Source organism: Hyla sarda, chromosome 1 (genome assembly GCF_029499605.1).
Source record: "Hyla sarda isolate aHylSar1 chromosome 1, aHylSar1.hap1, whole genome shotgun sequence".
In the NCBI taxonomy this organism is placed as follows: domain Eukaryota; kingdom Metazoa; phylum Chordata; class Amphibia; order Anura; family Hylidae; genus Hyla; species Hyla sarda.
The window spans coordinates 408288570-408432748 of record NC_079189.1 but is presented as its reverse complement, the minus strand read 5'-3'; the positions used below and the strand labels follow the sequence as shown (position 1 = coordinate 408432748).

General features: G+C 42.6%; 2 protein-coding genes across 2 annotated transcripts; one reads left to right on the top strand and one right to left on the bottom strand.

The window, feature by feature from the left end:
• The first annotated feature begins 38923 nt into the window (after positions 1–38923).
• On the top strand, positions 38924–54581 carry SELENOM (selenoprotein M). Its single transcript, XM_056528635.1, has 5 exons — positions 38924–39085; positions 39344–39379; positions 49043–49077; positions 52968–53046; positions 53812–54581. The coding sequence occupies exons 1-5, from the start codon at positions 38987–38989 to the stop codon at positions 53992–53994; spliced, it is 432 nt and encodes a 143-aa protein (XP_056384610.1). The 5' UTR covers positions 38924–38986; the 3' UTR covers positions 53995–54581.
• A 218-nt stretch (positions 54582–54799) lies between these two features.
• SMTN (smoothelin) lies at positions 54800–141425 on the bottom strand. Its single transcript, XM_056528629.1, has 18 exons — positions 141371–141425; positions 138779–138857; positions 138326–138429; positions 135304–135403; positions 133923–134239; positions 130308–130368; positions 99713–100447; positions 98222–98406; positions 81369–81521; positions 81195–81270; positions 79097–79261; positions 77997–78059; positions 74837–74897; positions 74588–74740; positions 71531–71654; positions 71161–71312; positions 67318–67487; positions 54800–57845 (listed from the first exon to the last, which is right to left on the bottom strand). Exons 3-17 carry the CDS (start codon positions 138410–138412, stop codon positions 67343–67345), a joined length of 2577 nt encoding a protein of 858 aa, XP_056384604.1. The 5' UTR covers positions 138413–138429; positions 138779–138857; positions 141371–141425; the 3' UTR covers positions 54800–57845; positions 67318–67342.
• Between the last annotated feature and the right edge of the window lie 2754 nt (positions 141426–144179).

Sequence of the window (144179 nt, the reverse complement as noted above, 5' to 3'; positions counted from 1 at the left end):
TCTATTTACATCCTTGGCCGGCTCCCGCGATATAGCGCGGGGTTACACGGTGACCCAGCGTCATATCGGGTCGGTCCCGGCATGTATCTGAAGCCGAGACCCGGGGCTAATAGCGCGCTGCAGCGATCGCAGTGCCGCGCGCTATTAACCCTTTAGACATGGCGTTCAAAGTTGAACGCCGTGTCTAAAACGAAAGTGAAAGCTGCCCGGCTGCTCAGTGGGGCTGATCGGGTCCACCACAGTGAAAATGAGGTGTCCCGATCAGCTGGGACATGAGCGGAGGTCCTCTTACCTTCCTCCGGCATGTCCCTTTGGCGATCGATTGCTCCAAGCCTGAGATGCAGGCTTGAGCAATCGATTGCCAATAACACTGATCACTGCAAAGCTATGGCTTTGCAGTGAACAGTGCTGGCAATCAGTGTATGCAATGTTATAGCCCCTATGGAAGCTATAACACTGCAAAAAAAAAAAGTGTAAAAAAAAAAAGTTAATAAATTAGATTTAACCCTTTCCTCAAGAAAAGTTCAAATCACCCCCCTTTTCCCATAAAAAAAACACCATGTAAATAAAAATAAATATAAACATATGTGGTATTGCCACGTGCGTAAATGTCCGAACTATAAAAATATATCGTTAATTAAACCGCACGGTCAAAGGCGTACGCGCAAAAAAAATTCAAACGTCCAAAATAACATATTTTTGGTCACTTTTTATATCATGAAAATATGAATAAAAAGCGATCAAAAAGTCCAATCAATACAAATATGGTACTCCTAAAAACATTGGATCACGGCGCAAAAAATGAGCCCTCATACCGCCCCATACGCAGAAAAGTAAAAAAGTTATAGGGGGTCAGAAGATGAGAATTTTAAACGCATACATTTCTGTGCATGTAGTTATGATTTTTTCCAGAAGTATGACAAAATCAAACCTATATAAGTAGGGTATCATTTTAACCGTATGGACCTACAGAATAATGATAAGTTTTAATTTTTACTGAAAAATGTACTGCATAGAAACGGAATCCCCCAAAATTTACAAAATGGCGTTTCTTCTTCAATTTCGTCGCACAATGATTTTTTTTTCTGTTTCGCTGTAGATTTTTAGGTAAAATGACTGATGTCACTGCAAAGTAGAATTGGTGGTGAAAAAAATAAGCCGTCATATGGGTTTTTAGGTGCAAAATTGAAAGGGTTATGATTTTTAAAAGGTGAGGAGGAAAAAACGAAAGTGCAAAAACCGAAAAACCCTGCGTCCTTAAGGGATTAAATATTGGCACCACATTTGCTATGCACCAGTCCTGGGGAACCTTCCCTGTCACTTTAGAGTCCCTGAATACTAAAAATAGGGGTCTGTCTATTACAATACTTAGTGCCTTTAGAACACGGGGGTGAATGCCATCTGGACCTGGTGATTTGTCTGTTATGATTTTTTTGTAGGCGGCACTGTACTTCTTCCTGGGTTAGACAGGTGACCTGTACTGGGGAGTTTATCTTATCTCACTGTATTTCACCTGGCATTTCATTTTCGTTGGTGAACACTAGGGATCGACCGATTATCGGTATGGCCGATATTATCGGCCGATAATCACGATTTTGGGCATTATCGGTATCGGCAATTATCTTGCCGATAAGCCGATAATGCCCCGCCCCCCGCACCGCCCCCACCGCACCTCGACCGCCACCCCCTCGACCCGCCGCACCGCACCCCCGACCCACCGCACCGCGTCACACCCCCCACCGTGATGCTAGGCGGTATACCGGTATGGATTTTTTTCCCATACCGCTATACCGGTCGGGCCCCTCCCCCACCCTCCGAGTCAATAAAAAAAATGTAACTTACCCGTAATGGGTAAGTGTCCGGGGGTTCCTGTAGTGTCCGGGGGCGTTCCGGATGGAGGGTGGTCCGGTCGGGGCTGTCCTTCTTCTCCGGCGGTCTTCTTCTCCACTCCGGGCAGGCTCCGGCCTAGTACGCTGCATAGAAGCCGCTACGCCGTGACGCCAGGTGCGTCGCTGCGCACGGGCGTCACTGCGCAGCGGCGTCTATGCAGCGTACTAGGCCGGAGCCTGCTCGGAGTGGAGAAGATGACCGCCGGAGGAGAAGGACAGCCCGGACCGGACCACCCTCCACCCGGAACGCGCCCAGACACTACACGAACGATGGATGGATGGCCCGGAGCACCCTGGTAGATAGGGGAGAGAGGCGGGTGGCGGCGGCGGCCTATGGCCCCGCAAAAGCCACTGCAGATCATTGATTTAAAGCGCCCGCTTTAAATCAATGATCTGCAGCGGTGTCGCAGGGGGTTAAATAGCCGATAACTTATACCGGAATATCGGTATAAATTATCGGCTATCGGCCCTAACCTGCACTGATTATCGGTATCGGCCCTAAAAAAACGATATCGGTCGATCCCTAGTGAACACAGTGGAGAAGAATTTGTTTAATATATTTGCTTTTTCCTGATCCCCGTTTATAATTTCCTCTTCATAATTTTTTTAAAAGGCCTACACTTTCATTTTTAACCTTTTTGCTATTTATATAGTTTAAAAACATTTTGGGGTTAGTTTTACTCTCTTTGGCAATGAGTCTTCCTGTCTCTATTTTTGTGGTTTTTATCTGTTTTTTTTTATTTATTTTTTTTTACATATTTTACATTTTTCTCTATATTCATCCGTATTGGTTTTCTTTTATTCCTGACCCTTTTATTCCCATAAGGTATATACCTCTTACAGTGAGAATTTAAAATATTCTTAAAAGTCTCCCATTTAGTGTCATTATTCTTGTTTTTGAGGACATTATCCCATTTTATAATGTTAAGGGCTTCTCTGAGTTGATCAAACTTTGCCTTCCTAAAATTCATTGTTTTTGTGGCCCCTCGAGAGATTCCCTTATCAAAGAACAAGCTATAATGTATTATATTATGATCACTATTTCCTAGGTGTCCTTCTACTTGCACATTAGTTACTCTGTCAGGTCTGTTAATATTAAGTCTAGTAGGGCATTCCCTCTGGTCGGGCCCTGCACCATTTGGGACAGATAATTGTCTTTAGTTATAGTCAGAAACCTGTTTCCTTTATGAGATTCACAGGTCTCAGTCTCCCAGTTTATATTAGTATAGTTGGAGTCCCCCATTATTATCACCTCATTCTGATTTGCTGCCTTGTGTATTTGCCTCAGTAATTGATCTTCTGCCTCTTCCATTATGTTTGGTGGCTTATAGCAAATCCCTATCAGAATTTTTTTTATTGTTATCTCCATATAATTCTACCCATAATGACTCCACATTATCGTTTCCCTCCCGTATATCCTCCCGCAGTGCGGCCTTCAGACTGGATTTTACATAAAGTCAAACTCCTCCCACTTTCCGCTTTGTCCGATCCTTCCTGAATAGACTATATCCCTGTATATTGACCGCCCAGTTACAGCTATCGTACAACAAAGTCTCTGTTATACCCACTATGTCATAATTCTCCTCAGACATTATCAACTCCAGTTTGCCAGTTTTATTGGACAGACTTCTGGCATTAGTCAACAAGCAATAAGAATGTAAAGGGAAACCACGTCCATGGTTAGCCAAATACGGGGCATACACAGGATTTTCTCAAGCATTTCAGTGTTTAAAAAATTTAATATTACCTCAACACCGTCACAATACTACTGCAGTGACTAAATAATACCATTATATTGGTATCAAATTAAAAAAACACTATATACAGACCAATATCACCAATATAGAAGGAACGAATAATTGTGCCACAACATGACCACTACCATTACCACCACACTGATAATACTACCATACTGATACTGAATAAAACCACTGTATGCAGACCAGTATCCCCTCATATAGAGACCATATAATGGAGATCCCAGCTTTTACACAGGCTCCGAAGACTGTATAAGGGATAACATTGCAGTAACCTCTAGTGACTCATAAGTGGCAGCTTCTTATTGATATTCTCTTTCCTTTTCTTCTCTATCTGGCTCAGACCACCATGAAGACTTTCCCCTATGATTAATCTCCACAGAATCTGACAAAATCTTAAGCTCTGCACTTTTCCATCACATTCCCCACCTTTTCCCTACTCCCAAGGCCACAAATAATACCCACCTTGGTGCCCTGCACAATATGTGAATAGGTAAGTGGGTTGTTGGGGAGGAAAAAGGGGGGATTAAGGGGGGCAGGTAGGTAGGCCCTCAGTGGGTAGGTAAAACTCCCATTAAGTGAATGCCCCCAGTAGATGTAGGTAGGTAGCTTCTTCCACCCAGGATGCCCATAGTAGTAAGATAATTTCCACCAAAAGCTCCCCCAACAGAATAAAAAATAGTAAAAATCCCACATACCTTTCCTCCTGCACTGATTCTGGGCACTCATCCTTCTTCACTTCATGGTCAGTCATCTGTAGCAGCGAAGGCCTTCCCTGGCAGGCTGTGAGCTATGAAAAGACATCTCATGCGGCATAAAGCAGCTTTGCACTGCTGCAGTACAGTACAGAAACAGGAAGACCAGACAGGACTGGAGTCCCTTGCTCTGTGTGTATATTCTATAGGGTGCTAAGCAATTGGTGTACCACACCATGGAATGTATATACATAGGCAGGGGCTCCTGTTTACCGCTAGACTCCCTGCTTTTGTAAAAAACTGAGTGGCACTGTGTACAATGTCGTATGCATTGCCACTCACTTTACATTCATAGGGCCACAAATTTGCTCTACTACACCACTAAGGTCCGGTATTTTTTGTTGCACAAAGCTTTTTTTTTTTTTTCTTTGCTTGTTGGTTTTTATTGGATTGGAATGAAAGCTGCATTTTACCACATATATGCTGGATCATTGCATATCATTTCTTTGTGCCCTGGCCATTGCTATTAGACATAACCTCAAACTTTTGAGTAAAACTATCTCCCATGTATTAAATCTTTAAAACAAGATCTTCTCTCTGCTATCCTGGATTGGCATAAACATTAACGCAACAGCCCAGAAACTGCCAACTTAGGGTCTTATTTTTAGTGCAAGTGCCTATGTAAACCAGCACTGATCTTGGTGATTGGTGCTAGTATAAAGAGCCCTCACAAGGCTCGATCGGTCATGGGCTCTTCCCTGTAATCATCAATACATCCCCTAATACACAGAGGTGTATGGTAAACAATTCTACTGCAGGTCAGAATGAGCTAATTAGCCAACATATGCGTGTTTGCTCATTCATCAGCTGATCGCTTCCCCTATCACACAGGGTGATATCCAGTGTAATAGGGTATTAGACTAGACTATAAACAAAGCCTCCATCTTAGCTTAAAGATGTGCCAGGTTTATCAAACAGCCTTAACAATTTTGAGAAATCTGGCGCGTTAGATAGATAGACTATTAGTTGAATTTAACTGTGCCAGAATTCTGGCGCAACTTTTGGTGCTGCATCTAAAGCCACACCACTTTGTCAGACACAATAGAAAAAAAGTCTAAGACACATTAATGTGATGCACAGCATATAAGACAGTTTTTCTTTTTACACATAAATTGTGCCATAACTCTGGTGCATTTTAGTATTAAATATTGGTCAAATTAATATAAACACTATAAACACTATGGGGGAGGTTTATCATCGTTGCTTTGGTAAGCAAGTTCTGTAGGCATTTTTTTTTTGGGTGTGCTTATTACATTTTTTTACCACTTTTTTTCCCCTAAATGTAGTGTTTTTTTTTTGTTACATGTTAATAAAATGGTTAACGAGGGCTTTTTGGGGAGTGTTTTTTTTAAACGTGTTGTTTTTTAAAAAAATTTACTTTACAGGCTTAGTAGTGGAAGCCGTCTTATAGAGGGAGTCCATTACTAAGCTGGGCTTAGTGTTAGCCACAAAAAACAGCTAGCGCTAACCCCCAATTATTACCCCGGTACCCACCGCCACAAGGGTGTCGGGAAGAGCCAGTACCAACAGGCCCAGAGCTTTAAAAATGGCACTCCTGGGCCTAGGCGGTAACAGGCTGGTGTTACTTAGGCTGCGTAGGGCCAGTAACAATGGTCCTCGCCCACCCTGGTAATGTCAGGTTGTTGCTGCTTGGTTTGTATTTGTGAGAATAAAAATGGCGGGAACCTTATGCTTTTTGCATAAATAATTAAATAAAATAAAAACGTATAGGGTCCCCCCCACTACTTTTATTTTCAGCCAAACACCAACCAAGCAGCAACAGCCTGACGTTACCAGGGTGCGCGAGGACCATTGTTACTGGCCCTCCCCAGCATAAATAACGCCAGCCTGTTACCGCCTTGGCCCAGGAGTGCCATTTTTGATGCTCCAGGCCTGTTGGTATTGTCTCTTCCCGACACCCCTGTGGCGGTGGGTACCGGGGTAATAATTGGTGGTTAGCGCTAGCTGTAATTGGAGCTAACGCTAAGCCCCGCTTTAGTAATAGACTCCGTCTATTAGACAGCTTCTACTACTAAGCCTGTCAAATAAATTAAAAAAAAAACACCACACATTTAAAAAGAAATAATTCCCCAAAAAAATTCCCCACAAGCCCACATTAACCATTTTATTAACATTAAACAGAAAGAAAAAAAAAAACACTGATCATCGACGCAGTCCACCGAATCCGAAGTAGTCCACACATCTCCCGTGCCGCAGTACTACAACTCCCAGCATGCCCTTATAGTAAGGACATGCTGGGAGTTGTAGTCATGTGGTGCGGGAGATGTGCGGGCGAGTGACAAGCTTGTCACCTCCTCCCTCCCGCTGCATGACTACAACTCCCAGCATGCCCTTACAGTAAGGGCACGCTGGGAGTTGTAATAGTGAGGCAGGGGGCAGGTGACAAGCTTGTCACCCGCCCCACGCACAACTACAACTCCCAGCATGTCCTTACTGTAAGGACACTCTGGGAGTTGTAGTCGTGCAAGCCAGGGAAGCGGGCGGTAATGCGCTCCGTTCCCTAGCCGGCAGTGATCAGGAAATCATTGTAATTTAATATTTCCCGCCAGGTCCCATGACACAGCGAGAAATTTGAAGTGACAGTAAACTCCACAGCGCCGTAGCAAAGGGAGCCCGGGCTGACATAACACTGCAGCCGCCCTGGACTCCCGCAGCCGGGCCGGGAGATGTGCAGGAGCCGTCCCTGCCATCCCATCCCTCAGTCTGTACCGCAGTGCTCATGGATGGCAGGGACAGCTCCTTCACATCACCCAGCACATCACCCACGTTTTTGCCTGCGGTCGGGAAACCACATACGGCCGAAAACGCAGCCAACCGGAGGCTGCAGTTCACTCCGGTCGGCTCATAGACACGCATTAAATACGGTTCCCATATACGGCTGAGTGCAGGCGCCGCGATTAAGCCCCCCCCCCCCCTCCTCCCAGCCGTATACGGGAACCGTAAGTACAAAATGCAGTGTGAACCCAGGTTGCAACAGGTAGCAGACAGATGGGAGATGTGGGGTGCGGGCGGGTGGGAGACAAGGTGGGGATGTAAATCAGTGTGATCCGTGATCAGGTAGTCAGTAAAGCAGAAACACAAACAAGGTTCAAGCTGGTGTAGATTCCTGGAGCTTTTTAATCAGATGCGCCTAGATCTGCGACAGTGGCAGTTGATAAATCAGGGTGCACTGGAAAGTGAAAAAACGTCTACGTGAGCAAGATGTCAAGATGAGCGGTGGGATGTAAGTAAAGAAAAAGTCGCACATAAGCGGAGTTGCGCCAAAGTTAAGGGGGAAAAAATCTCTACAAACTTTGATAAATCTGGGCCTATGACCGTGCCGACATGCTCCGTCTTCTTTGGCAGCAATGCAGTTCTGGGAATTAACACATTCATTCTTTAGGCAAAGCCGAGAGTTTCGCAGTGTGCACAGTGCAGATGAATTTCATTAAAGAAAATGGGATCCTGCTGCACAGGAATCTCCACCTGGAAATGATGTAGTATGCAAGGTGCCTTAGAATGCTATTACATAAGCAGACTACAGGCTGTTTAGGGTAGGGTCACATGTGCCATATTGTGCTTTGTATTTGCTGCTGCGTATTTTCCTACCCATTGAAGCCAATGGGTAGGAAAATCAGTGGCGAATTTTGCTACCCATTGACTTAAATGGGTAGGCGAATACACAGCACCAAAAGGTAGCAAAATATGGCATGTGGGACTCTACCCTTATAGGGGTACTTCAGTGAAAACCTGTTTTCTTTTAAATCAACTGGTGCCAGAAAGTTAAACATATTTGTAAATCACTTCTATTAAAAAATCTTAATCCTTCCAGTACTTAGCTGCTGAATTCCTTTCTTTTTGGAACACTGATGACATCAAGAGCACAGTGCTCTCTGCTGACATCTCTGTCCATTTTAGCAACTGTGCACAGCAGATGTATGCTAAGGGGAGCATGGTGGCTTAGTGGTTAGCACTGCTGCCTTGCAGTGCTGGGGACTTGGGTTCAAATCCCACTAAGGACAACAATAAATAAAGACTTATTATTATAATAACATCAGCAGAGAGTACTGTGCTCGTGATGTCATCAGAGAGCATTCCAAAAAGAAACAAATTTCCTCTGTAGTATTCAGCAGCTAATAAGTACTGGAAGGATTAAGATTTTTTAATAGAAGTGATTTACAAATATGTTTAACTTTCTGGCACCAGTTGATTTAAAAGAAAAAAAGGTTTTCACCGGAGTACCCCTTTAACCCCTTAAGGACCGGAGGTTTTTCCGTTTTTGCATTTTCGTTTTTTGCTCCTTGCCTTTAAAAAATCATAACTCTTTCAAATTTACACCTAAAAATCCATATGATGGCTTATTTTTTGCGCCACCAATTCTACTTTGTAATGACGTCAGTCATTTTGCCCAAAAATCTATGGTGAAGCGGGAAAAAAAATCATTGTGCGACAAAATTGAAAAAAAAACGCTGTTTTGTAACTTTTGGGGGCTTCCGTTTCTACGTAGTACATTTTTCGGTAAAAATGACACCTGATATGTATTCTGTAGGTCCATACGATTAAAATGATACCCTACTTATATAGGTTTGATTTTGTCGGACTTCTGGAAAAAATCATAACTACATGCAGGAAAATTAATACGTTTAAAATTGTCATCTTCTGACCCCTATAACTTTTTTATTTTTCCGTGTATGGGGTGGTATGAGGGCTCATTTTTTGCGCCGTGATCTGAAGTTTTTAACGGTACCATTTTTGCATTGATAGGACTTATTGATCACTTTTTATTCATTTTTAAATGATATAAAAAGTGACCAAAAATGCACTATTTTGGACTTTGGAATTTTTTTGCGCGCACGCCATTGACCGAGCGGTTTAATTAATGATATATTTTTATAATTCGGACATTTCCGCACGTGGTGATACCACATATGTTTATTTTAATTTTTATTTACACTGTGTTTTTTTTTTTATTGGAAAAGGGGGGTGATTCAAACTTTTAATAGGGGAGGAGTTAAATGATCTTTATTCACTTTTTTTTTTCACTTTTTTTGTGCAGTGTTATAGGTCCCATAGGGACCTATAACACTGCACACACTGATCTTCTATGTTGATCACTGGTTTCTCATAAGAAACCAGTGATCAACGATTCTGCCGCATGACTGCTCAGGCCTGGATCTCAGGCACTGAGCAGTCATTCGGCGATCGGACAGCGAGGAGGCAGGAAGGGGCCCTCCCGCTGTCCTGTCAGCTGTTCAGGATGCCGCGATTAGCCGCGGCTATCCCGAACAGCCCGACTGAGCTAGCCGGGAACTTTCACTTTCACTTTTAGCCGCGCGGCTCAGCTTTGAGCGCGCGGCTAAAGGGTTAATAGCGCGCGGCGCCGCGATCGGTGCTGCGCGCTATTAGAGGCGGGTCCCGGCTTCACTATGACGCCGGGCCCGCCATGATATGACGCGGGGTTACTGTGTAACCCCGCGTTATATCAGAAGAGCAGGACCAAGGACGTACCGGTACGTCCTTGGTCCTTAAGGGGTTAAGGGTAAACCCACACTTAAAGGGTAGCTCCCACCATCCTCTACCCCCCCCCTCTACGGCACTAGCCCGTTCCCACCTCCACCCCCCCCCCCCCCCCCCCGCATACCCCGTTCCCTCATTACACTTGCAGTTACTGCAGAGTCCGGCAGCGGGCGTGCAGGGACAGCGGCGGCAACGAGGCGGCGGCGATGATGTGCGGGACGAGTGGCCTCCCAGCCAGTGGCCGGGGAGCCAATGTGCTCGCTCCCGCCTGTCTGATTGACAGTGCGAGTGCAGCCTAACTGAAAAAGGACTGATTGCCACTCCAAAATCAGTCCTTTTTCAGTAGCCGGTTTTTAAATGTAAATTAAACCTTTTTAATGAAAAAAAAAATAATAAAAGTATATTAGAGATATGTTGTAGTACATAAGTACTACAATATATCAAAAAATAAAGTTGGTGACAGTGCCCATTTAAATTTTCTGCACTGTAAATCCACAGCAGATTTTACCAGAAAATTATATGTGATTATTGAAATGTCATACACAGCGGAATTTACCATGACTGCTATTGACCATGTCACCTAATGTAGCGTTTTGTATTTTTTTTTCTTCTTCTTCTTTTCTTTCCCTTACCCCTTTAGAACATGATCAATCTTTTTTGTGGAATGTTCAGGGATTGTCTGATCGCATATAAATTTATCATAGAAGATATAGTTAGAAAACAGCTCCCAGCAGTTATCTGCTTTCAGTTTATCGCTTAGATCCGCTTCCCGTATCGATTTCCTTCGTTGCAATAAGTTTGCATTCCCCTATATGCAGAGTAGGAGTTTGAAGCGGCCGGGAGCAGGAAGATCCCTATTTAGACTTAATCCGTATCGGCTAAAAATATTGGAAAAGAAATATGAAATAATTAAAGAACTTGAAGAATTTTGGGAGACTAACTTAGGAACAACGAATGGGTTAATATTATGGGATACTTTGAAAACATACATGAGGGGAATATATCTTAAAAAAAAAAAAAAAGTAGAAAGAAGAAAGAATGGGAAAGAGTTTACACTTAGGAGGGAAGTTGAAGCTCAACAAGAAGCACGTATTAAAAATCCTACTGAGAGCTCCTTTTCCAAACTGGAAGAGAAACAATGGAAGTATAGTGAGCTAATCAGAGAAAAAGCCCAACATAGACTATCCTTTCTAGGTTGTAAAAAATGTATCCAGAGTGGTCAACACAATAAAATGTTGTACCCCGGCGCTAAGACATCTTATCCCCTATCCAAAGGATAGAGGATAAGATGCCTGATCGTGGGGTCCCACCGCTGGGGACCCCCATGATCTTCCACGCCGCACCCCGTCAGAATCAGCCCCTGGAGCATGCTCACTCCGGGTCTGATTACTGGCGATCACGGGGACGGAGCATAGTGACATCACGCCCCCTCCCATAGGCTTGCATTGAGGGGGCGGAGCGTGATGTCACACGGGGGCGGAGCCGTGACATCACTATGCTCCGTTCCCATGATCGCCAGTAATCACACCCGGAGCAAGCACGCTCCGGGGGCTGATTCTAACGGGGTGCGGCGGGGAAGATCACGGGGGTCCCCAGCGGCGGGACCCCCGCGATCAGGCATCTTATCCCCTATCCTTTGGATAGGGGATAAGATGTCCTAGCGCCGGAGTGCCCTTTTAATGGCCAACAAGCTTCTTCTCCCATCCAAATAAAAAATTATAGGAATGGTCGGATCATTACTGACAAAAAACGAATTAGGCTAGAATTTACATCTTACATGTATTAAATAAATCTGAAAGAATGCCAGAGGCCAAGAAAATCGAGGTATTTTTGAATAAAATGAATCTCCCAGAACTCGATACTCAAACCCGTATTGAACTTGACAAAGATTTAACATTGGAAGAGCTTCAAATAGCTTTAGGTACAATTGAAGGTAATACATCCCCTGGCTCAGATGGCCTCCCTTTTCAAGTGTATATGGATCTAAGTGACTTCCTTTTGCCCAGACTTAAGGCGACTCTAGATGAATCCTCTAAGGGGGGAGTTATGACTAGGTCGATGCGGGAAGCTAATATTGTCTTAATAAAAATAAAAAGGAAAGGACTCTTCGGATATGGATGCATATTGCCCAATTTCGTTGCTTAACACAGATGGTAAAATCTTCACCAAAACTATATCTAATATATTAAAGAAAATAATGCACGTATTGGTGAGCAAAGATCAAAGTGGCTTTATGCCAAGTAGAACAATCTACACCAATATTCATAAAGTTCTTTCTAGTATTCATAACTTTTAATCAGACATGTCTAAAACCAATCATTAGCACAGGCCCCACAACAAAAAGCCAGTAGTTTGAGTTGACACCAGAACTAAAGTGTATAGACCACACTAGATGGAGGTGTGTCTATATAGGGGATAGTGAGGAGAGCAGTGGTGCACAGAGTGCATAAATCACCCTAAAATACCCTATCGGGGAGATGTAGTGTAGACTACCCCTGCTCCCACAGGGACTGTCGGGGCACTCGCCCTAAAAAGAGCGACCCCTGCCCCGATATATCCCTTGGACTGCGCCCTATAAATCCCTGGCAATATAAAACATGCCCTTGCTCTGGTATACCCGACGCGTTTCTACCACATCGGTGGGTTCCTCAGGGGTTAACCAGGCAACTTACAAAGAATCAATATTCCCAATATACAGTTACAATAATATCAAAAATTATCAAAGTAAGGGCTATCACCAAATAGAAATTACAAAAGTATTTACAGTTTAAGCAATGCCATGAGTATACCTACAGTTGAGCACCTATCCAGTTTAGGCAATAATGGTGCTAATAGTATCTGTTGTCTACTGGCAGAAAATGCCAGCAGATGGCTACTCACGGTTACCACGGGTTGCCGCAGTGGCGGTATCCCCAGGTGCACTCCCACAATGGTGGGCAGCGCACTCAGCCGATCGGTGTCCTGGCTAACCTGCCGCGGACACCCACGCTATACTTATGCGTGTCTGAAAGGAAATCACGCGCGCCTCCCAGGCCACCGTGCGTCACTTCCGGTGGTGACGTCTCACCACTGGTGACGCATATCCCAGCGCCGAGCGTCGCTAGTTGCTAGGCAGCGCCAGGTAAATACCAATAGCGCTGCCAGCAACTGAAAGCATCAAAGTATTTAGCCGGATCTAGAGGTAAAACGGACCATAATAAATATGAATATAAAGGTGCGGGGTGAGAAGTATTAGAAACGTCCTGTGAAAAGCAAGAATAGAACTTCTAAGCGAACTCTATGTAATGACCTATGCCTATATAAAAAATATAAAGCATTTGTGCATAGGATAAATGGATGGATGATTGCAATGTACATAATGGGGGGGGGGGTTGGTAATAAAAAGGAAGACGGACAAGGCGATGAGGAAGGGGGGGGGTATCGGGAGTATAATTAACCAAGATGTTTAATGTGTGGCAGAGAAAACCCAGAGAGCTCAAGGATAACAATATGGAGAGCATGAGACATAGACAATAGCTTATTCTAAAAAGCAGGCGTAACTCAATGCTTCATTAAGACCACGGGGAGCCTGGGTCTGTAGGGTGAAAATCCACCAGGTCTCTTTTTGGAGGATCAGTTTATTCCAATCTCCTCCCCTGGTGGGAGGTTTCACCAGCTCTATTCCCACAAATCTCAGATTTTGGGCATCCCCACCGTGTTGGCCATTGATATGTCGAGCTATCGGCTTGTCTGCCAGATTACTTATGTCTCTCAAATGCTCCCCTATTCTCCTTCTGAAATCTCTAAATGTCTTGCCAACGTATTGCATACCGCAACTACAGGTCGCTTTATACACCACCCCTCTGCTCCGACAGTTAATAAAGTCGCGTATGGAGTAAATTTGTCCCGTGTTGGTGCTAGAAAAGGTTTTGGCCACTTCAATGTGCCTACATGCTATGCACCCACTACAACGGAAACATCCTTTAATTTGCCTGTCTAGCCAAGTTCCTTGTGCCTGAGGTGGCGCATAGTGACTCTTCACCAACCTATCCTTCAGGCTCTTGGCCTTTCTGAAGGAGATCTGTGGGTGAGATCCCACAACATCTTTAAGGTCGGGGTCCATCCCCAGTATCTCCCAATGTTTGCTAAGAATGCGTTTGACATCCTGTGTTCCCCCATCATAAGTAGCCACTAGTCTAATGAGGTTGTCTGAGCTCACATCCCGGGTTTTAGGCACAAGCAAGCCTGCTCTTTCAACCTCCCTCGTGTCTCGGTACGCTTTTCGCAGGACCCAATCCGGATACCCCCTGTCCAGGAAACGCTGCCTCAAATCATTGGCTTGTTTCCTGAACTCTACTTGGGATGAACAATTTCTCTTCATCCTCTAGTATTGGCCTTTCGGGATGCCTCGCTTTAACGGTACCGGATGGAAGCTAGTCCATTCCAGTAGAGAATTTGTTGCAGTGGCCTTACGGTACACAGTTGTCTGTAAATTCCCCCTATCATCCTTCTTAATGAGGACATCCAGGAACGGTAATTCATCAGATGACAATTCGAAGGTAAACTTAAGGCCTATTGCATTGTTGTTTAAAGCATCAATGAAGGATATGAAGTCATCACGGGTGCCATTCCATATGACGAAAATGTCGTCAATATACCGTGCCCACAGCCCGACCTGCTCCGTAAAATGCACCAATTCCTCACCAAAGACTAACGTTTCCTCCCACCAGCCCAGATAGAGATTAGCATATGTGGGGGCACAAGGGCTCCCCATTGCGGTCCCTCTGAGCTGGTGGAAGGTACGTCTGTCAAATAGAAAATAATTCTTGGTGAGGGTGAACCGGAGCAGGTCTATGACGAATCGGCTATGGGCACGGTACTGGCAACCTCTACTTCGTAGAAAAAACTCTACCGCCGCTATTCCCAGATCATGGGGAATGCAGGAGTATAAGGACTCCACATCAATACTGGCTAGCCACGTATGCCCCTCAAGGGTCAGACCATCAATCTTTTTTAACAGATCAGTAGTGTCTCTGGTGTATGAGGGCAATGCCATCACAAAGGTGTTTAATATGGCATCAATGTACACACCAGCGTTTTGTGATAGGTTGCCCACGCCCGAGACAATTGGTCTCCCCCTGAGGGGTGTGGTGCCCTTGTGTATTTTAGGCAAAGAGTAGAAAGTTGCCACCCTGGGATGGCGGGGTACCAGAAAGTCAGCTTCTTCTTCACTTACTAGATCAGCATCCCTAGCTGTTTGGACAATCTCGACTAATTCAGTGCGATATTGCACAGTGGGATCATCTCTTAAGATCTCATAGCAATCATCCTGCAGAAGGAGTTCTAGACACATCTGACGATATTTGAGATGGTCCATCAAAACAATGTTGCCCCCCTTATCGGAGGGCTTAATTACCAAAGATTTGTCTTTTTCCAATCTGAGCAGCGCCTGCATCTCATCATGGCTAAAGTTGGTGTTGCCAACTGACCTAACCTGGTCCAAATCATTTAGAACCAAGTTCAGGAACACATCCACACAGGAGAGATCTCCTGTGGGTGGCATCTTTTTGCTTTTATTTCTCAGTTGCGTAAAGGGACCTAGTCCACTGGATTGATCCCCCTCACTCATGAGATCTACCAGTAACTCTGCACCCCGGAGGACATCTCCGGGGAGACCAAGTTCCTGGGCGCGGCGTCTCTCACAATTGGCATAGAATTTCTTCCAATGTAGTTTCCTGGTAAATAAATGTAAATCTTTCACCCAATTAAATTTATTGAATGCAGACGTGGGTACGAAGCCCAAACCTTTACGAAGAAGACACATTTCAGATTCAGAGAGTTCGTGTGCAGATAGGTTAATAATTTGTAAAGCGGTATTTAGTGGTTTCGATTCCTTAGGGGGTACGTGGTGTACTGAGGGGGTTTCTCTAAAAAAAGGACCTTGTTCGGGTGGGGCCCCACCTCTTCCTCCTCTATTGAAACCTCTCCCTCCTCTCTTCCCACGTCCTCGACCTCGTCCCCTGTTTTTGGAAGGTTGATCCCTATCAGAGTCAGAATAATCTGTCTCTGTAGATGAACCGTCAGCCGTTGGTTCCACAGTACCTCCTTTGGAGAGAAACACATACACTTTGTTGTCCTTGAAGTCCTGTAGATCACGGACAAATTGGCGGTGCTTCCTCTCCTTGAGGTGGTACTGGAACCTTTCAATCGTATTTTTCAACTGCAGCTCCTTGGTTGAAAACTCAGCCTCAGACTTAAAGCCTTGAGTAATCTGAATATGAGATTTAAGTTTTTCTTCCAGGGAGCTGTGATTAACTTTCTCCTCTTCGAGGAGTATCTGCATAAATCTCAGGGAGCTCAAGGTAGCTTCTTTCTCCCACTTACTGATAAGGCCTGGACTTCTGTACCTTGCTGCTGGGGTAAGATTAATCCGCAATCCCCTTGGTACAATTTGGTGTTTTAGGTAATTCTCCAGACTCTGAACCTCCCACCATGAGGTGATATGCTCTTTGTAGAGTCTGGTGAGTTCTCTAAATGCGGATTTAAATGAAGGAGTATACTGCTTTTGGACAAATGTTTTCTCTGAAAATACCTCAGACACCTCAGTGGCCCAGATGTCTGTGTTTAGACCTGCCGCTAAAAATCCGGCCATACCGAAAATCACAAGTGTAAGCAAATAATTCACAGTTAGATCCACTTAAGGGAAAAACTAAAAAGTACCAGGAAGTACAATAGTTCACAGAGGGGTACACACTTTAAAATATAACTTTTAATCAGACACGTCTAAAACCAATCATTAGCACAGGCCCCACAACAAAAAGCCAGTAGTTTGAGTTGACACCAGATCTAAAGTGTATAGACCACACTAGATGGAGGTGTGTCTATATAGGGGATAGTGAGGAGAGCAGTGGTGCACAGAGTGCATAAATCACCCTAAAATACCCTATCGGGGAGATGTAGTGTAGACTACCCCTGCTCCCACAGGGACTGTCGGGGCACTCGCCCTAAAAAGAGCGACCCCTGCCCCGATATATCCCTTGGACTGCGCCCTATAAATCCCTGGCAATATAAAACATGCCCTTGTTCTGGTATACCCGACGCGTTTCTACCACATCGGTGGGTTCCTCAGGGGTTAACCAGGCAACTTACAAAGAATAAATATTCCCAATATACAGTTACAATAATATCAAAAATTATCAAAGTAAGGGCTATCACCAAATAGAAATTACAAAAGTATTTACAGTTTAAGCAATGCCATGAGTATACCTACAGTTGAGCACCTATCCAGTTTAGGCAATAATGGTGCTAATAGTATCTGTTGTCTACTGGCAGAAAATGCCAGCAGATGGCTACTCACGGTTACCACGGGTTGCCGCAGTGGCGGTATCCCCAGGTGCACTCCCACAATGGTGGGCAGCGCACTCAGCCGATCGGTGTCCTGGCTAACCTGCCGCGGACACCCACGCTATACTTATGCGTGTCTGAAAGGAAATCACGCGCGCCTCCCAGGCCGCCGTGCGTCACTTCCGGTGGTGACGTCTCACCTCCGGTGACGCATATCCCAGCGCCGAGCGTCGCTAGTTGCTAGGCAGCGACAGGTAAATACCAATAGCGCTGCCAGCAACTGAAAGCATCAAAGTATTTAGCCGGATCTAGAGGTAAAACGGACCATAATAAATATGAATATAAAGGTGCGGGGTGAGAAGTATTAGAAACGTCCTGTGAAAAGCAAGAATAGAACTTCTAAGCGAACTCTATGTAATGACCTATGCCTATATAAAAAATATAAAGCATTTGTGCATAGGAAAAATGGATGGATGATTGCAATGTACATAATGGGGGGGGGGGGGGTTGGTAATAAAAAGGAAGACGGACAAGGCGATGAGGAAAGGCGGGGGGTATTGGGAGTATAATTAACCAAGATGTTTAATGTGTGGCAGAGAAAACCCAGAGAGCTCAAGGATAACAATATGGAGAGCATGAGACATAGACAATAGCTTATTCTAAAAAGCAGGCGTAACTCAATGCTTCATTAAGACCACGGGGAGCCTGGGTCTGTAGGGTGAAAATCCACCAGGTCTCTTTTTGGAGGATCAGTTTATCCCAATCTCCTCCCCTGGTGGGAGGTCTCTCCAGCTCTATTCCCACAAATCTCAGATTTTGGGCATCCCCACCGTGTTGGCCATTGATATGTCGAGCTATCGGCTTGTCTGCCAGATTACTTATGTCTCTCAAATGCTCCCCTATTCTCCTTCTGAACTCTCTAAATGTCTTGCCAACGTATTGCATACCGCAACTACAGGTCGCTTTATACACCACCCCTCTGCTCCGACAGTTAATAAAGTCGCGTATGGAGTAAATTTGTCCCGTGTTGGTGCTAGAAAAGGTTTTGGCCACTTCAATGTGCCTACATGCTATGCACCCACTACAACGGAAACATCCTTTAATTTGCCTGTCTAGCCAAGTTCCTTGTGCCTGAGGTGGCGCATAGTGACTCTTCACCAACCTATCCTTCAGGCCTTTCTGAAGGAGATCTGTGGGTGAGATCCCACAACATCTTTAAGGTCGGGGTCCATCCCCAGTATCTCCCAATGTTTGCTAAGAATGCGTTTGACATCCTGTGTTCCCCCATCATAAGTAGCCACTAGTCTAATGAGGTTGTCTGAGCTCACATCCCGGGTTTTAGGCACAAGCATGCCTGCTCTTTCAACTTCCCTCGTGTCTCGGTACGCTTTTCGCAGGACCCAATCCGGATACCCCCTGTCCAGGAAACGCTGCCTCAAATCATTGGCTTGTTTCCTGAACTCTACTTGGGATGAACAATTTCTCTTCATCCTCAAGTATTGGCCTTTCGGGATGCCTCGCTTTAACGGTACCGGATGGAAGCTAGTCCATTCCAGTAGAGAATTTGTTGCAGTGGCCTTACGATACACAGTTGTCTGTAAATTCCCCCTATCATCCTTCTTAATGAGGACATCCAGGAACGGTAATTCATCAGATGACAATTCGAAGGTAAACTTAAGGCCTATTGCATTGTTGTTTAAAGCATCAATGAAGGATATGAAGTCATCACGGGTGCCATTCCATATGACGAAAATGTCGTCAATATACCGTGCCCACAGCCCGACCTGCTCCGTAAAATGCACCAATTCCTCACCAAAGACTAACGTTTCCTCCCACCAGCCCAGATAGAGATTAGCATATGTGGGGGCACAAGGGCTCCCCAATGCGGTCCCTCTGAGCTGGTGGAAGATACGTCTGTCAAATAGAAAATAATTATTGGTGAGGGTGAACCGGAGCAGGTCTATGACGAATCGGCTATGGGCACGGTACTGGCAACCTCTACTTCGTAGAAAAAACTCTACCGCCGCTATTCCCAGATCATGGGGAATGCAGGAGTATAAGGACTCCACATCAATACTGGCTAGCCACGTATGCCCCTCAAGGGTCAGACCATCAATCTTTTTTAACAGACAAATCTTTGGTAATTTAGCCCTCCGATAAGGGGGGCAACATTGTTTTGATGGACCATCTCAAATATCGTCAGATGTGTCTAGAACTCCTTCTGCAGGATGATTGCTATGAGATCTTAAGAGATGATCCCACTGTGCAATATCGCACTGAATTAGTCGAGATTGTCCAAACAGCTAGGGATGCTGATCTAGTAAGTGAAGAAGAAGCTGACTTTCTGGTACCCCGCCATCCCAGGGTGGCAACTTTCTACTTCACCCTCACCAAGAATTATTTTCTATTTGACAGACGTACCTTCCACCAGCTCAGAGGGACCGCAATGGGGAGCCCTTGTGCCCCCACATATGCTAATCTCTATCTGGGCTGGTGGGAGGAAACGTTAGTCTTTGGTGAGGAATTGGTGCATTTTACGGAGCAGGTCGGGCTGTGGGCACGGTATATTGACGACATTTTCGTCATATGGAATGGCACCCGTGATGACTTCATATCCTTCATTGATGCTTTAAACAACAATGCAATAGGCCTTAAGTTTACCTTCGAATTGTCATCTGATGAATTACCGTTCCTGGATGTCCTCATTAAGAAGGATGATAGGGGGAATTTACAGACAACTGTGTACCGTAAGGCCACTGCAACAAATTCTCTACTGGAATGGACTAGCTTCCATCCGGTACCGTTAAAGCGAGGCATCCCGAAAGGCCAATACTTGAGGATGAAGAGAAATTGTTCATCCCAAGAAGAGTTCAGGAAACAAGCCAATGATTTGAGGCAGCGTTTCCTGGACAGGGGGTATCCGGATTGGGTCCTGCGAAAAGCGTACCGAGACACGAGGAAGGTTGAAAGAGCAGGCTTGCTTGTGCCTAAAACCCGGGATGTGAGCTCAGACAACCTCATTAGACTAGTGGCTACTTATGATGGGGGAACACAGGATGTCAAACGCATTCTTAGCAAACATTGGGAGATACTGGGGATGGACCCCGACCTTAAAGATGTTGTGGGATCTCACCCACAGATCTCCTTCAGAAAGGGCAAGAGCCTGAAGGATAGGTTGGTGAAGAGTCACTATGCGCCACCTCAGGCACAAGGAACTTGGCTAGACAGGCAAATTAAAGGATGTTTCCGTTGTAGTGGGTGCATAGCATGTAGGCACATTGAAGTGGCCAAAACCTTTTCTAGCACCAACACGGGACAAATTTACTCCATACGCGACTTTATTAACTGTCGGAGCAGAGGGGTGGTGTATAAAGCGACCTGTAGTTGCGGTATGCAATACGTTGGCAAGACATTTAGAGAGTTCAGAAGGAGAATAGGGGAGCATTTGAGAGACATAAGTAATCTGGCAGACAAGCCGATAGCTCGACATATCAATGGCCAACACGGTGGGGATGCCCAAAATCTGAGATTTGTGGGAATAGAGCTGGTGAGACCTCCCACCAGGGGAGGAGATTGGGATAAACTGATCCTCCAAAAAGAGACCTGGTGGATTTTCACCCTACAGACCCAGGCTCCCCGTGGTCTTAATGAAGCATTGAGTTACGCCTGCTTTTTAGAATAAGCTATTGTCTATGTCTCATGCTCTCCATATTGTTATCCTTGAGCTCTCTGGGTTTTCTCTGCCACACATTAAACATCTTGGTTAATTATACTCCCGATACCCCCCCCCCCCCTTCCTCATCGCCTTGTCCGTCTTCCTTTTTATTACCAACCCCCCCCCCCCCCCATTATGTACATTGCAATCATCCATCCATTTTTCCTATGCACAAATGCTTTATATTTTTTATATAGGCATAGGTCATTACATAGAGTTCGCTTAGAAGTTCTATTCTTGCTTTTCACAGGACGTTTCTAATACTTCTCACCCCGCACCTTTATATTCATATTTATTATGGTCCGTTTTACCTCTAGATCCGGCTAAATACTTTGATGCTTTCAGTTGCTGGCAGCGCTACTGGTATTTACCTGGCGCTGCCTAGCAACTAGCGACGCTCGGCGCTGGGATATGCGTCACCGGAGGTGAGACGTCACCACCGGAAGTGACGCACGGCGGCCTGGGAGGCGCGCGTGATTTCCTTTCAGACACGCATAAGTATAGCGTGGGTGTCCGCGGCAGGTTAGCCAGGACACCGATCGGCTGAGTGCGCTGCCCACCATTGTGGGAGTGCACCTGGGGATACCGCCACTGCGGCAACCCATGGTAACCGTGAGTAGCCATCTGCTGGCATTTTCTGCCAGTAGACAACAGATACTATTAGCACCATTATTGCCTAAACTGGATAGGTGCTCAACTGTAGGTATACTCATGGCATTGCTTAAACTGTAAATACTTTTGTAATTTCTATTTGGTGATAGCCCTTACTTTGATAATTTTTGATATTATTGTAACTGTATATTGGGAATATTGATTCTTTGCAAGTTGCCTGGTTAACCCCTGAGGAACCCACCGATGTGGTAGAAACGCGTCGGGTATACCAGAGCAAGGGCATGTTTTATATTGCCAGGGATTTATAGGGCGCAGTCCAAGGGATATATCGGGGCAGGGGTCGCTCTTTTTAGGGCGAGTGCCCCGACAGTCCCTGTGGGAGCAGGGGTAGTCTACACTACATCTCCCCGATAGGGTATTTTAGGGTGATTTATGCACTCTGTGCACCACTGCTCTCCCCACTATCCCCTATATAGACACACCTCCATCTAGTGTGGTCTATACACTTTAGATCTGGTGTCAACTCAAACTACTGGCTTTTTGTTGTGGGGCCTGTGCTAATGATTGGTTTTAGACGTGTCTGATTAAAAGTTATATTTTAAAGTGTGTACCCCTCTGTGAACTATTGTACTTCCTGGTACTTTTTAGTTTTTCCCTTAAGTGGATCTAACTGTGAATTACTTTCTAGTATTCAAACAACTGAAATTGGATCCAGTGCCATACTTTTACTTGATGCCACTAAAGCATTCGATAGAGTTGAATGGGAATTTCTTTGGGCAGTGTTAAAGAATTTTTTTTTTTTTATCATTCAAAAGTTTTATTAATTTTCAAACAAAGCAAACATATAAAAAAGAATACAATACCAGGCCAACTGAGGCATGTAGTTGGTTACAACCCATATTCAAAGTACTGCATAATATAACAGTGAATTGACAGGCAAGAGGCTCACTGAGCCTGAATCACAGAAAATAGCAGACCTGACAGTGGGGTATACAAATACAAAACAATCAAGGCACACTGTCAAAGTTAAATGTTCTAGCGTCCATATGGGACTGAAAATTGCAGTAACTGGCAAGTAAAGATTATCAGAGTAGGTTACGTTAAAGAAATTTTATTTTGGTTGGGCTATATTAAAACCCTATACAATCGCCCTGAAGCCAGAATAGTTATCAATGGTGAACTCTCTGAGGGTTTTGACCCAAGTAGAGGCCCCCGCCAGGGGTGCCCCCTTTCTCCCTTTTTATTCACATTATATATTGAGCCACTTTCCGTATGGTTAAGGCAACAGGCGCTTTTTGAAGGATTTGGGTTGGAAGATCCAAGCAGTAAGGTCATGTTATACGCGGATGATGTCCTCTTATTGTTAAAAGACCCAACTCAGGCCATTCCCTTGATTATGTCAACTTTACAGGCATTCAAAAGAATCTCCGGATTGGATATTTACTGGGGAAAATGTTGTTTACTCCCAATAGATGATGATATTCCAGGGAACTTTGGTAAACTAAAGATCTTGGAACAAACAGAAACTTTGACATATTCTATTATTAAACCTCTGACCCTACCTGTCAAACTGGAAAAGAGAGTTAAAGTATGGTCTAAACTAGGGATCGACCGATTATCGGTTTGGCAGATATTCATGATTTTCTAAGTCATCGGTATCGGCAATTACCTTGTGAGGGCACTTTAAATCAATGAACTGCAGCGGCTTTTGCAGGGCCAGAGACCACTGCCGCCACCCGCTTCTCTCCCCCTGCCTGTCCTGGGTCCAACCACCGCTGCTGCCCGATTGCCTCCCCCGCCTATCCTCTGGCCAGAGACCGCAGCTGCCCCATTGCCTCCCACATCCCCGGTTTTATAATTACCTGTTCCCGGGGTAAGTGCTACTTCTGGCTCCTGCGGCGTCCTGCGCTGTTGCTGTGCGCTGCGCAATGTCGAGTGACGTCCTCAACGCAACGTCACCAACAGTGGCCCAGCGCACAGCGACAGCTCAGGATGCCGCCAGAAGTAGTGCGGACCCCAGCAACAGGTAATTATAAAATCGGGGATGTGAGAGGTAATGGGGCAGCTGCGGTCTCTGGCTAGAGGATAGGTGGGGGAGGCAATCGGGCAGCGGGGGTGGTTGGACTCAGGACTCCAGACAGGCAGGGGGAGAGAAGCAGGTGGTGGTGGTCTCTGGCCCTGCAAAAGCCACTGCAGTTCATTGATTTAAAGCGCCCACTTTAAATCATTGATCTGCAGCGGCTTCTGCAAGGCCAGAAACAGTTTATCAGGGTATATCCGCACACACCCTCATTTTACCAAGGATATTTGGGGTGGGGGGGGAGGAATTAAAATGCATGGAAGATATCGGCTCTAAAAAATCAATATCGGTCGATCCCTAGTCTAAACTATTGCCAATTATGACAGAAAGGATTGCCGTTATTAAAATGGTAGTTATGCCTCAATTGCGTTTCTTATTTAATTCCTCTCCTGCCTTGATAGGTGATGAATGGATGAAGAGAATAGAGATAATTCTGGGCAGATTGATCTGGGGACATAAAAAAAGAACATCTTAAATATAGCTGGTTTAACTTTCCAAATGGGAAGGGGGGTCTCCTTTTGCCATATTGGAAAAGATATTATATAGCAGAAAATTTACATTAATCTTGAGGTGGCGGGAACATCCCATTTTGAATTTGATAATGAAGAAATATAAGTTTGAGCACATATTTTGCTTATTGGAATCAGGGCAACTTAGAGGAGTAGAAGTCGCTAAATGCATCACGTGTCAATTATTTGATAAACTTTAAGCAATATATTAAAAAGGAATTAGGTATTTTTGGGAGCACTAATTATTTCCCACTTTGGAATAATTAGAATTTTTCCGAACTAACACTTATTGAGAATGTTCACCTTTGGGTTAAAAAGGGGATTCGTAGGGTACATCACATATGTGAGGAGGGTAAACTACTCGCCTTTGATGAAATTCCATCTAAGTTTAATCTCACTAATAGTTATTTGCTTTTTATGTATGCACAAATTTTCTCACGCAATTAGAGCCACTCGGAATAACGGGGTGTTTAATGTAACCACCTGTGTAGGGTTAGAGACACTTGGACTGATAAACCCGGGTAAAAAATGTTTAGCAAACACTTATAGAAGATTGATTGAAATACACAAATTTGGTGTTGAAATGTGCCAAAAAATATGGACAGAAGACATAGGGGGTATAGAGGAACACGATTGGGTTAACATATGGGGCAATATTGTTAAAGCCTCAGAAAATCAGCAACATAGGATTACTCAATTTAAAATAATACAGAGATGCTACCTCTCCCGAGATCCACTGCATAGAATTGGTATTAGGATGGCTTCTAACTGCCCTAAATGTGGCAGCTCTTCGGCTGGCTTCCTACATCTAATTTATTCCTGTTTCAGGATCCAGAAGTTCTAGCAAGAGGTAATACAGGAGCTGGAGAGAAGAGTGGGATATGATATACCAAGGGACTGTAAGACCTTAAAAGGGGTATTCCAGGCCAAAACTTTTTTATATATATCAACTGGCTCCGGAAAGTTAAACAGATTTGTAAATTACTTATATTAAAAAATCTTAATCCTTCCAATAGTTATTAGCTTCTGAATATGAGTTGTTGTTTTCTAACTGCTTTCTGATGACTCACGTCCCGGGAGCTGTGCAGTTCCTATGGGGAAATTCTCCCATCATGCATAGCTCCCAGGACGTGAGATCATCATTGAGCAGTTAGACAGAAAACTTCAGAAGCTAATAACTATTGGAAGGATTAAGATTTTTTAATAGAAGTACAGTGGTCCCTCAACATATGATATTAATTGGTTCCAGGAGAACCATCATATGTTGAAACCATCATATGTCGAGTACATATGTCTATGTAAAAATGGTAATTGGTTCTGGGGCCTCGGAACCATTGTATGTTGAATACATATCTTTATGGGAAACTGCTAATTGGTTCTGGGATGACCATTGTATGCGGAGTGTATGGGGAGTGTTTAACAAACCAGGGTGCCTCCAGTTGTTGCACAACTACAACTCCCAGCATGCATGTACAGCCATTGACTGTCTGGGCATGCTGGGAGTTATAGTTTTGCAACAGCTGGAGGCACAATGATAGGGAAACATTGATGTATGGGGTGTATAGTGTGTATATGTATTGTATGTGATGTGTGACATCGCATACAGTACTGTACAGTTCTTTAAATACCTTCAGGGGGGACAAAATGTCCTCCATTACGATCCTGCCGACTACAGCTCTATAGGAAAGGAAGGGGAGGGCAGCCAGCAGCAAGATGCTGCAGGCTATTGGCTATGGCTGCACTGGGGGGGGGGGGGCTTACACGGAGCTCACAGTGGAAGCCTGTATGGATTAGCAGGACAGCATGTGAGTAACAGGAGGCAGAACAGGGCACACGGGCACATTAAACAACTGTCAGTTGCTGAAGTTGTCAGCCCCGAAGATGGCCCCGACACACAGCAGCATCATATGTTGATGCTGCCTTCAACATACGATGGGCTCTGAGAGGCCATCATATGTTGAAATGATCATATGTCGGGGCCATCATAAGTCGGGGGGTCACTGTAATTTACAAATCTGTTTAACTTTCCGGAGCCAGTTGATATATAAAAAAAAAAGTTTTTGCCTGGAATACCCCTTTAATATTGGGTTGATCATTCGGAATGGGTAGAAATTTTCCTCTGGTTATCAAAGGAATTTGTTATGCTAAGCTGTTAGTTCTTAGAAAATGGATGGGGGAAAAAATACCAGATATTGTGGAGTGGAAACAAACCATGGATAAAATAATAGGATATGAACTTGCATGGACAAAATTCTCAGATAGCAAGAGAAGGAATTTTTTTTTTTCAAGTTTGGAATAGGTGGTAGAAATGTACTTAAAGGGGTACTCCGCTGCTCAGCGTTTGGAACAAACTGTTCTGAACGCTGGAGACGGCATCGGGAGCTCGTGATATCATAGCCCCGCCCCTCAATGTAAGTCTATGGGAGGGAGCGTGACAGCCATCACGCCCCTCCGATAGACTTGCATTGAGTGGCGGGGCGTGATGTACTGAGGGGCGTGACTATGAGGTAACATAGCCCAAAGGGGGATAGGGTTGCTTTACTTTTTGTGTTGCTTAAGGAATCTTTATTAAGACTGGAGGCTCGCATTATGCTTAAATCTTTTCTTTACTTTTACTCCAGCAGCAAATATATAATAAATAGATATGAAGAAAAAATGAATCTGAGCATGAGTGTTAACAGGTAACTCAGACTGGCCAATCAGTGACCAGTATAGGTAATATAACATGTGAACAACTAAGCCACGCCCTCTTTTCTTTGCTGCTCCGCAGGATAAGTGCATTTGCAATTTGCTCTTCATTGCTCATCTTTGCAATTTGTCTATATATTTACAATTTATTATTATTTCATTATTACTGTTTTCATTCCCTCATTATTTTCATATTACCCTGTGCCACTATATATATATATATATATATTTTTTTTTTTACCTATCTTCAATTCATTCCCTCATAAGTTTATACATTCTAATTCCTATACTATAACAAATACTCCCTTCTTTATATTCTTATGCTCCGTTTCCCTTTGCAGTTATTCCAACGCCTTTCTTTTGCTAATCCGCCATCTCCGTACCTGATTTCACAGTTTGTTTTCTCCCTCATACGGTCTCTCTCTTCCTCGCGGCGCTGCTCTCCGTAATATCACGAGGCACGGGAACAGCTGGTTGTCAGCTGCCTTCCCGCACCCTCACAAATCTCCTCATAGTGTGGGAGATTTTCCTGTCAGCGGTGCATATTCTATTCGCTCCGCATACTGTGTAACTATTTTACGGCCTCCCCTCCTCCCTATTGCCGGTCTTCTGGCACCACCTACTGGTCATTCAGTATTATACTATTTACATTCTACAGGCTGGGCCATTTATATGGATACACCTTAATAAAATGGGAATGGTTGGTGATATTAACTTCCTGTTTGTGGCACATTAGTATATGTGAGGGGGGAAACTTTTCAAGATGGGTGGTGACCATGGCGGCCATTTTGAAGTCGGCCATTTTGAATCCAATTTTTGTTTTTCAATAGGAAGAGGGTCATGTGACACATCAAACTTATTGGGAATTTGACAAGAAAAACAATGATGTGCTTGGTTTTAATGTAACTTTATTCTTTCATGAGTTAAGTTTCTGACCACTTATAAAATGTTTTCAATGTGCTGCCCATTGTGTTGGATTGTCAATGCAACCCTCTTCTCCCACTCTTCACACACTGATAGCAACACCGCAGGAGAAATGCTAGCACAGGCTTCCAGTATCCGTAGATTCAGGTGCTGCACATCTCGTATCTTCACAGCATAGACAATTGCCTTCAGATGATCCAAAAGATAAAGGTCTAAGGGGGTCAGATCGGGAGACCTTGGGGGCCATTCAACTGGCCCACGACGACCAATCCCCTTTCCAGGAAACTGTTCATCTATGAATGCTCGGACCTGACACCCATAATGTGGTGGTGCACCATCTTGCTGGAAAAACTCAGGGAATGTGCCAACTTCAGTGCATAAAGAGGGAGACACATCATCATGTAGCAATTTTGCATATTCAGTGGCCTTGAGGTTTCCATTGATGAAGAATGGCCCCACTATCTTTGTACCACATATACCACACCATACCATCAATTTTTGTGTTCCAACAGTCTTGGAGGGATCTATCCAATGTGGGTTAGTGTCAGACCAATAGCGGTTTGTTAACTTCACTATTCACATAAAAGTTTGCCTCATCACTGAACAAAATCTTCTGCGTAAACTGAGGGTCCTGTTCCAATTTTTGTTTTGCCCATTCTGCAGCACCTGAAACTATGGATACTGGAAGCCTGTGCTAGCATTTCTCCTGCGATGTTGCTTTCAGTGTGTGAAGAGTGGGAGACAAGGGTTGCATTGACAATCCAACACAATGGGCAGCACATTGAACACATTTTATAAGTGGTCAGAAACTTGTAAATAACTAATGAAAGAATAAAGTTACATTAAAACCAAACACATCATTGTGAAATTCCCAATAAGTTTGATGTGTCACATGACCCTCTTCCTATTGAAAAAAACAAAGTTGGATTCAAAATTGCCGACTTTAAAATGGCCGCCATGGTCACCACCCATCTTGAAAAGTTTCCCCCCTCACATATACTAATGTGCCACAAACAGGAAGTTAATATCACCAACCATTCCCATTTTATTAATGTGTATCCATATAAATGGCCCACCCTGTATTGTATCTGGTAAACTAATACTATACTATTAACTATTTAAATACCATTTAGTTATACTTTTAATATATATTACAGGATATTTACAATAATTTACATATATACATATATTAAAACCCCTCTGCCTTATCCATTGTTGCTAATGAGGAGGCTGCTAAGGCTCCTATGTCACAAAGTTATGATTTTACTGATGAATCGCTAGTTCAATCTATAGTGGATAGATCAATTTCCAAGTCTATGCAAGTGGCCACGTCCACTATCCCTGAGGTAGTGGCAAAAACAGTAGCAAAAGCTATGACTCGCCCCCTAATAATAATTCTCACCCTGACCCCTCTACCCCCTTAGACAAATTCTGGTACGCTGAGGACTCTTCCTCCAAGTTGGCTGAGGGATGGAAACATAAAGGGAAAGACTCCCAAAAATGGCATTATTTATCTAGCGGTCCTTCCACCTCAAAACAATATAAAAAACCCAAACGGGTTAAGGACCAGGTTCCGAATTCTTCTCATGATGCTGAAATAAGACATCCCCTACCCTCCACCCATGAGGAGATAAATGTAAAACGGGTTTCTAAATCATCTGCTAGACAAAAGCCAGATTCGTATGACACCTCACCAAACCAATCTTCTGATGAAAATTACACTTCTCAGATCATGATGACAGCTCTGGTTATGAGGATGTATCAGAGGGTGAGAGGGATAATGACGAGAAGGATTATTTTGAAGTAGACAACCCTGAAACAGTGATCTTAGATAGTGCTGGCAAGCCTTTCTACAATCCAGGGAGAATAAAACACCATAGATCGGGTGAGTGGGTACCCCACCCACAAGTCACAACATTTTTAAGCATGTTGGTCAAGAAACCCATAGACAAAGCAGCGAGAAACAAACTCCGCTCAGAATGCCCCCGCCCTACTCTCCCTAACAAACTTGCCAACACCCCTGACCTTGATCCTGTCCTAGTCAAATATCTCAACAAGTCGGGGAAAAACCCCAAGAAAGGAGTTGACGATCATTTTGGGTCATCCAAGATAGACTCCTAGATTTATTAGGACCTTTAACTAGGATCCTTGATTTATCCGAAGATGCTATTTCTACTAATACACCAATTGATTTGCCCACATTAAGAGGATGGGCCCAAAGGGCAGTGTGCATGTTCGGTAATGTTAATGCATCCATCTATACAGAATGCAAACGCTCAATTTTAATGACGTTGGATCCACAACTAATTAACATTGCCACATCCTCTTCAGATGCCCTTACTGATTGATTCCTTTTCGGGGATTCCTTCATTAAGGAGATAAATAAGTATGTGGGATTGTTTTCCTCGCTTGACAAAGCGTAATCATCCCTAAAAAAAAAAAGTCTTCCAATCCCGAGCTGGGAAAAGAAGGGGTAGTTTTACCAGCCGCCAATTCCAGGAGGGACAATATTTTAGACCCCCTTCACGATCAGATAGATCCCCCTTACCCTCCATCCCATTCCAGCCAACCCCTATCTTCCCCAACAGAAGATGGCCCTGGAGGGCTAGGGGACACCGTGGTTACACCAAGTCAAGACCTACCACCGGTAAGTATCACACTAACACATTTTTCCCACATTCTCTTAGGCGGAAGGATTGCTCATTTTTTCCAAACTTGGTCTATGATAAACTTCAGATACATGGATTTTAAACACAGTATTGGGTCATCAAATAGAGTTCATATGTCCCCCCTTCCAAACTCAACTACCTCATCCAATAGTATTTTCCACAGATCAATCCTTAATCAACAAGGAGATCAAGGAACCATGTTCCAAAGGCGCAATTATTCAGGTCCATCCTCATTCTACAGGTTTCAGACCTGTGATAAACCTCAGGACCCTAAACAATTTCAGTGTATACCACCATTTCAAGATGGAGCGTATTCATCTCCTCTGAGATCTATTGTTACAGAATGATTTGTTAACCAAGATAGATCTGAAAGACGCCTACCTCACAGTGCCTATGCATCATCTATCCCAATAATACCTCCAATTTTTATGGGTATTTTATTAAGGTCAAAAATGGCAATTCACCAGCCTGCCATGGTGCTTCACAAAGCTTCTCAAACCAGTGGTAGCCCTTCAAAGAGCTCGAGGTGTTCGTCTCATCATCTATCTAGATGACATCCTCATTATGGCCCAAACGCCTTCCCTGAGTCATCTCCACAATCATTGGACTCTCTCCTTACTATCCAATCTAGGTTTTCTGATAAACACAGACAAATCTATTTTGGATCCATCCACGGAGATACAATTTCTCCTTCCAAGAAACTGAAGACTATAAGGAGAGAGATTCGTTCTATTCTGAACAAACATCTAGTCTCTCTTCGATCAATTGTACAGATAGTGGGTCTATTATCGGCTTCCATACAAGCCATATTCCCAGCTCCTCTCCACTACAGAGCTTTACAACATCTAAAAGCTCAACATTTTAGGAATGGTCTAGACTATTCAGACGAGATATCTCTGACTCCCGAGACCAAAGAGGAATTCCTTTGGTGGCTTCAGCACGTTCAATCTTGGAACGGGAAAGCAATTTTTTTTAGCACCTCTCCGAATTTGATAATCGAATCCGATGCCAGTCGTCTGGGTTGGGGATGGAAGTAGTCCGCAGAAGAATCTCTACTTCATATAAATTGTTTAGAATTTCTAGCGGGCTCCTTTGCCCTCAAAAGTTTCGCTAAGAACAGATCCCATTGTTGCATTCTTTTAAGGATGGACAATATTCTGTCTGGACAGAGACATTGTTATAAAGGAGGAATACTTTCCGGGCCTTTCCAATACTATAGCAGATTGGAATTTGTGGTCATGGCTCCAAGAGCCTAGAGTGGGAACTGTACAAACTGTATAATACTGACCGTACTTACCGACCTGGAAACAGGAGACCATCTAGAGGACCTAAGAGGGAAAACTAGCGGATGAGGTGTGCCCAATTACCGCGACCGTGGGTATGCCTGATAGAGGGCATACCCTAGTGGGAATTATGAGAAATGAGGGAGGGCTGGGTGGGTGACGCCAACGTAACACACGCCCCCAGGTGTGGGAGAGGGGTGATTATATACCCCACGCCACTCCCACAAATAAAGCCAATTAGGCTTAACACTTGTGGTCATGGCTCCAAGAGCCTAGAGTGGGAACTGTACAAACTGTATAATACTGACCGTACTTACCGACCTGGAAACAGGAGACCATCTAGAGGACCTAAGAGGGAAAACTAGCGGATGAGGTGTGCCCAATTACCGCGACCGTGGGTATGCCTGATAGAGGGCAAAGAGTCGGAGGTAGGGTACAACTGAGTTTTATTTGAATTTACAGAGCCAACACTTTAAACACCCCCGCCATGTCGGTTGACGGGTCAGGGACGTAGCGCTCAAAACAGCCAGAATTCCAGCGCCCCAACTTCTTGATGACGTGTGCAGGGGCATTGTGTTTAGACGCTGCAGAGGCTGCTCCGATCCTAAACGAGTGACCTGAAATGCCACTAGGCTCGTGTCCCAGGACTCTGACAAGGGACCGCACGTGTTTGGTGAACTGTGAAGAGGAGAGTGCTGACCCATTGACCGGCAGAAGAGGGCTGTGCGCTGGCTGTCCAGGGAACGTGGAAAGGAGTTGTGTGAGGGCCAGGACCGGACACCATTGGTGAAAAGTGGGGAAATAGCGTATGGTGGCTCCCCATCTACAGGTTTTGGTGGAAGACAGAGTGAGTGCAAACCCTGCCCCGTGCGGTGATAGTTGGCTCAGGAGAAGACCCCGTGACCTTCGACCGCAGCGTGTGAACTCCCCCGGCCTCAAGAATCCGTAGAAGGCCAAGTAGATCGCTGCTTTGATGACAGTGCTGAGTCTGGGACCAAACGGGTGAGTGTCCAGGAGTGAGGACATGGATCGGAAAAGGTCGCCAGTGACTGGTGCACGGGAGGGTGGTTTGGGACGTGACAGGACAAGGATGCCTTTGAGTGCCGCCTTAATAGGGTTAGTGGACAGTAGAGAAAGTGCGTCGGGATGTGAGAAGGATCTATGGTGTTGTAACCCTGCTAAGTGAAGCTTGATGGTGTTGTGGGAGAGGTGAAGAGAAGAATGGCAGAAACCGACATAAGCAAGAGAGGAACGAACCGAAATTGTGGCAGGGAGACCTTGTTTGTGCATGAACGGGGAAAAAAGAGGCTAGAGCTGCGTCATACGCCCGTTTGGTGCTGGGTGCAAGGGACTGTCTGATTAAAGAATTTGCCACTGTGATGAAGTCTGTTAGTCCATCTGGAGATACTGTGTTGAAGGAACTGGGACCCCGACGATGTCTGCTTCTGGGTGTACCTGAAAGAACAGCTTCATGTTACCTCGTGACAGAGCGTCAGCTGCTGTGTTTTTAGTACCCTCAATGTGCTCAACACAAAAGTGAAAATTGTGCTGAAGAGCGATCAAGACAAACTTCCTGACAAAACGCATGATATGCGGGGACTTAGAACGCCCTTTCCTTAAGATGTCTACTGTGGCCATGTTATCGCATCTGAAGCGGACAGTGGAGTTGACCCACGAATCACCCCATACGGCAGCGGCTGCTACTATTGGATAGATCTCAAATAAGGCCGAAGTTTCGTGAAAATTTGGGATAAGCAGTATGTCCTGAGGCCAAGGACTGGCCAGCCAGTGTGCGCCATGGAGAGCGGCGAAACCGACGGCTGAGGCGTCAGAAACCACGGAGGGGGATGTTTCCGTGGCTGAGGGGACAAAGAGCGAGATTCCGTTCCAGTTATTCAGGAAGTGACCCCACATGGCCAGGTCTGACATTGCCTCGCTGTCAATTCGAATGACATGCCTCTGCCCGGAAACTGAAGGAAGTAAGTCCAGGAGTCTGGATATGAATGACCTACCTTGCGGAATGATCCTCATCGCAAAGGCCATCATGCCTAGGAGGCTTTGGAGCTCCACCCTGGATATTGTGTGGCACTTTGTAATTTTTTGGATAACCTCACGGATCCTAGCCAGTTTCTCCTGGGGAAGCCTGGCTTGCATTTCCTCTGTGTCTAAGATGATGCCTAGGAAGGTGAGCTGAGTGGACGGGCCTTCGGTCTTATGGGGTGCGATTGGGACCCCAACTTCCTTGAACAGCCTCAGCAGTGACCTGAGATTAGAGGGACTGTGACCAGGGTGTTCCAGCAACAGGAAGTCGTCCAGATAGTGGATAGTGTAGTGACAGTTGGAGACATGTTGTAAGGCCCAGTGTAAGGCCGTGGCTAGTTGATCAAAAAGCCAGGGGCTACTTTTGGCTCCAAAGGTGAGTTTAGTGGCAAAGTAATACTTGCCTGCCCATTTTACACCAAGCCACTGCCACAGGTCTTGCTTGATGGGGAGAAGTTTGAAGGCGTCGGTAATGTCAGCTTTGGAGAGCCACGTGCCCCTGCCCAGCTGTAGTATGGCCTGTATGGCTTGATCGATAGTGGAATATTTCATACTGAACTGATCGGAAGGGATCAGTGCATTGATGCTAGGGATGTTAGAAGAGTAAGGCGCGGAGAGGTCATAGATTAACCTTCTTTTATTAGAAAACTTCCCAGTGGCTAGCCCCAACGGACTAACCCTCCAGACAGAAAAAGGGGGTACATCAAAAGGGCCGATCATAAAGCCTTTCAGAAGTTCGGTTTGTATTAATTCTGACACCACCGTGGGTTCAGCGAGTGCTGACTGAAGGTTAAGGCATTCATACGTGCTTTGAGGCAACGCGACCAACCCTGTGTGAAAGCCTTCGCGAAACCCCCCAACTAACCATCTGACCCAGCAGGGATCAGGGTGGCTGGCTAAAATGCGGGCCAGGGCGTCAACCCGCACCACGCCTAGTCACGCCTGGTTGCCTTTTTGAGAACAGATGGAGCTGGGGTGGGCCCGGAAACAGAGAAAACACACATGGAGAAGCTTGCAGTTGCTGTAGGTGCATGCAGAGAGGTTGAAATTGTTACATATCTGAGTCTTGCCCAGAAACCTGACCGGCCTACCTAGCCTGTCTAGAGCAGGAGAGTTCCTCTGACTGGGGCCTAAGGAGATATTTTGGCTCCTGTTGGTGCTTGTATCCGCCTGATCTTTGCTCAGGGGGCACCAATTAGTGGTGTGTGCAGTGACCCCGCACCAGCTGCAGGAGGGGGCTTTTAGACCTGCGAAATGCTCGCAGTAAAGTTCAGTGTCAACGGCTCCCCAGTTGGTCGTGTAATTGAATTGCTCGAAAGAAGCAGCTGCCTTAGCAGCAAAAGATTTGTGGTACTCGTAGAAAGTGGACCCTCCGTGTTTGTACGCCATTTGTGCGATCTTGTGGAGGTACAAATCAAGTTCCTCCCTGCGACTGGGACTAACTGAGCAAATGACGTCTCTATATAGCCCAAAGGCTATGACAAACTCGTTAATTGTTAGTTTCCTGTTAAGCCTGGCATCTTTGCTTTTGAAGGTGACAGCGAGATCGCCACAGGCAACGGTTTTGGTGTCATTGATGTCCGTGGTGGCTATCAGCAGAAGAGCCAAGTTGACATTCTTGCCCTCCAGAATGTCTTTTTTAATTGCTGCCGGGATAAAGTGTGCGGGTGTAACATTCGGGGGAGGCTGAAGCATACCTGAAGGCGGAGCCTGAGAGGTAGAAGCAACAGGAACAGCGGGGCCTGGGGCTGTGTCCGTGACCCTGGCGCGTTCCATGTCCTCTAGTCTATCCTGTAGCCCGGACACTGATGTGAGCACCTGGCTCATCATGGTGTGGAGCTGCGAAAGTGAAGCACTGGACGCTTGGTCCGATGATGCTGCTGCCTGCCTCGCCGGGGGGGCCCGGTCTGTGCCCAGCAGGTTGAACAGCTCCCCTTTCTTGGCTGAGGCTGGAAAGGGGGTGCCCCTCCTCCTGAGTTCCTGCATCAGTTTGGGGATTGTCCAGGTACGGTAGGAGGACATGCTACCCCGGTCCGAAGCTCTTGCTGGGGTCTCGGGGACGGAGAGGGAGTCCTCAATGTCAGAGGGTTGCGACATGCTGCGTCGGAACCTGTCCGGGCCAGTAACGGGTGCCGGTAGACAAAGTTGGATGCTAGTGAGAACAGGGATGGTACCTGAACAACTCTGGCTGCTATCTTGTAACACTGACCTGCTGTATCCTGAGTTGTGGGAATAGAAGGAGCCTGAATAGGCACGATCCGGCTCACGGCTGAGGGGATACACAGAGACAGACAACAAATAGTGAAAATGGGTGGCAGCTGAGTGCCTGACGTGATGAGTGCGTGACGTGGTGGGCTAAAAATGAGTTTCCCCCTATATATATATATTTTTTTTTTTTTTTTTTTTTTTTTTTTTTTTTGGGGTGTGTCAGATAACGGATGACCCAGTGTTCGTGTGTGTCGAGTTGCGTTGTGCTGAAGCAAGTCAGGAACAACGGGCTACACCAAGGCCCCCACTGACGCGAACGGCCCAGGCTGAACGGGGGTGTCGGCCGCCCGAGGCCCTGGGCCGCGTCAGCGGCGGGTCCAGCGCGTGAAATGTGTTGGCCAAAATGATTGAATGTCGTGCAGAAGTGAGAACTGATGGCTATGTGAGAAGAAGTGAAATCAGTATATGCGTTTTTTTTTTTTTTTTTTTTTTTTTTTTTTTTTTTATATACCTCGAGCTGAAAGCTGAGAGGCGAAGCCACTTGTGGGGCTTAGGAACGACAGTGGAACCTGAAGGGTAAGACAAATACTATAGTCATTAATGATGAGGGACAGCATGTGCCTGGCCATAGGGCTGGTTCCCCCCCCTTTTTTTTTTTTTTTTTTTGAGAAGGAAGGGGGGGGGGGGCAGGTGTGACATGGTGGCCGAACCTGGGTGATGCCGACGCTCACGGCCCGACAGCCCAGACCCCGGGCGCCTCCCCCCCTCGCGGCACCCGACCATGCATAAGCACGCCGGGAGCTAGCAGGAAAGGGGGGAGAGCGCCCGGACCCGACTGTGGGATGGCACCCTGCGCACGTCCCGGCTGGCCCCCATGACAGGGATGGTGTGGCTCCGGGGAGTGGCGCCGCCCCCCTCAACGGCGGGGCCCCGCCCCCGCAGCCCGTGTCGCCGCAGAGCTGGGTGCAGGAACGGAGCCCCCCCCCGTGGCGACGCGGCGCCGGGTGATGACGCGGGACGCCGGGACGCGTACTCTCGCCCTCTGTATTGTGGGAAGGAGTGACCGGAAGCGACGCCGACCGCCGGGGCGAATGGGGACCCCGCCCCCCGCAGCCCCACGCCGCAATCTGGAGCGTGGGACGGGATCCCCGAGCCCGGCAGCAGGCGCAACTCCACTCCCTCGGGACCGGGGACCGGGCGGGCCAGGTGAGCGGTGAGGGAACACGGGAAGGGGAAAACATGCAAGAAAAAACGGGGTACAAAAAACCTGGGGGAGCGCGAGGAGGCAAGCGACCCAGCTGGGGGTGAGCCTGCTCCGGCACTACGAACCCGGGCTGAACAACATAGAGCCACACTGGCACTTACCTAACCAACCTCTGCGAGGACGGGGGATAGAACCGTTACACACTACCAACGACACTCCAGGGGGGGGGACGTATGCACTAACACGGTAGACTACTAGAGAACTACCGCCAACGTAACACACGCCCCCAGGTGTGGGAGAGGGGTGATTATATACCCCACGCCACTCCCACAAATAAAGCCAATTAGGCTTAACACTTGTTATCTACTCGATTACAGCGACTGGAGACTGGATCCTCTTATTTTTGATCAATCAGCAACCTTTGGGGTCCTCTTCAATTAGATTCATTCGCTTCTCGGTTAAATTGTCAACTACCTCAATTTTTCAGCTGGCGGCCAGATCCAGAAGTGGAAGGTATAGATGGCTTTCTTCACCCATGGCCTCCTGTTCTTTATGCATTTTCTCCCTTCAACCTCATTCAGAGAGTTCTTATATTTGTGAAGAATCAGAAGTCAACTATGGTTCTGATCACACCACTATGGTCAACTCAACCTTGGTTTCTTCAGATCTTAGGAATAATCATAGACTTCCCTCGCATTCCACCAACACATCCTTCTCTTCTCTTAGACCCTTTGGGGAATCTCCATCTACTAATCTCATCCAACCTTCTCACTCTAATTGCTTGGCTTGTCTCTGGTCATCAGACTGAAATACAGCATTTTCTCAAACAACTAGAGACATCCTCTCGGATGCCTGGTCTCCAGGTACCAGATCTGCTTACAGATCAGCCTGGAAGATTTGGTCTCATTGGTGCGTTCAACAGGACCTGGATCCCGTACACACATCTATAATGACATCTATAGTGATGTACTGGAAGCAGGAAAGATACTTTGTTACATTCTATCTTAATCATGATTCCTAATTTTGTATGTTCTTGTATAATCTTGAGAAATTAATAATAAAAAAAATAATAATAATGTAGCGGATTTTCCATTGAAATCAGACAGGTAAAGTGAAATCTGCTGCAAATCCACAGCATTTCTACAGCAAAATCCACACTGATTTTTGTCAGACACATTCATTACATGAGAAGATGCGTGGATGACCAACAATGTTTTCACCTTACAGATGTGACTGGCAGACGCATGTTATAGGTTTGGCTAATCACAGGGGGGCCTATTCTGCCAACCATCGCCCATGTAATACGGCCCTTAGATCTGTGTCTGAGAAATCTGTCAGACAACCAATCTGGCCACCATTACAGCTCCAAAAGGAGGTTTACCAGACCCTTATATGTCAGATCTGCCATAAAACAGATATATAAAATCAGGAAGCATGAAGATTCCCTATTGCTGCTAACAGAAAAGCTGGGTGACAATAACTGCAGCAGTAACCTTAAAGTAATAGTATAAAGTTCTATTTTATAAGAATCAGTGTGCAGAACTGCAGGGATATTGCATTATATCTACTTTTTCCCTGCAATATGGTAACATATGTCTAATGTGTGTTTCACAGATGTGTACAGAATGATGTAAGTGAAGCATGTACCATGGAGAGCATTCATTATGTGTCTATCCTCCTGAGGGCAGAGGAGGGGGGGGGGCACTGCTCCTCATTCAGCGAACACTGACGTGGCACACAAACATACATTCCTCCTCTACTTCCTAGTGGGACTGCTTTCTTTTCACTCTCAGACTCACAGCTGATTCCCAAAATGTGGCCGCTGTTGCTGCTGTTTGGCCTCTTCCAGCCTTTGCTGGGCTATCAGATTGACTGGAACAAGATAGAGAATTTGGCTAAGGCAAAAGTAGAGGTGAGTAGTGTCCTATTGTCCAGTCACATCTGTATTGTCAGTCACAGGGAGGAAAGCTGATGGTCTGCAGACATCACATTACATGTTCTAAATGCTTACATCCGCTTTATAAAGTCAGCCAGGAATCTCCGGGATTAGGGATTAACACAGGATCCAATGTACCACTTTAACCCTTTTATTACTAAACACTTCTACAATGCAACATCTGGCAGGCTCCAAATCGCGCCGATTTCTAACCTTTCTTTCTTTGTTGCACAGACATGTGGTGGATGACAGCTGAACAGACTTAAAGAGGTAAGGCAGAGCATGTGATTTCCTTTTTACTTCTTGTGACACCATGTAACATGGGAAATGACCACCCAAAATTGCACAAAAAAGTGTTCTAGAGGGGTGGCTCAATCTGTCACAGTAAATCTGGTCTGGGTAAAGGAGTGGTCTTCTTAAAGAGGTGGTCTTTCAGAGAGGTTTTACTGTATGTATCTTGTTGGTGACCAGAGTACATGTTCTAGCATAATGGTGGAACATTCTTCCACCTGTTACACATGAAGGAAAGCAATGGGGTTTACAAGCATCAGGTGCATTGGGTGAATTCATGAACAAAGGGAAAACATTGTATTTAGGAGAGATTAGACAATTGTATGTGCATGAAGAATAAACATAAGAAGTTATCATTAAAACCAAAATATCCCTATCCACCATGGACAGATAAAACCTGGACATGTTAATGGGATCTACAGGGGAGAGCAGTTATGAAATATTTCACATTAGAGGGGAATCCCTGAGAATTTACACATTTTTACTAAAACAATTAATTATTTTGCTACCTAAACTATTTAAAATTTCTTGATAAACACCAAAAAAATTATACATTAATTACAACTCCCAAAATACTTTTTCTGAAAGCAGACGCCTGTCACATTGTGAAAATGACCATCCAGTACTTTATTTATGGGAACCTTTGGTACACACATCCATCCCTCCCCCCCCCCCCCCAAGTATAGGGGGAGAGATGACAGCTGTCACTTGCATCCCCCCTTTCCTTTAAAGACACAAAACCAGGAAGTAGTAGAAGTAAAACCTTTCATGCTACTTCCTGGTTATTGTATCATTTGAATGCATATGAAAAAAATAATTATTTGTAGTAAATGGATTAAAAATAATGTGTAAGTGATTCTCTGACTATCTAGATATATGGTTGTAGGATATATGGTTGTAGGACATTACCCAAATATCAGCCATAAATAACCAGGTAGCACCAAGAACATGACACATTCCTGAAGCTATTACAAAACTCTTAAAACACAGTTACTTACAAGTAATGTGTAACAAACTCAAATGAGAAAGTTGACACCCCTGAGGAAGGTGGCCGTAGGCAACAAAATGCATGGGGTTTTGGCAGGGCAATTGTCCAGTTGTACTACTAATAGTACTTTACAGTCTGGTCCTAGGTTCTATCTGATTGGTATATTTGGGTCTAGTCCATGGGGGCAGGGTTGCGCACAGGTTACATATGTTAAGCTCATATATATATATATACACATATATATATACACATATATATATACATATATATATATATATATATATATATATATATATATATATATATATATACACATACACACACACAGGCCAGAGTGCATCATTTGTTATTTAGGATGAGTGCCTTGAGGGAGGGGTCCATGTGTCCCCCAATTGTGGAGGTTATTTAGTGAAAATCTTTCAAAAGTTTTTTTAATCTATATAGGTCTTGTCATATTTTGTGACAAGTTATTTAATAATGATGGATTGGTTATTTTAAAAAATGTCAATAGGTGGGCTCCTTGATGGTCTATGTCTTTTCTTCATGTTTGTTTGACCCAGTAGGATAACACCAGGCAGCACCCGTGTATATCTATTGTTTGGTTGAGCTTGCCATGTAAACTCGTCTTACATAGCATAACAAACTGTATATTAGACTTGATGTAAAGTGGCTTGTTTAAAGGGGAAATCAAGGAATAAAAAAACAAACAAACAGACCTATGTCTTTTAAAAACAGCACCACCTCTGTCCTTCGGTTGCGTATGGTATTACAATTTGGTTCCATCTACTTCAAATGGAATAAGCTGCAACACCCAGAAAACCAACAGGTGTGGAGCTGTTTTGGGAAAAAATACACTCTGTTTTGATAATTCTGGATAATCCCTTTAAGGTTGGGTTTACACTTGGCAGTTCTTTGGTAAGCTGCCACTGCAGTATTTGATCCAATGTGGATCCATGTAGAAGGGGAAGTAGAAGTCCTTCTTTTATATTTCCGAGCTGAGCTGCCCGGTTTCTCCTACCTTATCATTGTGGGGGAGGAAAAGCAACAAAGGAGGAGGCTTTTGTCCTCATATCCCATCCCTAAATCCTAACTCCATATCCCCTCCTGATATTCTGACCCCAAATCCCCTTCTCATATTCTGACCTCATATCCCATCATCATATACCATCCACATATCTGGACCCCATATCCTGTCCACATATGCCGTCTTGATATCCCATCATTATATCCCGACCTCATAGACCATCCCATATCTAATCCTTATATCACGTCCTTAGGTAGGGATGCGTTGTGGTAGATATCGTAAACTGAAAATAAAAGGGGTGTGATTTAAAAGGTGGGCGTGTCTTTGCAACATGGGGCGGAGAATGCAGGGAGGGTGTGGCTTGCCAGCCGGACTGATGCTTTCACCTGGAGATGCAGAGCAGAGTTTGTATAAGTCCTATATACTTGCATGGGACTTAAAACCCCATCCTTCACATATGGGGGTAGGTAAAGGGTTAATTTAACTATTATATATTTTAGTTTGACATATAGATAACATGTGACCAAGTAATATCGAAATATCTCCAGTCGTATGGAAGTTATGCTTGAACATACATTTCCCATAGATTTGCATTATACTTTAACCCCTTAAGGACCGGGGGGTTTTCCGTTTTTGCATTTTCGTTTTTTGCTCCTTGCCTTTAAAAAATCATAACTCTTTCAATTTTGCACCTAAAAATCCATATGATGGCTTATTTTTTGCGCCACCAATTCTACTTTGTAATGACGTCAGTCATTTTACCAAAAAATAAACGGTGACACGGAAAAAAAATCATTGTGCGATAATTGAAAAAAAAAAAACGCAGTTTGGTAAATTTTGGGGGCTTCCGTTTCTACGCAGTACATTTTTCGGTAAAAATGACACCTTACCATTATTCTGTAGGTCCATACGATTAAAATAATACCCTACTTATATAGGTTTGATTTTGTCGTACTTTCCAACCCTCACAAATGGGGGGTAGTTAAGGGTTAAATTAACTATCCTATATTTTAAGTGGACATATAAGTAACATGTGACCAAGTATTATCGAAATATCTCCGGCCGTTAGGGAAATATATGTTACTGCATAACTTCCATAGACTTGTATGGGACTTTAAACAAAAACCCTGACCCTGGCAAATGGGGGTGAGTAAGGGTTAAGTCACTTATCCTATGTTTGTTGTTGACATAAGTAACATGTGTGCCAAGTTTCATGTTAATATCTTTAGCCATTTGGACGTGATGCTGGAACATACACACACACACAGAGTTTATATATATATATATATATATATATATATATATATATATATATATATATATATTCATTTCATTTTGAATACACTTTTGACTTTGGCTCAAAAACTGCAGTGGAAGTCCAGCCTTAGGCCATGTTCCCTCGTGTGCAGAGGAAAAGTGGAGCAGTTGCCCATAGTAACCAGATTGTGTCTTTAAAGGAAATCTGTCATCAGAATCACCCGCACTAAAACGGTTACACAGGCTTGTAGTGCGGGTGATCCTGATTAAAACGCTTCTTACCTCATTAAAAACTGTGCAGCGGTTCGTCAGATATCTTCATTTTTAGTTATATGGTATTCCCAGGCTTGGGGCTCAGTGGGAGGGCCGCAGCATCAGCACGGACTCGCTTAAGTCATTTTCACCGGGCGGAGCGGCTGCCCGGCTCAAGAATATTCATGGCTGCCTCATCGCAGTTTTCCTCCTGATGTAGGTCACGTGGGTAGCGCCGCGCATGCGCCACGCGCCGTACACCCGGAAGCGGCGTTCTCCTGCATAGATAGATATGCAGGAGAATGCTGCTTCCGGGTGTACGGCGCGCGGCGCTACCCACGTGACCTACATCAGGAGGAAGACTGCGATGAGGCAGCCATGAATATTCATGAGCCGGGCAGCCGCTCCGCCCGGCAAAAATGACGTAAGCGAGTCCGTGCTGATGCTGCGGACCTCTGCACAGTTTTTAATGAGGTAAGAAGCGTTTTAATCAGGATCAGCCGCACTACAAGCCTGTGTAACAGATTTAGTGCGGGTGATTCTGATGACAGATTTCCTTTAAAAGTTGCAAAGTGATTGGTTGCTGTGGGCAATTGGTCAACTGTTCCCTTGCAAAGGTTTTTTTTTCTCTTCTTACAAACACACACATATATATATATATAATTTGCAGATAGAAGATTGGTCCTGCAGATTTTCCCAGCGGACCTTTGCTCTTATAGTACAGCTGCTCCATAATTATGTAAAATTGTAGGCACCTGTTTCTTTGTTCTATGCTTCTCTAGAAGGCTGGGTGAATTCAGCTTTCTCACACTCCTCAGTATGCCTATTTATGCAGTGAGATATCCCCCATTCCCATATTGCAGCAAACTAGGGATATGTGCTGCTCAGGAATCTAGAAAAGTTGTGTGACAACCCCGGAAGAGGAGGATATTATGGCAATTTTGCCTGACACAGAGTTCTCCCAGGAAGAGATTTATCTAACAATAATGTTTTTAATAATGTTAAAGTTGTTATCAAACCTCATTTACTATATCTAACTTAAAGAAAGTCTGGATGCTTTTATCGTTAAATTATGGCTTAAAGAAGAACTCCAGCCAAAAATAACTTCCCCTTTCCTTATAGAATAGGGAATAAATAGATGATTTCAGGGGGGGGTCAGACCGCTGGGACCCGCTGCAGTCTCTGGAATGGGACCCCAGCTGTCAGTGAGGAGCGGGTGTCATCTACAAGTAGACAGTAAGCGCTCCATTCATCTTTATATGTCTCTTGGGCGCTCCCATTGAAATTAATGGAGCACGTGTGGTCTGCAGCACACCCACCGCACTGAGGGCCGATCCCATTGCAGAGATAGCAGAAGGTCCCAGCAGTAATTCCCCTCTCCCCCCGTGATCAGGTGCCAGCCCGGAGATCATTCACGGGGTGTGTGGCCCCAGTGGCTGGACCCCCTGCTATCAGACATCTTCTAGGGGGAAAAGATGTCTAGGGGCAGAGTACCCCTTTAAAGGTTTTTAACGAGCAGTAGTATTAATTACCATATGGGAACAGTTTTATTTTTATTTTTTTGACGCCCTGTGACATGGAGGAAATCCAAGGACTCCCTTGTTCTAATAAACAGTGTCTAGATAAGGGTTCATCCCCTGTAAAGACACAATTTGTCTGGTCATGTAAGAGGTTCAGCAGTAAGCAGAATGTCCCCTATACACCTTAAACCGCTAGTTAGCTGCTTTTTTTTATTTATTTATTTTTTTGCCACAATTGGGGTACATTACTACTTTGGATGTTAGGCTGACATATAAGGTGTACATGTGGGGGCTTAAAAGCAATAAAATTCTTTATAAAAAAAAAAAGTGTAAATAGAAAAAACATGTACATTGTTAACCATTTTCAATGCAAACCAGCACTTGAGTGTAAGTTAGATTTTAAGCAGTCTAACCTTTGGTTTCTTAGATAGCACCTGCAAGACACGACTTCTCGCCCTCTACATAGCCATAGGATAGCAGTGAACATGTTATAAGGGTACACCACCCCCAAAGGATAGGGGATAACATGTTTGATCGTTGGGGGGGGGGGGGGGGGGGTCTGGCTGCTGGGACCCCCAGCGATCCTCAGGCCGGTGTTGTGGCATTCATGAACACGGAAGCCTAGGGCTTCCGTGTTCATGACGTTATGTAATGCGACGCCCCCACATTCATGTCTATGGGAGGGAGAGTGACTGCTACCACACAGCTGTCACGCTCCATTCCATAGGCTTCAGTGTTCATGAACTATTCCAAATCTTAATCATTTCAGTACTTTCCAGTCTGACCACAGTGCTCTCTGCTGATACCTCCGTCAGGAAAGATTTATTATTGGTGGGGGGATTTGCTCCTGCTCTGGAAAGCTCCTGCCATGGACAGAGGTGTCAGCAGAGAGCACTGTCAGACTGGAAACAACTACATAGCTTTCTCTGTACTACACAGCAGCTCATATGTACTGAAAGGATTGAACAATTTTGAATAAATGTAGTATAGAAATCTGATTAAGTTTCTGGCACCAGTTAAAAAAATTAATTTTTATTTTTTTGTTCCTCTGGAGTACCCCTTCAAGTGATGTATTTTAAGCTTATCGTGCTCTCACTAGCAGTATCTCCCCAATGAGCTTGTCCCAGGAGGTCTGTCATTTCCAAAGGAATTGTGTAAACCAGGCATCTATCTTTAAAAAAAAAAAAAATTTAAATACTACATGTAACCTTTAATGTAAGCTGGCATTATCTGCCTCTACCGACCTTGAAAGGGCTGTTTGTAATGGAACAGTAGGTTGCCATAAATTACACAGCAGTTAAAGTAACAGTAGCTTATATTTTAGGTTTACTGTTCCCGAAACTAACCACAGGATACCTTATACGTAAAGCAAGGGTTAAGTTAATAACTAACAATGTAGCCTGGAAAGCAGTGTGCAAAACACATGCAAATGTATGTATGATCTGTAGGATAAAGTATCGGGAGATTTTACCTTTGCTTCTAAATGTATAGTTAGATTTATGATGAACATGGTAGAAAGCACAAATTCTATCACTGTGATCCATTAGTAAAATAAAAGGCCGATTACTAAAGTACATTTCCTGAGAACAAGTCTTGCTCTGATTCTACTATAACAATGTTCTATTAAAGGAACATTAAAAAATGTCAGACAGCATTAAATATTCAGGATTTCCTGAATTTTACTTTAGCTGCTTAAAAGAAATCTATAACTGAAAGGAAGAGAAGATACAAGATGTAAGCTGAAATTATAAATTGCATAAAACAAACAAGCAGCAGAACACTTATGAGACATGTTCTCATAGAACATTTAGGCTACATTCACACAGGAATCTCCAGCCAGATTTCGGGCATAGGGGCCATCTGCAGCAGGTACCGCTGAATATCATCAGTGCTAGGACCTAGTGCTAGGCGGTATACCGGTTCATACCGAATACCGACATTTTTGTCCTGCAAGATAGGAATTTTTCCATACCGCAATACCAGTTGGGCCCTTCCCCCTCGGGATTGAATGAATTATCAGCCTAGCGCTGCGCTGTCCCCATCGGGGAACTACTCACATATCACCCGCAAGCGCTGCCCTCCTTGTCCTCCTAATGTTGCTGGCCGCCGGCGCTGGAAGTCTATACTGTACGCTGTATTCCTATGCCCGGGCTGCAAAAGATAAAAAAAAATAAACTTTAAACACACCTTCCTATGTCGGTCCAGACCTGCTTCCTGGGGGCGGGAATGTCATAGAGCCATCAGTCTATCACCGACCACAGCGATGTTCCGCCTCGGCCAATGATAGGTTGAACCCACTGTCATGTAAGAAGCCGGCCGGCTTCTTACATATGACAGTGGGCTCAGCCTATCACTGGCCAAGGCGGAACATCGCTGCGGTTGGTGATAGGCTGTCGGCTCTTCTACGTTCCCGTTGCCCGGAAGAGCGTTAGGCCGATGTAGGAAGTTGCGTTAAAGTTTATTTTGTTCATCTTCTGCAGCCCGGGCATAGGGATACAGCGTACAGTATAGAGTTCCAGCACCGGCGGGCCGCAACATCAGGAGGACAAGGAGAGCAGCGCTTGCAGGCGACGTGATTAGTACCTAGATGAAATTCATCACAATTGCTCCAAAGGTACAAAGACCGGAGTACTAAGGCCCCAATCAGGACTAACTACCTAAAATGTAACTTTTATTATATATGAGAAAATATAAACTGGTGATTAGTGTTATTAAAATAACGACCTTGTATCCTGTGTACTACTGTGTCATAAGTTACTGGCAGTATCTATCACAGTGGAGCCCTGTATATAGTATTACACTCCAAAGAGATGTCACATTTTGTGTAGCACCATCAAATTGGCAGTGTGTATGGTTACACTGTCTTTATTATATATAGAGGGGCATAAAACCCTCTCAAGTCAATACAATCAGGGATTTATCCACCTTTGGTAGGTATTAGTGGTGACTGCCAGCTGCACCACCAATATTTTGGGTGGGGCCTATAGGCTCTTCCACCCTTTCCTATAGGAGCAACTACCTATGATATATACTTTTGTGAACAGGAACAAGAGATGCTTGCTGCAATCTCATGCAGCACCCACTTCTGTGCGCTCCACACAGCGCTGGAGGCTCAGAGACTGAAGCGTTACGAACACGGGGCCGGAGTATCATGATATCACAACTCCACCTACTTGTGACGTCACACCCTGCCCCTTCAATGCAAACCTGTGGGAGGGGTCATCAAAGCCGCCAAGTGGGCGGAGTAATGACTTCACTCCAGCATGTACACTCTGGTGAACTTGGCCTGGCTATTTATTGCACCATCAAAGTGTGAGCTACTTTTGTTAACACTTTTGGCTACAAGAGCTGAGAATGTTAAAGGCTTATTGGCTGGAAGTAATTCGCCCATGTCCGTTTCAGGCTAGGTTCACACTGATCTGAATTTACTGCCAAGACGTGCAATTATATGCCTATGCAGTTGCACACAGCAAATGAATACTAAAAGAGCCATGGCCACAGTACTTGCTAATGTCTATAGGCACATTAGATGTACAGTATAATACAAATGTAGAGTCCAAACAAGGTTTGACCACCGTCTAACAGTACCCCAACAGGTCATGTTTTCAGGATTTCCCTAGTCTTTCACAAGTGATATTATTATGGTCAGTGAATCAGGCATCACCACAGTTTTAATCACCAGTGAAAAACTAAGGAAATCCAGAAAACATGACCTGTTTGGGAGGTGGGGGGGGGGGGGGGGGGGGGGGGGTCTTGAGGACCACACTTAAGAAAGCCTGCTCTAACACAGAGCATTAAGAATAGAGATTCCGACTTTTTTTTAACCAGGTGCATGAGTCAGGCTGTTGCACTGGGTTATATCAACACAGAAAGTCAACAATTGCTTGGATAAGCTTCATATTTGGTTTAATAAAAAGGATGAAATAGGGCTAAACAGTTTGTACACCCCAAGGACGCAAGATAAGCATATGGCCAAGAGATACATAATGTATAGGGGGATAGTCTGGCCCTCAAGCTTACAGTTTTAGGCCAGTACTGCCAAAAAATACTTCAACCTATCTTAAAGGGGTACTCCACGAACGCTGGAGCTGGCATCAGGAGCTTGAGACGTCATAGCCCCACCCCTCATGAAGTCACACCCCGCTCCCTTAATGCAAATCTATGGGCGGGGGTGTGACAGCCATCACACCCCCTCCCATAGACTTGCATTGAGGGGCAGGCATGACATCATGAGGGGGCAGGGTTATGACGTCACAAGCTCCTGGCCCCTGCTCCAGCGTTCGGAACAGTTTGTAGTAGAGTACCCCTTTAATGTTCTTTAAAATATTAATGAAAACAGACCACTTACTATGACCCTATTATTGCTTATCAAGTTAATGCATATGCCATGTAGTACTCAATGTTAACACATGGGATCCAGCAAGAAGTCCTAACCTGGTCTGCATAACAGGGAAGCACAGGTTGGATATTTCTGGAAACCTCTAAGGCTCTTCAGGTGTTTTTCCACAAATGCATTAATATATTCCATGTATAAATCTAATCTTTACAGTAACACCTGATTGCATTCCTAAACTAATCATGGTTTTGTTGAATTGTTACAGGTGAAGGCCTTCGTCCAGGAGGACATCCCTCTTTAGTATCCTTTATAAAACATAACAATTGTTATTAATTTGCAGAATTCTTGTATAACCCTATGGCTGTGTTCACACATCCCATTTAATTGGGAAGCAATTTTTACTCTCAAACAACGCACAATTTTACCACAATTTGCATAATTCCCAGAAATTAGAAAATGACCTATTGTTTAAATCAAGTGTTTATTCTAAACTTTTTTCAAATATTCAATTTTACCGTCTATATTTATCAACTAATTTGGAAATCCTGTAATTTTCATTCTGGCCACTAGGCCTCAAATTAACTTAAATTAACCCCTTCATGAAAGGGGTGTTTTGGGCCTCCGTGACCAGAGCAAAATTTCACCATTTGATGCGCCAGACACATCAGGCTTTCAAATTCTTAAAAATTTGGGGCACACATTAATTTAAGTTTTCTTGCTTTTTTTTTGGGGGGGGGGGGGGGGCGGGGGGTGGCTTCTTTATTTATTTTTTATTTTTTGTTATATGTTAATCCTGTTCATTCATTTAATAAAATTACCCAAAAAACGTATCCTCTAGTTCTCCCATTCATAGGGATGCCAAATGTGCACAATGTATAATGTCACTATAGCGCCAATAAAGTCCCTTATTTCGCTTTAAATGTATCAACCTAGCTTAGCTTTAGAGGCAGCCTCAGTACATGCATCTTCTGTGCATGCCTCCAGACCTGACATCAAGGGCTCCCCGAGCAAACCCTGAATGTGGAAGCAGAGCGTGATCTGAGCGCTGGGCTCAGATGAATTGACGGCCTGATCCTTTAGTGACAGGACTGTAACGTGTGACAGCTGAATCCTGCCGACAGCTCTGTGTGCAAATGTGCGCAGAGCTGTCAAACACAACCACATTAACTAACTGATTGCAGGCAAAAAGACTAGCTCTGTAGTCTGGTAACTAACATGATGTAGTCACCATGGGGTATTGTACAGATCATGTCCAGCAGTCTCCTCCTTATGACATGATTTCCATTGAAGGTAACATCAGTAAATTTTTAAAGACAATAGATCATGTTCCCAGCTCAGCCTTTCCCTTCCCGTGGAATTACCATTAGGGTCACAGAGCATGCCCAGAAACCTTCCCCATTCATGTCAGTGGGACAACAGTTTATTGTCAATGGGACTCACTGTAAAGCAGGGGTCTCTAACTGGTGTCCCTCCAGATGTTGCAAAAGTTCAATTCCCAGCATTCCCAACATCTATTACCTGCAGCAAATGGCTGTCTGGGCAGGTCCAGGCATGCTGGGAGCTGAAGTTTTGCAACATCTGGAGGGCCACCAGTTTGAGACCCCTGCTGTAAAGCATCTCTAAATGCTGTTAACCCTTTGAGGACCAAGGGACGTATTTGTCCCATGTTTCTAATTGCCTGATACAGGCAATTAAAAACATGGGACAAATACGTCCCTTGGTCCTCAAAGGGTTAAAACCGCTCAGAAAAGACCTACAAAAATGAGAGAGAAAAAAAGAATTTGAAAATTAAAACCAGAAAATAGAAGCAGACTAGAAAAAACATGTTTAAATCCCCTTAAGGACCGGGGGGTTTTCAGTTTTTGCATTTTCGTTTTTTGCTCCTTGCCTTTAAAAAATCATAACTTTCAATTTTGCCCCTAAAAATCCATATGATGGCTTATTTTTTGCGCCACCAATTCTACTTTGTATTGACGTCAGTCATTTTGCCCAAAAATCTACGGTGAAACGGAAAAAAAATCATTGTGCGACAAAATTGAAAAAAAAACGCCGTTTTGTAACTTTTGGGGCTTCCGTTTCTACGTAGTACATTTTTCGGTAAAAATGACACCTTATCTTTATTCTGTAGGTCCATACGATTAAAATGATATCCTACTTATATAGGTTGGATTTTGTCGTACTTCTGGAAAAAAATCATAACTACATGCAGGAAAATTAATACGTTTAAAATTGTCATCTTCTGACCCCTATAACTTTTTAATTTTTCCGTGTATGGGGCGGTATGAGGGCTCATTTTTTGCGCCGTGATCTGAAGTTATTAACGGTTCCCTTTTTGCATTGATAGGACTTATTGATTTTTTAAATGATATAAAAAGTGACCAAAAATGCACTATTTTGGACTTTGGAATTTTTTTGCGCGCACGCCATTGACCGAGCGGTTTAATTAATGATATATTTTTATAATTCGGACATTTCCGCACACGGTGATACCATATATGTTTATTTTTATTTACACTGGTTTTTTTTTATTGGAAAAGGGGGGTGGATTCAAACTTTTAATAGGGGAGGAGTTAAATGATCTTTATTCACTTTTTTTTTGCAGCGTTATAGCTCCCATAGGGACCTATAACACTGCACACACTGATCTTTATCATTGATCACTGGTTTCTCATAAGAAACCATTGATAGACGATTCTGCCGCATGACTGCTCATGCCTGGATCTCAGGCACTGAGCAGTCATTCGGCGATCGGACAGCGAGGAGGCAGGTAGGGGCCCTCCCGCTGTCCTGTAAGCTGTTCGGGATGCCGCGATTTCGCCGCGGCTATCCCGAACAGCCCACCGAGCTAGCCGGCAACTTTCGCTTTCAGCCGCGCGGCTCAGCTCTGAGCGCGCGGCTAAAGGGTTAATAGCGCGCTGCGCCGTGATCGGTGCTGCGCGCTATTAGAGGGGGTTCCCGGCTTCACTATGACGCCGGTGTGAGGTGTTTTTTGCGCCCCCGTAGATCCATGCGTCCGCTCCTCCCCCAGCTCTCCGAACATTTCCGAAGCTAGAGCTGGGGGAGAGCAGAGCAAGGGGAGGGAGGAGGTTCACGCCCCCTCCCTCATCTTGGCTGGACGCAGATCTCTACGGCATGCCCCCTCCCTGAGGACATAGATCTCCACGGCAAGTCCCCTCCCTCATCTCCCCTCCCCTCCCTGAGGACGTAAATCTCCCCAAGCTGAGGACGTAAATCTCCCCGAGCTGAGGACGTAAATCTCCACGGCAGGTCCCCTCCCTCATCTCCCCTCCCTGAGGACGTAAATCGCCACGGCAGGTCCCCTCCCTCATCTCCCCGAGCTGAGGATGTAGAGCAGTGCTCCCAATGAGCTCTATGTGTAAAGGGGGACATGCTGTATGGGCTAAAGGGGGACATACTGTATGGGCTGAAGGGGGACATACTGCACGGGCTAAATGTCCCCCTTTAGCCCGTACAGTATGTCCCCCTTTACACATACTGTACGGGCTAAAGGGGGACATTTAGCCCGTGCAGTATGTCCCCCTTCAGCCCATACAGTATGTCCCCCTTTAGCCCATACAGCATGTCCCCCTTTACACATAGAGCTCATTGGGAGCACTGCTCTACGTCCTCAGCTCGGGGAGATGAGGGAGGGGACCTGCCGTGGCGATTTACGTCCTCAGGGAGGGGAGATGAGGGAGGGGACCTGCCGTGGAGATTTACGTCCTCAGGGAGGTGAGATCTATGTGCTCAGGGGAGGGGGCGTGCCGTAGAGATCTGCGTCCAGCTGAGCTCAGGGAGGGGAGATGAGGGAGGGGGCGTGAACCTCCTCCCTCCCTTGCTCTGCTCTCCCCCAGCTCTAGCTTCGTAAATGTTCGGAGAGCTGGGGGAGAAGCGGATGCATGGATCTACGGGGGCGCAAAAAACCACCTCACACCGGGCCCGCCGTGATATGATTCGGGGTTACTGTGTAACCCCGCGTTATATCAGGAGAGCAGGACCAAGGAGGTACCGGTACGTCCTTGGTCCTTAAGGGGTTAAGTATTTGGCTTGAATCAGTTGAAAAAAAATTTAGGCAATACATTCTCTTTAAATACATTTTGTACTATATAAAGTCAGAACACAGAAGCGGACATCTGAAGCATACATATCGGTAAGCCTCCAGTTAGGACCTTAACATTTTCTTTTCCCAGCCACAACCTCGAGATGAAGCATATACCTGGTGCTGATCCAGAACTAGTACTACTTTCCTCTAGATATGAAGAAATAGACGTAAGTGATGGGTGCATAAAATATTTAGCAATTCTTAAATGTCTAAGAAAGGAGAGCCTTTTGTGACAGGAAAACTATGGAGCTTTAATAGGCTTCTGGTTTATATAGAATGAACCAGTTCGCATATCCACATTTATACGCATACCTTCTAGAGCTGTACAAAGCACTATTATTTTACCATAGGACTTTGTGGCAGTTAATAACACTAGTAGAATAAAAGGGCCTTAAAAGAATTATGGGCACCTGTAATGTAGCATTTCCAGATTATTTTTCCATATAGCATGCACTTTTTTTTTAAAGTACTTTGTATATCATTCCCGTTTTATGCACATGCTGCAGTGCAACTTCAAGCATGAATAATATATACCAAGTGTCCGTGGAAATATAAACCAGACCTAGTCATAGAGGAGGGGTTGTTTATCTTGTATGGGGGTTTTACGATTTCTATAGTCTGCTTTATTAAGAGGAAAGGATTATAGTCAATCCTATGGTCAACGATGAAGATTACATAAACCAAGTGGGTCTATAGAGAAGGGTTAACCATGTGCTCTTCCTGTGATCAACAGATGTGACATATTGTAAACATCTTCAGACTTTTCAGCTCAAGGTCCCATGGGTAGCATATAATTTTAGCTATAATTCCTCTCACAAATAATAGCTTGTTGTTTTCAAGTTCCCATCCTTGGCCTTAGAGCCATTGTCAACCGAAAAGCATTTATTCCAAGGCGGCAAAATAAATGGTTGTATATATTTTATCTATTGCAGAGAGTTGGACTTAGCAACATGAGGCGAAAGGAAATCAACCAGTTACTGAAGGATCTGGGGTTTTACAAGAAGGAAAGCCCAGATTCCCCTGTCCCCCCAGAATTCCAAATGGCACCAGCAAGACATAAGACACTGGACGGTGATGAAGGGAAAACAGCAGCAGATACTAAGGAGGAGTTGTAGGAGCTTTGCACCATAGTTGTCTGCTTTTCCATGTCTGTCAAGTAAATACATTAGAGACCAAGTTTAAATAAAGTTGAAGTGAAGTAGAAATGCAAAGTAAAGCACTAGTAAACTCAACAGTGTAATGTACTGCACTTACTGAACAACCCAACTTGCCATCTTTCCAGTTGTCTCTTTTAAGGCCAATATGCAAGTGATTCTACAATAAAATAGGTTTGGCTTTGATGAAAGTCAGATTGGCAATAAACTGGTGGTCTCTGCTAGCAGCATCTGGAAAGATGACAAGCTTGGGTTATTGAATGTACCACTATAGTCTTACAAGTGAGGTCACTGGATAAGATATACGTTAGGATACAGCAAGGAGGAAGGCATTGTAACGTAGTTTGGGATCAGCTTAGTTAATGTTTTTGGATGATATATTGGCTCTCTGAATTCTGATCACCTCCATTTCAAGGACATGAATGAAGTTCTCAGCTGCAAGTGTCCTGGTTGGGAACAGATGTAAACCGTCCTGATGTGTGGTGTTTGGGTTCTTACTTTACATCTTGAGAGAGCACTGACTTTTATAATAAAACTATTAAACTGTGCTTCAGTTTCTCTAAAGTCGCATTATTTGGTGACGCATTAAATTATATTAACCCAATAAACCAAAATGTCACATGCAGATGAGACGGTAAATGTTATTCCGATTCTTAAATCTTAAGCCATAGATGTAATACCACCCACCCCCGACACTTTACTCTCTACAGTAGGAGGATTCCCATTGTAGCTGTAATAAACACTTATGCCTGCTTCCAATTCTAACTGCCAACATGAGCGTAGGGAAATAAGGAGCCTGGAGAAGACATAAGTTAATATAAATTTATTAAAATGACGGCACACACTGGTGTATAAAAATGATAGTACACAAGCTGTGTATGAGGAGTGACTTCGAAGCTGAATGGTTGTTGAAACCCAGTTCAGAGAACCGGAACATTAAAAAGTTGTATGGTACAAATTGTTAATGTGACCTAATATCGACAAGCATTGGATATGCAGTTGCTTGCACATGCTTGTGTCTTCGGATTTATGCATGAACAATAAAGTATATAATATACAAATATAAAAGTGTACAAACAGTTAAAAACAGGTTATCACAGTGTCATGATAGCCAAGCACAACAGCTTTGTAGTGTTAAGATTCCCATGTGTATTAACCCCTTACCACCTAGCATAGGGAAAATAAACTAATAAAGGGTTTGTTCTATCCATTCCTTTGTTTGCAAAAGTGCAACTCCTGTTACATTCCCAAGGGTAATATTCCTTTGCAGTGGCTTGATGGGAAAGTGTTGAATATGTCTAAACTGGGCAGTAAAGACACAGGGTTTAGCATTATGAACCCTTCTGCCCTCAATGACATATGTAAGATGATCACATCAGTGAAGTCTGTTTCCCTGGACCACATCTGATTTTCAAAGAAAGGGTTCTACCAAGAGCCTTGGCACTGCTCAGATTGAGGAAACTGGACATTTGGCATATTCTAAGCAAAACACTAACCCAATGGCAATATATTTTAGGGATTTGACATTTAGCATGTGATCCAATATGAATCTGACATTTGGACTGGACCTTTCCTTTAAGAGAGTGTTCTGGATACCATTGAAACTAACCATTCATCACAGGAGCTGCCTTTTACTGAATTGGCCATTCTGTCAGGGGAAGGTAATAACATTGTGGACCCCACACATTTACAGATTTCAATGCTCTTTATGGAAAACATTTGTGCGTGCTCCATGTGCCTTTCAACTACAACTGAGAAAAAGACAATCGGTTGTGCAAAGGCTTAGGTTGTGATCTTGTGACTATTCTCATTCTCTGAGCTACAAGTTTAATAAGACTGCAGCAATATTTCTTAATCCGTAAATCACTAGAAGCCAGACAAGTTACAGTGGCACTCCTGGAAAGAGGACAGCCTTCAATGCCATGGACTACAGCCAATGTCCCTTCCACTGCTGTCTGTTCTCCTTAACACCGCCCTGTCATATGAGAGCAGGCAGCATTGAATTATGTAAAATGCGTATATTAAGTGAGAAACCATATTAAAACCTGGTTTATGAATTTCCAATGCACATTTACACTGTGTGTAGCACATTAAAGGAGCCGATAGACATCTAAAATAAAAACAAAGCTCTTTCTAGCTTTCTGATATGATCCTGATCAGTCAGTTCAGTGAGGTAATTCCTAACTTAGAAGATTAAAATTGGTTTCAATAAAGACTATCAAAGAGATTCCATCACTACTACAACATCTCAGACTCAATCTAAACATTTCTTACATACTCTTATAATAGAGAAAACATATTGTAATATAACAAATCTTAAAGTGCAGTTCCATTCAAGGAAGCCTCGCAATCTGATGGAAACAAGTTATCCCCATATATGAAGTCAGCTCTATGGATGACTACAGGATCACACTTACTTGTATTTACTATGTTGTACCAAAGACTTCTATCCAACATACCAAGCCACTACCCAAACAATGATGGCATTGTACTATTTGCCTGATATAGTGAAGGGTTGCAATGAAAAAAATAAAACATTTAGAACCAGGGTACATGTTGGTGGGCTCAACAAACATTCATTGCAATAAATAATATTTCCAGAACACTGAGGTTGCCACTATGATTCTGCCATAATAGTGTTGGAAATTCAGAGATTCTGATATAGGACAACTAGTTCAGCACTAACTATATACTAACTAGAAGATCTACAGTACTGTTTGTTAAGAGGGGTTTCCGGCTTCATGTACACAATTTTTTACCATAGAGCAATAAGAGTTCAGTATTTATATTCACAGATGGAAGACCTATCCTGTTCACATGGGATCTGACTCTTTAGAAAGGAAAGCATTGCTACAATAGAGAGAGCAGCACACCGGTGTAAGTAGGGTGGTCTTCATACTCTGGATGTAATAGCGATATCCATATAGAGCACTGACCTTAATACTTGCATATATTAAGTACAGTCCTTTCTGGATTAGTTCACCTTTATAGTTAGAACGCAGCACGATTATTCATAAGGTGTATGACTATATCACCTATCAATGAAGGCCCCATAGATGGAACAAATCATGATCTGGGAATTACTGATCATTTTGTCCTAATACCTGTAGTCTAGTCGTGTACTGAACTCTGTTTTTCACTCTTCCTAGTTATCTTCTAGATAAAGTAGTTCAGTTTCTAAGTGCTTTTCTAGCTGTGCTCAAGATGTATATGGCATTAAGAACCAATGAATGTGGAAAATAACAGTTCAAGGTCTGTTCTGAAGCTGTGATAAGTTAAAAAGGCCCAGCGTTTACCTGGTGCTATTTTATAATACTATCTAAATATATTAATTCTGTGGGAAGGGGGTTAAGTATTTGAGGCAGTGACAAAATCCCACTAGCACAGCAGCAGAGGTTCAACAAAGAGCCACAATGCATTGCACTGCAACACACTGCAAACCCTTGGCCCAAGACAGACTAAAGTGAGGAGGCATGAACAAAGCAGAGACAAAATGTACAGTCAATAACTCCATTTAACACATTAAAGCACAATGTAACCCCATGAAGTGTTCCATTAGTGATCTTGGGGTTAACTGTGAAGTTGTGCACCACTGCAGTGCCGTTAGCCGCATAGTGCTGGTGCTGTGCCAGGAGAACTCAAGGGGATTAAAAAGGCTGTATTAAAATTCATTCTTGCGTAGACGCATTTCATGCCGCCTCAGGTGGTTGTATAAGGACTGGACGTAGGTGAAAACACATTTGGAGTCTGGCTTCTTCCCCATGATCATCATGTCCTCAACCTCCACCAGGGGGACACAGTCCACAAGGTATCTGTCAGAAGAAAGATTTTATTGAATTTACCAGAATAGAGGACTGAGAAGGACAAAAAACAACACAAAACAAAGACAGGATGGCAGACAAAATGAAGGTAGCAGAAATAGGTAAGTGAGAATTGAAGATGTAATGAACAAGACAAAATCTGCTGGAACATGGTTATAAGACAAAATATGGCACTAAGGCTAGGTGCTCATCTGCTTCAGACTGCGTTTTGGGCCTTCTTAGCAGAATCTCTTTAAAGGAGTACTCCGGTGAAAACTATTTTTATTTTAAATCAAGTGGTGGCAGAAAGTTAAACATATTTGTAAATTACTTATATTAAAAAATCTTGATCCTTCCAGTACTTATTAGCTGCTGAATGCTACAGAGGAAATTCCTTTCTTTTTGGAACACTGATGACATCACCAGCACAGTGCTCTCTGCTGACATCTCTGTCCATTTTAGCAACCGTGCATAGCAGATGTATGCTAAGGGCAGCATGGTGGCTCAGTGGTTAGCGCTGCCTTGCAGTGCTGGGGACTTGGGTTCCAACCCCACTAAGGACAACAATAAAGCGCTATTCTAATAACGTCAGAGAGAACTGTGCTCGTGATGTCATCAGAGAGCATTCCAAGAAGAAAATAATTTCCTATGTAGAAGTAATTTACAAATAGGTTTAACTTTCTGCCACCAGTTGATTTAAAAGAAAAAAAAGGTTTCCACCGGAGTACCCCTTTAACATGGGGGGGAAAAATATAAAATAAATAACTATGGGTCTGACCATTGGGATACTCAAGGTCATGAGAATGGAGGTACTCCCTATTTAAGTGCAAAAGAGATTGAATGGAGTGGAGGCAGAACATGTGTGCTGCAGCTCCATTCATCCAAGGACAAAACACCTCCATTCTCAAGTCCCAGCAGTCGGACCCTTCACTAGTTAACACAAATTCTGTGGCTAGGGAATAACATTCTTTAGCAAAGAAATATACAACTCATTTTTTAAGAAATTCAGATTTACAAAACTAAGTCAGTTCTAATACATCTATATATGCTGACAATATTATGCATTTACGGCAAACAGTAATCATAGAACACATATATATATAAATATAAATATATATATATGTATGCAGAATGTTCAAGACTTCATACACACTTATGCATTTCAGATTTTTCCAGGGTTAATTCACAGCGATCTTGTGAAAATCGAAAGTAGAATCCAAATGTGTATCGTGGACTTTACCATGGACTTGACCACTGATTGTAGAGAGATCCAGAACAAATTCATGGCAGAATAGTGCATGATGCAGATTTTATTTCCCCGCATGCAAATGGAGCTGTCCACTGTATTGAATCCTGTTGCAGAACTCACACTAAAACTTTACAACAAAATATTCCACATGTGCAGGTGAGCATGCTACCTTTCCAGTACCAGTGGGACTACACGATTACCATTTGTTACATCATACATATTATACACATGATGCTTCATTCAGAAAGCTAGCATTTGCACTCTAAAGCTTAGGACACAAAAATAAATATAGTCATGGCCGTAAATGTTGACACCCCTGAAATTCTTCTAGAAAATGAAGTATTTCTCACAGAAAAGGATTGCAGTAACACATGTTTTGCTATACACGTTTATTCCCTTTGTGTGTATTGGAACTAAACCAAAAAAGGAGGAAAAAAACTAATTGGACATAATGTCACATCAAATTCCAAAAATGGTCTGGCCAAAATTATTGTCAACCGTTCAAAAATGGTGAAAAAATAAGATTGTTTCAAGCATGTGATGCTCCTTTAAACTCACCTGGGGCAAGTAATATGTATGCGCAATATAAGAATCACACCTGAAGGCAGATAAAAAGGAGAGAAGTTCACTTAGTCTTTGCATTGTGTGTCTGTGTGTGCAACACTAAGCATGGACAACAGAAAGAGAAGAGAACTGTCTGAGGACTTGAGAACCAAAATTGTGGAAAAATATAAACAATCTCAAGGTTACAAGTCCATATCCAGAGATCTAGATTTGCCTTTGTCCACAGTGTGCAACATTTGATTATGCAATATCTAGAGATTTGCAACCCAGGGCACTGTAGCTAATCTCCTGCTGACACAGACCTAAAGCAGACTACAGTTTGCCAAAATGAACTTGAGTAAGCCGAAATCCTTCTGGGAAAACTTATTGTGGACAGAGGAGACCAAAATAGAGCTTTTTGGTAAAGCACATCATTCTACTGTTTAAAATGGAATGAGGCCTACAAAGAAAAGAACACAGTATCTACAGTGAAATATGGTAGAGGTTCAATGATGTTTTGGGGTTGTTTTGCTGCCTCTGGCACTGGGTGCCTTAAATGTGTGGAAGGCATCATGAAATCTGAGGATTACCAACAGATATTGGGTCGCACTGTACAGCCCAGTGCCAGAAAGCTGGGTTTGCATCCGAGATCTTCCAGCAGGACAATGAACCCAAACATACGTCAAAAAGCACCCAGAAATGGATGGCAACAAAGCGCTGGAGAGTTCTGAAGTGGCCAGCAATGAGTCCAGATCTAAATCCCATTGAACACGTGTGGAGAGATCTTAAAATTGCTGTAGGGAAAAGGTGCCCTTCTAATAAGAGACCTGGAGCAGTTTGCAAAGGAAGAGTGGTCCAACATTCCGGCTGAGAGGTGTAAGAAGCTTATTGATGGTTATAGGAAGCGATTGACTTCAGTTCCTTTTTTTCCAAAGGGTGTGCAACCAAATATTAAGTTAAGGGTGCCAATAATTTTGTCCAGCCCATTTTTTGGAGTTTGGGGTGACATTATGTCCGATTTGCTTTTTTCCTCTCTTTTTTGGTTAGTTCCAAAACACACAAAAAGGGAATAAACATATGTTACTGCAATCCTTTTCTGTGAGTAATACTTAATTATCTTGAAAAATTCAGGGGTGCCAACATTTATGGCCATGACTGTTTGACATTTACATATTCTGTAGTCCTGTACACATTTTAACAACTCCCTGTTGCCCACAGGGCTCAATCTAAATTCCCAAACACATACACAACCAAATAGAACCAAATATTTAAAATAAAAAATAAAGTACACTGCTCAAAAAAATAAAGGGAACACAAAGATATCACATCCTAAATCTGAATGAATGAACTAATTGTATGAAATGCTTTAGTCTTTACATAGTTGAATGTGCTGACAACAAAATCAGACAAAAATTATCAATAGAAATCAAATTTATCAACCCATGGAGGTCTGGATATGGAGTCACACTCAAAATCAAAGTGGAAAACCACACTACAGGCTGATCCAACTTTGATGTAATGTCCTTAAAACAAGTCAAAATGAGGCTCAGTAGTGTATGTGGCCTCCATGTGTCCGTATGACCTCCCTACAACGCCTGGGCATGCGCCTGATGAGTTGGCAGATAGTCTCCTGAGGGATGTTCTCCCAGACCTGGACTAAAGCATCCACCAACTCCTGGACAGTCTGTGGTACAATGTGGCATTGGTAGATGGAGCGAGATATGATGTCCCAGATGTGTTCAATCGGATACAGGACTGGGAAACGGGCGGGCTAGTCCATAGCATCAATACCTTCATCTTGCAGGAACTTCTGACACTCCAGCCACATGAGGTCTAGCATTGTCTTTCATTAAGAGGAACCCAGGGCCAACCGCACCAGCATATGGTCTCTCAAGGGGTCTGAGGAACTCCTCTCGGCACCTAATGGCAGCCAGGCTACCTCTGGCAAGCACATGGAGGGCTGTTCAGCCCCCCCCAAAAGAAATGCCACCCCTCACCATTACTGATCCACCGCCAAACCGGTCATGCTGGAGGATGTTGCAGGCAGCAGAACGATCTCCATGGCGTCTCCAGACTGTCATTTCTGTCACATGTGCTCAGTGTGAACCTGCTTTCATCTGTGAAGAGAACAGGGCGCCAGTGGCAAGTTTGCCAATCTTGGTGTTCTCTGGCAAATGCCAAATGTCCTGCACGGTGTTGGGCTGTAAGCACAACCCCCACCTGTGGATGTTGGGCCCCCATACAATCCTCATGGAGTGTGTTTGACCGTTTGAGTGGACACATGCACATTTGTGGCCTGCTGAAGGTCATTTTGCAGGGCTCTGGCAGTGCTACTCTTCCTTGTACATTGGTGGAGGTAGCGGTCCTGCTGCTGGGTTGTTGGCCTCCTCCGCATCTCCTGATGTACTGGCCTGTCTCCTGGTAGCGCCTCCATGCTCTGGACACTACGCTGACAGACACAGCAAACCTTCTTGCCACAGCTCGCATTGATGTGCCATTCCTGGATGACCTTAACTACCTGAGCCACTTGTGTGGGTTGTAGACTCCGACTCATGCTACCACTAGGGTGAATGCACCGCCAGCATTCAAAAGTGACCAAAATATCAGCCAGGAAGCATAGGAACTGAGAAGTGGTCTGTAGTCACCACCTGCAGAACCACTCCTTTAATGGGGGGTGTCTTGCTAATTGCCTATAATTTCCACTTGTTGTCTGACAATTTCACATGATGTTGTGCAAATGGAACAATCAGTGTTGCTTTCTGAGTGGACAGTGTGATTTCACAGAAGTGTGAGACTTTGAGTTACATTGTGTTGTTTAAGTGTTCTTTATTTTTTTGAGCAGTGTATTTTTGAACCATTCCATTTTATGTGAGTGCATGGATGGGGGCGGGGTTCTGTAAGGTTTGGGGGTAAATATTCTTTTATTTTATTTATTTATTTTTAATCAGAGTATGTTGGTTAAAAGGGTTTATCCAGCCAGTAAAGCGGACTGATATCCAGAAGATAAACTATCAATATTAGATGAATTCAGGTCTTACTCCCAGCACCTGACATAGCTGTTGAAGGGGTTGTGGTGATCCTTCAAGTGCTGCTACCTCTTCCAATGTTTACAAGGAATTGCAGTGTTCCACTATTTCTTGTATAGAACACTGCAGTTCCTTGCACTGCCACTAGAGCGCTGTGACTACTTTAAACAGGTGAATGGTGGGAGGCCAGGAGCCTAACACCTGCAGATCTATACTGATGGCATATCTGGAGCATAGACCATCAATTATACAAGCTGGATAATCCCTTTAAGGATTTCAGTTAGATAACCAAGATCAGTGAAAACAGGGGCAGCATTTGATATGGCTTAGACTACTGCTCTGGACCAGGCTTTGAGAATAAAAATAATTTCCTTTTGGAGGACTTGTCCTGTATTAGATGGAAAGCCAATTCACATATATAGGAACTGCATAATTATGTATGGGAACCTACCACTAGTTTCATGCTGCCTGAATTAAGAGTAGCATAAAACACTGACTTTCTTCCCTATCTAAATCTATGATTCACTCTAAACAGTAGTGCGGAGTAATTCTAGTTTTATCTACAGCTGGGAGTGGTTCTTAGAGTAATCAGGGCAGTCCCTGGTCTTGATTGACAGGTCTCAGCCATTCCTAGCCATAGATAAAACTAAACATCTGTGCCAGAGTAACTAGAGTGACTCAGTTGTGCTAGGGAAGTCTGTCAGGCAGCATGAAACTAGTGATAGGTTACCTTTACTTTATCTTATGATGGTGCTGCAGGGAAGCTGAACATTTACTGCAAGGACCTCCAACAGATCACAGCTCATTGCTGGAGGTGCAAGCAAGGAGAATACTTTCTGATCAGCTTATAGAAAATGGACAATTCTAACAGGTAGGGATTGTCCAAAGTGAAAAACCCCAATAAGTTCTATTAGGCAATGCTCATGTTATCTTCAAAAACCTATACAATTCACAGCTTTGGTGGAGGATCATTTAGGAAGAAAATGGGATGTGATTAAGTATCGGATGGAAAAAAAAAAAGTGTCACAACAGGTATGATACAAAACATATGGTAGAACACTAGTCAGCAGCAGGGGCCCCTAGTATTAACCTGATCCTTGCCGAGGTACATATACAAGTTCAGTGACTCATAATTTCCAACATTTGGTTTGTGTATCTAGAGAAAGTTATCTCTCCTCACACCATATAAGTGCATGCCTAGTCTCCTAGATTAACAGGCTCCCTGGTGTGAAAGCTATCTGATAGATTCTGAAATAATAGGTCGAGTCCTGCAGAACGCCAGGACAGTGAAGGTGGTTCTCTATTCGCCACTATTTTACACATCACTTTAATTCTACTCATTCAAAGCTAAAACTAGAAAAACATAGTAACTATAGAATTTATATTTCACTCTATTAAAGGGAACCGGTCATGACCTTTTCCTGCCGTAGCCACAGTTTCTAGAGCAATGAATTAGCATACCTAGCATGCCTATATGTCCAGTAATGTTGTCCGCAATCTTGATAAAAAAAATTAATAAAAAAAAGGGGTTTAAAAACATCCTGCGCTGTATGCTAATTCCCAGCAAGAAGTCCTCTGGGTGGTGGTACGGCATTTAGAAGTGGTCCCCATGCACAGGGCTGTAATAATGACCCTCTTCCCTAATCATGTCTACATAGGCATGACTGACAGCCCGGACACTGTAGAATTCTGTCTGGCTCTCCTGCGATGGCCAAAAGCATAGGAGCTCTGGGCATCTGACCATTCTATAGTGAGCGCTGGGTCCTGACACTGATGCTCTGCTCCCGAGATTCAGCGCAGCCTCTGCACTACACACAATGACCAGAAACAGTAAAGGATACCTTCTGCAGCAGGCTCCTATCGCATCCCATCCGGTCACTTTAGGTAGATTTCTAAATAAACTGTTAGGTAGGCAGCCGGAGAGAATTTTGCTGTACCCGGGCTGTCAACGCAAATGTAGCCGTGATCAGAAAAGAGGCATGATTACCTTGGTGACTACTTACACTACACATGCCAATTCTCTTTCCTACACAGTTGTCACATGATCACCTAGAACATTTTATTTATTTTTAAGAAGGAAAGTTGGGAGTATTGTATTATTTGGGGTTTCCCTATACCAAAAAAAATATAACAAACCACATTAATAAGAAATCTCAGCATTAGCTTTAAGCCTAATTATTAGTGCTATCCTGAAAGGAGGCAGAAGTCAGCAATGGGAGACAATTTAAAGGGGTTATCCAGGAAAAAATAAAACATTTTTATATCAACTGACTCCAGAAAGTTAAACAGATTTGTAAATTACTTCTATTAAAAAATCTTAATGCTTTCAGTACTTATGAGCTTCTGAAGTTAAGGTTGTTCTGTTCTGTCTAAGTGCTCTCTGATGACATCTGTCTTGGGAACTGTCCAGTTTAGAAGCAAATCCCCATAGCAAACCTCTGCTAAACTGGGTGGTTCCCGAGACAGGCGTCATCATAGAGCACTTGGACAGAAAAGAACAACCTTAACTTCAGAAGCTCATGAGTAAGTAATTTACAAATCTGTTTAACTTTCTGGAGCCAGTTGATTTTATATATATATATATATATATATATATATATATATATATATATATATATATATATATATTTAACTTTCTGGAGCCAGTTGATTTTATATATATATATATATATATATATATATATATATATATATATATATATATATATATATATTTAACTTTCTGGAGCCAGTTGATTATATATATATATTTAACTTTCTGGAGCCAGTTGATTTTTTTATATATATATATATATATATATATATATATATATATATATATATATATATATATATATATATATATATATATATATATATATATATATATATATATATATATATATATATATATATATATATATATATATATATATATATATATATATATATATATATATATATATATATATATATAAAATCAACTGGCTCCAGAAAGTTAAATATATATATATAATCAACTGGCTCCAGAAAGTTAAAGTTATATATATATTTAACTTTCTGGAGCCAGTTGATTATATATATATATATATATATATATATATATATATATATATATATATATATATATATATATATTTAACTTTCTGGAGCCAGTTGATTATATATATATATTTAACTTTCTGGAGCCAGTTGATTTTTTATATATATATATATATATATATATATATATATATATATATATATATATATATATATATATATATATATATATATATATTTAACTTTCTGGAGACAGTTGATTTTATATATATATATATATATATATATATATATATATATATATATATATATATATATATATATATATATATATATATATATATATATTTAACTTTCTGGAGCCAGTTGATTATATATATATATTTAACTTTCTGGAGACAGTTGATTTTATATATATATATATATATATATATTTAACTTTCTGGAGCCAGTTGATTTTATATATATATATATATATTTAACTTTCTGGAGCCAGTTGATTATATATATATATATATTATATATATATATATTTAACTTTCTGGAGCCAGTTGATTATATATATATATATTATATATCTATCTATCTATCTATCTATATATATCTATATATATATCTTTTTCCTGGAATACCCCTTTAATGTCTTGCATATTCCTTTAAACTGGCAAGGTTATTCACTAAATATGTACAAACTGACCTGTGCAAGGCAAAATCTAACTGCAAGGAGAGGAGAAAACCAGCATGACTTCTCCAGTGTTTGACTGTTGCCATAGTAATCAAATGAGAGAAAAATTATACATATTTCCTTTAAAAAAATGTGCAACCCAATTCAAGGTTCAAAAGAACTGTTTTCTATACTAATATAATGGGGAAAAAGATCTATACAAAAGTAGCTCTCTGGCAGCACCTTTTGAAGGAAGCTTCCATTGACGTCAACCGTTGGCTACTAGAAGATGTAACAAAAACAAGCCAGAAATTCTACAATAGAGAAAATTGCCCATCTGCTGACAGTAGTTTAGGGATTGTTGCCCTTTGTCAGTACAGCCTAAGCTCCTGGCTGGTTCACAGAGAAAAGCCTGTGTTGTGGAAGCCAAAGGGTTAAAGGTCTCTCCTTGAAAAGAGTAAAAAAGGTGTGTGAAGGCCTCCATGCTTCACTGGAAATTCTGAAAGAAGTATATGCAAGGTAGCTCTATTGTGCCATTTTTTGGCAATCGTTTTCCTCCTGGTCAATGCTTGGCTACTTCAAGAAGCCCTAAAATATCACTGGGGATTGAACAAACCAGTTTAATGGCAGTGAGATACATATAGACAGATTAAATTTACATGAAAAAATCAACGATTTACACATTATTTTATATACATCGTGTATATGGGTCCTCCATCTCCACTGGAACTTGACAGACTGATACTGTTTAATGCAAACAAGAACTGTTTCTTTGGAAACAGTCATAAATCAAGTCTGAGATAATCCATTAGACATGAAGAATGAAACCCAGTACTTCAGCTGTATTCCATAAGAGGAGACAGGAATCATCTGACAAGACAGGCATTTCACCTTCATTTATTCACCAGCACTGCAGAATACACATCCTTTCATTTAAAATTACACACACCCCTTGTCAGGAACTATTAAATTCATTCTCACCATTGTGTCTATGTCGAAAAAAGTCCTAGGACTTTTTGGTTTTTACCATCCCCTTCTGCACCAGGCAGCGGTAGAACTCCTGGATGTACGTGTAAACACATTTCCAGTCCGGTTCTCGCATGCGGACCATATCCTCGGCATCTAGCAACTGCGGACAATCAGCGTGCTTCCTAGGGGTGAACGGATGAGGAGAGGTGGAAAGACAGAAGGGGAACCAGTGAACACAGCCCAGTGGAGAGAGAGAAAAAGAAAAAAGGAGAGACATTCATGAGTGGTTTAAACATTCTGGTGCCATTACCATGAACATACACATGCTGTGCGTGTCCAAGAACTGAGGTGCATGGTTGGGGAGAAAGAAAAAAAATAATTCAATGGGGTAACATACAGACCTCGGACAATTACACGGAATGTGACTGTAGCTGGTGGAGAGGTGGTAGAATGGGGAAACAGTCCATGTGAGGTGCAAGAAGCCAAAGAGTTAAGAAGTGACGCAGATTCTTTATGAATCTGAATAAATGCCGCATGAGTTGTGTATTTGGTGGCTGAACAGGACACCTGTGCAACTGGAAAAAATATTTTAATGCAACCCTAGATGTTGCATCGGAAAAGACCACTCTATGGTAGTCCCAACATTATTAAGTCATTTACGTTTTACATGTAGGGACGTTCCAAGACCGTATTAAATCACCCATTACATTCTAGAACTTCACTTGGACAGTCATAATCTTGGAACCACACTATGAGTAATAAGGATCTTAATCTGTAACCTCCTGTGGCAATGATCTATCTATTTAACTGTTTCGATGGGGAGATAATTAATCTTTATGCCGTCTAAAATGTAGGAGTCAAGTCTGACCACACGGTTCTGCTAAATGTATCTGAAATTGTCAAAAACATTCAAAGTACATAAACTAGTCTTTTAGCTTGCATTATCTGCATATTAAGCATATCTGCCTTTTCTAGTAAGCTACTTAAAAAGTCTAAAGCAGTTTACCTAGTAAAACTATATAGATTTAATGAATGCATAGTAAAGGGAGTATTACTGCATCAGTTTGGCATGTCACATTTCTCCTTACTAGGAAGCAAGAAGAATCCTAGTTTGAGATTAGCCCTACATGGCTATGACAAGCTACTCTTGTAAGAAGGGTTAAGCGATGAGAAGAATATCTAGTTTGGTCATCACCAATGTGTTCCCAATGGATGACATGCAGCAGCTTAATTCTGCAAAGAACTATCCACTTCACTGAAGTTTTGTGATCAAAAGAGGACAGACCAAAAAGTATAAAGTTGTCAACATGGACTTTCACAGTTTTCTAGTCTTCTGTCTTATTAGGAAAAACACTGGACACTATATATACGGCTGGTTTCACACAACAGTAAGATGGATGCATATTTGCATTTGAATTATGGCCACAAGTCTCTCTGTGAATACAGGTCCGGTGAGCCTAACAGACAACTCTCCGGTCAGGTGATCAGACCTATGGTCAGGCCAGCACATGTGGTCTTAATACAGAAGCAAAAATTAAATCTGTTTAGATGATAAAAAAATAAAATAAAAAACCCTATTTAGGAATGTCAGGGTATTCAAATAAACAATAGGTGATCTTTGTATATAACAGAGCGACAGTGAATAGCATCATCAACATTATGATAAGCATATTTCATAAATATGTAAGCACTGCACAAAATAATGTACTTGAAGTGTATATCATCAGTATGCATGCAGAATACTTGCATAAGACTTTAGTATGTGCAGAGAGGTGAGAAGAGAGGGATAAAAGTTTATAGCCATAACATAAGCCATCAGAAAGATCAGCAGTGCGAACATGGGAGAATATGTAGCTCTGACTGGATGGTGCGACTACTAGTTACGACCCTTGGGAATTATCATTTGCCCAAATAAAGAAACACCAAATGCAATGCAATCCATGTATTAGTGTTATTACTCCAGAAACCACTAGATAGAAGATAAAAGAGAAGCACGATCTTTGAGTTTTTACTAACAGCCACAAAAACTAGAAAATAAAGTGTAGAATTTTCACAAAAAGCTGAAACTAAGCAGGTTAAACCAAGATCAATAAGAGCTTTTGGGTCATTCATATTCATGGAAAAAAGGAAATGTTACAGCCCAAACAAAGAAGAAAGCTTTCTATGGCAGAATGCAATGAAGACATATTGTAGGATTCACTACAAGCTACTGTACTGGCATCAGTGGCAATGTGAAAAGATATATGCAAACGTCTGCAAGTATGCACAGTACCAAAGGATTGGTTCTCAGCTAACCCTCCACTCCAGTACACCAAAGTGACTGTCTTTTGTGCTTTTCCTTTCTCTCTCTCTCTCTAACCATTTTCGTTGGCAATTTTCCAAAATATCTCGGTTTTTTTCTTTAATGTATTGAACTAAAAAGTCTATTATAGAGTGTTTGTACATTATATTGTGTATTAAAGGGGTAACTCCACGGAAGTTAAAAATAAAAATGCCCCAAAGCCACCACAATACCTGTTCTGCGTCCCCTGCAGTTATCCATGTGGTTTGGGCAGCTCCTTTGGCCCCTGATGTCTCCTAAATACTTTTTCCTTGTTTGCAACACAGACTACAACTCCCAAAAGTCAGTGCAGTTCAGTGAAAGCAGTTGGCTGGCAGCCATTACACAGAGTGCATGCTTACACTGCAGCTCACACACTGTACATATATTTTCTTTTAGACTATCCTTCCCCCAGCAATACATCATGCTGTGCTCTGAATGGCAGCAGTCAGTGATTAGATCTTCAGCAGAATAACAGAAGCTATGGGCTCAGTTGTGACTGAGAATCTTCACTGCTTTTCTCTCACATCTCACAAGCTCCTCACACAGAGAAGGGAGAAGGAGGGGTGGTGTGGCTGTACAGCCAGGGCTCTAGACCAAACAGAAATCATCAGGTGGTGTTGTCCTGAAGGGTGGGACTAGGTCTCAGTGAGTGGTTTACACCAAGACAAGGTGGATTTGAGAATTATGTTTTTCTCTCACTCCCTGCATGTAAGTGATAGCTGAAAGAGGGAAACTGCTCTATATAGCTAATGAATGATATTTAGACAAATACATAGGTTGGTGAGAGGGAAACGATGGGCTATGGGTTTAGTTCCCCGGAGTACCCCTTTAATAGATCTAAGTATAGATGAAAAATCAACACAATCTGTATATATTGCAAAATGCTAAGAAAATTTGAAATCTTGACCTTCCACTAAAAGTATACAAGTGTATGCCATTTTTTAGAGGTTTGTATGAGATATACAGGTGTTTGTCTCTATGATAAATCAATGACAATATAAAAAGGCACTAGTAGTGATTATACTGCGGTGGGCAACACGCCCTCCTGAATGGGGTGTGTTGACCACCGCACAAATCGATGGCCGACACCTCCCCTTCGTGCACTCTGGAATCTCCGGCTCTCCCATAGAGCTGCATGGAGGACATACGTTTTCTGTCCCGGAGTTCTCCAGTAAGTGAGGTATAGGTAATTCTCATTAAATAATTTAATTGATCTGTGCTGATAAATGCATACGTTGCATATTCTTTCCTGTGGATTATGTGAACATGCCTCTAGCCACCATAGATCTGGTTTATAGAAGAAAATACATTGGCAGTCTTATGTCCAAAGAAAGAGGGCAATAGAAAACAATCAATTCATAAAAGAAGCACATGCAAAACCAAAACTATGACATCAGAAAAAAGTCTGCACCTTCCCTAAACATTCTGGTGTATTAGATCACTTACAGAAAAGTAATCTCACTTAAGAGTTTAAATGTTAAAACATCAATAATAGTCTTCAAAGTGAAATATAAAACAAATTCAATACGTACTCTGCGGCAGAGAATGCCAGGTCAAAATTCTGTCTCCGATTTTGTGGACTGAGTTGGTTGTAGTCAAACGCCTCAGGGAAGAAGTTATGGACCAAGGCACAGAATGCCATTCCATCACTCCAGCTGGAAGAAAAGTTGTGGATGTCCACATGCTGAAACAAAATGTATGCCAATGGTAAGCCATGGAAGTTACACCAAACTTCCGTATATAGATTTTCCCTCTTGAAAAATTGCCTGTGCAATTTAGTGTCCAAGTCATAATCTCAGGGGCTGCAGAGGCAAGTGTTTATATGGGAGGTATATATGGACTCCATAAGCAAATTTGTGATAACAGGTAAATAATTGTATTTAGATTTAAGCCAACACTTACATCATAACCTCTAGTTTTCGCTTTGCACCAGTCTAGCAACATCTGTTTTATACTGTTAGCATTAGGAACACCAAATGCTGCGGACCGAGGGGTGGCAACTTTGGAAAATGCTGGATTTGCTGGACTGCTAAAATAAAAACAAAATAAATAAAAAGACCCATGTATTAGTTATCTTTTACGCTAACAGGCCTCATAAAACATTTTAAAATGCAATAGTGATAAGTTACAAAACTAAATTACAATTTAAAAAACTATAAAACGATAGTCAAAAATTTCAATGTACGATTCTGAGCAAAATGTGGAGATTATTCCCAGCGTCACCACTGCAAACTAGCCCAATATTGGCCAAGGGCAACAAGGTATAGTGGAGGATGGGGAGCAAGACATAGTGCTAAAGCGCTTCCCCTGCGTAAAAGACAAAGCTGGTAAACAGGAGGAAGTAGACACAAAGCAAGTGTGAGATGACCTAGGAATAATAAAGTGGGAGTTCAAGGTGAGTGGAGGATGGGGAACTGGTGAGGTGCTGTTTAAGGATTGGTTCTCACTGGACTGTGGATCATGCAAAATGGGCAAAGGGCAGCAGCAACAACAGTGGGGAAAAAAAGCAGCAGGCATACACATCCAGAGCAGCTTCAATTAAGAGGCTGACTGGATGCTTTCTGTGTAAAAAACTCACTGGTGGAGGCTGAAGGAAAACAACCATCACTACTAACTAATCTCCACTTACATTATATATTATTATACAGCTGAATAGCTAGCAGTGGGGGATGCTCTGTATAAACAATTGTTGTAGATCCTCCAGAGATCCAATTTTGATATGCCAAGTGTGCGCTTTTGAAAAGCTGCCAACATAAAGCAAGGTCATGATTGAGGACTATATGCAGCATCACTAACCCCAAAGCATAGTAATCACCTTATAAGACACTTGTAGCCTGCACCAGGTTTACTGCATAAACCATCTGTAGCCCAACAAGATGCATCTTATGACAACTAATGCTTTGTTCACATTGGATTTATTTCAGGTTTTGTTTCATAATACACTGCTCAAGAAAATAAAGGGAACACTTATAACCAACACAATGTAACTCCAAGTCAATCACACTTCTGTGAAATCACACTGTCCACTCAGGAAGCAACACTGACTGACAATCAATTTCACATGCTGTTGTTCAAATGGAACAGACAACAGGTGGAAATTTATAGGCAATTAGCAAGACACACCCAATAAAGGAGTGGTTCTGCAGGTGATGACCACAGATCACTTCTCAGTCCCTATGCTTCCTGGCTAATGTTTTGGTCACTTTTGAATGCCGACTGTGCTTTTACTCTAGTGGTAGCATGAGATGGAGTCTACAACCCACACAAGTGGCACAGGTAGTGCAGCTAATCCAGGATGGCACATCAATGCGAGCTGTGGCAAGGTGGTTTGCTGTGTCTGTCAGCGTAGTGTCCAGAGCATGGAGGCGCTACATCAGGAGACATGGAGGAGGCCGTAGGAGGGAAACAACCCAGCAGCAGAATTGCTACATCCACCTTTGTGCAAGGAGAAGCACTGCCAGAGCCATGCAAAATGACCTCCAGCAGGCCACAAATGTGCATGTGTCCACTCAAACGGTCAGAAACACACTCCATGAGGGTGGTATGAGGGCCCAACATCCACAGGTTCACACTGAGCAAGTGACAGACGTGAGAGTCTGGAGACGCTGTGGAGAACGTTCTGCTGCCTGCAACCTCCTCCAGCATGACCGGTTTGGCGGTGGGTCAGTAATGGTGTGGGGTGGCATTTCTTTGGGGGGGCCACACAACCTTCCATGTGCTTGTCAGAGGTAGCCTGAATGCCATTAGGTACCGAGATGAGATCCTCAGACCCCTTGTGAGACCATATGCAGGTGCGGTTGGCCCTGGGTTCCTCCTAATGCAAGACAATGCTAGACCTCATGTGGCTGGAGTGTGTGTCAGCAGTTCCTGCAAGAGGAAGGCATTGATGCTATGGACTGGCGTGCCCATTCCCCAGACCTGAATCCGATTGAGCACATCTGGGACATAATGTCTCGCTCCATCCACCAACGCCACGTTGCACCACAGACTGTCCAGGAGTTGGCGTATGCTTTAGTCTAGGTCTGGGAGGACATCCCTTAGGAGACCATCTGCCACATCAGGAGCATGCCCAGGCATTGTAGGGAGGTCATACAGGCACATGGAGGCCACACACACTACTGAGCCTCATTTTGACTTGTTTTAAGGACATTACATCAAAGTTGGATCAGCCTGTAGTGTGGTTTTCCACTTTGATTTTGAGCGTGGCTGCTTATCCAGACCTCCATGGGTTGATAAATTGGATTTCCCATGATAATTTTTGTGCGATTTTGTTAGCACATTCAACTATGTAAAGACGAAAAGTATTTCATACGATTAGTTCATTAATTCAGATCTAGGATGTTATCTAGGTGTTTATTTTTTTGAGCAGTGTATAAGCAAAAAAAAACAAAACAAATGTAACCCATTGACTTCAATGAAGTCCACTGGATACCATCAGCTTGTTCTTTTACTGGAAAAGCACTACACATTTTATCAAGTGTGAAAAAATTTCTACTGTCACTATGAAGAGAACCTTTAAAAAATCATGGGTTTTTGAGGGATACTCCGCTGCTAGACATCTTATCCATTATCCAAAAGGACAGGGAATAAGATGTCTGATTATGGGGCCTTCGCGATCTCCCGCAGGACCCGGCATTCTAAAACAAACGCCGGGTTCCTGCGGCAGTGGTCGTAATGTCACAGCCACACACCCTCCATTCATGTCTATGGGAGGGGGAGTGTCTGCCGAAACGCCCCCTCCCATAGACATTAATGGAGGGGGGAGTGTCCTGACGTCATGAGGGAGTGTGGCTGTGACGTCACAATCACTGTCTCCGGCGTCAAGCATTCTGAACAGAAAGCTGGAGCACCGGAGTACCCCTTTAAGCACACATTAATAGTACTAATAATAACAATGATATTCTTTTCATAATAAATGTTTGGGATATTTTTATTTTAGATCATATTGCCCAGCCTTACCTTCCACTATCTTTCTCCAGTTTTTCAATCATGGCCTTGCGAGCTTGTGTGGCTGGTGTTTTAGGAAGACTCTGCGCTTTCATGAGCTCTTTTTTTCTTTCTGCTTGCCTCCTCTCCAAGGCAGCCACACCATCATCCTCTCGATCAAAAACACTGTAGTGCAACAGATAACATGTTTTTATATTGTTCATGATGGTGTACATCCAGTTATTGAGGCAAAATAGGAAACTTCTCACAGAACTTCTTTACCTGCCGACCTTCTTAGATGTAGCGCTGAATGAAGATTTTGTCTGAACAACTGTTCCACCACCTGCAATTATAAATGGCCCTTAGACACCGACATAAAGGAGGTTTGATACCAAAAGGATTAAGTGTAGTGCACATGCATGTTATAAAACATTTGTGCAACGTTTAAAAAGAAATGCTCAGTTTATAAACAGTTTTATATAAACAGTCTATGAACGGTTATTCCAAATTCCATTATGTTGTGAATTCAGTGAAATTGTGTAAAGAAACCAACATTTTCCTGCATTCTTGTTACTTAGGTAAATGGGGCTAAAGCTCAGGTCTCACTCTAACAGGAGATTGGAGCCAACCTACTGCTTGTTTCCAAGGACAACTAGCAGAAAATGAACTAAATCTTTACATTAAACAATCTTGGAAATTCACTATGTTTTTAATTTATTACAATTGTGAAATAATGTCAGTGGTGGAACCACATTATATAGTAACATTTTAAATATATAATGGTCTAAGAGTTTGAGAACTCTGATACATTTAAACCCATTTAATCTATGAAAAGTTAAATAAGTTACATTTTCTCGAAATACTGGAAAGCAATTACAGCCTAAAATATGACTTCTGAGCAATCAACAATAATGACCTTTCATCCTAATCTGCTTTATTGTGTTGAAAACACTGGAAATGCTGTTCCTCATAGGCACTTTCAAGCCCTTGAATGCTGTTATGCAAATAAAGCTTTACTGTCATTAGAAACAACTTGTTAATTTAATACTTACCTAAAAATGTTTATAAAAAAATAAAAGTAAAAAAAAATAAAAAAGGGTCACTAGGGGTCTGTCTATTTCATTTTGAAAACGAACCCTGGTATCCAGGGTTCTTTGGTCTTGACTACTACCAAGAAAAGGACCAAAAGTCTGAAGGGCGGAGGATAGAATGCATGGGTTTTCTCTCCTCTGCTCACTCAGTATAGCGTATCAGCCGGCTTTCAACTGTGTAAAGAGAACACCTGTGAGATCCAGACAGATTGCAGCCCCTTAACCCCTTAAGGACTCAGGGTTTTTCAGTTTTTGCACTTTTGTTTTTTCCTCCTTACCTTTTAAAAATCATAACCCTTTCAATTTTCCACCTAAAAATCCATATTATGGCTTATTTTTTGCATCATCAATTCTACTTTGCAGTGACATTAGTCATTTTACCCAAAAATGCACGGCGAAACGAAAAAAAAAATCATTGTGCGACCAAATTGAAGAAAAAACGCCATTTTGTAACTTTTGGGGGCTTCTGTTTCTACGCAGTGCATATTTCGGTAAAAATGACACCTTATTATTCTGTAGGTCCATACGGTTAAAATGATACCCTACTTATATAGGTTTGATTTTGTCGTACTTCTGGAAAAAATAACTACATGCAGGAAAATTTTTACGTTTAAAAATGTCATCTTCTGACCCCTATAAAACTTATTTTTCCACGTACAGGGCGGTACGAGGACACATTTTTTGCGCCGTGATCTGACATTTTTATCGGTACAAATATTTTTTTTTTGATCAGACTTTTTGATCACTTTTTATTCATTTTTTAATGGTATAAAAAGTGACCAAAAATACACTTTTTTGGACTTTGGAATTTTTATGCGCGTACGCCATTGACCGTGCGGTTTAATTAATTATATATTTTTATAGTTCGGACATTTACGCACACAGCGATACCACATATGTTTATTTTTTTTTAGGGGTTAAATGACCTTTATTAACCCCTTTTTTTTTTTTGCAGTGTTATAGGTCCCACAGGGACCTATAACACTGCACACACTGATCTCTCATGCTGATCACTGGCGTGTATTAACACGCCTGTGATCAGTGTTCTCGGCGCTTGACTGCTCCTGCCTGGATCTCAGGCACGGAACAGTCATTCGTCGATCGGACACCGAGGAGGCAGGTAAGGGCCCTCCCGATGTCCTGTAAGCTGTTCGGGACGCTGCGGCGGTCCCGAACAGCCCGACTGACTAGCCGGGATAGTTTCACTTTCACTTTAGAAGCGGCGGTCAGCTTTGACCGGCGCTTCTAAAGGGTTAATACCGCACATTGCCGCGTTCTGCGATGTGTGGTATTAGCCGCGGGTCCCGGCCGTTGATGAGCGCCGGGACCGATGCGATGCTTCATATCGCGGGAGCCGGCGCAGGATGTAAATTTACGTCCTGCGTCGTTAAGAGGTTAAAGGGGTACTCCAGTGAAAATGATTATTTTTTTTTTAAATCAACTGGTGCCAGAAAGTCAAACAGATTTGTAAATTACTTCTATTAAAAAATCTTAATCCTTCATGTACTTATTAGCTGCTGAATACTACAGTGGAAATTCTTTTCAGTTTGAAACACAAAGCTCTTTGCTGACATCTGTCCATTTTAGCAGAGAGCACTGTGCTCATGGTGTCAGCAGACAGCTCTGTGTTTCAAAAAGAAAAGTATTTCCGCTGTAGTATTCAGCAGCTAATAAGTACAGGAAGGATTAAGATTTTTTTAATAGAAGTAATTTACAAATCTGTTTGTACTTTCTGGCACCAGTTGATTAAAAAAAAAAAAAGTTTTTCACAGGAGTACCCCTTTAAGATAAGCATTTCCATGTATAGTGACAAGCAATACAAGGTGCTAAACTATTTATATACAAAATGGTTTTTCTTTGGTCATTTTATGAACTTATTTCTTGTGTATTTGTACCATATAGGTTCCACATGGCTGCTTTGGTCACAAAGCTGTGAAAATGTGCAAAATCTTCATTTTTTGGGCATGAAATGCAGGTTTTTCTTATGTCCTTGCACCATATAGTTTCACATGCCTACATTGGAGTTATACAGAGCATGCATTTAGGCAGAAAGCTGTGCAAATGTAAAAATGTTTGTGCAGACCTCATGACAAGGGAGCAGAAGGAACAAGAGCTTATCATACTCTAAGGGGGAGGAGAGGGGCTCAACATACTCCAGGGGAAACACCCACGACCTCTCAGAGGAATTCAGAAAGACTCATTACAGTAATACATAGATCAAAAGGTATTTTACATATAAACAGGAATATTATGCATACAGGTCTTAGGGCACATTACTACACTCATTTAAGCATTTTTTTAAATTTTCTTACTAAATGACATTAAAGTATATAGAATTTGCATATACTCACTCTCCGACCGTTTTACATAACTGGCCTCAACAGTAGTGGTTCTTGACGTTTTGCTGCCATCATCTGTATAACAAAGAAAAAATTATTGATTCATGTAAGAAACAACCAAACCGGTCTGATTCTTTTCTGGAAAAATATAGTAGAATGTACATTCCAAATGCAATACTATACATAAGTGATAAGGGTGAACCCCTCATTACTTGTCTCCCCTATGTGACCAGGCCATGCTACACCTTCTAGAAGTATACCTTATATAGACTAGACTAACTGGTACTGTCATTATAGAGACATATCAAAAGCTTTGATCGGTTGGGGTGTTCACTAGAATATGCTGGGAGAAATGCACTTTTAGGGCTTTCTCCCCTCTGCTCTGCATCACATGACCAAGACAGTCTTAATTATTTTTTCCCCCCAGGTTACAAAAAAAATAAAAATAAATAAATAAATTATATAATAAAATATTATATATATATATATATATATATATATATATATATATATATATATATATAAATATAATCTGTTTATCGCCTTATTTTATTGCCTATAGTGCCCTGTTACCACCATGGTTTTATGTTGTTGCTTTGAATAGTGGCACTCGTGGTTACAAAACAAAATATGTAATATAAAAAAAATTATAAAATATATATATATTTTTTTTACATACAAACCACAGGTCCTCTTTAATAAAGTCTTTCAAGGAACCTTTTTTTTCTCCAAAAAAACAAACACAAACCGATTAGCTGAGAGGCAGTGTGACATGTTGGGCCCAAGAAGCAGGAAGAATACAGTGGGATAGCTATACCAGGAGAATTGGGGGAGGGGCAGGATTTATTTTTTATTTTTTTTATTGCAGCAGCCCAGGTGTAATGGGAGAAAAAAAAAAAGGAAATCACTAGAGTACCCCTTTAAGTTAAAAAAAAATATATATACAATTTTATTTTTTTTTTTTTTTTTAATACACGGAAATCATTCCTGTAACTGTTTCACACAATTCATTTTGTTGGGATTGGTTCTACAACAGACATTTGAAGGTCATTAGGTTACTTTTGTATAAAAGAACATTAGGCAGTAAAGCATCTTGACAATTGGCTACTTACTTGACTGCACCAACCTCTGTGTTTTAGTGATGGTGCTAGTAGCCGAGCCGTGATTTGTAGTTGCGGTCTGCCGTAAACTGGTCTCTGTGCTCCGTGCCATCCTAGACTCCTTTTCCTTGTTCTTCATTTCCTGTAAGCGTTGTTCTCTCTCTTTCTCCCTTTGTTCTAACATGAAGCATAAACATTCAATAAGATAAAAAATTTTTTACTGGCTTAAAACTCCTTAGATCAGAGAAGCTGTCAGGCAGAATGTACAATCACATACGACAGCATCATGCTATAGAGTGGGAGCTGCTTGGTTAAATCTAGTTCAGTGGGAGAACATTCAGTTTAACTTCAATTTTACTCATTTAAAGGGTAGCTCCCACCATCACTTTTCTTGTTTCTGTCCCTGCCTATTACCCATCTATCCCTAACCCCCTCCCTGCCTTTAATTTTGCTCACTACCAGGCAGACTTCCCCAGCAGGCACCACGTCACTGATGCCTGCTGGGGCCAACACTTCTGCCCATAGTTCACCTATACAGGGCGCCTCCAGCTGTTTCCCCACTGCAACTCCCAGATTGCCCTGACATCTATTTGCTGTCAGGGCATACTGGGAGTTGTAGTGGGGAAACAACTGGAGGCATACTGTATAGCTGAAAACAGTATCTGTGATCGCTGTGCACATCCCGCTCCCCGCCGCGCAGCCCGCAACCCCGCCCCCCCCGTCGCGCCACTCAACTCACTCCCCACCCCCCCTTAGTTCACCTATTCAGTGTCCCTTCAGCTGTTTCCCCACTACAACTTCCAGCTTGCCCTGACATCTATTGGCTGTCAGGGCATGCTGGGAGTTGTAGCGGGGAAACAACTGGAGGCATACTGTACAGGTGAATGGCCGCACATCCCGCTCCCGCTGCGCAGCCCGCAACCCCCCTGGCCCCGCTGCCCCACTCAACCCACTACCCCCCCTCCAATCCCCCCGCAAAAGCACATTGAAAATAGACACAACATAGATATTTTTACCTGTCGCCGGGAGCCGGGGCCTGCCAGGGAGCCTGCGCGCGTCCTCTTCTTTCAAAGCGCTCGCTCCCGCCTGTCTGATTGACAGGCGGGAGCGAGCACCGCAGTGAATGAATTCCGACTCGAAATTTATTAGTGATGTCACTGCCTAATGCATTCGGCCACTAGGAGGGCGACCCCTAGTGGCCGAATTTAAAAGTTATTTTAAACTGTTTTAAAATCCCTTTTTTTAATTAAAGTATATTAGAGATATGTTGTAGTACTTAAGTACTACAACATATCAATTTTTAGATTTCATGACAGTGCCCATTTAAGTTTCTCTCTTAAGCTTCTTAGTTCAATGGGCGGTCCTTGTCAGTGACTGACAGCTCTTTGTATACATGGAAGGCTGTCAGTCACCTGTAACAGTCCCTCAGTACTCTCGCACTTACCAGAGTGTTATCACTATTGGACCAGCAGCATTCACAAATTGGACAGTGTTTATTATTTGTAGTTGCTGGTCAGAGACTATCAAAAACACAGACTATGTTTATTACCATCAGTTTAATGTACATATAATATACTGATCCCGCCTCATGAACTTTATCCGCTGTGTGGGTCTTCCACTTCATTTTGCCTTTTAATTTGCTCGTGTGAACAATTATTTTATCGATTTTTTCTTGATCTTCTATTTCCATCTGCATACTCTTTTTTTAATAAAATTGCATATAACTTTTATATCGTACTGGCTTAGTTCATTATAGAGTATTATTCTTCCATTGCTATTTTATCTCTATTTCAGCTTATTTATTCTCCTTGATATCCATGCATATTCCACATAGATTATTAAGCACTTTTTCGCCCAATTTCATTTTGTCTCCTACACTCATTACCTAGTAGGACTGTTTGCCTTTTTATTTGCTTTTCAATAGACAGTGCATCACAGTATCCTCGGCAATAAGGTACATTTCTATGTTGAGCTCAACCTTTTTCTTTTAGAAGCAGATTTTACCCCTTTTTTTTAGAACTATCACATTTCTGCAAGGAACCTGCAGCACAGTGAAGGGTCCTTTTGAATCGTAAATCTGAATTGGGAGGTGTTAAAACATGTAAAGTACCTCTCTTGCGCTGTCGTAGCTCCCTCATGGCTGTTCTGATCAACCTCCTTTCTTCAAAGTCTGTTGTGCCATCCAACTGTATAAAGGAAAAAAAGACACAAATAAGAGTCTCATATCCTGGGGCTGGCTGAATATACCTATTCCAAAACACAACTCTAAACATTCCAGTCTCACCATCTTATCAAGAACATCTTCATCTTCTATAGTGCGCAGTTCCTCAGCTGTCACTTTGCCTTTCTTCTCATGTTCCACTTTCACATTTTCAGTTGTGCTTGGAAGAAATATCTCAACTTGCTGGTTGCCCTGTTGGGACGGTTCTGTCTCAACCTGGAGAACAAGACATTAGCTTTAGCACAATCATTTCCTTAAAAATCAAGCAATACTAGATAGCAGACAAGTTCCTGGTATATCACCTGGATGGGCCATCAACAGCTAATTGGTGGGGTGCAGACACATGACATGATGTTCTAGTGAGCATTAGCAAATAGGCACTGACCTGCACTAACCTGGCACAGGCACTACACAATTTACGGAGCTGAGGCTTCCAGCTTCGTACACCGTTTGTATCTGGCTGCTTCAGTTTGCCATAGAAGCTGACTACTAGTAAGGGGTGGGTGGGGGGGGATCATATTTTCTGTCTGTAGCAGACAAACTGACTGGAGGATGGCATGTACTGACCTAATGTGGGAGTTACCATTGCTAATACAGTAATGGTAATGTCCCATTGCTAGTTACTGCTTATTACATTTTTGTTCAAATCTTCTGAATGGTAAGATGGATCTGAATAAGGTAAACATGATTTGAAAGAGGGTCACTGACACTCAGGTTGGGGCAGGTGATCCTCCACAGTTTCCCTTTAATGAAGACTATTTAGAAAGTGCACAAAATTGTTCATTTGTTTCATGAATGCAAAATGAACCAAAAGTTTCTGTAGCCTTCAAGCTCCCATTCACGCTATCGAATCTATGCCCAGTGATATTCTGGGCAGAGATTCCATTGCTAGAAAGTGCTATCAGAGTAAGCCGGTGCTAAAACCACTTGGAAATGTGCAGTCTCCATTGATGGAAATGCATTTCAGAGCGGATTTTGCCAAAAAATTATCACGTTCACTATTGTGGCTAAGTCTAGGATCTGGAATTCCTGTGAAAGTGTAAACCACAGAAATTCCACATTGTGGTGCAGCAGAATCCCATTGAAAACAATGGGAGGCTGCAACACCATATTTTCCCCAGCCCAATTACATTTGGAAAATACGCAGTGTGAATGAGCCCTTAATATAGCCTCAAAGCTGGATTTACACATTCAACATCAGGAGTGGTTCACTGCAAGTTTAAGATCAAGACTAAGGTTGCTTTGGATAGACCGGATTTTAGGAAATCTTATCCACACGCTGAAGAAGTAAAATCCAACTAAAAATCACATGTTTCAGATTTAAAACCTGAAACTTGCCAGTTAATATTGTGTAAATGCTGCAGATTTATTTAAGATTTTTTTCTATTGATTTCAATATAAGTCAACATTTGCAGTAAATCTGACTCTGGGGCACCCAACATGCGTAAAGGGTGACTCCACTGGCTAGCGTTTGGAACATTTAGTTCCAAATGGTGTGCGCGCGCTGTGGAGGTTGACCACGCCCCCTCGTGATGTCACACCACGCCCGCTCAATGCAAGTCTATGGAGGGGGCGTGGCAGCCACCACGCCCCCTCACATAGACTTGCATTGAGGGGCGTGGCGTGACTACATGAGCACGCGCACATCGTTCGGAACTAAATGTTCCAAACGCTGGCCAGTGACCCCTTTGAGTAGTACATGGACAGCTCCGTGATTTCAGCTGAAAATTAACTGCTGGGTTCTACCTTTTACTCCCAGCATGCAGGCTGCAAGCTACAGACTAGTAAATCACTCGAGCCTTTAATGTAAAGATGTCTAAATTAAACTCCTTCATGGTAGCTGGAGAATGCTTTACATTTGTCTTTGTATATAATGTCTTATATACATGTGTTACTGCTATTGTTTTACCAAAAACGGAATGAGGCCTAAATGTTGGCACCCCTGAAATTTTCAAGAAAATGAAGTATTTCTCACAGAAAAGGATTGAAGTAACACATGTTTTTCTATACACATGTTTATTCCCTTTGTGTGTATTGGATCTAAACCAAAAAAAAGAGGGAGGGAAAAAAAAAGTAAATTAGACATAATGTCACACCAAACTCCAAAAATGGGCTGGACAAAATTATTGGCACCCTTAACTTAATATTTGGTTGCACACCCTTTGGGGAAAAAAAAAAAAAAACTGAAATCAGTGACTTCCTATAACCATCAATAAGCTTCTTACACCTCTCAGTCGGAATGTTGGACCACTCTTCCTTTGCAAACTGCTCCAGGTCTCTTATTGGAAGGGCGCCTTTTCCCAACTGCAATTTTAAGATCTCTCCACAGGTGTTCAATGGGATTTAGATCTGGACTCCTTGCTGGCCACTTCAGAACGCTCCAGCGCTTTTTTGCCATCCATTTCTGGTTGCTTTTTGACATATGTTTGGGGTCATTGTCCTGCTGGAAGACCCAAGATCTCATATGCAAACCCAGCTTTCTGACACTGGGCTGTACAGTGAGACCCAAGATCTGTTGGTAATCCTCAGATTTCATGATGCCTTGTACATATTCAAGGCACCCAGTGCCAGAGGCAGCAAAACAACCCCAAAACATCATTGAACCTCCACCACATTTCACTGTAGGTACTAGGGGTGTGAATCGCCAAGAATTTGGCGATACGATTCGAATCGCAATACCAGTGTGGCGATTCGATATATCCCGAAATATCGCGATACCGTCTAGGTGACGATACATCGCGATATATCCCGATTCTGTCTAAAAAAACAATGTCTTTTACACTTTTATTAAAACTTTATTTTAATTTTGTTTTTATACACTTTTAGTCTTTTAGGAATCATTAGATTCCTCAGACAGATGAATAGAGTTCTATTGAACTCCATTGATCTGCGATCCATTGATAGAGCCTGGTCCAGTCAGGCTCTATCAATGAGAGCCACGGAGAGCAGGGAAGCAGAGGTAAGCCCTCCGGCTACCTCCACAGTGGATCGCCCGCCCACGATCACGCTGCGGGTGGCGATCCACCCGACTAGCCCACCAGGGAGCATTCACAGATCCCTTTAGATGCCGCTGTCAGCTTTGACAGCGGCGATCTAAAAGGTTAATAGCCAGCCGCGGCGATCGCCCCAGTTACAGAGAACAGCTGGGGGCTGCAGAGTATGGAGCGGGCACGAGTCGGGAGCCCGCTCCATACACACTGCAGAGCACCTCATGCTGGATATTAGCGGCGGTGATGCATTAGCGGCCCCCGGCTACTGAAATCAGCTGGGGGCCGCAGAGTATGGAGTGGGCACGAATCCAGAGCCCGCTCCGTACACCCAGAGCGCTGCCGCGTCAGATCCGGCTGACAAAATGTGGAACTTTTATCTCCTGATGCCCAGGACATGCTGTTCTGGGCGTCAGGAGATACAAATTCCACATCATTAAAAGAATAGATTCAAAAATATTTTGAATCGATTCAGTATCGGCAAGAGAAAAATCCTGATAATCGCGCAAATCGATTTTTTCTTACATCCCTAGTAGGTACTGTGTTCTTTTCTTTGTAGGCCTCATTCAGTTTTCGGTAAAACAATAGAATTATGTGCTTTACCAAAAAGCTCTATCTTGGTCTCATCTGTCCACAAGATGTTTTCCCAGAAGGATTTTGGCTTACTCAAGTTCATTTTGACAAAATATAGTCTTGCTTTATGTCTCTTTGTCAGCAGTGGGGTCCTCCTGGGTGTCCTGCCATAGCGTTTCATTTCATTTAAATGTTGACTGATATTCAAGAGATGCAGCAAAATTTCCTCCGCAGCTCAAACTCCCAGCAGGAAACTCGCTGTAGACCCCCGCCGTGTAAGTGTACCCTAAAAACACTACACTAAAACACAAAATAAAGGGTAAAATACTACATATACACATACCCTTACACTGCCCCTCCCCCACATAAAAAATGTGACTCCTCTTCTGAGCACTGTAGTGCGCCTGCAGTGCATTTGACATCCACACATGGGGTATTTCCATACTCAAGAGATGGGGTTACAAATTTTGGGGGGGGGCATTTTCCCCTATTACCCCTTTTAAAAATGTCAAATTTGGGGGGAAACCAGCATTTTAGTGAAAAAAAAATGTATTTACACATACAAATTTATCGAAAAGTCGTCAAAAACCTGTGGGATGTTAAGGCTCACTGTACCCCTTGTTATGTTCGTGGGGGGGGGGGGGGGGGTAGTTTCCAAAATAGTATGCCACGTGTTTTTTTTGCTGTTCTGGCACCATAGGGGCTTCCTAAATGTGACATGCTCCCCAAAAACCATTTCAGAAAAACTCACTCTCCAAAATCCCATTGTCGCTTCTTCCCTTCTAAGCCCTCTACGGCGCCCGCCGAACACTTAACATCCACATATGAGGTATTTACTTACTCGAGAGAAATTGGGTTACAAATTTTTGGGGGGAGGGGGGGGGGGGATTTCTCTCCATTTACCCCTTGTAAAAATTCAAAAACTGGGTCTACAAGAACATGTGTAAAAAAAAATGCTGATTTTGAATTTTCTCCTTCACTTTGCTGCTATTTCTGTGAAACACCTAAAGAGTTAACACACTTAGTGAATGTCATTTTGACTATTTTGAGGGGTGCAGTTTTTATAATGGGGTCATTTATGGGTTATTTCTAATATAAAGGCCCTTCAAATGCACTTCAAAACTGAACTGGTCCCTGAAAAATTCCGATTTAGAAAATTGTGAAAAATTGGAAAATTGCTGCTGAACTTTGAAGCTCTCTGATATCTTCCAAAAGTAAAAAACATGTCAACTTTATGGTGCAAACAAAGTAGACATATTGAATATGTGAATCAATATATAATTTATTTGGCATGTCTATTTTCCTTCCAAGCAGAGAGTTTCAAAGTTAAAAAAATGCAAATTTTTCCAATTTTTCATGAAATTTGGGAATTTTTCACCAAGAAATGATGCAAGTATCGACAAAATTTTTACCAATATGATAAAGTAGAATATGTCATGAAAAAAACTCTCTCTGAATCAAATTCATAAATAAAAGCATCCCAGAGTTATTAATGCTTAAAGTGACAGTGGCCAGATGTGCAAAAAACGCTCTGGTCCTTAAGGTGAAAATGGGCTTGGTCTTTAAGGGGTTAAAGGAGCATCACAATGCTTGAAACAATCTTTTTCTACAATTTTGAAAGGGTGCCAATTTTGTCCTGCCCATTTTTGGAGTTTGGTGTGACATTATGTCCAATTTGCAGTTTTTCCTCCCTTTTTTGGTTTAGTTCCAATACACACAAAGGGAATAAACATGTATATAGGAAAACATGTGTTACTGCAATCCTTTTCTGTGAGATACTTCATTTTCTTGAAAAACTTGGGTGCCAACATTTACGGCCATGATATAAAATCACTGCCATAGTTTAGTTCTCTACAGGATGTGAAACCAGAGTATATAATGGAGGATTTGGATAGATGAGTTGCTAGTGAACCATACAAGCAGATAGGAATGTAGCTGGCAACTGATCCAAATATCTATATCAGGACACAGCATGTTACTGAACGATTCAAAGCATTAGATGCTTTAAAGGAGAACTGCAACAAATTAACACCATCCTATCTGGAGAAAAAGGTGTAATTTGAGGAAGAGCAAAGGTTTCATATGCTAGTCGCTATAGTTGTGATACTGCAACAGTTATTCAACATCAACCCGAGAATGCAGCCAGGCGGCCTCAAGCTTGTATATGTTACCTCATAACAGGTCCTTAAGAATATCAGAGGCGACGACAACTGTTCAACATAAAAGTCTGCAAAAGCTCAGAAATTGACATCAGTTTCCTGAGCTTTAAAAGGGCACTGTCAGATACAAAAACTTTTGATGTTGTAAAGAATGCAAAACCAATAGGTTTTCCAATTGCTTTCATTTGAAAATGCAGTATTTCATACTGAAAGAGTCAGTGAAACAACTGAAACAACCCCCCTGCCTGCTTGGACACCTACTAGTCCTGCTGTGTCCATGCATCATCCCCTATGTCATGGACACACTTCATGATTGACAGCTGTGAGTGCAGGGCTCACAGCTAGAGGAAAAATCCTCCCACTGTCATCTTGTGTCCCGCTACTGTCAGTGAGGACAAGCTGGGAGTTGTAGTTTTGCTAATGCTAGGGGAGATGTGAGCAGACAGCATATTGAGGGAGGGGGCGGAGACCTGCACAGTAAGGCCACGCCCCCTCCCTTTGGGAGGAATTCAGAATAGTGAGCTAAATTAAGTGTAAAAAAAAAGGTGCTAGACACAAAAATTAATTGTACATGGTCAGGATTAGGTAGTGAGCGATATATAAAAAAAATGTTTTTTGTTGGATCTGACGTATGACCAGTTACAGTAGCTACTTTGCTATTCCGTTCGACAAGAATGTTTATAACTCTAGATGACAAGAAAATTAACACTGATCCATCCTATTAAATACATATAGATAAGAGCAGCTCTAGAAAGGAACAAAACAAAAACACATGAATGACAACTACATCTTTAGGTCTGTTGTACGACTAGTAGTAGTGTTAAAAATTTTTTTTTTTAAAGTGGCTGAACCCAAACCTGCCAGCTCGGCTGTTGACGCTGTAGTCTGTATAAATTGGTTCTGCTTTCAAAGTGATCTGGGTGCATGAAAAGGTCCAGGATGACAGTCTTAGGTCTCCTAGGACTGTATCCATATTTCCAGGCACTGAAAAATACCCAGCAGAAAATGTATGCAGACTAAAGCCATCAACGGTTGAGCAACATTTACTGTAAATTTTCTCAAAATTAGTCATAAGTATAAAAAAAACTAATGAACAAAAACTACATTGTACGGATTCTGCCTTCCTGCACCCCAGAATCTAAGCTTTCTACAGTTCCTATAGATACAGTTAATAGAACTTACAAGACTGTTACTTCTAGAGAGATGTACAGAGGATGATCTGCGAGTGCTGGCAAACCTTGGAGGATGGGGTACAGAACTACAAACTTCCTGAGCACCAAGGAAAAGAGTCAGCTCTTCCACCTGCCGTGTCAACCTCTCTTGTTCCAAGCGCAGAAGAAGGTTCTCTTCCTTTAAGTCATTGACTGCAGATGTCAGTGGTTCCAACAACATGGCCATGTCCCGTAGCTGCTGGGTGACTTGTTTTTGAAAGAGCATGAATTCATGCTCTGTGTTCTGCACAGATTCTGGGTGCTGGTTATCCAGCTCCTGAATGCCTGCACTAGGCATGGTTAAAGGACCTCTAGATCTGAACACAACCAAGTACAGAGGAGACACTGAAGGTGGCGAGAGGGTGGGTATCCAGCAGCGTTATGGTCACAGATCAGGGTGGATCTGTCCAAGGACACAACTAGACTCCTGCTCTGATCCCTTCTCTAATCCAGATATGGGGGAATGTTTACAGGCGTGAGCTATAAATATATGTACATAACATCCCTCTACAGACAAAGGGGAAGAAAGATGTGGGCACAGCAGGTGGCAGGAAGCTGCCTATTCCTAGAATTAAAACAATTGTTAACCACTCTCTTCCCAGCACGGCTGAAATACATTAAGAGGTTAACCTGTAATAAAGAGACAGTATGAACATATGTTGTCCATATTCAACATACAGCACAAAGCATTTTCCACAAAACACTCTCCTTGTGGGCACAAGGAGGTATTTTGGGGGCTTGTTGTTTCTAGTAAAAGTACATAACAGGATAGGATTTCACAGGATAGATATAGTGCAATGATTTCTCTCGAATGATCTTTGGAAGACTGAAAGGCCATTGAGATACATGATCTGTGTAAGCCTAAAGATTACCCAAATAGTGTTTTTTTTTCATAAAAGAATCTGGAAGTGATGGCAGCCTTGACTAACCAGTAATCTAGAAAACTTAAAGGGGTTCTCCGGTGCTTAGACATCTTATCCCCTATCCTTTGGTTAGGGGATAAGATGTTTAAGCACCGGAGTACCCCTTTAAGGTTCCTTGCTTTACCACAAAATAGTAGATCTGTTCAGTGCATGGTAACCATACCATCCAGATACTCCACAAAATATACATTAGAAGCTTCATTGCGAGGTTTAATTGTATATACAATATAACTACTACTGAAGAACACTTTATTCATATTATATAGATTTATAGCAATACTTCTTTGAAGCAAAAAAAAATAAAAAAAATTGGCTACAGCAGTTTCCAAATGGTGAGTCACTGCTGGTCTGTAATAAATTACTACTTAACAGGTTGTATTATAATGAGATTGCCAAAAAAGGCATCATGTTGGCTTTTAATAGGCTCTCCCTGAGCTGCATAGTGACAAGGAGAGGAAGCCTGCTCTAGAGAGAACACAGGACACATAGTTTGGCCCTGGAAACATCAGGATGTATGATGTCCTCCTATAAAACAACATCCCTTACATGCAAGCCCATAAGTAGATGCTTTTTTACATCCAATAGTTAACCCTTTCCACCTGCCCCTTGTATATTCAAAGGATAATGTCATGGTCACTGTGCCTAGAGGTCCTCTATTTTATGCATGGACATTGATGTGACTGAATTCCTGTACGCTGTGCATGATCAGGTCGTCACACTGACTGCTTGATCCTGTACCGAGACCGAGAATTGAAAATCAGCCACCCGCCAAAAAAAATTTAAATCTTAAAAACAATAACCCTATTAAAAATGCAAAAGCACTGCTACTGCTTCTGTATTTGAACAGTTGCTACCGACATCAATAATGACATCACAGGGCTTAACTATGCAGAGTGGGTCAGGAGGCATGACTGCATGTATGGTTCACAATAACCCAATGGGCTGTATCCATTACATCACTGTTATCAAGTGATCTAGAGAGGTTATGGAGAAAGTGGCCAATCACCGAGCGGACAATTCCCTCTGAGATGATGCATTAACAGAGATAAGGACGTTGCGGGGACTGCTGGATAGTTTGTGCGGCCCTAAATTTTACTGTCTGTTGCACATCCCCTGTTTAAAATACAAGCAAGTAATGAATGAGCAATGGCCTGATTATTGGGAACAATTAATCGGCTGTTAATTGGGCCACGTAAAAAGGGTTGTCATTAGCATGCAATGGCAATATCGCCAATAGGGTTCTAATGTAAAGGGGAAAAAAAACAGACCACAGTTTGCTACGCTATGCCATGCAGGGAAAAAGAAGAAACAAATAATGGCTAAACAAAAACACTTGGTCCCTATTGGCCGAATTAGGTTCATATGGATTCGCCTGGTCATATGGATTTGCTGGTAGCTATCACACATGTACACAACAAATGCCTATGTGAAAGTAGTCTTGGCTCCCTCTTTTGAGGGCAATGGGTCAACTCCTTAAAGGGGTATTCCGGGCAAAAACATTTTATCCCCTATCTAAAGGATAGGGGATAAGATTTCTGATCGTGGGGGGCCCAATGCTGAGATTCACTATTTCAGTTTACTTGCTGCCCTTAACACCAACTTATGTATTAAATAGCTCCTCATATTCATGTTTTTATAGACAAATCTGGGAGGATCCCAGTTAAATAGCATTGCAGGAGATACACAAAAGTAAGAACTAATATATATATATATATATATATATATATATATATATATATATATATATATATATATATATATATATATATATATATATATATATATATATTTATACATAAATATTTTGTTGTATATATATTATATAGAATATAATAATATTATATAATATAGAATATAATATATTATATTTTAATATAGATTTTATATATCTATATATATCTATATATATCTATATATATCTATATATACACACACACACACACACACACACACACGCATATACAAACACACACACAAACACACACACCCAAACACACACACACACCCAAACACACACCCAAACACACACACACACACACACACACACACACACACACACACACACACACCTCTATTTTTTACCCTGTGGTTCAAGTGCTGGTATTACTTATATATTTTTAATATAGTACATCTTGGCAAAACATTAACTTTTCTAATACACTTCATAAAACATTATTTCCTTTTCATAGAAATCATGGTTTATAAAGTGATTGTCCATGCCTGTGCTTCAGCTTGAAAAAGGCAAAGTCCTGTAAGTGAGGATGGGCTAGCACTCCTCTGTGCTCCCTCCTGTCTGATAGTACTCCTCTGTGCTCTCTCCTGTATGATAGCACTCCTCTGTGCTCTCTCCTGTATGATAGCACTCCTCTGTGCTCTCTCCTGTATGATAGCACTCCTCTGTGCTCTCTCCTGTTAAAACTTCCTGTGGATCATAACAGCAGCTGAGAAGTACTGGAAGGATTAAGATTTTTTAATAGAAATAATTAAAAAATCTGATTAACTTCCTGGCACCAGTTGATAGAAAAAAAAAAAAATGTTTTCCAGTGGAGTACCCCTTTAAAAGGAGTATCTCATGGAGGAGGGAAAAAAATAAAATGTATCCCCTATCCACAGGATAGGGGATGGGTTTTAGATAACTGGGGGTCTGAGTGCTGGGACATACAGCGATCTCCTGTATGGCCCTTTGCTCTTCCTTGGAGCAGTGCATCACACCCCCTGGCCGCCACACCCTCTCCATATCTCTATGGGAGAGCTGTTCGGCCTTTCGGCTTTCCCATAGAGATATATGGAGGGGAGTGTGGTGGTCCCCGCTTCGGGCGGGGGTCATGATGCCCTGCTCCAGTGGAGAGCAGGGGGCCCATACAGTAGATCGCTGGTGGGCCCAAGCACTTGGAACCCTCCCCAATTTAAAACTTAACCCCTATCTGCAGGATAGGGGATAAGTTTATTTCCATGAGATATATCCTTTAATGTTTTGCCAAGATGTACAACATATAAAAAGTTTTTGAATCTGACAGCCCACATTTTAAGTAATGCTACACAGAGTTAATAGAAGCATATTACATAGTGTTATAACTTTGCATCAGGGACTCAAAGGCTGAAAAAAAAAAAAAATCTGAAATGCCTGTTTAATGGAACCAGAATGGAGCATGTTCCGACAAAAGATCAGCCGTAGATGAGAAAGAGGGCGAGCAACCAAGAGAGACACACACAGTCTGACTTGGATTTTTGCCTTTGATTCGTAGTTTGATACGCAGAGATCCATTCGCTGCCAACGTTTCCTCTTTAAGGTTTTAAAATGACAAATTCCACACTATGAATTGTGTATGTAACATACCTTATAGGGCTTCTTGTCACTAATAAATCTATATAAACTATATAGTTAAATATAACATAAGAGTTCAAATCCATATTTGATCCATACAGTGACAAAGGAAAATCTAAGCTATGCGTACAAATAACTGCGAAAAGTTCACTTATAAACTGTCCTTGAAAACATCCTACGGCTTGCGAGCAGTTCTTAGAATAGCCTACAGTGGCATTCTTTTTAGGCTTTCGAAACTGAACACCATACCTCTACTTCTGATAATTGCACCTCCTCACCAGGTCACTAGGTTTGCCTACAATTACCAATTGCTTCAGTCTATTGCAATATTATTGGATATAAATCCTTTATCTGTGTAGTCTTTGCTCTCTGAACCACGGCTACAGTGTGTGTATCCAGAGATGGCGGCTGGTGTGAAGCAAATCATCCGTTCTGTCTCTATCTAAAGTTAGGAGTAATATCATCCAGTTGCTATGTAACCACTGAAGAGGGTTTTGCTGGCGATTAGAAGATCTTCACAAAAATGGGAACGTACAGCAGCAACAAAGCACTAAAAATAACCTATTCAATATTATACGCTGCTTCTGGTGAGGAAAACTAGTGTTCATCTAGATCAGTGTTTCCCAACCAGGGTGCCTCCAGCTGTTGCAAAACTACAACTCCCAGCATGACCGGACAGCCATTGGCTGTCCAGGCAGGCTGGGAGTTGTAGTTTTGCAACAGCTGGAGGCACCCTGGTTGGGAAACACTGATCTAGGGAGACTGAGGGTGCATTCACACCACGTTTTTGCAATACAGTTCCCGTATACGTTTTCAATGTGAAAACCGTATGGAACCGTATTGAAAACCATATGCATTGACTCTCCATTGAAAACAGTATGCTAAAAGATGCATCAGGTTGTGTACGTTTTGCATCCTGTAAGGTTTTGTCAGTTTTTTTCCCTGTACCCAAAACCGTAGCCTACCATGGTTTTTGGTCCAGGTGAAAAACTGTATTAAACCGTATACTTTTTTTTTTTTTTTTTTACATGGGAGTCAATGGGAACTGTACAGAATTTTATGTGCCTACGGTTCCATCCAGTTTTCACCATACGGTTTTTGACTTTGAAATTCCAAGAAAAAAAACTGCAATCAAACAAGTGAAACTTTATTCAAAATGGAGTGAAAAGTTAAAAACTTATACTTCTTTTCTTCTTAAAAAAACGGATGCAACCGATACGGTTTTTAACTACATACGGGTTGAAATTTGTACACGTTTTGATACAGTTTAGTCAGGTTTTGAGGAATCAGTTTTTCATCAAAAACCTGATACAGGAACTGTATTGCAAAAACGTGGTGTGCATGCACCCGGACAGACAGCAGGGCGCTCTCAGTCAGTCCCACAGAGGTGAATGTGGCAGTGGTAGGCATGCCAAACTGTTCCTCCTCCATTCTGGAGATTAGTGGGGGCCCCAGTAGTCATAAGTGCTCATAGGAAAATAAAACCAGAATAAACTGCCATTGTGACAAGATAAAATGAGCCTTCTTGCCAATGACATGACCAGTGTTCTATAATGAGATCTGTCATCAACCCTTTACCTGCTAAGGCAGTGTTTCAAAACCAGGACGCCTCCAGCTGTGACCAAACTACAACTCCTAGCATGCCCGGACAGCCTTTGGCTGTCCGGGCATGCTGGGAGTTGTAGTTTGGCCACAGCTGGAGGCACCCTTGTTGGGAAACACTGTGCTAAGGACATGTGTGACTGGTCATGACTTAGGAATATAAGGGCTTTCATTATGGTATCCTTTGGTCTGAATGCAATATTCAGGCAGCGGCATGTGTCAGCAGCTAGTAAGCAGGATGACAAGTTCCGTCTGTATAGAGACGTAAGGGTCCTTTTACATTGGCAGATGGCTGCCTGATACGTGATCGACAAGTTGATCAGTGCTGGTTAAAAGTGATGGAAGTGAACAGACGCTGATCGCTCAAGCAGCCGTTCACTCCCATCACGGTCAGCAGCATATTCCCAGTTTATGTGGAGAGATGTGCTGCAGACACACAACGGGGGAGATTTATCAAAACCTGTCTAGAGGAAAAGTTGGCGAGTTGCCCATAGCAACCAATCAGATCGCTTCTTTCATTTTTCAGAGGCCTTTTCGAAAATGAAAGAAGTTATCTGATTGGTTGCTATGGGCAACTCAGCAACTTTTCCTCTGGACAGATTTCGATAAATCTCCCCCAATGATTTTCAGGCCTGCATAAGAGATCAGCCAACGAACACAAGCATTTGCTCCTCATTCATTGGAGTCCTGTGCATTTTACAGGGGCAATATATCTGATTTTGGGGTCAAAAGTCTCCCTGTGTAAAAGGGCCTTTTTTTTATTTTAATTTTTTTAACAGCCAATTTTTTTTTTATTTATTTTTTTTAACTCAGTTAAGGGTGTTCTTATCACAGACTTTTTATTTTTTTTTATTTTTTTACAGTTTCTTGATACACCCTCCCGTTCCCAAGACATTAAGGTGTTCTAATTCAGGGAATCAGTCAGATGGAGGTGATCTTTACTTTAATAATGGGAGTGAATATCAGGTGATGGTCGGGATTCTACAATCAAGGGGAGAGATTTATCAAAACCTGATTAGCAACCAGATCACTACTTTCATTTTTAAAAAGGCCTCTGAAAAATTAAAGCAATCTGGTTGTTATGGGCAACTGTTCCACTTTTCCTCTGCACAGGTTTTGATAAATCTCCCCCAGGTGTGTGTATTAGGCGTTTTAGGGGGTGCGTACAACATTCACACCATTGTCTGTATAATCCCGCCCATCACCTGATAATCACTTCCATCATTAAAACTAATCAGGCACTGTCACTTTAAAATTTTTGACACGTCTCGACAACATGTCAAAAGTTTCTCTTAAAATCGGTAAGGGTCTGATGGGGTAAAAAAAAAAAAAAAAAAAAAAGTGATTTGATTGGTTGCTATGGGCAACTGCACCACTCTCTCTGCATAGGTTTTGATAAATCTCCCCCTAAGTTCCAAACTGACCGCTGGAACAAGTTTGGAGAACAGTGTCCTAATCAAGACAAACTTACAACGTAAGCCTACAGCAGTCGTCTTCAACCTGCGGACCTCCAGATGTTGCAAAACTACAACTCCCAGCATGCCCGGACAGCCAACGGCTGTCCAGGCATGCTGGGAGTTGTAGTCTTGTGACATCTGGAGGTCCGCAGGATGAAGACCCCTGGCCTACAGGATTGTTTTGGTAAGCGAAGCTTTTCTCCCAGCTCTATCTGACCCCAATCAAAACTTTTGACATGTTCTGGGACAAATCAAAAGTTAGTGTACCTGTCACTTTAAAAATTTAATAAATAAATAAGTTCCCGCCCACCTGACTTGAGTCCTGAATTGGCAGACAAATTCTAAACTTGCATATCTCTGGAATTAAAGTGCGTATCAAGCAACTGTCAAAAGGTGTATGATAAGGACACCCTAAGCCATTTAATGATAATGCAATCTTAATTTTGGGGTAGTTGGCCACAGATTCTCTTTAAAGAGATATTACCAGCTCAACATTTAAGGCATATCCATGGATGCAGGTCCTACCTTTGGTGCATACGTTGAAAGACTTCTGTACTAATGTGAGTGAGCTCTACTTGGAAACTTTGTTCCTTGCTTACAAATAGCATTTGTGTGTATTTCTGCACCTCTGGGACCCTCACCTAACTGAAGAAAGGAGTCTGCCAACCACTGTTAATTGTTTTTGATTAGTCAGCATCCGCTTTTAAAGGGGTACTCCCGTGGCAAAAAAATTTTTTTAAATCAACTGGTGCCAGAAAGTTAAACAGATTTGCAAATCACTTCTATTAAAAAATCTTAATCCTTCCAGTACTTTTTAGGGGCTGTATACTAAAGAGAAATAAAAAAAAAAAGAAATGCATTTCCTCTGATGTAATCACCACAGTGCTCTCTGCTGACCTCTGCTGTCCATTTTAGGAACTGTCCAGAGCAGGAGAAAATCCCCATAGCAAACATATGCTGCTCTGGACAGTTCCTAAAATGGACAGCAGAGGTCAGCAGAGAGCACTGTGGTCATGACATCAGAGGAAATGTATTTCTTTTTTGGATTTCTATGTAGTATACAGCCCCTAAAAAGTACTGGAAGAATTAAGATTTTTTAATAAAAGTGATTTACAAATCTGTTTAAAGGGGTACTCCGCCCCTAGACATTTTATCCCCTATCCAAAGGATAGGGGATAAGATGTCAGATCGCCGCGGTCCCACTGCTGGGGAGCCCTGGGATCCCTGCTGCGGCACCCCGCTATCATTACAGCACAGAGCAAGTACGCTCTGCACGTAATGACGGGCAATACAGGGGCCAGAGCATAGTTACATCACGGCTCCGCCACTCGTGACGTCACGGCCCACCCCTCTCAATACAAGTCTATGGGAGGGGGCGTGGCGGTCGTCACGTCCCCTCCCATAGACTTGCATTAAGGGGACGGGCCGTGATGTCACGAGGGGCGGAGCCATGACGTCACGCTGCTCCGTCCCCCGTATCGCCCGTCATTGCACAGAGCAAACTCGCTCTGTGCTGTAATGATAGCGGGGTGCCGCAGCGGGGATCCCAGGGCTCCCCAGCAGTGGGACCACGGCGATCTGACATCTTATCCCCTATCCTTTGGATAGGGGATAAGATGTCTAGGGGCGGAGTACCCCTTTAACTTTCTGGCACCAGTTGATTTAAAAAAAAGTTTTCCATGGGATTACCCCTTTAAGACAGAAATCAAATGGTGGTATCGGAGTTTGTGGTTGTCTCCATCTCCTGAAGTCTATTGGAGGTAGATTGAAATACCCCATACACTACAGCTGTAGTGCTTTTGCTTTACAGATGTAGTGAAGTTTGCTTTACAGATGTAACTTTTTTTTTTATGACAAAAATTTTAGTACATGGTCAGACAACTGCAAAACCAAAATTTGGCAGACTCCTACCAGTCAAGAGGATGAATCAGGCTGACAATATTCAAAAGGTAGCAGATTTTCTGCTGAACCTGCAACCGAGATTCCACATCAAAATCTGCATACAAAATCCGGATTTGCCAATTTGATTTCCCCTTTAAAGGAGAACTACGGGATTGAAAAATGTATCCCCTATCTTAAGGATATGGGATGTTTCAGATCGTGGGGGGTCCGACCGCTGGGGCCCCCCACTATCTCCCGTACGGGGCCCCGGCTCTCTGGTTAAAAAGGGCGTGTTGACCACAGAACGAAGCAGCGGCCGACACGCCCCCTCCATACACTGCTATAGGAGAGCGCTTCGGCTCTCCCATAGCAGTAAATGGAGGGTGCGTGGCGGCAGCCGCCGCCTCGTGTGGTGGTCGACACACGCTCTCTATGCAGAGAGCCGGGGCCCCGTACGGGAGATCGTGGGGGGCCCCAGCGGTCGGACCCCCCGCGATCTGAAACTTATCCCCTATCCTTAGGATAGGGGATAATGTTCAATCCCGTAGTTCCCCTTTAAAGTCAATGGAGAAATTACACAAATCCACATCATATTGGCAATGTGTTTTAACACGCTACTGATTTAAAATCCTCAATAAAGATTTTTCCCCCGTTCCATGGAGGAGATATGCAAAATATCTCATCCACTTGGTGCTGTAATATGCTTTGGATTTTCAGTCGAGAAACCTGGATGGAACGTCTGCAGCATATATGCCCCAGGTGAACATACCATAACAGTCATAGGCCATCGGAAATTACCTTAGAGAGAGTACTGTCCACACTGATGCTGCTCGTACTAATGCCTTTACCAGCGCTGGCATTGCCTTTATGGATGCTACTTGCAGGGACTGTGTTGCCTGCATTGATGTTGCTTGTATTGATGCTGTTTGTTGAGACACTGTTGCCAGCTCGGAAAGGGGAAGCTGAAAGTCCTAAGGTTAACTCTTTAAATAAAAAAAGACAAACACATTGATATGATATATACATATGATATATACTATGCATTCAGTTATTAGACATAAAAGTGCAAACATGTCAGAATACTGCTATTTTACATCAAGATTACTGCACGTAAAACATGATCGAAGCAGACGTCCCTATCCAAGACAGTACATGCATAAAATTGTCTAAAACAGTGGCATCTCCTTTCCAAGAGATCAGCTGATGGGAAACTGTATACAGAGGTTTTCCTGAGAATTATCCGCAAAGAGATGGCAACATTTAGAAAGGTACAAACCTTTTAGGAAAACCTAGAGTTCACCAGTAGCTTAGCACAGTGAATTGTTTTTATTAACTAATGACACTAAAATAACGTAATGTTCTTAAATTGCTGGCAATGGAACTTCTGCATGCCATATGGAAGGCTTTTGTTTATTTCCATTACATCCAAGTGATGTAATGGAGCCACTTGATGGATAGTTTTATAGAAGATGCAGTACAGAGGCAGAAGGTCTCCAAGTAAACACACTGACTATAGCGTACAGCCATTCCATCTCAGGACACAGACTAAAAAGGTAATGAAAAAAAAAAGCTAAAAATTAACCCTTGCTTACCCAGCTGATTCAGTAGAAGCAGGAACATTAACTCTCAGAGAGCCCTGACAGCTATCCAGTAACTTGTGCTGCACCTCCAGCATGTATTATAGGGCAATGAGATTACATTCATTATTGGCAGCATCCCCATATAAAGCATGCATATGGCAAGAACATGCATTTCAATGGCAGCTTGCGCAAACATAAAACATCCTCTTTACTTATGGCATAAGCTTGCTTCAGTACATTGAAAAGTATACAAACCCTATCCACTAGGGGCCAGCAAAGCCCTTAACACCTTCCACTTCAAAACCACCAAAATTTAATTTACAAAATGTAATATATTTAAAATTGTATACTATTATACATACACATTATTTATATATATATATATATATATATATATATATATATATATATATATATATATTACATACACACACACACACACACATTATAATATATATACACACACTATATTATAATTATATATATATATATACATATACACACACTATATTATAATATATATACACACACACACACACACACACACTATATTATATAATATAATATATATATATATATACACATACATACATACATACATACACACACACACACACAATATATATATTTATTACAGACAGACACACTTTCAGTCTGATCCTTTAAAACCTGAAAAAGCAAAAAAAATAAAAAAATAAAAAACACTTACCTGCTCTCTGGTTTCCTGGTTGCCCCACAATCCTACTGTTAGTTGACCCTTGATTTCGTCCATTTTTTATCTCAATAGTGAGCAGGGTCTTCATGTCTGTATCTTGTTTCTCACTGTCTTTGGATAATGTTTTAAGAGATGGTGCAGAGGGTTGAACACACTCTTGAGCCACTGATTTTGTAATGGTCCCATCTGTATTTTCAACTTTCTTGTCCCCCCCTGTTGTGGCCTGGGTTCCTTGCAATTGGTTGGAGTTGCTCCTCCCATCGTCTTGCTTTTGGATGAATGAGCCCTGGCTTTGGGGAAGTCTTCTGTTCACTTCCCCAGAGGACGTGCTGAGGCCAGCAGAGCTGTGAGCCAAATACTCTTTTGTGGATGAAGTCTTGGAGCCCTTTATTTCAGGTACAGATGTAATTTTACTGTCTTGTGTTTTGCTACTTTGATCCACTCTGTGGCTACCAAGCCCTGCAACTGTGCGACTCAGTCCAGATTTTCCTACTACTCTTTCTTCCTGTGTTGCCTTATGATTGTTTTCTTGGCCATTTTTCTGGCCAGCAGAAAACAACGTCTGTTGCTGCAGTACCCTTCCTCCTTTGGCTGGCGTTTTCTCACCCCTCATACTGGAGAATCGGAAACCTAGTGAAGCTGTTGTACCAACTGGTTCTTCTGTAAACTTCTTCATTCTATCTCGTACAGAGTTTGCTCGACAAAAGGGGGAAACAGGGACTTGTTCATCTACAATAACAAAAAAGTTCATATCTTATTAGAGGCAATCCATAGAGGAGCAAATGAACTAAAAGTTTTAACACCACTTACAAATACAACAGTAGAGATAGTCTACTGCTCTAAATAGCATGTGACCTATTATATACTTCTGCCTTATGTCATTTAGCAAAACTATACAAATAATATCTATAAAATGAACAACTAATTTATACTAAAACCTATGCTAAAAGATAAAAAGAAAGCCAACAATAACATAGTGTAAACAATACTACTACCAATACTACTATTATTACTAATAAATCACAAAAAAACAACAACAAAAAAAACACACTGGCCCAGATTTATCAAACAGAGAAAAAAAAAGGAGAGATTTTTCCACAGCAACCAATACCAGCTCAGGTAACTAGCTCTGGTAAAGTGAAAGCTGAGCTGTGATTGGTTGCTGTGGAAAAAAGGCTCCACTTTTTCCTCACAGTTTGATAAATCCGGGACGGTGTGTTTTAGTGATTTATTAGTAGTAGTAGTATTAGTATGGTTTACACTATCTTATTGTTGGCTTTCTTTTAATCTTTCAGCATAGGTTTAGTATAAATTAAAGAAAGCCAACAATAAGAGTGTAAACAATACTAATACTACTACTAATACCTAAAACACACCGGCCCAGATTTATCAAACAGAGGAAAAAGGAGAGTTATTCCACAGCAACCAATCACAGCTCAGGTAACGAGCTCTGGTAAAGTGAAAGCTGAGCTGTGATTGGTTCCTGTGGAAAAAACGCTCCACTTTTTCCTCACAGTTTGATAAATCTGGGCCGGTGTGTTTTAGTGATTTATTAGTAGTAGTTGTATTAGTATGGTTTACACTATCTTATTGTTGGCTTTCTATTAATCTTTCAGCAGAGGTTTAGTATAAATTAAATAAAGAAAGCCAAACAATAAGAGTGTAAACAATACTAATACTACTACTAATACCTAAAACACACCGGCCCAGATTTATCAAACTGTGTGAGAGAAAAAGTGGAGCGATTTTTCCACAGCTCAGCTTACACTTTACCAGAGCTCGTTACCTGAGCTCTGATTGGTTGCTGGGGGAAAATCTCTCCACTTTTTCTCTCACACAGTTTGATAAATCTGAGCCAACTTCTTTGCCATTAAAGTTCTACTATGTACTATGTATAAAGATTACCCTTCTTCCCACAAAAAAATAAATAAATAAATAAAAGTAATTTTGATTTTCACATAGATCGGGTCCCATTTTTACCGAGCCAACAACTACAACTCCCTACATGCCCGGACAGCCGAAGGCTGTCCGGGCATGCAGGGAGTTGTAGTTGTTGGCTAGGGAGTTGTAGTTGCAGGCTAATGATCAGGTAGAACACAAGGCTCCTTGTTTCCCAGCACGTCTCCCTACAGTAACACCCACTGTGATGGGACTGTGTTGAGCACGTGTGACAGTAATACATTGTGTGTTCTACTGTACAGCTGCTCGCCCACTTCCTTCCTTGGATGCTGGTGTCGTAAGAGAGTCTAGAGGAATCCTTAGATGCATTGTTCTAAAATGGTCTCTGATGTGTGTCTAGTCTCATTCTGTCTTCACACACTGTCCTAGCATTCCTTTTTCTGTCAGTCAAGAACTTCAAGCCAAAGCTAAAAAAAAATAAAGTAGTATAAACTACATACAAATGTGTAGTTTCTTATGTGTCTAGGGTTGAAACAGACAGCTTTGTTGTCATCAAAGAGGGAGTGTAAATACTGTCTGGTTGATGGTAGAACTCATTCACATGGAAAGGAGTCTGCTACTCGCTGGGGAAGGATAGTGGTATTGAGGGGCATGACAAGGAGGCAGTGGGGAAGAGTCATGGAGGCTAGCTAGCCCTGATCTGGTACACCGCAACAAGCTTCCAAGCTGGCATGTTAGTTCAGGGCTAGCAGTGCTGCAACAAAACACTGCCTCTAAAAGCCAGGTGGGGTGTATGCTCCAGAAAAGAGGAGGGAGGAGTACAGGGAAGACCCACAGGTACCTGTATAGCATGGGGCTGACTCTTAAAGGGGTTGCAGGGTGATGTCTCACAAAGAGTGGGATCATTGAACAGAGTGTTGTCTACCGGTTTGACCTCTCAGATCGGGCTGACATTATTGGGATGGGCTGGTGACAACACAAATGTCATTAAACCCAAATTGGACCCATGGCTGAAAGGTTTATCACTAATTTTATTTACAATTGATCACAAGAAGCCTATATTTACCATTCACTATGTGCAAAACAATAAAACATAACTTTTATTAAAGTGTCTCTTGCAGATCAAACACCTCAAGCCACTGGTAGGTAGGTAGGTATGTATCCAAACGTGTCCTGCATGCACTAATATTACTTCTCTTTGGAGCAGTGCTATTGCACTTTGTCTAGTGTAGGGTGCAATAGAGAAAGTGTGGACTGCAGCCACACTGCTCCAAATGAAAATATATATTAGTGCAGGCAGGATAAATATCAATGAGACTAATGGGTAAAAAAAAAAGTTTATCTGCAAGAGGCACCTTAAAGTTTTATTTTGCTAAATTTAGGGTTCTTGTGATTGCCTAGGTGATCAATTGTATAAAATGTAGCAGGTGTAGTGCACATTGGCACCAATGACAAAGTAAGAGGTGGGTAGAAAGTCCTTAATGCAGCAAATTTTCATTTCTGCGTTTTTATTTTCTGCTTTATGTCTTCTAAGAGCCATAACTTTTTCAAACCTATTTACAGAGCCATAGGAGTGCTTGATTTTTGCATAACTAATTGTACTTTGTAATGACCCTTTTACTAAAACAAAAATGTATAGCGAAACCAAAAAACAATTTAAAAAATCTATTTATAGTTTTCATGCAGTGCAAGTTATTTATTTAGTAAGTAAATACAATTCTAACACCAAATTTATTTACCTAACAAAACAAACAAAAATCTTAAGTTGCCATGTCCTCACCCCTATTACTTTATTGTTTTATATATGGGACTGTGTGGGGGCTCATTTCTGGTATGAACTGTAGTTTTTATTAATATCACTTTCTGGGATGGGATGTGACCAAAAATCAGCAATTCATGACTTTTTTTTTACATTACCACTGTTTACAGTGTGGGATAAAGAATGTTATAATTTAATAGTTCAGCAAATTATGTTTTCTTTACATTTTTTATTCCCAATATTTTGAATACTATAAATCTCTGGTCCTATCTCATATGAAGAATATCCTCATGTCTAGTCCCATGACTCCGTTAACTCCTTACCTGTATAGGTAGCTAAGACTTGTGTAGAAAAGGCTATTCCATGCATCCACTACTCTCAGTATAATACTTCCTCATATTGCTTGGAAACTTTTGCCATCTATGTGCTTTTACATATACACTCTTCTCCTATACCGTGTTGATTCCCTTCTGTATTTAAAAGTTTCTAGCATATCCTCTCTGTCTAGTCTTTCTCCCAGCTATACATATTAAGGTCTTTTAACCTTTCCTGATAAGTTTTATCCTGTAAGCTCTTCGCTGAACGCTCTCCCTGAATGTATCTATAACCTTTTGGAGATAAGGACAGAAATACGCAAAATACTCCAAGTGAGGTCTCACAAATGCTCTGTACAGCATCATGAGCACTTCCCTCTTTCTACTGCTAATACCTCTCCCTATACACCCCAGCATTTTGCTAGCATTTCCTGCTGACATTGTCTGCCTACCTTTCTGTAGTGAAATATAACTTCTGCTCTATCCAAAAGGATAGGGGATAAGTTATAGATCGCAGGGGGTTTGAGAGCAGGGACACCAGCGATCTCCTGAACGGGGCCCTGGCAGTCTGGTGGAATCAGGCGTTCTGACCCCCACAGGAAGTTGTGGCCGACACGTTACCTCCATGTATCTCTAAGGGATACATGTAGGGGCGTTTTGGCGCAGCTCTGCGCAGGGGTCGACACGCCCCCTTCCAGCAGACTGCTGGGGCCCCGTTAAGGACATCACATGGGGTCCCAGCGGTCAGACCCCCCCCAATCTTTGGATAGGGGAGAAGTTATATTTCACTACAGAACTCCTTTAAGTCTTCTGCAATAATGACCCCTTAATCCCTTTCCTCAGATACTGAGGTTAGGATGGTATCACAATCTGTATACTCTTCTCTTGGGTTTTTATGCCAAAAGGTTCATTATCTTCAGAGTTTTTACCATTCCTCTACATTAAGTTTACTTAAATCCTTTTCCATTTGGCGTATCCCTCCAGGAACATCAACCCCATTACATATCTTTGTGTCATTAGCAAAAAGATACCTTACCATCGAGATCTTCTACAATATCACTGATCAAGATATTAGACAAAATGGATCCCAGTACAGATCCCTGAGGTATCCCACTGGTAACAAGACCTTGCTCTGAATATACCCCATTGACTACAACCCTCTGTTGTCTGTCACTCAGTCACTGCCTAATCCACTCAACAATATGGGAGTCCAAGCTCAATGACTGTAGTTTATTGACAAATCTTATGAGGGACAGTGTCGAAATCCTAACTAAAAATCTAGATAAGGGATGTCTACTGCACCTCCGCTATCTATTATTTTAGTCACCTAAATAAAAAAAAAGTGAAGATTAGACATGATCTCCCAGAAGTAAATTCATGTTTAGTATGGTTTTCATTAATTTCCCCACTTTTTTTTGCTTTAAACAAATGTGATACTGTGTCTCATAAAAGGTTTGTGCATAAAATGATGATGCTGGGCCTAGGGGAGGATAAAGTTAAAGGGGTACTCCGGTCGAAAAAAAATTTTAATCAACTGATGCCAGAAAGTTTAACAGATTTGTAAATTACTTCTATTAAAAAATCTTAATCCTTCCAGTACTTATTAGCTGTTTAATACTACAGAGGAACTTATTTTCTTTTTGGAACACAATGCTCTCTTCTGACATCATAAAGACAGTGCTCTCTGCTGACACCTCTGTTCATTTTAGGAACTGACCAGAGCAGCATGTGTTCCAAAAAGAAAATTTCCTCTGTAGTATTTAGCAGCTAATAAGTACTAGAAGGATTAAGATTTTTTTTTTTAATAAAAGTTATTTACAAATCTGTAACTTTCTGGCACCAGTTGAGTATAAAAAAAAAATTATATATTTAATATTTATATATATATATATATATATATATTCCACCGGAGTACCCCTTTAAATGGGATAGCAACGGTGTCAATGATCGGAAGCAGAAGGTGTATATCAATGGTACATACTCTGATTGGGCGACAATAGCGAGTACCACAGGGTTCAGTATTTGGGTTTAGGTTTATTAATGACCTTGTAAAAGGAAATTGGAGAAGCTGGAGGCTTGAGCAGAGAAATGGCAAACTAAGTAAAATATGGATAAATGCAAGGCTATGCACTCCCACTGTGGCAACAAGATGTAGGACTGTGCTAAATAGTAAAACACTGGATAAACCCACCACTAAAAAGGGACTTGTGGATATTGTGGACAGTAAACTCAACTTTAGTGACCAGTGGTAGGCAGGTGCTGCCAAAGCAAATGAAGCCATGGAATACACAAGTGAGGCATAGAGGCTTGTGATAGAACAGTTTTGCTTCTGTACAGATCACACCTAAAGCCGCACTTTTATACAGGTTCCCAGGCATGAGCAAGATATTTTATGGACACTGCTGAATTGGAGCAGGTGCAGAGGAGGGCCACGAAGGTAAAAAAGGGAATGGGTAGACCACAGTACCAAACCAGGTCTAACCAACTACGAAGCAGAGGCTTCAGTCTCTGTTTACTGTGTACATCCAGGACACAGCTGAACAGCAGTGGTGCCGGGTGATGCCAACCCACTGATCACCTATTGATGGCATATCCAGAGGCTAGGCCAGCAGTTATATATTTGCCCAGAAAAGCCCTTTAAGATTCTAGTAGCTGCTCTTTGGCAACAAAACTGCAACTAAGTTTGCCTGATGCCAAGATACAGATGAGTAGTTTGGCACATGGATAGTTTCAGTATAAGGGGTCTTTACACTTTGCAGTTTCCTATTCTATCAGCATGTTTCTGTAATATCATTAGGGATCTATACGGTGAACAGACATATCGTTTGGTGGGTTAAAGCACTGACAAAATTTACACCAGTCTCTGTCCACCCCCCAACCTTATAGTTTATTTTTGTGATATCTGAGAAAATGCAAGAAAGAACATTAAGAAACCTTTTTATCCACATGTTAATGTAGTAAGTCCATTGTAGAAGTATGCATTATTCCACTGCTTGTGGAACGGCTTTCAGCTACTCTTAAAAGATTTCCTCTCCATCTAGGAAATGAAGCCAAAGTACTTCACTTTCATGAATGTAAACAATATTCTGAAAGCCAGCCGAACAAGAAATGGAACTTTTTGTACGTCACCAAGTGTCTCCGTACAAAACAGATATCTAGTCTGAACACACAGATTCATGTCAGATGGGATACAATGTATGACTACAGCTTTACCTTTTGTCTTTGAGCTCAAGTTTTTGGTAAAAGCAGATTTTTTTTTTTTTTTTTTTTTTATAACTATTTGCATGAAAAGAATATCTGTCAGATTTCCAGCTCAATGGGGTGCTCCATAAAAGCAAAGGGACGTCAAAGGTGGGGGTGCTTTTTAGTTTGCATGTTGCTGGACTATATTCAAAGAAAATATAAAGTTAGCTTGATTTTCTCTCAAGGTTGCAAAATTCCTAGATAATGTGCTCCACACCTTAGCGTCCAAGCAAGCAACAGTGTAGGTGCAAGTTCCATAGCCATGCAGTATGCCACACTATGCCGACTCCTCTCACTACTCATCCTACTAACTAATAATTCCAGGGGTGAATAGGTCTGTAATTAAGCATGTCAACATAACCTGTCAATTCCATACCAGGTATAAAAGCTGAAAACCTGGGCAGAAAACCTGGGTCCCATGAAGATATAACAAACCATACCATTACAAATGGCCATTTATTAAAAAAAAAAAAAAAAAAAAAAAAAAAAACACAGTCTTAGCAGCCGCAGCAGGCATACCTCTGTGGCACTTGAGCTGCTGTAGGCATTGATTTCCACTACCATCTACAATAAAAAGCTTTTTTTTTATATAACAGAGGAACACTAGACCGACTGCATTAGTGAATCTTACTTTTCCCCACCTATGGATATCAGTACCAAATAAGGTACCAGTGGCCCACAATGTTGTTTCCCATTACTACTATAAAAGCGTGTAACTTTAAAAAAATAAAAATAGAAACAAGGCATTCTAATGTAGTCGTAAGCCAAACCATAAAATATTTAGCTTTGTCAGACTGAACCCTAAACCACAATGCCAATGAAACATCCACTGCTTCCTGACAAGACAATCAATTGTGTAATACTGGCAGCAAAGGCCAAACTGGGAAAGCAAACCTACAAGGGCGAGGATGTATCCCAATACAGTTCCAGAAATCTTTGCACTTCACTATGCCCAAGGCTCTTGTTTAAACTGTGTTATGCTTCTCTGTCCATTAAAGGAATGGCAGTGTGTGTTTAACAGGTCCCATGCATGCTCCCTACTTTTACATATTTTATCCCAATAAGGCAGGGAGATCAGGAGTTGTTTAGTTTTCTTCCCACCCCCCTCCTCATGAATCGTCCTCTATTTTAGCCTAACTACTGCTGCGGGGGTGAAGAGTTCATTATCTATTAACAACGCATCTTAGTGCGTAGACTGCTTCACGTGGATTCATTCGCTGCTCTTTTCACGTGTATTATTCTCTATTCTTATGAACACTGGGGCCACTCATCTTACAACCTGCACCACTGACAGTACAGGATCATTTCTGAAAGAGCACAAAACCGGGTACTTCTAAAGGGAAATACACAAGAATAAACAGATATTTTAAGCATCATCTAATATAGAATAGCCACTTGCTTCAACAAGTATATTATTTTATACTGTATAAATTAATATATTCTGTAACTGTACACAGACTGCTCAATTCAGACCCCACTCCAGTGAGGAGACCTTCGAATTTCCCTATCCTGCACACATCTGGGTCCTTTTTTATAGTAAGTGAATTAAGGGGGCTTTTCCTACAAAGCAAAGTTGGTAAGATAATACAGTCATGGCCATAAATGTTGGCACCCCTGAAATGTTTCCAGAAAATTAAGTATTTCTCACAGAAAAGGATTGCAATAAGACATGTTTTGCTTTACACATGTTTATTCCCTTTGTGTGTATTGGAACTAATCAAATTTGACATGATGTCACACCAAACTCCAAAAATGGGCTGGACAAAATGATTGGCACCCTTTCAAAATTGTGGTAAAATATGATTGTTTCAAGCATGTGATTTTCCTTTAAACTCCCCTGGAGCAAGTAACAGGTGTGGGCAATATAAAAATCACTCTTGAAAGCAGATAAAAAGGAGAGAAGTTCACTTAGTCTTTGCATTGTGTCTGTCACACTAAGCATGGACAACAGAAAGAGGAGAAGAGAACTGTCTGAGGACTTGAGAACCCAAATTGTGCAAAAATATCAACAATCTCAAGGTTACAAGTCCATCTCCAGAGATCTAGATTTTCCTTTGTCCACAGTGCGCAACATTATCAAGAAGTTTGCAACCCATGGCACTGTAGCTAATCTCCCTGAGTGGGGATGGAAGAGAAAAATTAATTAAAGGTGTCAACGCAGGATAATCCAGATGGTGGATAAGCAGCCCCAAACAAGTTTTTTAAATTAAATGAAATGCTATGGCAGGAGACACAGGAGGACCCCACAGAGTGCAAGACTAAAATGAACAAATGCCAAAATGAACTTGAGTAAGCCTAAATCCTTCTGGGAAAACGTCTTGTGGACAGATGAGACCAAGATAGAGCTTTTTGGTAAAGCACATCATTCTACTGTTTTACCGAAAATGGAATGAGGCCTACAAAGAAAAGAACACAGTACCTACAGTGAAATATGGTGGAGGTTCAATGATGTTTTGGGGTTGTTTTGCTGCCTCTGGCACTGGGTGCCTTGAATGTGTGCACGGCATCATAAAATCTGAGGATTACCAACGGATTTTGGGTCGCACTGTACAGCCCAGTGTCAGAAAGCTGGGTTTGCGTCTGAGTTCTTGGGTCTTCCAGCAGGACAATGACCCCAAACATACATCAAAAAGCACCAAGACATGGATGGCAACAAAGTGCTGGAAAGTTCTGAAGTGGCCAGCAAGGAGTTCAGATCTAAATCCAATTGAACACCTGTGGGGAGATCTTAAAATTGCTGTTGGGAAAAAGCGCCCTTCCAATAAGAGAGACCTGGAGCAGTTTGAAAAGGAAGAGTGGTCCAACATTCCGGCTGAGAGGTGTAAGAAGCTTATTGATGGTTATAGGAAGCGAATTATTTCAGTTATTTTTTCCAAAGGGTGTGCAACCAAATATTAAGTTAAGGGTGCCAATAATTTTGTCCAGACCAGTTTTGGAGTTTGGTGTGACATTAGATTTTTTCCTCCTTTTTTGGTTTAGTTCCAATACACACAAAGGGAATAAACATGTGTATAGCAAAACATGTGTTACTGCAATCCTTTTCTCTGAGAAATACTTTGTTTTCTTGAAAAATTTCAGGGGTGCCAACATTTACGGACATGACTGTATTTACTAAACTAAGCCAACTGGACAAAGGAGGGGTGTCTTTCCAAGCCATCACCACTACTTACCGGGCACAAAAGAAAAGAAACCTGATTAAGAGACGTCTATGAGGGCCAGAAACAATCCCATTAATGACTCCCAAGAGACACCTCGGGTGAGAGAACAAAGGGGAAGTCTAAGTTATCCACTAAAAACTAAATCACTGCCCTTCAGAAAGGCCCAATACAAGGACAATCCCATACCGCATGTAAAAAGGTCCCAACATCAGCCCAGATGTCAGAGGAGGAAACACCAATAAGTTTCAATTTTTCAGTAGTATAGTATAACCGAAGGACAAACCTGGACTGAATCAGCATGTCTCGACTACTAACCACAGTAGTGGTTCCTTCCTTCCTTCAGCGATATCAGTCACCCACTTAGCAAAAGCTTCTGAAAAAGTACTAGGCCCCATTGATTGTAAGAGGGCATATGACTAAGAGGTTTACAGAGGTCCGTGGTGCCCAGCAGAAGCTCAATTTCAGAAAAAACAGGAGTAACTCAAGGAGCCAAAATGCACCTGCACTGCATGCCTCAACTGGAGATACCTATAAAAGGCAGTTCCAGGGATGCCGTAGACTTCTTGCATTTCAGAAAAGGACAAGAGAACCTGATCCTCTTTAAACAGATGGATCACAAACTTGACTCCATGCGTTCCTCAAAAGCTGGCCCCCCTGTAACCCATGTAGGTGAGAAAGATTAACATTCCCCCACAGGGGTGCCCTAAGAAAACAGCGGTTGTGGAAATCTACTTGACACCATGGACCAAACCTTAGCCACCGTCTGAACCGGCGCAGGGAAGGAAGAAACTGAATAATACCTGTATAAAGAGTTGGTAAGGCCCTCATAGGAGCCCAGGAGCGCCCCAGCCAAGGCAGTAGCCAAGTTTGAAAGATCCAGGTCGATCCACCAAGCTGTGTACACCAATTGGGAGGCAAGAAAATTATACATATCTGGAGCCACCAAGCAACCATGTCGGCACCTGGAGGAGAGCCTGACCAAGTCTAGCGGGATTGCCCTGCCAATAGAAGGACCTCAGAGCACTGTTAAGCCTCCCAAAGTAGTGCTTGGGTGGTACCAGAGGAGCCAAATGAAACAGGTACAGAAATTTGGGCAAGTAAATAGTTTTAAAGATATTTATTCTGCCTGCCAGAGATAGCGGTAAGGAACACCAAGTTCTCAGCTTTTCTTCAGTGTTTAATAAAAGCTGCTCCAAATTCAGTGACATATGTCACCAGAGAAGCAGTAACTTCAAGGTATCTGAAGTGCTGGACAATCTGCAAATTCGCTGGAAGAGTTGCAGGAAGAGCCACTCCAGCAGAAAGTGCCATCAGAGAGGATTTGGCCCAGTTGACTCAGAGGCCCAAAATGGAACCAAACCGGTCAAGGAGGTCAATGAGAGCCAAGAGAGAACCTTCCACATCTGCCAGATAAACCAGCGTGTGATCCGCAAAGAGGGAGACTTTCTAAAAGTGAACCCCTGGGAATTCCATAAATAGAGGTATCCCTACGGATAGCAGCAACCAAAAGGTTCCACTGCAAGCACAAAAAAGGAGAGGGGATAGCGGGCACCCTTGTCTTGTACTGTCAGAGAAGACTGACCAAAGCACAGAACCGGGGGCCAAAGTCCAGCACACTAAGGACCTCCCACAGATAAGGTCACCCCACTGAATCAAACACTTTGTAAACATCAAGGCTAACAACCCCCCCAGTGGGAAAACCCTCCCCCACCGCAGCAATGTTAAAGCGCAACTGTTATGAGGTTTGGGGCATATAAACCTAACCAGAGTGTGAATGGTGTGTTACATATGTCTGCAGCCTTGCTTTTATCTCTCTTATTATGGCTTTTATTTGCTCAAAAACACTTCTATGCAGTCGGATAGGCGTGGCAAGGGATTCACGAAGCCCCACGGCCGCCACGCCTATCCCCTGTACACCAGCGCTGGGACCGCTGTGTGATTGACACACAGGTCCCAGCGCATGCTCCCCTCATCTTTCATATGTAAGAACCAACCGACATTTTACAGCACGGGAGCACTCCAACTGTCTGACGCCTATGTGCGCCTTCTCTTACTTCTCCCGTGCGGGAGATGCACTGGGCACTTCTGCATTCATTAGAGGCAGAGTGCTCCCTCTCTGCCTCATGTATTGCCAGGGAGTACAGAGGTGTCAGAGCGCTCGCTCTGTAAAGTAATGTCGGACAGCACCTACATAGGAAAGATAAAGGGCACATGCGCTGGGACCAGTGTGTCAATCACACAGCGGTCCCGGCGCTGGTGTACAGGGGATAGGCGTGGCGGCCGTGGGGCATAGCGAACCCCTTGCCATGCCTATCCGACTGTCAGTGGCTGCATATAAGTGTGAGCTAATAAAAGCCGTAATAAGAGGGATAAAAGCAAGGCTGCAGACCTATTTAAATGGACACTGTCAGATAGAAAAACTTTTGATGTTGTAAAGCATGCAAAACCAATAGGTTTTGCAATCGCTTTCATTAGAAAAATTCCAGTATTTCTATTTCATACTGAAAGGGCCAGTCAAACAACTGCCTCCCCCTGCCTGCTTTGACACATACTAGATCTGCTGTGTCCATGCGTCATCACCTATGTAATGGACACACTTCCTTGATTGACAGCTGTGAGCACAGGGCACACAGCTGGAGGAAAAATCCTCCCACTATCAGCTTGTGTCCCACTACTGTCAGTGAGGACAAGCTGGGAGTTGTAGTTTTACTAATGCTAGGGGAGATGTGAGCAGACAGCATACTGAGGGAGGGGGCGGAGAACTGCACAGTAAGGCCACGCCCCCTCCTTTTGAGCGGAATACAGACTAGTGAGCTAAACTAAAAGTGTGATAAAAATAATAAAATAGGTGCTAGAAACATAAAAATTAGATGTACATGTTCAGGATTAAGTACTGAGTGATAGGCTCCTTTCACACTATGAATTTCTCCGTTAAACTTCCGTCACATGTTCCGTCACTACAGTTGCAAAACCTGGCAGTTACAAAACCCCTGACGGCCGTGACTAAATTGCATTGCAGCCTATGGGGTTTTGTAACTGCCCGTTTGCACCCGTATATACAGTGTGATACAGTGACGGGACATCGTGGCGGAAAAATTACTGCATGCAAAAAAAAAAAAAAAAAAAAGTCTGGATCTGATGGTATGCTTTAACACACCATACACACACTGTGGTTAGGTTATATGCCCCAAACCTCATGACCGTTGCGCTTTAAGCTGAAGGCGTTTAACATTGATGTCGGTAGCCCTACCTGGCATAAACTTGGTCTTGTCAGGATGAATGACGGAGGCAATTATACTATTTGAGGTGGATAGCCAAGATCTTGGCCAAGAGTTTAATATCAATATTAAGCAGGGAAATGGGTCTATAGGAGTCAGGTAGCAGCGGATCTTTCCCTGGTTTGAGGAGTACAACAATGAACGCCTAAGAGTCAGGAAGAGAGTTCTCAGATCCGATCACTTCTTGAACAGTAGCCATGTGGTGCACCATGCAATGTTGGACACTCACAATCGCTCTTATTACCTTGATGCAAAGTGGGGGGAATTTATCATTTGTTTTACACAGTTTTTGTGGTAGTAAATGGTTTGCGACTTTTTCACCTATTGTGCAAAAATTTGCAAAGTATTCTTGGTTTATCCAGACAACACCAAAATACATGGGCACTAGCATTAAGAAAAATAGCCATCAGGTAACTGTCTTTATAAGCCTTCCTTTATGGCATCTCCATGACATTACATAGCAACAAACTTCCTCAAATGCATACAGTCCATGGCTTATACATGAATCTATGGCACTAGAGTGCTGACTGGGTTTGACATATATATTATGTACATCCACATAACAATTACAGCTAATCATTGCCTCACCTGTTGGTGTCACCAATCAGCCGAAAGGCTGCACAAACAAAACAGCAATACATCTGAGGAAGCTCAGTGAAAATTCTAGGCCCATCTAAAGCATCCTTATAATGAATGCCAATTGACTTGAACAAATCTGAACAGTCACATAGTGCTGCCTGCCAGTGTGATTGGCTGCAGTGGTCATGTGAATGCAGGGCCGCCATCAGGGGGGTACAACTCATGCACCTCTATGGGACCCGGACGTCCCTGGACTTTTTTTTTATTGGCCTTTCAGTGGGGTGGGGGGGGGGGGGGGGTGATGAGAGGTGCAAAGAGGGTTACGGGGGATGAGGAGAGGTGCGGGGGGGGGGGGGGTTGGGTTGGTTATAGTAGTGATGAGGAGAGGTTTGGCGGGGGGTAATGGGGGTGATTACGAGTGATGACACAGGGTGTATATAAGAGGGGGTGTATATGTATATATGATGTGTATGCATGTGTGACAGGATTATATTCAGTGGATACAGTGTGTGTCAGGATTATATTCAGGGTACAGTGTGGGGGCAGCATTATATTCAGGGTACAGTGTGGGGGCAGCATATATTCAGGGTACAGTGTGGGGCAGCATTATATTCAGTGGATACAGTGTGGGACAGGATTATATTCAGTGGATACAGTGTGGGACAGGATTATATTCAGTGGATACAGTGTGGGACAGGATTATATTCAGTGTATACAGTGTGGGACAGGATTATATTCAGTGTATACAGTGTGGGACAGGATTATATTCAGTGTATACAGTGTGGGACAGGATTATATTCAGTGTATACAGTGTGGGGCAGGATTATATTCAGTGGATACAGTGTGGAGCAGCATTATATTCAGGGTACAGTGTGTGGCAGCATTATATTCAGGTTACAGTGTGGCAGGATTATATTTAGTGGGTACAATGTATAGCAGTATTATATTCAGGTTACAGTGTTTGGCAGGATTATATTTAGTGGGTACAGTGTATAGCAGTATTATATTCAGGTTCCAGTGTTTGGCAGGATTATATTTAGTGGGTACAGTGTATAGCAGTATTATATTCAGGGTACAGTGTGTGGCAGGATATTTAGTAGGTACAGTGTATAGCAGTATTATATTCAGGGTAAAGTGTGGGGCAGTATTTTGTTTATGGTACACTTTCTGGCAAGGTTATAATGATTACTGTCTTCATGCAGAGGATGAGGATCTGCTGACAAAGTGAGGAGCCAATGATATCGGGATGTCAGACTCTGCAGAGAAGATTGAGCTGGAGGAAGACCTGGTCTCTGGACCAGATGAAGAAAAGATAACAGAAGAAGTCATTCAGGTCACTAATATCATTGTGTATTCTCCTGACTGTCCCATCAGAGCTGTAGTCACTTGTAAGTTCTGCAGTGATAATGGGTAAAACTGTGTCCAATCTGGGTCTCTCCAGCTGTTACAAAACTACAACTCCCATTGCCAGAGACTCTCCAGATATGATGGGAGTTTTAGCTTTCCAACAGCTGGAGAACCACTTCAACCGAGGTGATCGGTGGGGGTCTAAGCAGTCTGACCCCCACCAAAAAAAAAAGATGGCCCTGGGGAGGGGGGGGGGGGGGGGTGCCCCGAGGTAATTGAGCTGTGTGAATGGCCCAGAAACCTCTGATAGCAGTCCTGTGTGAATGCACAGACTATTACAGCAAAGAGCATTAGCCCTAAAGCAGCAGGGGGTTTAGGGTAATTCTTTTCATTTTCCCACATTTACTGCCTTTAACCTTTTCATTTTTGCATTTTCCCTTTTTTCCACCTCACCTTTTAAGAGCCATAACTCTTGTTTTTCCATCCACAGCGCCATTTAAGGGCTTATTTCTTGTAACCAATTGTACTTTGTACTGTCAACTTTCATTTTAATATAAAATGTATGGCGGAACTAAAAATATTGGTAGTAATAAATGTATAAAACGCATTTTTAGCACAGTGTTCTGTAGTTTTTATTGGTACCACTTTTCCTTTTAATAACTATCCTTTTTTTCTGGGACGTGAGGTGACAAAAAAATTTTTGGGCATTTTAGGCTTGCGCTGTTCACCGTACAGGATCAATAACCGTATTTTAACCCCTTAACGACGCAGGACGTATATTTACGTCCTGCGCCGGCTCCCGCGATATGAAGCGGGATCGCGCCGCGATCCCGCATCATATCGCGTCGGTCCCGGCGCTAATCAACGGCCGGGACCCGCAGCTAATACCACACATCGCCGATCGCGGCGATGTGCGGTATTAACCCTTTAGAAGCGGCGGTCAAAGCTGACCGCCGCTTCTAAAGTGAAAGTGAAAGTGACCCGGCTGCTCAGTCGGGCTGTTCGGGACCGCCGCGGTGAAATCGCGGCGTCCCGAACAGCTGATCGGACACCGGGAGGGCTCTTACCTGCCTCCCCGGTGTCCGATCGATGAATGACTGCTCCATGCCTGAGATCCAGGCAGGAGCAGTCAAGCGCCGATAATGCTGATCACAGGCGTGTTAATGCACGCCAGTGATCAGCATTAGAGATCAGTGTGTGCAGTGTTATAGGTCCCTATGGGACCTATAACACTGCAAAAAAAATGTAAAAAAAAAGTGTTAATAAAGGTCATTTAACCCCTTCCCTAATAAAAGTTTGAATCACCCCCCTTTTCCCATAAAAAAAATAAAACAGTGTAAAAAAAATAAAAAATAAACATATGTGGTATCGCCGCGTGCGTAAATGTCCGAACTATAAAAATATATCATTAATTAAGCCGTACGGTCAATGGCGTACGCGCAAAAAAATTCCAAAGTCCAAAAAAGCGTATTTTGGTCACTTTTTATATCATTAAAAAATGAATAAAGAGTGATCAAAAAGTCCGATCAAAACAAAAATCATACCGATAAAAACTTCAGATCACGGCGCAAAAAATGAGTCCTCATACCACCCCATACGTGGAAAAATAAAAAAGTTATAGGGGTCAGAAGACGACATTTTTAAACGTATAAATTTTCCTGCATGTAGTTATGATTTTTTCCAGAAGTGCGACAAAATCAAACCTATATAAGTAGGGTATCATTTTAACCGTATGGACCTACAGAATAATGATAAGGTGTAATTTTTACCGAAATATGCACTGCGTAGAAACGAAAGCCCCCAAAAGTTACAAAATGGCGTTTTTTTTTCGATTTTGTCGCACAATGATTTTTTTTTCCGTTTCGCTGTGCATTTTTGGGTAAAATGACTAATGTCACTGCAAAGTAGAATTGGAGACGCAAAAAATAAGCCATAATATGGATTTTTAGATGGAAAATTGAAAGGGTTATGATTTTTAAAAGGTAAGGAGGAAAAAACGAAAGTGCAAAAACGGAAAAACCCTGAGTCCTTAAGGGGTTAAAGGGGTACTCCGGTGGAAAACTTTTTTTTTTTTTAATCAACTGGTGCCAAAAAGTAAAAAAAAAAATTGTAATTCTTAATCCTTCCAGTACTTATCAGCTGCTGTATACTAGGAGTTTTTTTTATTTTTTATTTCTTTTCAGTCTGACACCTCTGTTTCAGGAACTGTCCAGAGCAGGAGATGTTTGCTATGGGGATTTGCTCCTGCTCTGGACAGTTCCTGACATGGACAGAGGTGTCAGCAGAGAGCACTGTGGTGAGACAAAAGAAATTCAAAAATAAAAGAACTTCCTCTGTAGTATAAAGCAGCTGATAAGTACTAAAAGGATTAAGATTTTTATATATAATTTACAAATCTGTTTAACTTTCTTGCACCAGTTGATTTACATTTTTTTAAATAATAATATGGGAAAAGGGGGCCAATTTAATGTTTTATTGGGGGAGGGTCTTATTCACAATTAGCAAATCAGTCCCCTATGGGGACTGGAAAAAATATTTCTAATATTTTCAATTGTTAATACTGTTTAGTGCTGGGCTAGGCTATGGATGATCTACTTCTATGGTCTACCAGATCTACTTCTATGGCCCGGAAGATCAAAGATTATCACCGGAGCGGTCCTCAGGCAGGTGGAGTTCCAGTCACCATTTTGACTCATTGGATCCACACAATCACATGGGTCCTCGTTTATAGTCAAGCCACCTTCTATTTGTGACAAGCTCATCACAGATGGCTCCAGGGACAGTATACAAGCCCTGGAGCAGTCGGTGATCCACTTTAGCACACTCCCATGTAGACCTGTCCCCCACGATAAAAAACCCCTCCCATGAATCACACAAGTTCACACTAGGGCAACTTGACATGCAAGGATACAGTGGAATAATGCAAACCAATTTCATTTTTAACTTTGATCAATGACAAGAAGGGAGCATGGAAGAGGAAAGCTCTACTAGCCAGGTACTCTACAACACACCCAGGGTATGGTTGAAGTCAGAGAGTGAACACTATTAGGTATACTTCAACAGTAGCACTATATCAGGTCTGATCACAGGTATAGTGAACCTCCAATGGAGGTCCTTAAAGGGGTTATCAAGGAATTGAAAAACAGATAATTTAATTCAAAGACAGCTCCCTGTCTGTCTCCAAATTGGGTGTGGTTCTGCAGCTCAGTTCCATTGAAGTGAATGGAGCAAAGTTGTAATACCACACCAAAAGTGGAGACAGACAGGGAGCGATCTTTGACAGTAAATAGGCCTTTTTGTATTCCTGGATAACCCCTTTACTCTTGAAATTAATTTCTCTGCACCATTCTCTGTATGGTGTTAATCATCAGTTCTACCTACACCTAAAAACACTTTAAAAGTGGTACTCCGGTGGAAATTCTTTTTTTTTTAGTCAACTGGTGCCAGAAAGTTAAACAGATTTGTAAATTACTTCTATTAAAGGACAACTGTAGCGGTATGACACTTTTCCCCTATCCAAAGGATAGGGGATAAGTGTTTGATTACGGGGGGTCCGACCGCTGGGACCCCCGGAGATCTCCCTAACGGGGCGCCGCCATTAGCGCTCATTGTGAGCGCTAAGGTGCGTAGCGCCGACCTAGAGGTCGACGGTGACGCCCCGTCTCCTCCCGGTCCCCATACAGTTCATAGAGATGTATGGAGGAGGCGTGCTGGCTGCAACGTCCTGCTGCGGGCGGCACGGCCCCGTACAGGAGATCACAGGGGGTCCCAGCGGTCGGACCCCCCGCGATGAAACTTATCCCCTATCCTGTAGATAGGGGATAAGTGTTAATCCCGCAGCAGATGTCCTTTAAAAAATCTTAATCCTTCCAGTACTTCTTAGCTGCTATATACTACAGGAAATTCTTTTCTTTTTGGAATTATTTTCTGTCACAACCACAGTCTTCTCTGCAGACACCTCAGTCCATTTTATGAACTGTCCAGAGCAGCATATGTTTGCTATGGGGATTTTCTCCTGCTCTGGACAGTTCCTAAAACAGACAGAGGTGTCAGCAGAGAGCATAGTTTTTTTTTTTTTTTTTTTTTAATAGAAGTAATTTACAAATCTGTTTAACTTTCTGGCATCAGTTGATTTAAAAAAATAAAGTTTTTCCACTGGAGTAGCCCGTTAATACCTTAACCCCTAAGAACCCAGCCAATTTATACCTTAAAAGGGCTTCAAAGTTCAGCAGCAATTTTACAATTTTTCAAAAAAATTTCTAAATCTGAATTTTTCAGGGACCAGTTCAGTTTTTAGGAGGATTTGAAGGGCCTTCATATTAGAAATACCCCACAAATGACCCCATTATAAAAACTGCACCCCTCAAAGTATCCAAAATGACACTCAAAGTTTTTTTTTAACCATTTAGGTGTTTCACAGGAATAGCAGCAAAGTGAAGGAGAAAATTCAAAATCTGCATATTTTATTTATTTTTTATTTTTTAAACACACTCGCATGTACCACTCGCAAGTGGTAATAGGAGAAAAAGCCCCCCCCCCCCCCCCCCCCCCCAACATTTGTAAACCAATTTCTCTCAGGAGGAAATACCTCATATGTGTATGTCAAGTGTTCGGCGGGCGCAGTAGAGGGCTCAGAAGGGAAGGAGCGACAATGGGATTTTGGAGAGTGAATTTTGCTGAAATGGTTTTTGGGGGGCATGTCACATTTAGGAAGTCCCTATGGTGCCAGAACAGCAGAGAACCCCACATGGAATACCTATACCCCCTCAAGGCACTTAACAAGTGATCCAGTGATCCTTAACACCCCACAAGTGATTGAAGAACTTTCGTTAAAGTCGGATGTGTAAATGAAAAAAAAAAAAAAAGATTTTTCACTAAAATGCAGTTTTTCCCCAAATGTTACATTTTTACAAGGGGTAATAGGAGAAAGTGACCCCCAAAATTTGTAACCCCATTTCTTCTGAGTATGGAAATACCCCATGTGTGGACGTCAAGTGCTCTGCTGGCGCTCTACAAAGCTCAGAAGGAGGAGGAGCGCCATTGAGCTTTTGAAAAGAGAATTTGTTTGGAATGGAAGTCAGGGGCCATGTGTATTTACAAAGCCCCCCCCCGTGGTGCCAGAAAAGTGGACACCCCACATGTGACCCCATTTTGGAAACTACACCCCTCACAGAATTTAATAAGGGGTGCAATGAGTATTTAGACCCCACTGGTGTTTGACAGATCTTTGGAACAGTTGGCTGTGCAAATGAAAAATTACATTTTTCATTTTCATGGACCACTGTTCCAAAAATCTGTCAAACACGTGTGGGGTGTAAATGCTGACTGTACCCCTTATTACATTACGTGAGGGGTGTAGTTTCCAAAATGGGGTCACATGTGGGGGCACATGTTATGCGCCTTTGAGGACTAAATTAAGGATTGCATAGGGGTGGACATTGGGAATCACTGGCGTAGAATACCCCTAACATGGTGCCTCCAGCTGTTGCTAAACTCCCAGCTTGCCTGGACAGTCAGTGGCTTTCCAGAAATGCTGGGAGTTGTTGCTATGCAACAGCTGGAGCCTCCGTTTTGGAAACACTGCCGTACAATACGTTTTTCATTTTTATTGGGGGGGGGGGGGGGGGGGAGACCGTGTAAGGGGGGTGTATATGTAGTGTTTAACCCTTTATTATGTGTTAGTGAAGTGTAGTGTTTTTAGGGTACATTCGCACTGGGGGGTTACGTTGAGTTTCCCGCTATGAGTTTGAGCTGCGGCGAAAAATTTGCCGCAGCCCAAACTTGAAGCAGGAAACTCACTGTAAACCTGCTCATGTGAAAGTACCCTGCAACCTCCAGCTGTTGCAAAACTACAACTCCCAACATGCACTGATCGCCGAAGGGCATGCAGGGAGATGTAGTTATGCAACAGCTGGAGGTACACAACTACAACTCCCAGCATGCCGAGACAGCATAGTTTTGCAACATCTGGAGGGCTACAGTTTAGAGACCACTGTATACTGGTTTCAGACTGTAGCCCTCCAGATGTGGCTAGGCAACTCACCGGCTTCCGTAGGATCAAGGGAGCCAGCCGCAAGACATCGCCACCCGCCGATCACCGTCGCCCGCAGCCTCTGGATGGGCAAGTGGATTTTCTGCAGCCGGTCCTCTGTCGGTTTCCCTGTTCTGCCCCGCCTATTGTGGGTGAGCAGAACGGGGAAACCGAAAGTTTACCCCCTCCCCTCTGCCACGGATCGGCTATTGGTCGTCGCTTCTGGCGACCAATAGCAGGGATAGGAAGGGTGGCACCCCTGCCACCTCTCTCCTATCCCTTCAGGGGGATCGTGGGTGTCTTTGACAACCGCGAACCCCTCTTATATTCTGGGTCACCATAGACTCGCAAATCACTGGGCATTTGCGCGGGGTGCCTGCTGATGGGGGACCGAAATTCCCACAGGCGTATGGATACGCCCTGGGTCCTTAAGTCCCAGGGCGTCAAGGCGTATCCATACGCCCTAGGTCCCTAAGTGGTTAAAGGGGTACTCCGATGGAAACTTTTTTTAATGAACTGGTGCCAGAAAGTTAAACAGATTTGTAAATTTCTTCTATTAAAAAAAATCTTAATCCTTTCAGTACTTTTTTAGAAGCTGTTTGCTACAGAGGAAAATCTTTTCTGTTGTCCACAGTGCTCTCTGCTGATACCTGATGCCCGTATCAGGAACTGTCCAGAGCAGGAGAAAATCCCCATAGCAAACCTATGCTGCTCTGGACAGTTCCTGACACAGACAGAGGTGTCAGCAAAGAGCAATGTGGATAACAAAAAAAATACAAAAAGTAAAGAATTTCCTCTGTAGCATACAGCTGCTAAAAAGTACTTAAAGGATTAAGATTTTTCAATGGAAGTAATTTACAAATCTGTTTAACTTTCTGGCACCAGTAGATTTTTTAAAACAAAAGTTTTCCACCGGAATACCCCTTTAACCCCTTGGGGACGGAGCCCATTATGACCCTAAGGACGGGAGCATATTTTGCAAATCTGACCAGTCACTTTAAGCATTAATAACTCTGGGATGCTTTTACTTATAAATTTGATTCAGAGATAGTTTTTTCGTGACATATTCTACTTTATGTTAGTGGTAAATTATCGTCGATACTTTCATCATTTCTTGGTGAAAAAATTCAAAAATTTTATGAAAAATTTAGCATTTTTCTAACTTTGTATACATAGAAAAAGAAGAGTTCAGACAACACCTTAACAAATAAAATCATGTTTTATTGTATCATATTAAAAAACAGTGAAAAGACGGAGTCTTTTCACACTGTTTTTTAATGATACAATAAAACATGATTTTATTTGTTAAGGTGTTGTCTGAACTCTTCTTTTTCTATGTATACATGGTTTTGTGAGTTCCCCTGTATTCATGCAGGAATTAGTGTACCCCCAAATGTATGCTAGTAAGGCAAGGGGTTACCATACGCATTATATGCTAGAACCTGTATTAATAATTTTTCTAACTTTGAAGCTCTCTGCTTGTAAGGAAAATACACATTCCAAATAAATTATATATTGATTCACATATACAATATGTCTACTTTATGTTTCCATCATAAAGTTGACATGTTTTTACTTTTGGAAGACATCAGAGGGCTTCATAGTTCAGCAGCAATTTTCCACAAAATTTTCAAAATCGGAATTTTTCAGGGACCAGTTCAGTTTTGAAGTGGATTTGAAGGGCATTCATATTAGAAATACCCCATAAATGACCCCATTATAAAAACTGCACCCCCCAAAGTATTCAAAATGACATTCAGTAAGTGTGTTAACCCTTTAGGTGTTTCACAGGAATAGCAGCAAAGTGAATGAGAAAATTCAAAATCTGCATTTTTTTTACACTCCTGTTCTTGTAGACCCAGTTTTTTAATTTTTACAAGTGGTAATAAGAGAAAAAGCCCCACAAAATTTGTAACCCAATTTCTCTCGATTAAGGAAATACCTCATATGTGTATGTCAAGTGTTCGCTGGGCGCAGTAGAGGACTCAGAAGGGAAGGAGCAACAATAGGATTTTGGAGAGTGAATTTTGCAGAAATGGTTTTTGGGGGGGCATGTCACATTAAGAAAGCCCCTATGATGCCAGAACCGCAGAAAACCCCCACATGGCATACCATTTTGGAAACTACACCCCTAAATGCACATAGCAAGGGTTCCAGTGAGCCTTAACACCTCACAGGTGTTTGACGACTTTTCGTTAAAATCGGATGTGTAAATGGGGAAAAAATTTTTTGCACTAAAGTGCAGTTTTCCCCCCAAAGTTACCATTTTTACAAAAGGTAATAGGAGAAAATGCCCCCCAAAATTTGTAACCCCATCTCTTCTGAGTATGGAAATACCCTATGTTAGGACGTAAAATGCTCTGCTGGCGCACTACAATGCTCAGAAGAGAATGAGCGCCATTGAGCTTTTGGAAAGCAAACTCGTTTGGAATGGTAGTCAGGGGCCATGTGCGTTTACAAAGCCCCCGTGGTGCCAGAACAGTGGACCCCCCCACATGTGACCCCATTTTGGAAACTACACCCCTCACAGAATTTAATAAGGGGTGCAGTATTTACACCCCACTGGTGTTTGACAGATCTTTGGAACAGTGGGCTGTGCAAATGAAAAAATTTAATTTTTCATTTTCACGGACCACTGTTCCAAAAATCTGTCAGACACCTGTGGGGCGTAAATGCTCACTGCACCCCTTAATACATTACATGAGGGGTGTAGATTCCAAAATGGGGTCACATGTGGGGGGGTCCATTGTTCTGGCACTATGGGGGGGAGGGCTTTGTAAACACACGTGGCCTTCAATTCCGAACAAATTTTCTCTTCAAAATCCCAATGGTGCTCCTCCTCTTGAACAGTGTAGTTCGCCAGCAGGGCACTTTACATCCACATACAAGGTTACAAATTTTTTTCCCCCTATTTTCCCTTGTGAAAATGAAAAATTTAGGCTAACACCAGCATTTTAGTGAATTTTTTTTTCCATTTTGCCATCCAAATTTAATGAAAATTCGTCAAACACTTGTGGGGTGTTAAGGCTCACTATACCCCTTGTCACGTTCCGTGAGGGGTGTAGTTTCCAAAACGGGGTCACATGTGGATATTTCTTATTTTGCGTTTATGTCAGAACCGCTGTAAAATCAGCCACCCCTGTGCAAATCACCAATTTAGGCCTCAAATATTCATGGTGCGCTCTCACTCCTGAGCCTTGTTGTGCGTCCGCAGAGCATTTTACGCCCCACATATGGGGTATTTCTGTACTCAGGAGAAATTGAGTTCCAAATTATTATTTTTTTTCCCCTTTTACTGCTTGTGAAAATAAAACGTATGGGGCAACACCAGCATGATGGTGTAAACATTTTTATTTTTTTACACTGACCGGCTACTGTAGCCCCCAACCTTTCCTTTTCATAAGGGGTAAAAGGAGAAAAAGCCCCCCAAAATTTGCAGTGCAATTTCTCCCGAGTACAGAAATACCTCATATGTGGCCCTAAACTGTTTCCTTGAAATACGACAGGGCACTGAAGTGAGAGCGCCATGCGCATTTGAGGACTAAATTATGGATTGCATAGGGGTGGACATAAGGGTATTCTACCCCAGTGATTCCCAAACAGGGTGCCTCCAGCTGTTGCTAAACTCCCAGCATGCCTGGACAGTCAGTGGCTGTCCAGAAATGCTGGGAGTTGTTTTGCAACAGCTGGAGGCTCCGTTTTGGAAACATTGCCGTACAAAACGTTTTTCATTTTTATTGGGGGGGGGGGGGGGGGGACAGTGTAAGGGGGTGTATATGTAGTGTTTTACCCTTTATTTTGTGTTAGTGTAATGTAGTGTTTTTAGTGTACATTTGCACTGGTGCGTTATGGCGAGTTTCCTGCTAGGAGTTTGCGCTGCGGCAAAAAATTCGCTTATCATTTGGCCAGACAGTCTGCACCATCCCACCACACAAATCCTACAAAAAATTGGTAGACTCAAATATATGTGCAAACACAAGGACAATCTTTATTCCCACCATAGTAAGGGGATGTCATAACGTCACACTTTTTGGCCAAATAGTAAGCCAAGAACCTTTTTTCCTCTCTAAAGCAGTATTGCTATGTAACACGCATTATACATTAGTCATATCTTAGCGCTAACAGTAATCCTCTTGTTTGCATTTGTAGTTCAGCCACAGCAGCATGAACCTGTATACTTTTTAAATCTATAATAGTTGTGTAGGATGTGCTGACCAATGTTTGCCTTGTATGTTACATAAGTGGAGGGATTGGCTGCCTCCATTTTGGTTGTGCACTCCACTGAATCATTTTAAGTAGAGAATAAGTGGATTTTACATGCCCATAAATCAGGGGTCTCAAACTGGTGGCCCTCCAGATGTTGCAAAACTTCCACTCCCAGCATGCCTGGACCTGCCCAGACAGCCATTTGCTGCAGCTAACGGCTGTGGGAAATGCTGGGAGTTTAAGTTTTGCAACATCTGGAGGGCCACCAGTTTGAGACCCCTGCCTTAAATTGTAGGCTTAGTGCTAGCCCAAGAGAGGCATATCTATAGTGTAAGGTTCCTCACAAATGAGGTCACCTTACCGTGGTGGGATGGTACACACTATTTGGCCAAATGATAAGACAAGAACCTCTATTTTACTCTATAGTAATATTGCAATATAAAATGTGTTGTGCATTTTTCACATTGCAGTCAGGCTCAGCTATGTCGTGCTCCATCTGCAATTCTGTCAATTTTGACAGAGAAAAAAAATAAATTAGTGCATGCACCATTTTTTTTTCTCTCTGGTAAACTACTGAATCTCCAATGGACCCCATTCAAGTCAATAGAATCCATTGAGACCCAGCGGAATCCCTCGTACTCAGACTAGTTTTTGGGTCCATTCAGCGCAAAAGAAAAAAAAGCAGGCGGACCCTGAATTGAGGAACAATGTGAACTTAGCCTTATACTACACATATCTTAGCGCTAGCAGTGTGCTGCTGTAATGTTCTTGTTTGTATCTCTCCATTAAAGGGGTACTCCGCCCCTAGACATCTTATACCCTATCCAAAAGGATAGGGGATAAGATGTCAGATCGCCGGGGTCCCATCACGCCCCCTCCCATAGACTTGCATTGAGGGGGCGGGGCATGACGTCACACAGGGGCGTAGTCATGACGTCACGATCTTCCGTCCCTGTGGTTGGGAGGAATCAGCCTGAGAGCCTCCAACGCTTCCGGAAGCACTTACAGATGTGCCAATGGCCGACGCCTGCGATCTCGCGGGCGTCCGCCATTAACCCCTCAGGTGCCGGGATCAATACAGATCCCGGCATCTGCGGGAGTTCGCGATTTAAATGAACGATCGGATCGCCCGCAGCGCTGCTGCGGGGATCCGATCATTCATAACGCCGCACGGAGGTCCCCTCTCCTTCCTCCGTGCGGCTCCCGGCGTCTCCTGCTCTGGTCTGTGATCGAGCAGACCAGAGCAGGAGATGACCGATAATACTGATCTGTTCTATGTCCTATACATAGAACAGATCAGTATTAGCAATCATGGTATTGCTATGAATAGTCCCCTATGGGGACTATTCAAGTGTAAAAAAAAATGTAAAAAAATGTAAAAAAATGTAAAAAAATGTAAAAGTAAAAGTAAAAAAAAAGTGAAAAATCCCCTCCCCCAATAAAAAAGTAAAACGTCCGTTTTTTCCTATTTTACCCCCAAAAAGCGTAAAAAACATTTTTTATAGCCATATTTGGTATCGCCGCGTGCGTAAATGTCCGAACTATTAAAATAAAATGTTAATGATCCCGTACGGTGAACCGCGTGAACGAAAAAAAATTAAAAAAGTCCAAAATTCCTACTTTTTTAATACATTTTATTAAAAAAAAAATTATAAAAAGTGTATTAAAAGTTTTTTATATGCAAATGTGGTATCAAAAAAAAGTACAGATCATGGCGCAAAAAATGAGCCCCCATACCGCCACTTATACGGAAAAATAAAAAAGTTAGAGGTCATCAAAATAAAGGGATTATAAACGTACTAATTTGGTTAAAAAGTTTGTGATTTTTTTTAAGCGCAACAATAATATAAAAGTATATAATAATGGGTATCATTTTAATCGTATTGACCCTCAGAATAAAGAACACATGTCATTTTTACCATAAATTGTACGGCGTGAAAACAAAACCTTCCAAAATTAGCAAAATTGCGTTTTTCGTTTTAATTTCCCCACAAAAATAGTGTTTTTTGGTTGCGCCATACATTTTATGATATAATGAGTGATGTCATTACAAAGGACAACTGGTCACGCAAAAAATAAGCCCTCATACTAGTCTGTGGATGAAAATATAAAAGAGTTATGATTTTTAGAAGGCGAGGAGGAAAAAATGAAAACTTAAAAATTAAATTGTCTGAGTCCTTAAGGCCAAAATGGGATGAGTCCTTAAGGGGTTAAGTCTGCAACATTTTAAGTGTGAATGTCATATTGTAACTAGTGCACATGGCCATAACAGAGGGCTTCAACTGTGCTCTGCATAGCAGGGGTTTGCAAGCACTAGATGGAGACCACCAGCATAGGACTAGAAAAATCTAATAATTTTTTTCCTTATGTTTTAGTGTTGTACATGTTAATAGACATCTAGGGGAAATGGTGGGTGAACAAAATAAAACCAAAGCATTCAAGTAATGGAAAAAGAATAGAACATGAACTACTAAAAGTTGAACTTAAACCCAAGGTGGCCTGAAACCTAACACATGTAGGGGGTTGTGGGGGTGAACCGGATAAGGCAGGTAACATCTATCATGTTTATAAGCCATGTGATCCTTCACAGTAATTGGCATAATCTAATGACCAATATTTTTACAGGAACATTGCCATCTAGAGAATTTATGGAACATCAGGAGAATGTGGGTCACATGACCATTTGAAAAGTAGCTTCTTTATAATTGAAACCAATGAAGATATGTGTATAGAACTCAACTCTTATGGAAACCGCCATGCAGAATTGCAAGAGACCAAGAGGTGAGAGCTCTACACAACAGACAAGTAGGTCATATCTACAGATGGGAGCAATCACTTTAAAGGGGTTTTACCACAAAATTGGGCTAAACGAATGCATTGTGTGAATTAAAACAGTTCCTATGTACAAGCATTCCTGAAAAGGTCATGTTTGAGTAATACTAGTCTCCCGTGTTCTTTTGTTTTGCCCTAGTCTTAGGGTATCCAACAAGGTCACACATGCACGGTTCAATTTTTATCTTCTATCCTAAAAATATTGCCAGTTACGGTAGTCTCTGTGTATGCAAGCAAGGGGGATAGTGGGAAAATATATGCTCTGTTGCATAGCAACAGCAGGGTCAAAGTGCAAAGAGGAATTCAGGAACGGATCTGATTAATAGGGGCGATACAAGTTATTTTACTTAAATTTGAACGTGTGCTGCTTTACCTATATGGATGCACAGACCTAATTTTAGGGTGCATTCACACCACGTTTTTGCAACACAGTTCCCGTATACGTTTTCAATGTGAAAACCGTATTGAATATCCTATGCATTGACTCCATTGAAAACCATATGCCAAACGATGCATCCAGTTGCATCCGTTTTGAATCTTGTATGGTTTTGTCAGTTTTTTTTTTTCCCGTACCCAAAACCGTAGCCTACCGTGGTTTTTGGTCCGGGTGAAAAACTATATTAAACCATAAGTTTATTTTTATTTTTTAACATGGGAGTCAATGGGTACCGTACAGAACCGTATGTGCGTACAGTTCAATACTGTTTGCACCATACGGTTTTTGCAGAGTTTTTATTTTTTTTAAATTTCAATCAAACAAGAAACTTTATTCATAATGGAGTGAAAAGTTAAAAACTTATACGATTTTCCTTAAATGGGCACTGTCATGAAATAAAAAAAATTGATATGTTGTAGTACTTAAGTACTACAACATATCTCTAATATACTTTAATTTAAAAAAGTGATTTTAAACCAGTTTAAAATCACTTAAAATTCGGCCACTAGGGGTCGCCCTCCTAGTGGCCGAATGCATTCTGCAGTGACGTCACTACAGAATTTCGACTCATCGGAACGGCGGGGAGGGGGTACTCTGGGTGAACTAAGGGGGAGCGAGTTGAGCAGCGTGACGGGGGAGTTCGGTTGGGGGGGTTGTGGGTTGCTGTGACTGTTCTTCTGCCGGGGAGTGGGTTGAGCGGCGCGACGGGGCCGGGGGGTTGCGGGCTGCGGAGCGGTATGTGCGGCCATCACAGATACTGTTTGCACCTATACAGTGTGCCTCCAGTTGTTTCCCCACTACAACTCCCAGCATACCCTCAGAACCAATAGATCTCAGGGCAAGCTGGGAGTTGCAGTGGGGAAACAGCTGGAGGCGCCCTGTATAGGTAAACTACGGGCGGAAGTGTCGGCCCCAGCAGGCATCAGTGACGTGGTGCCTGCTGGGGAAGTCTGCCTGGTAAGTGAGCACACTGCCAGGCAGACAAAAGGCATTTTTAATATGTAAAAAAAAATAATAATAAAGGCAGGGAGGGGGTTAGGGATAGATGGGTAATAGGCAGGGACAGAAAAGAAAAAAGTGATGGTGGGAGCTACCCTTTAAAAACGGATGCAACCGGACATCATTTTTCAAACCGTATACAGTTTTTAACTGTATACGGGTTAAAATGTGTACACGTTTTGATACAGTTTAGTCCGGTTTTGAGGATTCCGTTTTTCATCAAAAACCTGATACGGGAACTGTATTGCAAAAATGTGGCGTGAATGCCCCCTTACCAACTTTGCTTCCTGGGGACAGAAGTAATATGCTCACACAAAAAATTACATATTTTGTCAACATTCTCCCTCATGGCAGGAGCAGGCAATATAACATTAGAAGCTCTCAGACAATCCAATAATGCAGTATGTCTACAAACAAGATAACATGATGACACACATGTCACACAGTACCACCAGCCACAAGGACATAAACATTCACTGGCTGTCACTGCAAGCGCCTGCAACCTTACCTGGCTCAGTGCATGTCCTTGACGTCTTCTCTGGATATGATCCATTTTTATCAGCTTTCAGCTAAGGCAAACAAAAAGGTTTTGTAAGGTCTACATTGCTTATGCCGTACTTCTGTTGGAGATATGCTGAGGATAACAAACCTCAAAATTCAGTTTAATACAGGATAAAAAAAAAAAAGGTTTTAGGGACAAATAATGCAAATCTATATATAGGTGTACTAAAGTTCATTGTAAATAACCAGTTTTTAACCATTTGTGTTTTCTTTCTTTTAATCACTTAAAACAGTGAATAGACTGTGTATACACGATCACACATTTTCTCTATATAGTGTGTCAGTTTGCTCTTAATAAATGTGTACACATGGAGAAATAGCACCACTTGCTGGTCACAAATGCCCTATGCAAACACCATGCCAGCGTAAATGCAATTTTTCTTATCCGATTTTACAAGCTGGCATCTCCGTACTATTAAATCCCAGATCATCCCTGATGAAACTGTGCTTAAAAGCTATCTGCTTCGATCTCTAGCCATCAACTGTAAACTCCAGGTCTCCCGCAGCGCCACCACAGGAGAACTGAAGCATTACACAGTGTATACTAAAATTAATGCGCAGTGCATAGAAAGCACAAACAGGCTGAGTGATCCAGGGCAGGAGATGCACTTTATTAACTTGCTCTGGCTTCTGGAGGTGGTTACTGAATGGAAGGCACCCCCACTCCCTCAGCTAACTCAGAATTCTCTATTGGCATTTCAAAAAGAAGATTTTTTCTTAACTCACTGTAAAATCTCTCATAGACTTCATTGGGGGACATCTATACTGAAGGGTATATGCTCTTGTCACTAGGAGGCGTTGACACTAGGAAAAAAAGTCGGCTCCTCCCTGGCAGGATATACCCGCCCACTGGGAGTGAGGTAATTAGTTTTGTCACAAAGCAGTAGGAGAAGCCAACAAAAACAAACATGTCCGATGGACCCTAGAAAAGAATCCCGGATTTTAAAAAACGAATAACCGGAATAGAATATTCGGACAAAAAAAAAAAAAATTCAGAAATGGGTGGGTGCAGTATCCCCAATGAAGGCTACAAGAAATTTTTTTTATACTCACTGTAAAATCTCCTTTTCTCGGTCGCTCTTCATTTGGGGGACACCTATACTGATAGGACATACCGAAGTAGTCCCCTAGAATGGAAAGATCAACCACTAGTGAAAGGGGATCAGCCCAAAGACCGAACCCACTTGACAGTAAGGCCTGTGGTCCATGGAGATGGACTTTGACTTCAAAGGAAGGGATCGTCCTTTGCAGAGACTCTACACCTACTTCCATATAGAGAGACAAGAAAAAGTAGACAAGGTAGCCAGATGGGCTGGAAGGAGGTAGGAAAACAACTCCAAGTAACAAATAACAAGCCAGTGGGCCAGCCTGGCTGGAAAATAAAATGGAAAAGGGGACAAAAAAATAATAATTCAGTGTCAACTGATTCAAGAGAACATGGCGGAAAAATGCCAGGGAGAGCAGTGGACGCCCAGGCAGAAGGAGAGCACAGAAGGTGAAGACCAGAAAACCACTGGAAAAAAAGAAAGACAAACCAGCTAGAGAGGCTTGGTACAGAATATCGATGAACTGAACATCTGCAAACCCAAAACCCCCACCCAGGGGCCCAGCACGAACACCCGGGAGGCAAAATAGCTCGACTGGCGTGATTCGGATGACCGGAATGCCCTCCATCTCGAGAGAACATGGACCCCCAAAGGAGGAGACTGAAAGTAATGACGGCCAAAAAGGAGCGGCAGGTCCAAAAGAGGGGGCATTCCAGAACACCAGAACGATAGACCCGGAAACTGGAGGTGCCTGGGTCACCTGTAAGACTGACACGGAAGAATAAATGGTCAAAAAAGGAGCAGAAGACCGTGAAAAGGAGCATCCCAGAACATTGGAGAGGCAGACATGGAAAAAAGGAGATTCCTGAATCTCCTGGAACACTTACACCTGAAGGGTAAGGAAACCCAACATCCGCAAAATGCTCCGGGTGACGAACTTCCGCGTCGAGACAAGAAGAAGTGAGGCACACATAGACCGCCTCCACCTCACAAATGGGAACGCGGAGAAGTCTGGGCAGTATCGCTACACATGCCCAAGACTCAGGAGGGCCGACCTAGGAAAGAAGGCAGTCCTCGGTGTCCCAGGATAGTATCCAAGACAAGAAGACCAGCCATTCCTGGGCCCCAGCAGTCCAAGCGGACCAGAGCACACTGAAGCAACAACCCGACAAGACTGGAATGGAGGTGGAAACAAAAAGGGAACCCAGCTGGGACACCCAGGCTCTGAACACAGGAATGTAACTTCAGAAGACTGGTGTCAGTGTAGCGCAACTGACACCGACAAGGGGAAGGAGGAACACACCCTACCAGGGAGATTGTGCCGAGGAGGGAGGAGAGCAATGGCAGGACCCAAACGACAGACTGTGGCTAGACCGGCTGTCGCTGAGCCATATATGATCGGGAAAAAAAAAAAAAACTACAGATAAGAGTGACATGGCTGCATGAACAGTAGTAGATAACCAAGAAACAGGAAGAGAGCCAGGCTGCAAAAGTGGGCAGTAAGCACACAGGCTGAGACAGTGCAAAGCTCTTCCGAATGCTTTCAGTGAAAACAGCCCTTACTAGAAAAAAAACAAATTAAAAAAAAGACCAGGTCGGGGGAGCTTGCAGACCTGTGTCTTGCCTCCTACTGACACTAGTTAAAACTGATTACCTCACTTCCAGTGGGCAGGTATATCCTGCCAGGGAGGAGGCGACTTTTTCCTAGTGTCAGCGCCTCCTAGTGGCAAGAGAACAATGCGAGACTTAGTCCAACAATGCGAGATTTAGTCCAACTCATATACAGAGTTGAAGGTTGCCAATGCCTGGTCAAGTAGCAGACCGAAAAAAGCCGGGGGGGTTGGGGAGTTACTCTTTCTGGGTGCATGCTATCTGCTTTCAGGAGCAAGTTCCTGGCATAATGGACAGACTGCTGAAAACCACATGTCTCTCCCTATGAGGGAAGCATAACTTAACTCACAGGTTCCCTTTGAAACAATCAAAGGGGCCTAACCAACTGGACACCCACCAATCGTGAGAATGGAGAGTTGCTTCCGCTTTCCATTCAGTTACAAGAGGTCTGCTGAAGACAGCGATGTACAGAGCTGAGCTATCTTCAGAACTCCTATAGAGAGGGAATGGCAGTGACTGAGCACATGCACTGCCACTCCCTTCCCCATGGGCACAAGGGACCTCCATTCTTGGTAAGTGGTAAGTCCCAGTAGGCAGATTATACATGTGAAGAAGCCTTTTAAAACGGTCAATTTAGCCGGTGTATTGTGCACAGATATTTCCCTGGTGCAAAGCTGCTTGGCATAAAGGCCCAGAAACATTCCATACCAATAAACACAAATGAGCTCATACTTCCAGTGACTTCCTGACCACAATGTTCGCACCACCGCAGGCTTTATAAGATTACACTTCAATTATCTCAACTGCCAAATCCTGACAATTCTGCCTTAAGGAAACATAACATTATATTCCTTGTGAAAAATAAGAAGCAAGCAGAAGATTATGAATGTGAATTAAAGAAATACCTTATTTTCCAAGTTCTGTTTCTTGTCATTCCAGCTGGATTCAGGTTTACGAAATTCACTTGGCTCCCAAAATTCACTTGTAGTCCTTGAAGTGTTCTCCTGTTCTGTATTGTTAATCTGAGTGGCAGACTCCATAAAAACCTCATTACTGCTACTCTGTGGGGGGTCTTCCTCAGAGTCTGTGCTGAGTGTGGAGTGCTCTGTTGTACAGGACTGTACCATATTGCCAGGTTCTGAGGAAGATGAGGTTGAGGAGGATGACAACAACTTCTCTCTTGATGGTGTACTGAGAAGCAGCGATATGTCAGAAACTGGTTCTAAAAAAGAAAATGAAAATAGATAAAAAGGGGTTATCCCACAATCATAAGTTATTCCCTATCCTATAGAGGATCAGGGGGGGGGGTCTGACTGCCAGACCCTGTACAGATTACATGAACGGATATTAAAAGAACTCTTGGATAGAAAAACTTATTACCTATATACTAAGGATAGGGGGAAAATATCAGACTACTGGCTCTCCTCCTGAATGGGGCGTGTCGACCACTACACAAAGCGGTGGCTGACACATCCCATCCATGCAGCTCTATGGGAGAGCCGGAGATTGCAGAGTGCAGTGCTCCGGATCAAAACCCCTATTCAGGAGAGCCGGGGCCGCGCACACGAGATTTTGAGGGGTCCCAGCGGTTGGACACCTAACAATCTGACACCTCTTGCTATCTTTGAGTTCTCATTTAAATGTCCCCTGGAATGAACAAAGCACACTGATTGTACCCTCACCAATAATAAAAATATATTATAAGGCCATTAGCACTCCATAGGCCTTCTTGGTAACTGGAGCCAGAGCTGATCTTAGGGCATGCTACCTGAGAAGGTGGTGTGATGAGCCTCTATCTCTAGAAAAAATATCACAGCAGAATATCCATAAGCAAAAAAGTGTGACTTCATTCAACACCAAAATGCCAGAGCAACTTTTCGGCCATCTCACAAGGAGACTGTCAAGCCAATGGCCATGTGAAATGGCCGAAACGTCGCTCTAGCATTTTGGTGTTGAATAAACCACACTTTTTTTGCTTTATGGATGTGCTGCTTTGACATTTTTCCTGTGGATATTATGAAGGTTTATGACCAAAACCTTACACTGCTGGCCCCATGCACGGAGTACATTTTGTAACTTTCCACTCTATATTTTTTTATTTATTTCTCTCAATATTTTTTATAATTATATAGCTTCATCTCCATCCTAGTTTTCCACAAAACAGACAGAAGCAAAAGCTTTTTTTTATGACAAATCATAAGTATGCTCATGGCTCTGGCTAGTTTGTGGAAGACTAGGAATTTGGTTAAGACAACAATACAAGTGTTAAAATGGTAGGCAGCATACCGTTCAGTTCTTTCTGAATGCCTCCATTCTGAGCAGTACGGAGTTCACGGATTTGAGCTTTGATGATCTTTCGTTCTTCCAAGTCCTCATTCTCTTGTGCCTATTAAAATGAAATAACAGAACAAAACCCTACATATAGAAAAGTATTTTCCTCATCCTAATAGTAACAATTCACATTGACAAAAGTGACATGGGCATAGTTTTCTGGACAACACTATGGCAGTACTGGGCAAGGCACAATATCATGGGGGCTTTAGAACACTTAACTCCTTTCTAGGGCTGTAATTTATACATAGTGGTGTTGCCCCTTGTTCCCCCTAGATAGTAACTACCAGCTCCTGTCTCAAAAAGCCACCACTAAATCTTGATATAAGGAGTAGGCAGCTTCACTGGGTAATACTGCCACCTGCAGGCGTCATCGATTAGGTGTACTCTAAAACAGCGCTAACAGTAATAAGAACAATAGAGCAGGGAAGCACCACTACTCTATGCAACATCAATTTCCTTTAGCAGAAGCACAATCCTTTTGTGGCCAGTGAATTGATTTTGAAAGGGGAGCTTCTTCCCTGGCATTTTAAAATCCAAAAATAGCGTATTTATCAGCGTATAACACGGAATTTTTTAGCCTAAAATTTTTTGCCTAAAGTCTATGGTGGACATTTACTAATCTAGTCTATTCTGGGTATGCTTATAGACCAGCGTATATGGTAGTCTCCTGTCTATTGTGCTCCTAATTTATCAAAGGTCTCACAGCCCTTGATAAATTCTGTGCTCAGACTTCAGGGTCTACAGCTTAAACTGCATTTAGACCTGCTCCAACATGGTCTGACATTTCAGTGTATTTTGGGCAGATGCGACTTGTCGCACAAAAGTCGCACTTTATAAATTCAGCACCAATGCATTTTCCAATGCATTTCCGTCTAAAATAGACTTGCATGCATCATGTTCTAAAAATCCTATACAGCAAAAGTCGCAGAAAAGTCGCACATATTTAGACTGCGACTTTCTGTGCGACAAATTTAGACAGGAAAAAACAGTCTAAATCCTTTTATAAATCTCCCCCTATCTGAGTGTTATACGCCGATAAGCCGCTGCAGTTCAATGATTTAAAGCGGGCGCTTTAAATCAATGAACTGCAGCAGCTTTTGCAGGTCCAGAGACCTGCCGTCGATGCCCGATTCTCTGCCCCTGCCTGTCCTGGGGTCCAGAGACTGCCGGTGCCGCTGCCCCATTGTCTCCCCCATCCCCGGGGCAGAAGCCCCCAGGAAAGGCAGGGGAAAAGAGGCCGTTGCTGCTGGCTTCTCTCCCTGCCTTTCGTGGGGTCTAGAGCCCTGCTGCCGCCGCTTCTCTCCCGCTGGCTATCTGCGCCGCTGCCCGTTCTCTCCCCCTGACTATCGGTGCCGGCGCCCCATTGCCGGCACCGATAGCCAGGGAGAGAGAAGCGGCACCGGCAATGGGGCAGCGGCGCCGATAGCCAGGGGGAGAGAAGGGGCAGCTGCACCCATTGCCGGCGCCGCTGCCCCGTTGCCTCCCCCATCCCCGGTTTTTCTGACCCCGCAGAAGCCCCCAGGAAAGGCAGGGGGAAAGAGGCAGTTGCTGCTCGCTTCTGTCCCCCTGCCTTTCCTGGGGTCTAGAGCCCTGCTGCCACCACTTCTCTCCCCCTGGCTAGCGGCGCCGCTTCCCCATTGCCTCCCCCATCCTCTGTTTTATAACTACCTGTTGCCGGGGTCGGGTCGTTGCTATGCGCTGCGCAATGACGAGTGACGTCGCGTTGAAGATGTCACTCGTCATTGCGCCTCGCAGCGCATAGTAACGACAAAGGAGACGCCACACCGGAGCCAGAAGCAGCGCGGACCCGACCCCATCAACAGGTAATTATAAAACCGGGGATGGGGGAGGCAATGGGGCAGCGGCGCCGATAGCTGGGGGGGGGGGGGGGGGGCGGCTGGGGGGAGAAGCGGCGGCAGCAGGGCTCTAGGCCCCAGGAAAGGCAGGGGGAGAGAAGCGGGCAGCAATGGCCTCTCTTCCTGCCTTTCCTGGGGGTTCTGCGGGATCAGAAACAGTGTATCGGGGTATACACATGCACACACACGCACCCTCATTTTACCAAGGATATTTGGGTAAAAACGAGGGTGCATGTTAAAGGCCGGTGCGTGGTATACCTTGATAAATACGGTACTTCTAGGACTAAATGTTAGGCAATAATGATTGAGCTATAGCTGAAGATAGTCAGTCTTATTTTTTGGAACCATTTTTTTCTAGATTTAGGGAACGTAAAAAAGGTGTGTTCTCACATTCAGTCAATTGATAAAAATAAAAAATACATTTTGTTTCAATAATTTTTCTGTAAATGTCATAAATTTATGATGTGTTCCTGACTTTGGCTTTAAGGGTGTGTTTACACTTTAAGGTTTCTTTCATGCAATTATTGAATACAATGCCAGAAATGGATTTAAAAAAGGAGTAGCCTCAGTCTTTTATTTTTATTTTAAATTTAAATTTATTTTTTATTTGTGATCTGTTCCTGGCTTTGTGCTCAATAACTGCAACTGAATAATTAAAAGGAGTGGTGTAGTCAAAAAATAACTTATCCCCTATCCTTTGGATAGGGGATAAGTTAAAGATCGCAGGGGAGTCTGACAACTGCACCCCCCACCCGTGATCTCCTGAACGGGGCCCCAGCAGTCTGCCGGAAGCGGACGTTCCAACCCCCGCCGGAAGCAGCGATCGACATGCCCCTCCATGTATCTCTATGGGATACATGGAGGAGGCGTATTATCAGGGGTCGGCACCTCCCCTTCAAGCAGACTGCCGGTTCCCCGTTCAGTAGATCACGGGAGGTCCCAGCGGTCAGACCCCCTGCAATCCTTTGGATAGGGGATAAGTTATTTTGCACTACACTACACCTTTAAGAGTGTGGGTGTAAAAACACTCCAAGACATGAATAAATCCTAAACTTAAAAGGACACATAAAAGCACATTTACTATCAGACTGCACTACGTTCTTTTCTTCACTATTTACCAAAGAAGGAGTTTCGTCTCCAAAATCCTCCACACTTTTGGACTGCATGGTGCCATTACGCTGGTCTGTGAAGCGGCTGACTGGCATGCCTGCCAACGTTGCAGCTAAAGGAAACAAAAGATCGAAGTCACAACTGATGTACATAAAAATAAACTCCCATAAATAATATGAAAAGGATAAAAATTAAGTTAAACTATTTTGTACATAACACCAAATCATACATGTCTGATATAGGATCAGATCCAGTACGTCAGGTGGAACCCCCACTGGTCTTAGGAGGGTGTTCATGAATAAGGATTGATATTCAATGCAGAATATGTGAGGTCACTACTGAAAACGTGGGAGAGTGACTACATATGCACACACCAGCTCCAGTATCTACAGACAAGACACTTCTGTGTTATCAGTATATGGTTTTAGTCAATGACACAAAACCCCTGCAAGCTCCATTACCTTCTATCTCATCATTCCGGATTTTCCGAATAGCAGCTCGGATAAGTTTCCTCTCTTCATATTCACTGGCACTTCGAAGCTGGAATAGATGGAAAAAATTGCAGTGTGCACTTTAAATACTGCAGTAGTTCAGCCTAGTGGCAGCCAAGAACTCTACATCGTAACTGACATTCAAGTGTGAACAGTGCTCCCTACTGGTGATAAAATGGTATGGTCTACGCTAAGATTATAAATAAAGAAGGGTGTTAAAGAATAACGTAAAACATTTTAAAAGTGGTTTAACCCCGTAATGATCAGGCCTATAAAGACATGAATGGCCAGCTCTTTGCCTCTGTTTTATCAGGCAAAACCTTAAATTTTTCTTTTATTGAGGTTTTTGGATAAGGACTTTATGTGGCAGATATTTTATTTCTTGGAGAAGTTTAGAAACACAAACTTTATTGGGAGAATATAAACACAATTGGCATGGTTTCTATTGTTTATTTTTATACTGTTCATGTTTCACACTAAATAACACTTTAGGATATTACAGATGTGTGGATACTGAATAGGTGCAAATTTTTTTAACGAATGTTATGTTTGAACAGTAAAATTATTTTTGCACACAAATGTTTTTGTTTTTATTTTTTTACTTTATTTTTTATTGCAAATGAGTCCTTTAAAACTTTATTTTAACCTTATTACTGTATTACTATCTTCCTGCATGCTATTACATACATTATAATGTCTATGTTACAGGCAACTGTTAGGGTTACACTTACTGTGTCCCAACAGAAGGCTTTGTGAACAGACAGCCCTGAGGGCCTCCCTTGCTAGCAGTCTGGAAATTCATAGACAGCAAATAAAAATAAGGAACTTTTCTTCAGTGTCTTTTTTTATTTAATTTATTTATTTATTTTTTGTAAGTTAAAGGAACATATAAAAAGGTTATTGTGAATGCAATTCTCATTTTAGTGGTCAGAGGTACTAATGTGTACATAACACTATTCTAAGCTATCATGATCCGTAGGTGGATCAGGGGCTGGAGTCTATGTGACCATGCGGCAGCGATCATTAAGTTATACAGCAGATTCTGGTTGCACTCAGAACTGGAATTGATAGTGGTAGTTCCAGTTCTTCAAACAACCAACTGTAGTGATGCCAAGAGATGTCACTGCAGATACTCAACCACCTGCTGTCAATAAGGGGTTACTAACTAGAAGGGTATCACATCACTTCAGTGTCTTCATTAAGGGGATGAATCTTTAGAGGGGGGGTGGTCACTGCTTTTTCTGATCTACATCTACAGTGGTCCCTCAAGTTACAATATTAATTGGTTCTGGGACAACCATTGTATGTTGAGACCAGAACTCTATGGAAACCTGGTAATTGGCTCTGAAGCCACCAAAATGTCATCAAAAATAGGAAAAAGTGAGAATTAAAGAAAAATAAGTAGATAACTAATATAGATAAAGCAAATCCTTACATATAAAAGAAAGAAAGATCTGCTAGGAGCTGTAAATCACTGTCTATGTCAGTGTTTCCCAAGCAGGGAGCCTCCAGCTGTTGCAAAACTACAATTCCCAGCATGCCCGGACAGCCAGAGGCTTTCCGGGCATGCTGGGAGTTGTAGTTTTGCAACAGCTGGAGGCTCCCTGCTTGGGAAGCACTGGTCTATGTAGAGGACAGGAGCTTCTTTGGGGGCCTGTACCATGCACGCAATGTCCTAAAAAAGTAACATGGAGCCACCCTCACCTGGTGTCCAAAGGAGCAGGTAACTGTGGCATAGGTAAATAGTACATAACATGTAATACCTCTCTGTACTGTAGGGGGCGCTACCAGACACCAGTCAGTGCATACGCTTCAGTAATACAGGAGTTTTACCAGTGAATGCCCACTCTGATTGGTCAGTTCATTGACACGTTTCACAGATCTGGACTGTCCATAACATTGTATGTTGAGTCTGGTTTCAACTTACAATGGTTCAGAAAAGACCATTGTATGTTGAAACTATTGTATGTTGAGGCCATTGTAAGTTGAGGGATCACTGTAAAGGATTACATTACAATCAGAAGGTGCTGGGATGGGCTCAGAAGAATGGAACTAAATCAGTGAAATGGGTCATTCTGCCAGGGCCAGTTATGTAACCGTTCCTTGTAGCCCTGATCTCTGCACTCACAGTGGGGATACAGTTTGCTACATCCCTGCTGTGAAAGCGCAGAGATTGGCACAGAGCTGCGGGCAATGTAGAAAACGGTCTAAAGCCATCATCCAATAATAAGGGGCGGATGCGAGTGTCTCAGCCACTCACAGTGGATTAGCCGACTCAGCATTTTAAGGACACATTTGACTATGGGACACCATTTTCTATACATCACCGGGCCGGTCAGGACAAACTAAAAAAGTAAAATGTGTAAAACTGTCAGTAAAGCTGGTCTGCAATATCAGGTTTAGATTACATGAGTGTATGTAATATGATTATTATGCACATTCTTCAAAGAGCACATCCTATAATCTATACTGTACACACTGCTGATACAAGATCCTCTCCAGATGAAAATGGAGGCGGCTGCATATAGAACATTTTTCCTTTGCCTTCATGCCATAACATACCAGTGCTGTCAGCTCCTCCACATCATTTATCTCTTCTAGTCTTCCTGAGAGGGCATGCAAAGCTCCTAGTTGCTTGTCTTCCCGTTCAGTGCTTTTGAACAAAAATAAAAAAATAAAGTTTTTAGGCATGCGTAATGACTCCCTGTCATGTAAGAGGGAAATAAAATAAATAATCCGTTCCCAGTCAGTACCCAATTCTTATTCTTCAAATGTGCCAGATTTCTCGCAGTAGCTTATGCTATTTGATAAATCTAGAGCATCTGTAGACCTTTACTTCACTATATTTTTTATTCCTTAGTTAGTGAACTTTAAGTAAATAAACAAAAATTAACACAATCCCCTGCACGAGGGGAATTGGATCAACTGAACCTCACAAATCCCGAGCATAACCACCAAAAAAGTGCATACAGTTGCAGGTACAACAATATTGTTATATACTGACAAATTATGCTCAACCTACCTATAAAAAAAAATAAAATAAAATAAAAAGGGGGGGGGGATTTTGATTTAGAATTGAATATACCGTATATACTCGAGTATAAGCCGAGTCCCCTAATTTTACCCCAAAAACCCAGGAAAAGTTATTGACTCGACTATAAGCCTAGGGTGGGAAATACATCATCCCCCCCCCATGTCATCATCCAGACCCCCGTCATTAACACCCGTCAATCCCGTCATCAGTGGTCTTCAACCTGCAGACTTCAAGATGTTGCAAAACTACAACTCCCAGCATGCCCGGACAGCCATGGGCTGTCTGGGTATGCTGGGTGTTGTAGTCCTGAAACCTCTGGAGGTCCACAGGTTGAAGACCACTGCGGCCTTCGTCATCATCCAGAAACCCCCCCCCTTTGTTTTGTACTCACCTCCCCTCGGCGGGAAGTTCGGGTGAGCTGGTCCGGGCCATCTATGCAGTGGGGATGGTTAGTCGTTGCGGGCTGACAATTTTCACCGCGCTTCAGGCCCGGCCCAGGACTAGTGACGTTTCCTTGATGACGATGCACAGGGATGTTGCGCATGAACGTCCCTGTGCGTCGTCCTCAAGGCAATGTCGCTAGTCTGGGGCCAGGCCTTAAGTGCGGAGAAGAGGGCCCCCCCGGTGAAAATGGACAGCCCGCAGCGACTAATCCTCCCCACTGGACGGTCCCTGCAGCATAGATGGCCCGGCCCAGCTCCCCCTAACTTCCCGCTGAGGGGAGGAGAGTACAAAACAAAAAGGGGGAGGGGGCTGGATGATGACGAAGGCCGCAGTGGTCTTCAACCTGCGGACCTCCAGAGGTTTCAAAACTACAACACCCAGCATGCCCAGACAGCCGATGGCTGTCCGGGCATGCTGGGAATTGTAGTTTTGCAACCTCTGGAGGTCCGCAGGTTGAAGACCACTGATGAAGGGATTGACAGGCGAAGAGTTCACTCGAGTATAAGCCGAGGGGGGGGCGTTTTCAGCACGGAAAATCGTTTTTCACATGTCTACTCTCGACAAAATCCCAACTTGTCCAGAAAAGCCACTCCTGTCAGCTGAACAGCAAGAGCAAGTGCCCACAAAAATGTGTTCCATGTCATGTAACCAACTAGTTTAGTGGAAACTGCACCACAAATACAGTGAACTTGCAGTAGTAAATCTCACCCAAAGGGGTCATCACTGGTAACAATGGCCCAGATTTATAGATCTGCATGAGACAAAACCCAAACAACTGTTTGCTTTGCCCACAGCAGCCAATCACAGCTCATCTATCATCTCAGATTTGCTCTGATAATAACAGTTGAGCTGTGATTGGTTGCTATGGACACATCAGGCAGTTTATGTCTCAGACAGATTGATAAATCTGGGCTATTGTGCTACAAGTGAGGAGGAGGGTGGGGGGTTAATACTGCAAGTGCACTATTTCTAGAAAAATCTGGGACAGGTATTATGGACACTTCTACATGGCTGTTATCAATCATCTGTGCATGGGGATTATGGGTACAGCTCTGCTCGTATCGATGGTTGCTGATGGTCAACTGATGGCTTAAGCATACAGTGCTATTCTTTAAACTATGTTCACACTGTGTCCTATGGCAATTCTTCACATTTGACATAAAGGGAAACTGATAGATGGATCCATCTCACTAACCTGAATATACAGGTAGTTAGTGTGTGATATCCTGAGTAAAACATTGTATTTCTTACCCCAATCCATTCATCCATACCTAAGGTGTAACAATATGCAAATTAACTAAATTCACTGGAAGCGGGTTGAAAGACAATCTGCACCTCTGATGCCACCCTCCTTATCTTATCAGGAGATGAATACCCATGAGAGGGGCGGCACGAACGGGACCCAGGGGACAGCATCAGAGGTGCAGATAGTCTCCAAACCTGCCTCAGACGCAGTTGTGTTAATTTGCATATTGCAAGATTGCGCTATTTCTCATAACAGATTGGGGTAAGAAATATATTGTTCTACTCCAGATCATCCTCACTAACCATACTATATTCAGGTTAATGGGGTTGATTCAGCTGTCAGTTTCCCTTTAACACATATATTATTAATCTTTATGAACAATAAAAAAATAAAAAGTTAAGGGTCTCTGTATAGTTAAATGACATAAGGCAGCATGCACAATATTTGCTCACTGATGGCAGGAACAATTTTTACAGTTATATTCAAGGGTTTTTCCATACTCCCAAACATTATGGGATGGTTATTTTCAGCAGTACCATAATCACACACACATGCTGCTAGTTTTAAGTGTTTTCCAGATAGATCTTTCAAGTATACATATTATAAATGTTCAATTATATTCGCTGACACGACCAAAGCTATATTTT

Coding starts and splice junctions, on each gene's coding strand:
- SMTN (XM_056528629.1), bottom strand. CDS start 138,412: ATGCCAGTCAGCCGCTTCACAGACCAGCGTAATGGCACCATGCAGTCC. Junction 135,404..138,325: donor GAGACGAAACTCCTTCTTTG/GTAAATAGTGAA, acceptor TCATTTTAATAG/GCACAAGAGAATGAGGACTT. Junction 98,407..99,712: donor ACCAGGAAACCAGAGAGCAG/GTAAGTGTTTTT, acceptor TTTTATTTAAAG/AGTTAACCTTAGGACTTTCA.